The sequence below is a fragment of the Antechinus flavipes genome, chromosome 2 (assembly GCF_016432865.1).
Source record: "Antechinus flavipes isolate AdamAnt ecotype Samford, QLD, Australia chromosome 2, AdamAnt_v2, whole genome shotgun sequence".
NCBI classification, from domain to species: domain Eukaryota; kingdom Metazoa; phylum Chordata; class Mammalia; order Dasyuromorphia; family Dasyuridae; genus Antechinus; species Antechinus flavipes.
The window spans coordinates 501,468,238-501,612,416 of record NC_067399.1 but is presented as its reverse complement, the minus strand read 5'-3'; the positions used below and the strand labels follow the sequence as shown (position 1 = coordinate 501,612,416).

Genomic DNA, 144,179 nt, shown 5'->3' with positions numbered 1-144,179 from the left:
TCTTACATATAACTTGTTTTGTATATATTTGTTTCCATGTTGTCTTCCTCATTAGATTAATAAACTTCTTGCGGCAGGTACTGTCTTTTTGTCTCTTTTTGCATCCTCAATGCTTAGTATAGTGTCTGTCACATAACAGGCACTTAATAAATGTTATTTATTAATTTGCTGTCTGACTATGAGCCCATCGTTTTATTTCTCTGAGCCTTACTTTCTTACATGTAAAATGAGGATTATGATACAACCTCACACGATTGCTGTGGAGAAAGTGTTTTATATACTTTAAAGTCCTGGAGAAATATGAAATGTTCTTAATAATTATTATTGTTAATAATAGACATGGAGGATGAATACTTGTCAGTAATAATGTAGTGAGTACTTAGTGGGGTATCTAATATTCTAAAAATCCTCTCGAGTCTCTTATGACTCTGAGATTCAATGACTTAATCCTCTGTACCAGGATCTCTTCCAAACATTGGGGACAGTTACACCCTATGAAGGACTGATGATTTCATCAGATGCTACATGACTTACATTCTAAATTAAATTTAATATGTAATAAGAGACTAAAATTTAAAAAATAAAAATTAAAGAACATTTTAGTACTTTTTGAGCTAATGATTTAACATTTTGAAATACACCTTTAGGAAATAACCAAAAAGAAAATGTAGCTGTTCAGAAGAATTCATGGCAATGCTATTGGAAGCAATCTAAACACTAGAAGAAGCAAACTTCTGAATCCTTCTGGAACCTGCCCAATTGAATATTCCTTTTCTTTATCATCAGATCCTCTCTATCTACTAGATCCTTACCACTATCTAAAAAGATGCTTTGAGTCTTCTCCATCTTTAAAAAAAAAAAAAAGACTTTCCTAGACCCCGTCATCTCTTCAAGTTATTGTCCTATATCTTTTCTTCTTTTCATCACCAAATTCCCAGAAAGAGTTTTCTACTTTTGTGCCTCAACTTTCTCAATATCCAATTATATCTCGATACTTTGTATTCTGGATTCTGACCACAAGTATATAGAAATTCTCTTAAACATTGCTTAATGATTTTATCTAAAGAAACAGCATGGCTTATCAATCTTCATTATCCTCAATCTCTCTGCAACTTATTTGTTTATTGATCAATAAACTAATTTAAAAAACAACGAAAAGCGCACTGGATTTGGAAATCAGAACTATCTTTGGATCTTTGGAAAGCCCACTGCACTCTTTCCTCAACCATAAAGCAAGGGGGTTGAATTAAATTATCTCTAAGATTTCCTTCAGATCTCTAATCTGATTCAACAAATTCCTTCAAAGCCTGAGGGAGATGCAGACCCTAGAAACAAGACTTACTGGTGGGGAGCTGTTTCTGAGAAAGCATTTGCAGGAGCCAGAGGGGAGAGTGTTGAAAAAATACAAACCTGTAACCACAAGTTGGGTTTTTGCCTTTCCCATCCCTGCTCGGCTCATGGCTGTGCACTCATACATGCCTTCCTCTGATTTGGAGGCTCTAGGGATCTCCCAGCTGCTGTTTCCTGACTCCCTATAAATCAAAGATATAGAACACTCACTGTGCGAGAGCAAGGGTTGTTACAGTATTGTCTCCATATATGCAACACCTAGCACGTAACAGGAGCTTAATACAATTGTTAATTTATCATTTAGCTGCTCCTCTTCAGACTCACCCATACCACACCATAAATATACATTCTACCATTGTCCTCTTCTTAAGCAGTCTCAAGAGGAACCCAGCTAACTTTTGTTCAACCTAGGAGTTATTGCCTATCTAGGAGGAAAGTTTGAAGAAGGACATTCAGATGCCACTAATTAGGTGCTGTCTCCCCTTTCTGGGCCTGGCTGTTCTGAGAGGACAACCTGATAGAGAGCTAGTGAGTCTTCCCACTATATCCCAGGCAAGGCACTAGGATTTTCTAATCTAGGGCTTCTTAAACTCTTTCCATTCATGACTCCTTTTTGCCCAAGAAATTTTTACACGATCCCAGGCATATAGGCATATAAAATAGGTATACAAATCAAACATTTACCAATAATAAATCATAATTTTGTGACTTTATAGGAAGCTGGACTCTAAGCCACAGGGCTATAGGGAATAGGACTAGGAGCCAAACTCCCACTTCATACTCACTGGAAATGCCTCTCCTCGCCTAGCTTCACTCCATTTCGTCTCAGCTGGAGCCGAAATGGGAGTGAACTGTGCACTGAGCAAGTGATGAGCAGCGGTTGCCAGAGATACCCGTGGATCTTGTTGGGCATGGTCACCAATGGAGAACCTAGAGAAGGGCAAGGGAATAAATATTTATATAGTACCTGCTATGTGCTAGTTTTCATGTTAAGTCTTTTTTTTTATAAATATATTATTTGATCCTCATGAAAATCCAAAGGTAAGTACTATTATTATCCTTGTCTTACATTATAAGGCAAACAGTTAAGTGGTTTGCCCACAGTCATCCAACTAATAAGTATTTGCGACTGGGTTTGAATTTAGTCCTTCCTTACTCCAGGCCCAGCATTCTATCCACTGAACCACTGAGCTGCCTTCAAGGAAAGGTAGCCTAGGAGACAAAAAGCCAGCCCTCAAATCCACCTCAGCCAACTCTAGCCCCAAGGATACCCATTACCCTTGTTATCCAAGGGGAAACAGAAAGGGAGAAGAGTATTATGGTTTAAAAAAAAAAAAGCATTGTAGCCTGGAAGTCTAGTTCCTTTCTTATCTCTTCTCTAGTCAAATGTATTGCCTTAAGGAACTTACTTCTGGCTTTCATTAATAAAAGCATGGGATGATCTAAGTAAGACCTGGCTCTGAGAGTTGAAAGAAATAATAAAAATTATAATTCAACAATGGGGACTGAATGTGGATCAAAGGATAATATTTTCACCTTTTGTTTGCTTTTTCTTTCTCATGGCTTTTTCCCTTTTGGTCTGATTTTCCTTGTAAAACATGACAAATATGGAAATATGGTTTAAAAGAATTGCACATGTTTAATATATATCAGATTGTCTGCTATCTTGAGGAGGGAGAAAAGGGATGAAGGGAGAAAAATTTGGAACACAAAGTTTTATAAAAATTAATCTTGAAAACTATCTTTATATGTATTTGGAAAAATTAAATACTATTGAGGGAAAAAAAAACTTGTTCAATAAATAGGAAGCCAAAACCCAGCTGAGGACAAAGGCATATAGTGATAATGTCAGTCAAGATCGTTTGTCCACTTGTTGATATGTTCGAATGGGGACTCCTTTCATGGATAGGTTGAACTAGAGGGCCACTGGGTTCCATTACGGTTCTTGAATTTTGTGATTTTTAAATACAGCCCATATCTTCTGAATTTGAGTTCAATTTTTTTTTTAATTCCACTGCTCTCCAAAGTCCTTTCCGATTCTAAAATTACATGATACTGCAGATCCCAGGCTCATTCCCAGCTCTGTCACTCCCTCATTATGGGACTTCAGGCAGTTATTCAACTTCGCCATATATCCCATTCCTCCTTGGCACAATGGAGAGACAAATCTCCCCCATCTTGACCCCCCCCCCAACACACAAAGCCAATCCCATAAAGATACACTCAGGGTGAGACAATGTGGACAACCTCCTCAGAAAACAGGGTGGGGCAAGCTTATGTCATATGGGCTCCCAGCCACATCCCAAGGGATGAGAAGCCTGGACCACTACCCAATGTCTTTGTGAGCATCCCATAGCCCACCTCCCTCCTCCCCTCACTAGCAGTTTTGCCAGGTGCTGGCTAGGCTCTAAAGCTTCCCCCTCTTTCCTCTGAAAACTTAAAAGTTCCAGGGATTCAAGATCTCAGCTAACAGCATCACCACCATCTTATCTCCAGACAGAGCATCCTGCTCCAAGATGTACATCTAACTTTCCTTCCCAAGGTCCATGTTTCCCAGACAGAAGGAAAAACAACACATACATACAAAAAGCCCCAAACCATATTCCACCCCCTTCCCTTTCTAATGCATAAACAAAGACAGAGATCAAAAGTCAGTGCTGAACTCCAACAATCGTGTTGGTCAAGGAAAAAAAAAGAGATTCCTATTCCCCCTGCAGAAATTCCTTCCCAGAAACTCAGCCTCACAGCTGTGTAGAGAAGGCTCACATTCTCTTTCTGGGGCCCAGGAGCAATAAGGGAGACAAAAGGAATAGGCTGGAGGTGGTCTAGAAACCGGATTTTCCCCAATCCACTCTTAACTCCTGGACTTTATCAATGATGACTTGTCATCACTAAGAGCTATTAGGGATGAAGGGAGGATCTTCCCACCCACTTCCAAGTTCCCAGACCTATGGAGCTATTGAAATTTAAATCACATCTACATCTCCAGTTTACCCAGCATCTCCAGCTGTGTGTGTTACAGTGCAGTGTTAGGGACAGTTAGATCCAGTCAACAGGAAATTTTGTAGCACAGTGCCAGACCTGGAGTCGGGACTCTTGCCTGAGTTCAAATGTAGCCTCAGACACCTCCTAGCCCTGTGACTCTGTTTGTCTCAGATTGTTCATTTGTTGTTCTGACTCTGAGACTCCATTTGAGATTTTCCTAGTCACTGGAGTGCTTTGCCACTTCTTTCTCTAGCTCATTATACAGAAGAGAAAACTGAGGCAAACAGGATTAAATGACCCGGTTTAGTACTCTAGCCACTTTGCCACCTGACACTGTGTATCACTTAAGAAAGTGCTTAATGAACAATGTTGATTGATTAATTTATAATCACCATAATTAGCTACAGCAAGCACTATGTAGACTCTAGGTACTTTTTTATTTTAATTTTTTTAATGACTCTAAGTGCAATAGGAATTCAAGGAGTTGGGGATAACAATTTGGGGAAGAGAGAGCTTCTGGAAGAAATGGACCTCAAACGTCCAAGGCCAATGGAAAGGGTGACTGCTTACCTGGAGCCACTCCATTGTAGGCCACGTTAGAAATGCGGAGCAGGGGATTGCCTTCGTGATCCTCACCCTTTACCTTGAGGTAAAAACGGTCCTTGGGCACTTGAAAGGGAGGTCCCACCCACAATTGGTGGGAGGAGGTATTGGATAAGGGCCGAGTAGGGAGGGTCAGCAGGGGCTGGCCAGAGCTATGGGAAAGCTCTACTGAGTCTAGGCGCCCTGGAGCCAACAGACCTGTGGAGTTGATCACCAGTGATATGGGAACCCCTGCAGAGGAAAGAGGAAGATCCAATGGAATCAGCTATAATTTTGTCGGCAATGAAAGGGAAAATACAAAATTGGTAGGCCCAACCCCAGATGTTTCTCTCATCTTCCTGTTCTGGTTCCTGAAATTCCCAAACAAGTTATCCTTTTTATGTTTCACAAGGGCCTTGTGAAAATAGAAGTCTGCTACCTGGCAGGATTATCTTAAAACCTCCTTAGTTCATATTTCTTTAGCAAACTATGGTGAAAAGTAGGGAATCTAAGACACGGGGATTTTTGGTGAGAGGGAAAGGAAGGGTGAAAAGGGAAAACTCTAAAAGCAGTGCTCTTCCCTCTTTCTCCCCAAAATCCATACCTGATACCAAAACCACTATACCTTGCAAGGGCCACTCAATGGTATGATTGAGATCCAGGGAGGGCTGGGTGGTGAAACCAGCTCGGAAATTGATGTTGCTGATGCCCGTGATCCTCACAGAGTGGCGACCACTACTATAGACCTATCAGAACCCCCATCCCCACACAGAGAATGTTAACCACTGAATCTTCACCCTACTCTTCTGATCACCTATAAGTTGAAGATCACATCAGTCTAGACCCTCAGCCCACTCTGCTCTGTCTCCTTAGTCTAGATCCATCATCTCTACCCACTGTCCCAGACCTAGAAAAAATTGGAGGGAAATAGAATTGCCTCTCACTCCCAAACCTGTACTTTACTTCCTCCCCAATAACTATCCTCAAATGTTCTTCTCCAGACCTCTACAACCTCCTCTATTCACCCCAATCCCCTGCCCCACACTCTCCTCCCACCTTAAATGCTCCTTCTATCCTACCTTGATGGACCAAAGGCCAGGGTGCTCAGGCTTAAAAGCCACCACCTTAGCAGAATCTGGGATGTTAAGAAGCATGTTCAGTCCTTCATCCTTCTGAAGAATCCTCCCTAAGCCAAACAAAAAAGAATCAAGAAAACTCATGAGTAACATGGAAAAAGTCTTTGAAATCAGAGGCCCCAAATTCCCGACCCTCTTCTGATACTTCACTTAGGCACATCCCTTAACCTTTTTGAACCTCAGTTTCTTCAACTGTAAAATGAGAGTTTTAGACAAGATGGTATCTCCTCAGAGTGTCTCAGAAGTCTTCCAATTCTAGAGCCATTTATTCTTTTCTTGGGTACGATAGAGATATTCTCTGATAGACCAGAATAGGATTCTTACAGTATTCTCTATGTTTCCTTGTTGTTCCCCACCACCACTTCTGAAGGTTCCCTATCATACCTCTGGAAACCCAGTCCTTCTATAACCATCTTTCTCTACCAAACCCTCATTTTAACCTCCTTCTTGAATCACCCAAGGAAGCAATCCCAGCCCCATATTACCTTTTTTGAGCAAGTACCTCATATAACCCTTCCATACTTGGGTGTTACTGTTTCTTAAATAGTTATAGGATAATATAATTTAGAACTGGAAAGGCCCTCAGAGGTCAGGCAGCCAGTTCCAACACCCTCATTCTATAGATGATGACACTAAAATTAAGAGAAGTGTAATAGTTGCTTAATAAAGATTTATTGGATTACTGGATTGGATTAAATGAAGTGCCTCCATTCACAGGTAGTGAATGGAAAAGACAGGCCATGACTCTAAGTCCTCTAGGTCTGTAATACTCTTTCCACCATACTCTAGCCCAAACTGGCTCCTGGACCTCTTCCTTCCTCTCTTCAAAGAGAATCAGAGGTTCCAAGCAAATATTTCATATTCCTCCTCCTCTACCCACCCCCACATTTACCATATTCCACTCTAGCATGAAAAGATGAGTTAAGCAGTGACAATTCCATACCCAATGGGTCTCTCACTTCAATCTCTGGGCCGGGACCACTAAGGGAGATGGTGACCTCTTTCAGACTGGGATCAAATGGAATCTTCCAGGTGTGTTCTCCTTCATTCTCATGATCCGTGGACAGCAGGTGGACCTTAGAGACCTGGATGGCTTCCTCCACCCACTTCAGGACCTACAACATGGAAGGCAGAGAGAGGGAATGCTGCAAACAAACTCAAGAAATCTCTCCCATTCCTGTTCCTACAAATCTGAGGCTTCTCATGATCACAGTTTTCAAAGCCAGGATGCTTGAAGGTAACTGAGATTGAATAGGGAGTGAGAAAGGACTAAGTCATAATAGTTGAGAATAAAGAAAAGCCAAGCTCAACCCATGCCCCTTAAATCTAGTCCAAATTCCCAAGTCTAATGTTCAAGACTCTATTGCAATCTGACTCCAGCCTGCCCTTCTAGAGTAGAAAGACCATTTAATTCTGGATTCAGAGGCCCTGAGTTCAGACTCCAATTCTGTTACATATTAGTGGGTGACCCTGTACAAATCACTTAATCTGTCTAGTTCTTTTTTCTTTTCTTAGTTTTGTACAAAATGGCCTCTAAAGTCCCTTCTCATTCTAGATCCATGACTATGATGCTACCCTTATCTTACTCATGATTCTCAAATATGTAGCCATGTTGAGCTCTCCTCGTTCACACACACACACATACAGACACACACACATATGCCAACATGATCTCTCCTACACTGCAGTCTCCATTAATTATATTCCTTCATCTGAAATGCCCTTTCTTCTGCCTATCCAAATATTATACATCCTTTACGGATCAACCCAAGTCTTCCTCCATAAAGTTTTCTTTGATTGCTTTATCTGCTTTCTCCAAACCTTCTATCATACCTAAAATCTATACTACTCATCTTTAGCTCTTCATTATTTACAGTTTTCCAATTGTTTCATGGATATAAATGTCTTATTTCCTCAATAGGGTTTCCTATAGGAGAGAAACTGTATCATCTCTTCCTCTGATTCTATAATAATCACTGGCATTTATAGAACTTTTGATAATTTGCAAAGTGTTTTTCGTGTTATCTCATTGAATCTTCACAACTTTCCCATAATGTTATCCTCATTACAGAAAAAGCAACTTGAAAGCATCCAACAAGTTTAGCCTCTAGAGAGGTACCTAAGAGGACAGACACTAGAATTCCCAAAGGGATTCCAAGGCTTCTCCCAGAAAAGTGAGGGAGACCAACTGAGGTGAGATGGGAGACCCATTCACATTTGTTTGGGAAGTGGAAAACAGAGCTCATTGGACACCAGTTAAATTCCCTATAAATGATTGTTAAAATACCTAGAAACAACAAGCTCGCTTTCCCAGATCTTTCCCTTCATCCCCTTCAATGTTTTCATCTTGGCTTTTTGTCAAAGTCAAGTCTCTCAGAATCCCTAACAAAGAAGATTTCACAATGACCTTGGGAAGCAGGTGCCCGTCATGAGAGTCCAGAGGAAATAATAATCTGAGAAGAGGAGGAAGCTGCCTATAACATCATTACAGGCCTGTTCTGTTACTTTTTGGAGGAGGGAGAGACAGACACCCAGGAGTTCACGCTACTGAATGAGTGGGGGAGGAGGGAAGAAAAAACTGGAAGCCCAGTTTAGAGGCTTCTGTCCGGGCAGTCCCAGCTGGACACATCTCTCTTCCCCCTTCAGGGTACAGGGAAAGACTTCATGGGCCAATGAACTCCCTAAAAATATGCCAAATGCAATTCCCCAACAATTTTCATGCACCAAAATGATAGGTTTCAAGACCCTCCAATCCCCATAGGACCTCAGGAGCAACATCCAGAGAGAGCCCAGAGTAAGCAGCTTTATTAAGAAGCTAAATATTTATTTGGTCTGGTCTATGTTTTCCAGATGTCGGCAGGGTGAGGCAATTGGGGTGGGGGCAGGCGTAGGGGGGAGGCTCAGAGAGCTGATGACTGAGCCAAGGATATTTTGGAATTACCAGTCAAGCACGACCATTTGCTGATGGTAAGAATTAAAGAATCTAGTGTCCTTTCCACTGCCAGATGGCCCTTGTTCCATCACTCGCTACAGATAAATTATTACCCCTGCAGCTTTTCCTGGGGGATCTGACAGCTGAGAGTGGCTGGAGAGGAGGAGGCAGAAAGCCAGAAGAGACAAACTTGGTCTCTTAGCCACGGCCCAGAAAACAGAGAGGCTAAACTTCTGAGCTGTTGGTCCATGTCCTCAGTCCATGCATAGGTTCTGAGTCTCCATCGGGGGAAGAGCTTAACTCTAGCCAGGTCTTTACCTGGTCCATTCCCAAATGCCTTGCTTATTTGCCATAAAAACACCCTAGCTGTTCATCTCACCTGGGAATTGAACAGTTTCACCAGAAGCCTATCCTGAGAAGGTCAATGGAGCATAGGGGAAGGAACCTGAGGGCTAAAAATTGAACCACTTGTCTGAATTTTAATCCCAGTACTGGCTTTAAGTCACCTGGCAGTGTTAGATCATCCAACCACGAAGTAAATTTGAACCTTACTTTCTTCTTCTATCAAATAGGGATTTATTCATTCAACAAGTATTTTATAGGCACCTAGTATGTAGCTATTACTGAATTCAAGCAGGATACACATGATAATATACTTGATTTTAGCCCTAGGAAGCTGAGAAGCGACACAGTAATTGACCTACATTTTATATAGAGTTCTCAAGAAGTTAAAAAGTAATGAGCTGTGACAGCACTTTGAAAAATCAAAAAAGGATTCTACAACTGTAAGATGATAGCACAATTGTGATTTCTGAATTTACTCTTCTCTCAGCCATGAGCCGGAGCCAGGAGCAATCATAATAAAACTCTTCTATATTTGTATACCATAACATAGTTTACAAAGGCTCTTCACATGCCATTTTCTTCTCTAATACAGTAAGAAAGGAGCTGGGGTTAGAGTCAGAAGATCTGAGTTTGAATATCAGTCCTGCCATTCCATTCATTTAACAAATATTTATTTAGTACCTACTATATGTAATAGTATTTGAAGAAACTTACTAACCTATGCCTTATCTTGAGTAAGATTTTTCCCTTCTTAGACTTCAGTTTTCCATATGTAAAATATGCTATGTGAGCTTTAAGAGCCTTTCCAACTTTAAACCACCATCCTTCTTCAACCCTATGACATAGGAAACCTAGGCAGGTACTATATTGAATTTAAACTATCTCTTCCAACAATGAGTATTATGGTCTGCATACAGTAGATGCTTAATAGTTGTTGTATCCTCATTTTACAGGTGAAAATAACTGTTAGTAGGCAAAGAAACTTGTGAAAAGTCATACAAACTCAAGTCTACCAACTTTTAAGTTAGAGACTTTTCCTACTATACTGACTTTCAAGTCAAAGTCTGTAGGACCTCCCAGAATGAATACCTAAAGCCCAAACTACCCAGTTTCCTTTCCAAGGTACCGAAATGCCCGTAGAACAATCCCTGAACATTTGGCAGTGGACATGAGTTCCCTTCTCAACACTAGGAAATTAAGTTTACAAGCTTGGGTGACTGGGATCCAGGAAAGAAGAAAAGTTCCAGGCCCCTGTCTAGCAGCTAATCCACACAATCAGCAATCATTTTAACTTCAGCCCACTAATCTAACCAAATCCTTCCCCTACACTCCTCCAAAACTTACATTCCAGAACAACTCCCGAAATGCTGGGACTTCCACCAGCAAAGTCTCCAGCTTTCTGTTTTAATAAAGTTTCTTCAGCTAGCCTAAAATAGGCACTTGCTGATTGACCCACAAGTAATAAAGAGCATCTGTTATGTGTCTGCTTACAGGGTTCAGGACTGGTGAGGACTGGGGTAGGAGATGGGAAGGTGGGGGAGGGAGGGAACAGCTATATCAGTTTTGGGTGCAGGGGACCTGCCAATATTCTGCCAATATGCTGTTTCTTCTTGGTGATTTAGTGACTCAGATATTGGAATAACCAGAGATACTGAAAAGTGTATAGTGTTGGAGTATTAGTGTATAGTAAAAGACTACAAAAATCAACTCTCACAAGAGAATGAAGACATAATCATTTACATGGCTCTCTTCAACAATGAGATGATTCAAATCAGTTCCACTTGTTCAGGGACAAAGAAAGCCATATACACCCAGAGAGAGGCCTATGGGAACTGAGTGTGGACCACAACATAGCATTTTTATGCTTTCTGTTGATGTTTGTTTGCATTTTGTTTTCCTTCTCAGGTTTTTTTCTTTCTAGATCTGATTTTTCTTGTAAAGCAAGATAACTATAAATATATATATATACATATATTGGATTTAACATACATTTTAACATATTTAACATGTATTGGACTACCTGCCATCTAGAGGAGGAGGTGGGGGGGGGAAGGAGGGAAAAATTTGGAACAGAAAGTTTTGCAAGGGTCATTATTAAAAATTACCATACATATGTTTTGTAAATAAAAACCTTTAATTAAAAAAAAAGACATAGTCATTTAAGCATAACCTTGGAGACCATGACTTCTCAGTTTATTCTCATACCCAGAAAAGGGTGTAATATAGTCAGAGACACATGCTCACAAAGTTAAGATCTCTGTCAGCCAATTCCTAAAAAAGGAAGAACCTTTTTTTCTCTGACCAAAGTCTCACAAAATTCCTTTCTTCCTCCATACCTGTTTTGAAAGGACTAGTAAAAATAAATGGATTGGGGCAGCTACTAGTTGATGTAGTAGACAGAGCACCAGCCCTGAAGTCAAGAGGACCTGAGTTCAAATTTGACCTCAGACACTTAACACGTCCTAGCTGTGTGACCCTGGGCAAGTCACTTAACCCCAATTGTCTCAACAAAATTAATTAATAATAAATAAATGGGCAGCAGTTAAAAGAGCATACACCTTGGAGTCAGGAAGACCTGAGTTTAAAAATAAATGGGTGATATTTATAGCAGCATTCCTTCTAGTAAAAAAGACTAGAAACAAAGTAGATGTCCATCTATCAGGGAGTGGCTAAATAAGTTGTGTCATATGAATACAATGGAATGATTACAGTATTGAAAGTGTGACTCAAATCCCAAAATCCATTGTTGTAGGACATTCTTCTCAATAGGAGAGATCAATTCCTTGGGTAGTTTTGGGACTTAGCTTACATTAGAAACAATGAGTATGGTGAAAAATAGAGAAGTATAGGAATACATATTAGCTGATACAAAGTGAAATAAGAAAAACTAGGAAAACAATATACTGACTACAATGGTGTAAATGAAAAGAACAACAATAGAGAAGAAGAAGAAGAAGAAGAAGAAGAAGAAGAAGAAGAAGAAGAAGAGAAGAAGAAGAAGAAGAAGAAGAAGAAGAAGAAGAAGAAGAAGAAGAAGAAGAAGAAGAAGAAGAAGAAGAAGAAGTCAAATGTAGACAAATTATAATGACCAAACTTGTCCCCAAAAAAGAGATATGAGAAAGCACTTCCCCCACCCTTTTTTTACAGAAACAGCAAAACATGTGACAATAGAACTAACCCACACTTCAACTAAGTCTAACAGTATATGCAGTGTCTATGCTCACTTGCCCAAAGTAATAATTTTTAGGTTGGTAACTATCTCTAGAGCCTTACATCAGGAGACACTTAACAAATATTTGGTAAATGGAATTGAATAGAGGAATATTAGCATATTTTGTTTTATGTTACTGCTATTTCCCAATATATCCCCTTTTCCTTCATTTCAAAGAGAATCACCCCTTAAAAAAAGATGCACCTCATTCACTTGCTGCTTGTCCAAGTGGAACACCTGTCCAGAACTTGTAGCAGCAATCTCTTCATATGCCAAATACCCTGGATGAGTGCGATCCCCACAGTCACCTGTCAGCACAAAGACCACCTAAAAGACAGCAACACAAAAAATGAAATTGAATGAAAAAATGCATTAGATCTGGAGCCAAGGCACTGGGATTTAACTGCTGGTTCTTCTACATCATGGCTGTGTGACCTTGTAAAATGATCTCCTCTCTTTCTCATCCTCAGCTTCTTCATCAATAAAATAAGGAGACTTAGACTAGATAACATCTATAAGTCACTTCTGGTCCTTAAGTTCTAGGATCCGTATGGGCAGCACCATTCCCCAGAATTCCACACACCTGTGGACCTCTGATGGCAAAATCAACAGCAGAACCTTATATGGCATTGAAGGAAATAGGCTTAGTCCACATTAGTAGCTGCTGACCCATTCATTTCAAGTGATCTGCAAATTTCCATGAATATTCATATTTTCCACAATCAACAGCTAATGGAAAAACTAATATCTGGACCTATGGAGTTCTTGGAAAATGTTTAATATTAAAAAGGGATCCTCTACCACAAAACCTTACATTTTTAAAGGCCGTGCCAATAGAGTGAAAGCTCTACCACAATGGAAAGGGTTCATATACAAATATAGACAAATTGAATCTACCATTCAAGGATCAATCCAGAGACGTGCACAGAGCCTAATGAGAGATAGGTGATGCTATTGTCCCCTTAAGCTATGGCAACCTCTGAAATAAAAACAAATTTTGAATAGTTTTTGGCCCATGTGGATCCTGTTGCATTGCTTACAAGGAAGTTGGTGAAGTGGAAAGAGGAGAGAAACTAGGGCTAAGAGTCACACAACTTTTAGATCATCTAATAATGTAACTGTTGGCACTAAGCATGTGTTATCTTGGTCGAATGACCAGTTTCATAGTTGACCTTATACTGAATCTAAAGACTAAGTTCATATTGAAACAAGAAATAGAATTCCCTGTGATTGAGTGAAATAAATAATGAGAGGCTTTACTAAAGAAAATGGAAGCTAATTAAACTTTGGTGGTTTTCCTTGACTGAAGAAAGGGAAAAGATATGGAGGAAAAAGATGAGTGTCAGATGTAAAGTCAAGAAGACATGAGTTCCAATCCTACTTCAAACATCTAATGTCTATATAACCTTGAGCAAGCAAGATAACCTGTTTTAGTTCTCTGTTTTCTTGTCTTTAAAATGGGGACAATAATAGCACTTATGCAATAGGGTTGTTGTGAAGCTTAAGTGAAATAATATATGTAAAGTCCTTTGCAAATCTTAAAGAGCTCTGTAAATGTTGGTTAATCCTTTCCAGTTCATCCTCCACTTGGATTTCAGATTGATCTTCCTAAAGCACATCTGACCATGGTAGTGCAGTGAATGGAGAGCTCAAAAGTCCTGAGTTCAATTCTGGCCTCAACTTATTAGCTGTGTGAATCTGGGAAGATCACTTACCCTCTATCTGCCTTAGTATCTTCAACTATAAAATGAGCTTTCCCTCTTCATCTCCACTTCCTAGCTTTCCTGGTTTCCTTCAAGTCTCAACTAAAATCCCACCTTCTACAAAAAGTCTTTCCTGAACTCTCTTACTTTTAATGTCTTCAGTTATATTCATATCATTATATATGTGGTTTGTATGTATTCATGTTGTCTCCTCCATTATACTGTGAGCTTCTCAGCCTTTTGCACAGTGCTTGGCACATAGAAGGCACTTAATAAATGTTTATTGACTGACTGACCATAATTATTATTATTATTAATCATAGAGTCAGAGGATTTAAGTCTGGTAGGGATCTTAGATATCATACTATCTCCATTTCTTTGGATAACCTGTCCTCTATCCATGCAATGTGGTCCCTTCTCACCTGGACCTCTTAGAATTTCTATTTTCCCTCCAAGTTCAGCTCCAGCAAAATCTCCTACCTAAAGTCTTTCCTGATTCCCTCCTGCTGCAGTACTTCTCTTCTAAAATTCAGTCATATTTTCTTTGCATCTATATTTTTGCATATACTTAATAAATGATGTTGTCCCTGATATAAGCTCCTTGAGAGCAGAGACTTTTTCATTTAATAACTGGCCCCCACACAATGACTAGCAATTAATTAATGCTTGGTGATTGATTGAGTCTAGTTCTTTTATTTTATAGATGAGTAAACTAAGGCTCAGAGAAAGAAGATGATTTGCCTAAGATAATTCAAGCAGATAGTAGTTGAATAAGCTTTATAGCTTGGGTCCTCTTGATCCAGAAGCAATACTGTTTCTTACCAAAGGACAGGAAGGAGATTTGTTTGTTTCCTTGTTTGTTTCTTTTTATTTTGAGGTGTAGAAAGAAGAAGGGGAAAAATCTTAAAAGCTATGCCTGAAAACCTGGGATATGCCTCAGGAGGAAGACAAAATTGGATTTAGAGAGTTGAGGAGAGATTCAAACCAACTGGCAGAACTAGTAGTATAGTAGTAACCAATGCCAGCCTCTGAATCTGGTCCACACAGTTCTGTGATTTAAATAATCTATACCTATAGACTCCTCCCTTCTACTTCAAGAAAACTGGCCTCTCATCCTTATTTTTGGTGCAAAAAGTTCCTGTTCTCATGGCTATTTCTGTAAGCAACTATTACTCCATTCTCCCTCCCCAAGCTCTAGAGATGAGTTAAAGAGGTGCAGGAAGTTCACAATGGAAAGCCCATAATGTTCTTGGGCACCTGACAGCAGAGATGCACTGAACAAGCCTTCACACAAGACAGTTACAGCCCCTTCCAGATGGGAGCAACTCCCTTCTCACTCGCCTCCTCAGAAAAAAAAATCCCACAACTCAACACTTCCAAACATTGAGACAATGGGAAAAATAACTCGTGAGCCATATGAAGAAAACCAGTCTGGATGCCAGGAAAATGATGGATTGCATAAGCTTTGACAGGGTGTAAAAGGAGTAGGGGTAATATGGTATTTATCAAAAAATAACTCCATGTGGAGAGAGTTGCAAGCCCCAGCCTCAGCAGGCTTGGGGCCCAGGAGGATGAGAACACACTTGGAAGTGAGCAGGTTAGCTTCAGACTTGTGGGCTCACAACTCTTGGCCAGCTGGGGCCCCCAGACTGTCGAAGAAAAGGCACCGGCTTCAAGCCTGTTTTTCTCTCATTACTCTAGAATACTTGCATCCATCCACAGCTAACAGGCACCTAGCTTCCCACTGGGGTCAGGAAGCTCCCATTTCTCCATGGCTCTGTCCTTCCCAGTCCTTTCAACTCTCCAGAAGAGGGACAGCCTGGTGCTCACCTGAGACTGTTTGAGCTGGAGAAGTCGCAACAGCTCCGGCTTCCGATGGTAATCCTTGGCCCGGGCATCCGAAAATACATAGATGAAAGAGCTGGGGTTCGAGATTTCCACTGCTGCCTTGATGGCACCAACACTCATCTCTGGACAATCACCTCCACCCTGTAACCCAGCTGAGCATTAGAATAGTGTTCCCTAATCTTTTTCAGTCTAGGAAACATGAAGTAAGTTTATAAGAAGAACAAATGAGTCCTCTCAAACTCTCCTTGTTCATGTAGCATTTCAAGGGCCCAACCAAACATTTGTCTCTACATTCAGGTCTTCCTCAATTATAATAAATTTCACAAGCAAAGACATACCACCTTCCCCATCTTCTTTTTTCCTCTCCCCCCCCGCAATTATCTCTTGTCTCTGTCTTCAGCAAAAACAAACTGAGGGGAATCATTGAACCCAGAACATCGAATACACAAAATGTGTCCTCACTCCTATTTATTTCAGTGGTGGAGGACTAAAATGTGAGCCACTACATATAATAACTGATTTTTTTTCATTATCTTGGTTAATTTTGCTAAACTATTTTTCTTTTTTTATTTTTTGTGAGGGATAACTATAGGGAAAGTGAGAAGGAATACATTCAGAAATGCAGATGACATAAATGTCCCAGTAAAAAATTATTAGGAAAAAAAATATGCTTACCTGAGTAACATAACCATCTCGATTCACAGTGTGAAAGAATCTTCACCCCACCCAAAACTCTTAGAAGATGACGGAATAGGACATCAGGATGTTCTAGTCTCCCATGATTGACAAGAGATAGGCAGGATAGAAGGAGAGGGATAAAAATTGCTTTGGAATAAAATTTGTCCCTGAGACATAGCCTAGAGAACAACCTCACCTGTACATAGAGTTCCCTCAGTTCCCGCTGGAACACGGCAGGATCCGATGTGAGAGTCACTGGTCCAATATCTGTCAACGAGACCAAGACAAACTGGGACCTCTCTCATAACATCAGAAGGGTCCTGTTCCAGAGATGCAGAGGAGAGTGGTTTCCCATTCTATTTATTCTTCTCCAGGGAGATGGAGAGGGAAATATCAACTCTCTAAGCTTTAGAATCCTCTTGGGTTGTTACTGTCTCTAGGAACAAATACATAACTCTTGTCTGGCATATGTAAAGCCCTTCATATCCAAGCTCCAACCTATCTTGCCAGGCTTATCACACATAAATAACTTTCATGCATTCTATGGTAGGACACATCTTTCAACTCCCATTTCTCTATTTTTTTGCACAGAAATTCCCTCCTCATCTCCTCCTTTTAGATTCAAATCAAGTCTACCCTCTACAAAGATTCTGTTCATCCCAACTGCCACAGTATCCCTCCTTCTGTTGCCACAACCAATAATTTTGTATTTACTTTGTATATATTTTAATATATTTACATGTGTAGCCTCTCCTGATAGAATGTAAATTACTTGAGGTCAGAGATTCATATTTTTCTATTCCTCAATAGTATTTTTATTTTTCCAATTAAATGTAATGATAGTTTTCAACATTCATTTTTCTGAGATTCTGAGTTCCATTTTTTCCTTCCTCCCTCCCTTATCTCCCCCTTCCCAAGACAGCAAGAAATCTAATATAAATTATGCGTGTACAATCATTTTAAACATAATTCCATATTTGTCATGTTGTAAAAGAAAAATCCCAATAAAACTGAAAAAATCATGAGAACTAAAAAGCAAACCAAAAAAAAGGTGAAAATAGTATGCTTTTATTGACATTTAGTCTCCATACCTCCCTCAGGAACTCTTTTTTATTTTTGGCTTTGTATTCTCTAAACCTGCAATTTTCTAGCTACTTAACAAATGAATTGATTGTTTGGGATAGCTTGGTGGTTCAGAGTCTGGAGGCAGGAAGACCTGAATTTAAATCTGGCCTCAGACATTTATATTCATTTCAACTCTGGGCAAAAAGTTTGACTGCTGTTTGCTTCAGTTCCTTTATCTGTAAATAAAAATAAAAGAAGTTTGTCTGCTGTTTGCCTCAGTTTCCCCATCTATAAATAAAAATAAAAAGAGTGGCTATCTCCCAGAGTTATTGTGAGGATCAAATGTGACATTTAGTATCTGGCACATAGTGGACACTATATAAATGTTAGCTGTTATTATAGTCATTGTGGTTATTGTTGCTGTTATTATTATAGCTATTATTATTATTTGTTGTTGTATATGCTTTTCCTGAACCAAGATGGAGGAGAAAGACAAGATGGTTGTAGAAGAAAGAGCTCTGGATTTGGAAGCAAAGGTTCTAAGTTCAAATTTCAGCTATTCTACTTCCTATTTGTGAGAACTTGGCAAGTCACTTTATATATCCTGTCTCAGTTTCCTCAGCTAGAAAATGGGAATGATAATTCTTGTGTTATCTACTTAACCCAGTCCTGTTAGGAGAAAAAAATCCCATTGTGAACCTTAAAATCCTATACAAATATGAATTACTATATAATTCACAGCTTAATTATATATTTATTTTGTACCATTCAGTATATGTGAATCTTTTCCCCTAACTCAATTATAAGTTTCTTGGAAATTTCACTAATCTTTTTCAGGGCAAGGACCATGACTCTCTCATTTTTGTAACTCTTCCTTCCCTCCCACATGGTCTTGTACATTTTTGCACTTTAGGATTTGCAAAACACTATTCTGAAGGAGGTGCTACAAGCATTGTCAATCTCCACCTTCCCCTTTGTGAGTGAGGAAACTAAGGCCCCAAAAGCTGGAGTGACCTGCCCAGGTTAATACAGCCTAATAAATATAAGAGGTAAGACTGAAACCCAGGTCTCCTTGACTATAAGTAGAATATTTACTAGTTTATGCTATGTCACAAGCATTCAAGACATTGTTATTGAATGAAAAAGTAAATAAATGAATAATTGAATGAGTGCTCATCGAATACCAAGTTGAACTAAATCTGAGAAAATAATAAAGGAGTTTGTCCCATTTCTTGTGAGCCTCATTCAATCTGATCCTCACTAAGCCTTTCCCCCCCAGCCAGTTTTAGGAAGTGAAAGGAGAGAATCCTTCCTTCCTTGTTTCTTGCTCACTGAGAAAAACCCTCTGAGGCAACTTTCTCCTTCTCTCTGTTTCCAGCCATAAACCTGTTCTGAAGAAAAGGTATCATATTCAGACCTGGCAAGCACTTCTGTCTAAAAAGGGAAGTAGCTATGTAATGTCAGGACTAGCTCACTGTAGGATCTCCTTGATCTTAAATGAGGAGTGAAGAGATGGGACTCATATGGATGGTCAAATATGGAGTCCATTTATTCCAAATTCTCTCAACCTTTTATACTCTAATATTCTTACATAATTATAGCCCTCTGAGCATGCACTAACTTACATACTGCTTACCATACTGCCATGCGGGACCACATAAACAACTGGCTATTGTGTGCAAATGTCTCTTTGCCACAGTGTAACTGTGCTTTAATTACAACACAGGTTTCCATGTCCCCTGACATCTCAGGAAGACTGAGAGCCCCTAGAGAGGGATGGGGAGCTGAACCAGACACTTTCAGCAGGGTTCCTTTTACTGGACTAAAGGGTTTTACACCTCATCCAGGGTTCCCCACTATCTGTGGCCCTCTACAGAGGTGGATATGGTGTTTCCTCAGGCAGCACGGTCTAAGGGTGAACTACAGTGGCAGGAACTTGACTGCCACCACTACCTATTCCCTTTGTTAGTCAGCCAATAAGCACTTTTTTTCCCCCTGAGACAATTGGGGTTAAGTGACTTGCCCGGGGTCACAGCCAGGAAGTATTAAGTGTCTGCTATCAAATTTGAACTCAGGTCCTCTTGACTTCAGAGCTAGTGCTCTATCCACTGCACCACCTAGTTGCTCCTCACTAAGCACTTTTTAAGCTTCTATTTTGTACCAAGCATTGTGCTAAGGAATGAGGATCCTCCCCCCCCACCAAAAAAAAAGGCAAAAAGCAGTCTTTGCCCTCAAGGAGCACATGAGGCCAGCCATCAGGTTTTTCCTTCCCTCTCTCCATTCACAAGGAGAATACCAGCTCATAAAATTACACAAAATGTTGGGAATCTGTCCCAAACTCCTTCCCAACATACACATATACACCCACCTATCCCAACTCTGCTATATATGCCTGTCACACCTCTCTGCACTATGTTGACATGGAGGCAATTTTAGTAATTTCAAGTAAAGGAGGGTGAGCAAGGACGAGACTGAAATTAAAGAGATAGCATAGTGCAATAGAATTCATGCTGGATTTGGTATCATAGAGCTCTGATTTAAATCCTGTCTCAGCCATGTATTGGGTAGATGATCTTGGGCAAGTCACATGCTTACTCATTCTGAGTTTCTTCATCTACAGAATGAGAAGGTGGAACTAGATGACCTCTAAGGTTTCCTCCACCTTTAAGGCAAAGATGTACTTTGAGTTCTTCTTTACCCTGGGTCACATGTCATGTATGTCATGAAATTAATTCCACACTTCAGGGAATTGCCTTTTTCCTCAATGGTGGAGTTACTTTAGCTGTAATTAAACCAACTAAAGATCATGCCTTTTTCTATTTTTGGAGGTAACCAGAGTTTACCCAGAATCATAGAACTATTGTGCAACTGAGATCATATTTGAATTCAGGTCCTCCTGCTTCCAGAGCCTGGTGCTCTATCCACTGTGGAACTTAGTTGCCCCACACCTTTATCTTAAAGTTCAAGATAGATGAGCCTACAAAACCAATCAACTTGAACCATTCTTGACAATGCATGGTCATGAATTGTAACATTGTGGCATAGTAGCTAGGACGAGTTGGAAAACTTCAGTTCAAATCCTGCCTCAGACATACAAGCTGTGTGATTCTGATTTGGGGGAGGGAAAGAGGAAGATTATTTATATAGGACCTACTCTGTGACAGTTACTGTGCTAAGCATTTTACAAAGATTATCTCAAGTGATTTGACTTTTCTGGGTCTCAGTTTCCTTATCTGTTAAGGACAGAAACTAGGTTCAGTGATCTCTCAGGTTCCTTTCAGCCCTAAATCAGTGATCCTTTGAAGCAGATTTTAAAATGGCATAAGTGTTCTAGAGTCAATGAGTCAGTCAATAAACACATAATAAGAACATGCTGTGTACAGGGAAAGTATATGTCATGGAAAACAGAGATGACAGAGGCTTAAAGGAGTAATCTGTTCAAACTCTTCATTTTATCTATAAGGAACCTAAGGCCCATTGAGATGACTTGCCCAAGAAAGAAGTAAGAAAGAGGGGGAGAGGAGGAAAGAGAAGAGGTGAAAGAGGGAGAGAGAGAGAGAGAGACAGAGAGACAGAGAGACAGAGAGACAGAGACAGAGAAGAAGAAGAAGAAGAAGAGTAGAAGAAGAAGAAGAAGAAGAAGAAGAAGAAGAAGAAGAAGAAGAAGAAGAAGTAGAAGAAGAAGAAAAAGGAGGAGTAGAAGGAGGAGGAAGAGAAGGAGGAAGAAAAGGAGGAAAAGGAGGTGGAAGAGGAAGAGGAGGAGGAGGAGAAAGAGGAGGAAATGAAGGAACAGAGGAAAGGAAGGAAGGAAGAAGGAAGGGAGGGAAGAAGGAAGGAAAGAAGGAATGGAGAAAGAAAAGAAGGAAGGAAGGAAGGGAGAAAGAAAAGAAGGAAAAGAAAGAAATGAGGGAAGAGAAAGGAGGGAGGAAGAGAGAGAAAGAAAGTGACAAAAAAGAGAAGAAGAAAGAAACAAAGGAATGAAGGGATAGAAGAGAGAGAAGGAAAGAAAAAGAAAGAAAGAAAGAGAAACAAAGAAAGGAAGGGATAGAAGAAGAAGAAAGAAGGAAAGAAAAAGAAAGAAAGAAAGAAAGAAAGAAAGAAAGAAAGAAAGAAAGAAAGAAAGAAAGAAAGAAAAGAAAGAAAGAAAGAAAGAAAGAAAAGAAGGAAGGAAGGAAGGAAGGAAGGAAGGAAGGAAGGAAGGAAGGAAGGAAGGAAGGAAGGAAGGAAAAGAAAGAGAGGGACAGAGACAGAGACAGAGGGAGAGAGAGAGGGAAAGAGGGAGGGAAGGAGGGAGAAAGAGAAAAAGAGAGAATCCAGTCCTTTAATGCCAGTCTCAGCATTCTTTCTACCAGACTATATGGGTATGCATCCCATTTCAATAAGTCTTCCCACCACTCTCCAGACAGCTGATTCAATATAGATGATGGTCCTTATTTTTAATCAATGCTAGCACATTGGCTCCATTTGTTTTGCTGAGTGCCTGACCCATGGTCATTACTCAGGGAGAAAGGGCCAGAGATAGTAATTTATGCCATGATGTTCCTAGCAACAGAAGACATTTTCATCAGCAGGAGTTAGAGCAAGACACTTACAAATATGAATTCTTCCCTTGCTGTGTTCAGCCAATATTATTCAGAACAGAAATTCCCCCAGACAGCATATTAGGTTTTAGATTTGATAAGCATTTATTAAGCACCTACTATGTGTCAAGCACAGCACTAAGTACTTGATAAATATCTCATTTGATCTTCACAACACTGGGAGGAAAGGATGTATGTACTATTATAGTTTCCATTTTGCAGATTAGAAACCTGAAGAAAATAGAAGTTAAGTGTCTTGTCTATGGTGGCTTAGCCAGTGTGTGTCTGAAGTTCAATTTGAACCCAATTTAATTCCAAGTGCAGAACTCCATCCTGGGTGCCTTGGTATATAAAGGGATACAGCATTCTTTCCATACAAAGAAGATGCTTCCCTATTAATGCACTGTCTATGGGCCATACCACATTAGGGGTGTTTTCTCAGTGGTAAAGACAGAATTGCATCAAACCACCTATATTACCTTTTCTGCTCCCCCAGAGGCTGGCTAGAGTTTGGGGAGAAATATGGGGCCAAAAAACAGTATGAACCTTACTTGTCCATGATCAACAGCATGCTGTATCCTTAACCTTGGTCCCCTTATTACTTTAATCTAATAGAAAACTGTTTACTGACCACACAGACATATTTTCTACATCCCCTAAGAGCAAGGCACAGAGCTGGATTCCAGGAAATCACATCACTACATAGAATTGCTCCCTGGATATATGAATTGGATTTCCCAGAGAATAGTAGAAATTTCAAAGACACTGAGCCCAGGTGCTTATCAAAACCCAGACATCTGCTGGCAAATTCCCAGCAAAACACTCCCCAAGCCACTTGGCATGCCAAGTAGACAGCTTCTGTGGGGGCCAAGGCTCATGGGAGCCCTCCTCTTATGGGAAGCATGTATTTATGAGCTTTCTTATAATCTGCTTTAAAACTCACATTAGGATCACCGATTCAAAGCTGAAAGGGACCTGCCAGAACTCCAGGTTTGAGACCATCATATTCTCTGACCCTCCCTCACCCCATACAGTAATCCAGCCAGTTATTCCCAATACAGCTCAATCCAACCCCAATAAAAAAAAATGATAAGCAAGTCACTTATTTCCTCTGGGCCTTTGTTTCTTCATATATAAAATGAGTGGTTGAAGGAGATGATGATTAAGATTCCTTCCTGCTCTGAAACAATAAAAGCAGAATTTATTAAGCATCTACTATGTAGCAGGCACTGTGTTAGACACTGGGAATACAAAAACAAAAGTAAAATGTTCCCTGCCCTCATAGAGTTTGCATTCTATGGAATTGGAGGGAGAAAAAATACATTTATAAGCAAACATAAAAATAAATATACAAGCATAACATAATTTGGTGGTGGATTTCTGCCCAATGTGTTTTAGTCAGACAGGTCTGGATAAAAGTGGATTCCTCCTTTTGCCTAGATTACCCTAGATAGACTGATATGGATATAAAGAAGTCTCTTTGGCCAATACTGAGTAATCAGAGACAAATCTCCTAGACTCATTAGAAAAAGCTCACCCCTCATTATAATATTCACTCTCATTACTTGTTAACCAATCAGAGTTGATTGCCACCCTCAGGAACACTCACTCTTCCAAGGGCATATAAGCATTGAGTGAGTTCCATGAGTAGTATCTGGCACTGACTCCTTTTATTAATTATCTGCTAGTATGATTAATAAAATGATCAGTTATCCTGAAACTCTCTCTCAAACTTTTTGTCATATTGGTAACTGATTGGATATCGGAAGGGAGAGGGATAAATGACTCTCAAGGATGACCCAGTGATTGTAAACCTGAGTGACAAGAAGGTAAAGAAATTCAGATCAGAAAAAGGGTGAGATTGAGGGTAAATAGAATGAACTCCATTTAGGAATTGAGATGTATACCTTCTATCACTATGCTTTTGTTCAGGTTGTTCTTCACATCTCTAATGTAACCCATCCTCCCCTTCACTTATCAGGATTCCTAATTTTCTTCAAAATTCAGATAGTACAAAATGTTTGTGATGGAAGATTAGAGCTCAGAAGAGAATCTAAAGCCGATTACATAGGACTGGGAGCTTTTCCATAAGAAATAATATTTAAACCATGAGAGATGATTAGATCACTAATAGAGTAAGGAGAGAGAAAAGAATGTGGACTAAGACTAAAATCCGCACCCCTAGAGAATGGGATATAGAAAAAGATGCAGGAAAGGAGACAGAAAATCAGCAGTTAGATAGTAAAAAGAAAACCTGGAAAAAGCAATGTCACAAAAACCTAGAAGAAAGCATAGACAAAAATGCTGTAGATGATTCGTGGTTGGTCAAAAAAGATAAGGAATGAGAAAAGGCCATGAGGTATAGTGATGAAAAAATCAGTGGCAAATTGGCAGTAAGAACAAAAATTGAGAAGAGTCAATGGTGGAAATCCTGTTGTGGAGCTATAAATTTTTTCAATTATTGTGTAAAGCAATTTGGGATTATGAGAAGAAAGTGACTGAAATGTCCATGATCCACAGCTAGATCTATGCCCCAAAAAGTTAATGACAAAAACTAAGAACTTATATAGCAGTATTTTTTGTAGCAGCAAAGAATTGGAAACAAAATGGATACTCGCTAATTAGAAAACAGCCAAACATGAATGAAATCCATAAAGTACAATATTACTGTATTGTAAGAAATGATGAATACAGAGAAACATGGAAACATTTGTGTGAAATCATGCAGAGTGAAAAAAGCAGAACCAGGAAAATAATAATATAGATAATTCCAAAAGATTCATGATGAAAAATTCACATTCAAAGAAAGAATCATGGAGTCTAAATACAGATTAAGACATATTTTTCACTTTGTGTTTTTCTCTTCTCATGATTTTCCCCTTTTGTTCTGATTCTACTTTTATAATATGAATAATGTGGAAATATGTCTGACATGAGTGTATCTATATAACCTATATCAGATTGCTTGCTTTCTTGGGGAGAAGAGAGATGGGAGGACAAAAAATTTGGAATATTTTCCCCAAAAAAAATGAATGTTGAAAACTATCTTTACATGTAATTGGGAAAAAATTAAAACCATTAAGAGAAAAAAAAGAGACATAAGAAACTATCTGCTCTTGTTTTTGGAGTGGTAGGAGATTCTCATATGAAACACTGAACTACACTGCATATTTTTCAATAGTTTGGTTAGTTTGCTACACTATTTCCATTCCTTTCTTCTTTAATCTTTATTTTTAAAAATGGCTCTCTGGAAGGAAGAGGAGGAAAAGTATATTAGCTAATGTAGTGATGTAAAAAAAAAAAAGAGATTTCAATAAAACTTTATATTTAAATTTTAAAAAGCACTGTTAAGAGAGACCATGGATAAATTTAAAAAGCAGTTGTGGTTGAGTGATGAGATAGCAAGCCAAATAGAGAAGAGAGGAAGTACAAGTAATGAGAATAAACAGCTTGCTTAGAATTTTGGCTATGAAAGAGAGGAGGGACCTAGAATGACAGTTTCTGGAGATGATCAAATCAAGTGAGGTGTCATAGGCATGTTTTTAGACAGTAGAGAAGGAACTAAAAGAGAGGGAAAGATTTGCAGGAGTCGGGGAATGATTTGTGGAGACAATCTGCTGAATGAGAGGGAAGGAAATGGCATCAAATATACATACATGTAGAGGTATAAACCTATGACAATAATGCTAACTGAGAATTATGGAAGTCATGGTAGAATGGAAACCCAGGGGAACTAAAAGCCCTTTGACCCTTATTGTTTTTCATACATAATATTCCATTTCCCATTTCCATGTCTTTGTACTGGTTGTGCCCCAGAGGTCAACAATGTACCTCCTTCTCAACTTCATCTTTTAGAGTTACTAGTTTTCAAAAAAAAAAAAAAAAGAACTACTAGTTTCTTCAAAGCTTAGTTCCAATACCATCTTTGGAATCCAGATAAAGCCCTTCACAACCCCCTCCCATTCCACAATCCTCACTATCCAAAAATTATCTTGAATTTACTCTGTGTGTTTGTGTGTGTGTGTGTGTGTGTGTGTGTGTGTACACATATATTGCTTCCTCTTATAGAATATAAGCCCCTTGAGGATAGGGAATGCTTCATTTTTAACTTTTTATCACTCCTTGCAGATTCTTACACAAACATAAGATGTTCCTGACGTCTCATTTCAAGCACAAGAAGACACAGTTCAGATCCAGGAGTCACTGGGGGGGGGGGGAGCGGTGGCGGGGAGGGCTACCTTAGAGTATACAGAATAAAATGTATATATTCCTTCTTTACTCCTCATTTCCTCACCAATAAAAGCATTCTGAAAATCTCCTATCTCACCCACCACAAAGAGGGGGAGGAAGAAGAAGAAGAAAGAAGGAAGAAAAAGAAGGAGAAGGAAGAGGACGAGGAGGAGGAGGAAAAGGAAAAAGAAGAGAGAAAACAAAGAAGCAAGAGAGAAAAATGAGAGGGAGAGAAAGAATGAAAGAGGGAGAGAGAAGGAAGAAAGGAGAATGAGGGAGAGAGAGGAAAGAGAGAAAAAGAAAAGGAGAAAAAGGAGAGAAATAGAGAAATGGAGGGAGGAAGAGGGAAAGAGGGAGAGAGAGAGAGAGAGAGAGAGAGAGAGAGAGAGAGAGAGAGAGAGAGAGAGAGAGATCTGCTGTAACACAGTCCTTTAGTGAAGGTCTTATCTCTATGAGCCAGACACAGCTCCTTGTTTGCCTGTCTTTTTATGTTAGCACAATGACTAGTATCTGTACCTGGCACTTTGCTGGAATCAGCACAGATTTCTGAATCTAAATGGAGACTTGTATCCTGAGATTGAGCAGAAGAGTTGGATTTTCTCCTAACATGAAGGATTGATTTTCTCCCATCTTTATTTTATTATGGGAGACTAGTTAATAGCAATGTCACTCAAAGGGTTTCCAAAAAGCCCATCAACACCATCCGCTGCTATTCCCCTCACACTCACATATCCCACATACACATGCATGGGGCACTTTCTGTTCTGAAGCTTCCTATAACTCTTTGGCAAGCAGTAAGAATTGATTGCTTACTCGTACAGAATCCTAAACTGAATATTCTGCAGAGGGGAAGAGGAAGGAAGGGAAGGATAAAAAAAGGAATAGGAATGTCTCCCTTCTCAGGACACTTAGCAGTCCAGGAAAGGAGACAGGATACTAGCATGAAAATAACTAAAGGAGATAATTACTATTCCTTTTCATAGGCTGTGTTTCTATTTCTCACCACCCATTTTCTTGTAATTCACTCCCTTCTCATTTCTTCCCCTTAGAATTCTGGGCTTCCTTAAAGACTCAGATTAGATTCTACCTCTTATAGATGCCTTTTTCAACCCCTGCCTTCCCTTTCCTTATCTATTTACATTTTACCTGTTTTTATTAGTTATTTAGATATTGTATCCTTTGCAGTTAACATGTAAGCTCCTTCAATTAGTCAACATTCAAATGCCTACTATGTACTAGACATTGCAGTGGCTTCTAGAGACACAAAAAGAAAAATAAAATCATCCCTTCTTTCAAGGAGCTTACATTTTCTGGGAGAAATATATGAATAAATACAACATATAATACAAAGCAAATTTGTATTGCTCATTTATTTGTACTGATCATTTGGGATGCTAGTGGGAGGCACTGGTAGTAAGGAGATAGGGGTCAAAAAAGACTTCATGTTGGAAGTATTCTTTGCTCTAAGCTCTAAAGAAAGCCAACAGTTCTAAGAGGCAGACATGGTAGGAAGATTGAAAACCAAATATAGGGAACAGCCTAGGATAAAACCATAGAGATGAGAGATGAACTGGCAAGTATACATAACTATGTGAAGCTAGTTTGGTTACATACCAAAGAATGCATACAAGGGAGTAGGATGTAATAAGCTCCAAAAAATAGGTAGGGACCAATTTGTAAAGAGATCTTCTTTAAACAGAGGTTGAATAACTCATTGAGCAGAGAGAGTGAAAACTATGCTCTGGAGGTGTTTAGAAGATGGATTGCAAAGGAGAGAAAATGGTTTGCTTGTTTACTTGTTTTGTTTTGTCCTTATACCTTTATTACATAGTAACTTTTATATGGTTGCTTAATAAATGTTGGTTTAATTGAAGTGATTTGAATCACAACATTTTCCAAAAGTATGTTATATATAGCATCCAAAGCAATGGTCATAAAAAATCACCATCACTCATCCTGATCAGGGAAAGGATGAAGTCCTATACTTGTGGAACCAGAAAACCAAGCCCTTCTGAGCCAACAGTGGTGGCTCCTAGGCAATCAACAAAGAAAAGTTGATAGAGACACTGGCCACATATGTGGTCCCACACTTTGCCTACCATTACTGTGTCCCATCCCGCCACAGGCTAGACCCAGGAAGATCCAGACCCCTGTTCTCCTTGGAGTAAGCTATCAAGGCTATCCACCATGAATTGAAAGAGGTGCCAGAATGAACCCCGGGGAAATCTTGAGAGATATATCTCTTTCTAAGGGGCCAGGACTCAGAAAGACCAATACTCATGAGGGAGCTCAAATTTCCAAAAAACTCTGGCTGAAAGAACATTGGACTGGGTCAGGAAAAGGTAGCCTCTCTCTAGCATCTCATAAGTCTTCCCCTACATAGAGAGGCATAGCAATATCAGATAATACTAAAAGGCAGAAAGGTTTCTTAAGTGTTGGGGAAAGTATAATATCTACAATTTCTCTAATGACAACTGTTCAGAATATATACACAAGCAGGGCAGCTAGGTGATGCAGTGGATAGAGCATTAGCCCTGAAGTCAGGAGGACCTGAGTTCAAATCTGGTCTCAGACAGTTCGTACTTCTTAACTGTGTGACCCTGGGCAAGTCACTTAACACCAATTGCCTCAGCAAAAAAGAAATAAATACATACATACACGAGTTCTTTGAAATTTGAAATACTGAAATACACCAAAGCTTATGACACTCCAAAATGAGATTTAATGTATTAAACATACTATATTACAAGTCACAAATTAAAATAAGAAACCATACAAACAATGATTTTCAATCTATAAACATGTGTGTATAGTCTTTATATCCTCATTTGTAAAAGAAGGGAGTCAGAAACATTCCAAATTATGGAATATAAATGTAACGGAATGCTATTGTGCTATAAGAAATGATGAAAAGGATAATTTTGGAGAAAACTGGGAAGGTTTATATGAATTAGTGAAAAGTGTAGGGGCCAGAACCAGAACAATTTATACAATAACAACATTTTAAAGACAAACATCACAAGAAATAGGAAGAGAAATCCCATTAAAAATAACTGCAGATAATATAAAATGTTGGACAAAGCCAGGAACTATAAGAACACAATTATAAAACATTTTTCACACAAATAAAGTTAGATCTAGACAACTGGAAGAATATCAAGTGCTCAAGGATAATTTGAGCTAATATAATAAAAATGACAATTCTACCTAAATCAATCTACTTATTCGGTGCCTCACCAATCAAACTGCCAAGAAATTACTTTATAGAGTTAGAAAAAATAATAACAAAATTAATCTAAAAAAACAAAAGATCAAGAATTTAAATGATTAATGAAAAATGCAAAGGAAGTTGGCCTAGCTGTACCAGACCTTAAAGTATATTATAAATTGGTGGTCATAAAAATCATTTGGCACTGCTTAGAAATAGAGTAGTAGATCAGTGGAATAGGTTCACAAGACACAATAGTCAATGAATATAGTAATCTTGTATTTGATAAACCCAAAGACTCCAGTTTCTGGTAGAAGAACTCACTATTTGACAGAAGTTGCTCGGAAAACTGGAAAATAATATGACAGAAAGTAGGTATTGAGCAATTCCTAACACTATACCAACATAAGATCAAAATGAGTTCATTTTAGTCAAAAAGGATGATACCATAAGTAAATTAGGAAAACAAGGTTTGTGGAGGAGATTAGGAGAACTCAAATTTGTGGAGAAGGAAGAAATTTATGGTCAAAGAAGAACTAGAGAACATTATGAAATGCAAAATGGAGATTTTGATTACACTAAATTAAAAAGGGGTTATACAAACAAAATCAATGCAGCCAAGATTAGAGGGGAAACAGAAAGCTGGGGGGAAATTTTATATCCAGTGTTTTTGATAAAAACCTCATTTCTAAAATATAGAGACTGACTCAAATTTACAAGAATATAAGCCATGATCAAAGGATATGAACAATTTTCAAATGATGAATTAGTCATTTCTAATCATATGAAAAAATGTTTTAAATCACTATTGATAAGAGAAATGCAAATTAAGACAACACTGAGGTACCATTTCACATCTCTCAGATTGACTAAAATGACAGGAAAAGATAATGATAAATGTTGGAAGGGATATGGGAAAACTGGAACAACAATACATTGTTGGTAGAGTTGTGAATTGATCTGAACATTCTAGAGAGCAATTTGGAACTGTGCCCAAAGTGCTATAAAACTTTTTTTAATATGCCCTTTGATCCAGCAGTTTTTCTACTGAGTCTACTGAGATCAAATCTAAGAGATCATAAAAAAGAGAAAAGGACCCACATGTGCAAAAATATTTGTAGCAGCCCTCTTTATAGTAGCAAGGAATTGGAAATTGTGTGGATGCCCATCAGTTGGGGAATGGCTGAATAAGTGATGGTATATGAGTGTAATGGAATGTTATTGTTATATACAGGGGTCCTCAAACTACGGCCTGCGGGCCAGATGCAGCAGCTGAGGACGTTTATCCCCCTCACCCAGGGCTATGAAGTTTCTTTATTTAAAGGTTCACAAAACAAAGTTTTTGTTTTTACTATAGTCTGGCCCTCCAACAGTCTGAGGGACAGTTCACTGTCCCCCTATTTAAAAAGTTTGAGGACCTCTGTAAGAAATGATGAGCAGATTGATTTCAGAAAAACCTGCAAAGACTTGCATGAACTGAGGCTAAATGAAGTGAGTAGAACCAAAAAAATAATCTACATAACAAAAAGAAGATTATGTAATGACCAACAGTGATGACCTTGGTTCTTTTCAACAGTGAAGTGATTCATGGCAATTCAAATAGACTTGTAATAGAAGAGCCATTCTCAACTAGAAAGAGAACCATTAAGACTGAATGTGATTCAAAGCATAGTATTTTCACTTTTATTGTTGTTGTTATTGTTGTTTGCTTGGATTTTTCATTCTTTCTTTCATCTTTAGATCTGATTTTTCTTGTGTAGCATAATGAATATAGAAATATGTTTAGAAGAATTGTATATATTTAACCTATATTGGATTGCTTGCTGTCTATGGGAGAGGGTTGGGGAGAGAAAAATAGAAAATTTTGGAACACAAGGTTTTACAAAGATGAATGTTGAAAACTATCTTTGCATGTATTTGGGGGGAAAGACTATTAAAGACAAACACCTTTGAAATATTTAGGAACTCTGGCCTTGGAACACACTGAATCAGCAGCAGCAGCAGTTTTGTTCATACTCAAATCTGATTTGCAGTCTTAGATGGCAATCTCAGGGTAAAGAGGAATACTAGAACACCAGAGCTTACTATCACAATGCAGCAAGGACTCTTTCACAGTTCCAGAGCAGAAAAGAGTATTTGTGGTTGCTCACAGACCAAAGCACAGGCCAGACGAATAATAAACACCTCTTTATATCATACTTTGGAAGAACTGAAAACTTACAGGTCTCTAGAAGTATCTTTGAAAACAACTGCATAAAACCCTTGAAGTTTGGGACAGTGCTTCCTCCACCCTGGAAGCAGAGCCCTACTTTAACAAGGTGTTAAAAAAAATCAAGAAATAGGCTGGGAAAATGAGCAAACAACAGAAGAAAATTAGAATAGAAAGTTACTATGGTGACAAGGGAGACCAAACACACACACTTAGAAAAATATAACAGAGTCAAAACTCCTACATCCAAAACCTCCAAGAAAAATATTAATTCAAGTAAGACCATGGAAGAGTTCAAGAAAGATTTTTAAAATCAAATAAAACAGATAGAGGGAAAATTGGGAAACAAATGAGAATAATGCAAAAAAATCATGAAAAAGAGCTTGGTAAAGGAGACACACAGAAAAAAAATAACATCTTAAAAAACAAACTAGGCCAAAGAATAAAGGAGGTATAAGAATTCAATGGAGAAAAAAAACTCCTTAAAAATTAGAATTGACCAAAAGGAAAAAGAGGTACAAAAGCTCACTTTAAAAAAAAATTCCTTAAAAATTAGAATTGAACAAATGGAAGCTAATGACTTTATGAGAAATCAAAAAACAAAAAGAGTGAAATAATAGAAGACAACGTGAAATATCTCGTGGGGAAAACAACTGACCTGGAAAACAGATCCAGGAGAGATCATTTTAAAATTATTGGATAACTTAAAAAGTATGATTAAAAAAAAGAGCCTAGACATCATCTTTCAAGAAATTATCATGGAAAACTTCCCTGATATTCTACAACCAGAGAGTAAAATAGAAATGGAAAGAATCTACTAGTCTGCTCCTGAGACCCTGAAATGAAAACTCCCAGGAATATTATAGTTAATTCTATAGTTCTCAGATCAAGGAGAAGCTATTGCAATCAGCCAGAAACAATTCAAGCATCATTTAGTCACTGATAGGATAAGACAAGATTTAGCAGCTCATATGAGAAGAAGAACAAGAACAAGAACAAGGAGAAAAAGAAGTATTTATATACCTTAAGGCTTACAAAGTGATTTATAAATGTCTCATTTTTTTCTTCACAAAAACTCTGGGACATAAGTATTACTATCTATATTTTTCAGCTGAGACTGACTGGGATTAAAGGACTTGCCTAGATCACAGATTTAGGAAGTATCTATAGCTGAACTTGAACTCCTGTTCTCTATCCATTGCACCACCTAGAATAAGACTTCATTTGTTTGGACTAGATGACAGACCTAGAAAAGATGGGTAGAGAATAAAGAGAGGTATTGTTGCTATTCAGTTGTTTCAGTCATGTACAACTCTTTTGTGACCCATTCAAGGATTTCTTGGCAGAGATACTGGAGTGATTTGCCATTTGCTTCCCCAGTTCATTTTACAGACGAAGAAACTGGGACAGAGCTAAGTGATTTGCCCAGCTAGTAAGTTGAAGAACAATTGAGACCAGATTTGAATTCAAGCCCAACACTCTATCCACTGTGCCATCTAATTGCCTGAAAAGAGAGAGATAAGAGATTTTGGCATAAGGAAAATTTTTTCAATAATTAAAGTATCCAAAATTAATAAATCTTTATCACTAGAGGACTTCAAGAAAAAGTTAAAATAACTCTTTCTTGATCAGATTGTTGAGAGAATTCTTATTAAAGAACAATCAACTCAAGAGCCTTTCTAACTCCAAAATTACATGATTCTGTGAAGGAAGTGACCAGAACTCAAGAGTGATTCATGGCATTTAGGGTGGGAAGGATAAGTAAGAGAAAGCAATAGGGCCCAGAGATACTGGAAGAAAGAGTGATGCAGTAGAAAGAATACTGGACATAGAGCCAGAGCTTAGAGTACATGGAAGAGTTCAAATCTCAGGTCACTTCATGTTGCCTTGAACCCCTTCACTTCTCTGGGCCTCAGTTGTAAAATGAAAGGGGTGGATGATATTATCTCTAAGGTCCTTTCAGCTCTATATGCAGGGATAAGGTGGTGATTCTAGCAAAGAAACAATTGAGGAAATAGCAGCTATAAGAAACAGAATGGGAAGTTTTCAAAGCTGAGTCAGCACTCAAAGGGGAAAAAATTCAATGGATGCTTCAAAAAAATTATAGAGAAGTTAACAAGTTACAAAACATTTTCTCCACAACAATCTTGTGAAGCAGATGGCATCAGAACGCCTGCCTTATTTTTTTTTTCAGGTAAGGAAACTGAAAATAAAAACAGTAAATGACTCTCCCACAGTTATATAGCCAAACACAATGATTACAGCAGAGCCAAGCCTTGAACTACAGATAAGCTCTTTTTCTATTAACTGGTATTATTTCTCAGGACATATGGGGAATGGGGCTCAGGGACATGTTGAGAGACTGGGGAAATATGCTAGTGTTTACCACCACCAGAGAAGTCATTGGAAGCCCTGAGGATTCTGTGGGTTTGATGCTTCAGTAGAATTAAATTTCTTGAGTGCTAGAACTGTTTTTGTTTTTAATTTTGTATTCCCCAGTGCCTAGCATGAAGCTTAATAAATGCTTGGTGAATTGAATTAAATTGAATTTATCAGAATACTACTATTGTAGAGATCACTAGGGCAAAAGCTCTGAAATAATGAAACAATACTTAATCTTTGACCTGGCATTAAAGGCATAGATTTAGGAACCTCTGAATTATTTTAACACAACATCCTCATTTTACAGTTAAGAAAACTGAGGCTCACAGTGCTCAAGGGACTTACTCAGAGGCTCACTGGTCAATGTCTAAGGTAGGATTTAAATTTAAATCCAGCATTTCTGTAATACATATTAATATTCTGGACATTACCTTAACTTTCTAATTCAATTGTAAGCAACTTGAAGGCAAGGTTTGTCCCGTTTTTCTTTTTTATTTTTGTATCATTCATGGTGGCTAGCAATGGGCTCAGCACACAGTGAGATCTCACTTGTTAATTAATGGTTAAATGAAAATTCTTCTTAGGCTGAACCAGAAAAATCAAGACAGATACTTTACTAGGTCAGAGACCAAAGTTGAATAATATCTGGATGGGAGCTGAGAACCAGAGGGAAAGGCAGCTATATGAATTAGGAATCTAATTAGCATCAATCATAGAAAAGGAGTTAGAACTGTGTAAGGAGCTATATCTTTCTTCCCTTTATCCCAATATTTTCTCACTTCTTTCCCTGAATCAACCCTGAGTATCTGCTATCTTTCCTTCCTCTTGTTATAGAGGAGCTTGCAAGGGTCAAATACATTTGTATGAAGTAAAGGAAGAGCTACATTTATAGAGCACTTACTATGTACTAGGCGCTGTGCTAGGTGCTTTGCTTACTACGCCACCTAGCTGTCCCCCTAGTACATATTAATGTATATTATATTATGCTACTATGTACACACACACATTTTCAAATACTAGGGATTTACTTGAGCTATATGAACAATCTGGTTTTGCATGAGACTATAGTTGTGAATGGGGTAGAAGATGGATTTTAGATGTGAAAGCTAAGGGTGAGTGCCATCCAGGTCTAGTGGGAAAGTCACCCTTCAAAGTTCCAGTTTTAATCAGATTGCTTGTTATCGTGAGGAGGAGGGATAATAATTTGGAGCACAAAGTCTTACAAAAATGAATGTTGAAAACTATCATCACATGTATTTGGAAAAATAAAATACTGTTGCAAATTAAATAAATAAAGCTCCTCCAGTTTTAGAAAATTATTCCGCAGTCTCAACTATATAGGAAGATGATTTCCTAGCCATCCGGGGGAGCCCCCGTTGATTTTCCATATTAAAGAAAATCAAAGGGGCACAGAAAGTGAGCCCTACAATCTTCCCAGAGGCGGGAGATGGGGGGGGGGGGGGAAGGGGAGGGGTATGCCTAAGTTAGCAGTGAAGAGAACCCAGATCTCTCCTGAGTGCATTCACGGAGCAAAAAGGTTCTGTACCCCGCGCTGTGAGAAAGCGCAAAAGCTCGGAGTGCTGGGTATTGCCAGCGATGCGGGCTGAGGACTCCCTCTGGACTAGGAGGCGCAGGTGAGGAAGGAAGATAAGAGTGTTCTGACAGTACCCGAGCCTTGCTCAGAGCGCACAATCAGGGACCTCTGGTCTTTCCCAGCTAGATTCTCCAGAGTTTGGCTCACTCACACTGAACGAACACAGGGTGACCAGCTTAAAAGGCTTTACCTCGGGGAGGGAGGGGACAGAGTACCTGGATCATGGAAAGGCACCAGCGCATAGTTGGCGATGGCTTTGCTTCGCCCGCTGAGACTTTGCTCCAAGATCCTGGAGGCGCCCTCGACCACCTGTCTCAGATCATCCCACATGGAGCCAGTGACGTCGAAGACGAAAGCCAAGGTGGCATCTCCGGAGGAGGGTAGTACAGGTTCCCCCAGAGGCGGCCCAGCAGACGCTGCGACCACCATTAGCAGCAGCAGCTCCCGCCCTGGGAGCGACAGCGGCGCCCCGGGCGTCATGCCTACGTGGAGAGCGCACACTTGCAGCCGTTCCTGAGGCGAAGCAGAAAAAAGGGGTGCCCTCCTAACACTCTCAGCTTCCTAGTCCCGCACTCTGAGACTGCTCTGATTAGCTCTTCCACCAAGTCCCACCCCTCTAAAAAGACCTCCGGGATGCCCACCCCGAGAAGCGAGCGCACTAGACAGGGCAGCGCGAAACATCAGCAGTCACAGCTCCATCTGCGCCCCTACAAGGCCTCAGCTCGTGCGTGTGGGAAAGGGGCTCGCAGTCTTCGAGTGGGAGCCTGGGGCGGATCCTAAAGCCCACTCTATGCAGGGCCACGAGCCTGCCTCCCGCCCCTCCCCTCGGACTCCCCCCAATCCCCCGTGACTCAAACTTTCCCTTCTCCTAGCGCTCTGCTCTGCTCCTCTCTAGCTGGGGGAGGTTAGGGGAGGACACTGGGCTGACAGCTGAAGGAGAAGCAGCCTCAGCCAAGAAGGCAAGAAATGGGAATTAAGGGGAAGAAGTTCAGAAATGTGGCCGACTGGGCGGGGAGGGGAGTGACAAAGAGGGGAGGAAGGATCGCAGGGGGGACACCTGCATCTCTGCACCCCAAGACAGCTCTCCAGAAGGAGCCTTTAAGATTAAAGACCAAGCACTTTGTTCACACTTTCTTATAATAATTAATAGTTAGCATTTAAATGCAGTTTAGTGCAGTATACAAACGTCTTCAACTCGATTTTCTTCTCTGTGGAATGTAAGATTCTTGAGGGCAGGGACTGTTTTTTTCTTTTGTTTTTGTGCCCTCGGGTCCAGAATAATGCTTTTATATAATAAGTAGTTAATGAATGTTTGTTAGATTAAGTAGCATCTATAAAACAAAGAAAATAAAACACCATCTACTAAACAAGGTTATTGTAAACCTTAAATTGATAAATATTCATTTATGTTGTTAGTCATTTTCTTTTGTTTATTTGCTGAAGTGATTGGGGTTAAGTGACTTGTCCAGAATCATATAGTTAATAAGTATCAAGTGTCTGAAGGCTCAATCTGAACTAAGGTCTCCTGAAGTCCTCTTGACTTCAGTACCAGTGAGCCATATAACTGCTCCGTCATTTTAGCTTTCCAAAATAATCCTTTGGTATAGGTAGTGTAGTTGCTATTATCCCCTACTTAGGGGAAAACTGAGTCTTCCAAAAATGAAGTGACTTGATTTGTTTCCATTCCAATATTGTAGTTCTTTGTGTATGTAGTCTGTATTCCCTACTCATAGAATAGACATCGAAGTGGCACGAGAGATAGAGTGCTCCATCTATAGATGTCTCATCTTTCTGGCTTCAGATCTGACCTCAGACACTTATTAGTTAGCTGTGTGATCCTGGGCAAGTCACTTAACCCTGTTGTCTTCAGTTTCCTCATCTGTAAAATGAATTGGAAGAAGGAAATGGCAAACCACCCCAGTATCTTTGCCAAGAAAACCTCAAAATGGAGCCAGGCAGAGTCAAATACACTGACATGATTGAATAACAACTACATCAAAAGTGAACTCACTGAAGGCAAATACTATCTTATCTAATTATATACAATTTATTTTTAAATGAATATTTTAACTAGGGAAAATATTTAAAATAGCCTTCTTGCTCACATAGCCTTTTTGAAACAGTTCATACATAGAATGAGGATTTAGAGTCAGAGAGTCTTGGTTTCAACTGTCAATCTATTTAACAAGCTTATATGACTGCTCTAGTCACTTCAATTCTTTGAGGTCAATTTCTTACATATAAAGTGAGAGAGCCCATGATTTTTAAAAAATATTTTGATAATTAAGAGACTATCTTATCTAAGCAATGCAAGAAAATCTTGTTAAACACTTATAGACTTCAAATCCTATATTGGACACTGGGAGTGAGACATCCTGTGCCTTCCATGGCCTAGCACAATTTCCAATGCTAGGAAGGCTGCTCAGTTTACCTGTGCAAGTTATCGTTTGTTGAATGGACTAGCTAGGAGGATCAGGGTTAAAGGAAAGAAGGATTGTTTACCTTGGAAAAGAGGTAGCTGGGAAGTGGGGTTGAGGAGGGACAAGATAACTGTCCTCAATTATTTCAACTGCTGTCACATGAGAAAGAAATCCAACTTGCTTTTTTGACCCTAAAGGGCAGAAGCAGCAATGGGGTAGAAGTCACAGTGGCCAATTCAGGCTTGAAGTCTGAAAACTTTCTAACTCTTAGAGTATTCACAAAGTGGAAATAGTTGCCTTGGGAAATAGTGAATTTCATCTCATTGGAGGTCTTCGAGGAGAATTAGAGGATTTGAACTATTGTAGTCCTTTTTCTAATTCTTTTTTCAAGATGAACAAGACAGACAACTCCATCCCTGAGGGTCCTTCCAACTTTGATTCTGTGACTCCCCATCCCATTCGTTCCAAGGAATCTTTTCCCACATTCACTCACAAATGGGTGCCAAGATTTTAATGAGTGAAATCAGGGACTATATGGGTGAAAGAATCCAATATATCTTAGTTTGCTACTCTCAGAGAAAGCCTCTAGTCCTCCTTCCTACCCCTCTAATTCTATAGATAGTCCCTAAGGAAAGAAGAGGAAAGGAAAATAGAAAAGAGCAAACAGTTCCTTGCCACCATCTCCTGACCTTTGGGTAGGAATCTCAACAGTTCCAAACTTTTAGATACCCCTCTCACAAGAAAAATGGGGCTGTGCGCTCTTATCCTGCTATACAAGGAGAAAAGTCCATATTCGGTATTTCAGCGGAGAGGAATTCCACTCCTAGCTCTGCAACTTACTTTACTACTAATAATGATGATTTATTATTTTAAACATTAAGTATTTTGGTTTTACACTATCTCATTCAATCCTCAAAACAACCCAGTGGGGAAGATACTACAGGTATCTCCATTTTGCAGCTGAGGAAACAGGTTCAGGAAGGCCAACTCCATCACTTAATGGCTATGTGGCTATCAAGTGGTAGTAGAAAGATTCAAACTTAATTTTTCCACTAAAAAATAATGTCTTTCTCACCAGGAAAGGAATGAAGTTACTCCCTCTCAGCCTTCATGTCTTTGTAAAAGGAAGTCAGACTTGATACTAGATTTTCTTGCATAGGTAAATCTCTGCACCTATGATCTCTAAGGATCTCCCCAGCCTTAAATCCTATGAGCTCAAAAGAAGCTACTTTAGAATCAAATAAAATAATAGCCTAAAAATACTTTGTTAATGGTAAAAGCTCATCCAACTAGAAAAGATATTATCACTAAGGTAAGAAGCAAGAAAATACTGACAACAGCTCACTTTTATATAGCCATTCGTTTGATGCCCAACATTCTTGAGCAAGGTAATGTTAACATTAATTTCATCTTACAGATAGGCAAACTAAAGCTGGGGGAGGGAGCTACACTACAAATTAGAACTGGATTTATTGTTTTGTTGATTGTCTAGGCTTAAGGAAATGATGAAGAAAATGTTATTAAGGCAATTTAAATTTTAAAAAATGTATCATGTGACTGATGCTAAGTGAAGTGAGTAGAATTTAGAGTATATTATACACAGCAACAACAAGATTATGTGATGATCAACTATGATGAACTTGGCTATTTTCAACGATGAGGTGATTTAAGGCAATTCCAATAGACTTAGATTTATAAGGGAAAGAGTCATCTGCAACTGGAGAGAACCATAGAGACTGAATGTAGCTCAAAGTATTTTCATCCTTTGGTACTGGTGGTAGTGATGGTGGTTTACATAGCTTTTTTCTTTCTTGTTTTTTTTTTTCTTACATTTGATCTGATTTTTCTTGTGGCATGATGAATATGGAAATTTTTAAAGAAATTTCATATGTTTAACTTACATCAGATTGATGTCTTAAGGAAGGGGAAGAAGAGAAGGGAGGGAAAAAAATTTGGAACATAAGGTTTGCAAAGGTGTATATTGAGAGTTATCTTTGCATGTATTTCAAAAAATAAAATACAAATTTTTAAAAATACAATAAAAATATAAAAAATACAATAATAAAATACATGTGGGTGCAACAAGGTGGTACAGTGGTTAGAGAGAATCAACTCTCTAGTCAGAAGGATCTGAGTTCAAATATGACCTCAGACACTTACTATGTGATCCTAGGTAAGTTATTTAATCCTGATTGTCTCCTATAGATATAGATAGATAGATAGATGTGTCCTGTGTTTTCCCCTGAAGAGCCAGTTTTTAAACATTTATTGGCACAATCCTGCATATATTCCTCAAAGGTTTGCCCAACAGAGGTAGAAAATGGCTGCCAGAATTTGAATTTAGGTCCTCTGATTCAATATTTAGTCATTTTTCCCAATTACATCTGATCATGTTCTCTGTTCCATTAGCTAATTAGCAGCCAAGAAAGGTATATTTTAAAGGTTAACAACATCCAGCTAATATATATATATATATATATATATATATATGTATATATATATATATAACCTAGTTAAAGAAAGATGAATAAATTGGAATATCCAGAGAACAACTGAATGGTAAAAGGTCTTGTGTCCATATTAGGTCAGGGCGGATTAATGGTATTGGGGATGTTTAGCCTACAAAAAAAGTATATCTAGGGGTGAGGTATGGGGCAGGTTGGGGGTGGGGGATATGATAGTAAAAGCATTTATTAAGAACCTAAGCCAAGTGCACAACCAGGTCCTTGTGCTAGGAACTGAGGCAACAAATCTTTAAAAGGCTGTTGGTCACATGGAAAAGTGATTCAATTTGTTCTTTTTATTCCCAGAGGAAAGAGAATACTGGATAGACATCATAAAGGGAGAAATTTTGACTTGATGTCATCACAGACTTCCTAACCATTTTAGCTCTCCCTAAATGCAAGGAGTTATCTGGAAAGATAATGAAACTTAAAGCAGAAGTCAGATGACCATTTAAAGGATATGTTATAAGGAATTCCTTCCCAGTATAGGTTTGACTGGATGGATTGTTGATTAAATGCTAGAAAGACTTTTAAGAATATCTAATACAACTTTTTATATCATTTTATAAATAAGAAAGCTGAGGTGCAGAGAAGTTTAGCAACTTGCTTAAAAAAAAAAAAAAGAAAGGCAAAAAAAGACCACACAGATAGTAAAGGGAAGAGCTGAGATCTGAAGTTCGATTCTCTGATTCCAGGGCAGCTAGGTAGTGTGGTGGATAGAGCACTGAGCATGGAGTCAGGAAGACTGGGATTCAAATTTTGCCTCAGACACTGACTAGCTGTGTGATGCTGAATGAGTTGCTTAACCCTGTTTAACCTCTCTGTTTCTTCATCTGTAAAATGACCTGGAAAAGGAAATGGCAAACTGCTCTAGTACTTTTGCCAAGAAAATTCCAAATGGGGTCATGATGAGCTGGACACGAACGGCCACAACAATCTCTGATTGCAGTTCCAGCACTCCTTCCACAATTGAGAGAGGTTCCAATTCTGAAATCCTGTGATTCTAAAAGTAGCACCTCACCCTTTCCCATAGGATGAATGAAAACATAAGTTCCAGAAACTGTATTTACTTTGATTATCCATGTGCTTCCTAAATAGCTGCCTACTAAATTTGTACAGCTATTGATAATAGACTTTTAGTAAAGTCTTCAGTACCAAAAGGCTATATGCCAGCCAATTTATACACATAATGAGATTGCTCATGTGGGCAGCAGCCCACTGGTCACAGACTTATTTATAGAACAACCATAGTGTCCTGTTCCATTATTAGATTTTGTACCTTACATATGGGCTGTCTCATTTCAACCTCACAGCATGGTACAGCAAATTATTCTTTATGCCAAGAAAGATCTGAGGCTTAAAAAAAAAATCTACTAGTTTTTTCCATTGAGTTTAGAATCTCTAATGACTCCTAGCTCAGTGCTCTTCTAAGGATATCATTCTGATCCTGGCTTTGCTAAAATGTCTTCCTATACCTACTCCAGCCCTGTATCTCAGCCCCTGGGCCTCAAGATGTCATATGGAGAATCTGACAAATATGTGTCAGATGTGCTCATGGGAGAGGATCACCAGGTCACTCCCAAGTCATTTTCGAGTTTTAGCTAGGCTCTTCTCAAAGTGATACCTACCTCTGCTTTGGTTGATCTCAGGGAGTGATCTCAGGCAGTGGGTAAGATATGAGGAAGAGGAAAGAAGGGATGTGAAGACTTTTAAGCAACCTTTCAAACACTTCAAATAAGCAGCCAAATATAAAAAGGATGAGCCTTATTACCCCCAGAGGAAGAAGAGAACTCTAAACAATGGGATGGCTAGAGAAGCAAGAAGATGGAGGAATGGCAGTATTCCAAGTCAGAGAAATCAGAGGATTTGGATTGAGTCCTATCTCCAACACTTAGAAGCAGCTGGAGCTAGTTCAAACTAGTTTGTGAGAGGTAATTATTAAATTTTTAATGTGAGCATTTATACCTTAGAAATTGTCAAAAGCTACAAATTAGTGCTTGATTGTTTTTTTTTTCTTTTCCTTGTTGATTGTTTAGACTTAAACAAGTGTTACAACACAGATTGAACCTAAAAATATGTAATACTCTTTTTGGAGAGCTAGTTGTTAAACTGTTTACCAGCTCATCTCTGGGTGTCTTAACTCCATGTCTCAGAAATAGCCATCTGTGATCATGGACAAGATACCTAATCTCTGAAACAATTGTTTCCTCATCTGTATAATGGGTATAATACTTGCATCAACTCCCTCAAGGAATTGTGAGACAAGTGCTTTGGTAAATCTTAAAGCATTTTATAAATATGAAGTGTTACTCTTCTCTTTATGGCAATCTACTCAGGAATACTGAATTCTTACTCTTAATTCATCTTTCATTAATATAGTTACATGAATTCCTAGGGAATCTAAGTCTAGCATACTTTTCCAGGTTTATTTAACTTTCCTCCCTTCTACACAAACTGCCTTCATTCCAAATTCCCAATTTGCCATTCCCCAAACTTAGTAGTCTACCTTGGGCCTCTAGGCACAGGCTTTTTCCCTTCCTTGGAATATATTTTCTTCTCTTCTATTCATGGTTTCCAAGACCTCTTCAGAACCCCCTGGGGTTTTAGTATTTTTTCCCTCTTCAAATTTTTATGTAGATACTTATCAGTTTACATATTGTTTCCCTCTAGTACAATGGAAATTCCCTGAGAGGGATATTTTTCCCAATGAAATCCCAATATCTAATATACTGCCTTGAACAAGTAGTCAAATTCTTATTGGATTGAACTTTACCATACTTCCCTTAGTTCCAACTCCCAGAACATTTTCCCATGAATCAGTTAACCTTTGTGTAAATGTGAGTGTAGCAGGAGTAACATGAAGAAATTCTGCTTGATTAGATGACTCGTTCCCAAGTCATTATCAAATGAATTATAGAGTATAAAATTTTGTCTTCAAAAAAGTAGACACTGAACATGGAGATGGACATGTGTCCAATCATCTTGCTGGAATGGTACAGAGAATTCTTGATTGGCCTCTAGTGACTGGGGGAAGGAGAGGAAATTTTGTTGAAGATGCCTGGTGGTTGTGTGTGTACATAGAAGACGAACTCTTTCTGCAGGAACTTACCTCTTTCTTACCTGGTGTTCATGAATTTGATTTTTTAATATTTCGATAACCATTTCAAACACAATTAGTTTTCCTTTATAATCTTATATATTTTATGATAGCCAATTTTAAAACATTATTCTGAGGAGTCCCATTGACTTCAACAGACTTCCAAGCGTCCAAGGACACAAAAAAGATTCAGAATAAGGTTTCATTCAAGAGAACATTGTACATAACAACAACATTATGTGATGATCAACTGTGATGGACTTGGCTCTTTTCAACAATGAGTTGATTCAGGCCAAATAGACTTGTGATGGAGAGAACCATCTGCACTCAAGAAGATGATTATGAGGATTGAATGTAGATCACTACATAGTATTTTCAGTTGTTTTTTGTAGTTGTTGTTTGCTTGCTTTGTGTTTTTTTCTCATTTTCCCTCCTTTTGATCTGATTTTTTTTTAACAGAATGATAAATGTGGAAATATGTTTAGTAGAATTGCCCATTTAACCTATATTGGACTACTTGCTGTCTAAGGGAGAGGCTAGGGGAAAGGGAGGGACAAAAATTTGGAACACAAGGCTTTTCAAGGGTGAGGGTTAAAAATATCTTTGCATATATTTTGAAAATAAAGTTATCCTTAAAAAATTTTTTAAAATGAGGTTTCAGTCTTTGGGAGCTTTTGACCTTATAAATGGCTTTCTTTAAAGGCCTTAGACTTTTAGCAAGGGGGAAAGGAATTTTCACCCTTACTAGCAACAATTAGCATACATGCCTCACACCATAAGAGTTATCCATTTTTGAGTGAATAAAGGTTCATATCCTATAATCCCAAATAGAATTGAAGAACTCTTTAATCAAGCAGGACTTCTCCTGCTTCTCCAAGCCACATGAGCTGTGATTATTTACCATCAACAGTAATTATTATTGAGGCAGTTAAGTGGCAGAGTGGATAGAATACTTCATTTTGAGTTAAAAAAAATGACTTTTAATCTTTCTTCAGGCATTTACTAGCTCTGTGATCCTGGAAAAGTCACTTAATCTCTCAGTGTCCTCATCTGTAAAATAAAGATAATAATAGTACCTAGCTCCTAGGGTTATTGTGAGGATCTAATAAGATAATATGTAAAGCTCTTTTCAAATTCAGAGTTTATAAAAAAAAGTTAACTATTATTATTATTTTCAGATAGAGAGTGTAAGATCAACTCCAATTTGGCACAAAGTTTCTCACAGACCAATGGAAGGGAGCCTATGACTGTCTTTCTAGATAGCATGACTTTCAGATAACAAGGTCCCATAAATTTAATTTTTTTTTACCCTCAGTTTCTAATGTCTAGGCTACAGTTGCTCCACAGCTTGTCCCTATAGTTGTTTGGTGCAGAAGGAAGAATGCAGCTTCAGTCAGGCCAAGAGGAGACGTGATGAGGTTGGAAGTCCACAAACAAAAGAATCGGACAGAAAAACACAACTGACCTTCATCAATCACTTTCCAGCCTCGTCATTTCATCTTTTCCAGCCGCTTGGGAGCCCCACATTTTTGGGCTCTAAATAATCCAAAAGATTTTTTTTCCATTTCCTAAGAGATTGTCTCAGTGGAATCATTTGTTCCCTCACATGCTGCCTATTTGCTTCAGAAAGTACTGTCTATCTGGCTCTTGTACTGAAAGAAATCTTTGACTTTCCACATGATTGCTGTGTTCTTGCCCCAACTGGTTCTGCTAATCCTGGTCTCTTTGCTTTATAATTCAGAAGAGCCACATCTGACTGGCCTCATAATTTTTTTAGCTGAAGAGACATGATTAAGCAAATTGCTGAACCCAGGACCTAGGAACTAGGAGAACAGAAGCAAGTCTAACCAATCTGAGATAAAATCCACATAGTGAATTCCCTTAGAACATCAAGCTGAAAGGGATCATAAAAATCAATTCTTCCATTTCCTCCATTTTACAATTGGGAAAACTGAGGCCTGGAAAGGAAAACGATTCATCTGATGTCACAATGTTAAATGTCAAAGGCAAAAATAATTCAGTAAAATAATTTTTCTCCTACATTTTAAGTTTTTCATACTGATTTTCCCAAATTTCCTTCTTTATCTCAGGCCCATTTTATTTCTTGTTTCTGTTCCTCACCCAGTGATACCCCAATTTAAATGACATAATTAATGTTCTATATTCTAAGGTTCCTTGCAGTCTAATAAGAAGGGAATGCGGGAACAAGCATTTGTTAAGACCTATTACGTTCCAAACACTGTGTTGAGCACTTTATAAATGAGATAGTAGAAGGAATGCTTATACTTTAAATCAGGAAGGTCTGGGTTCAAATCCTGCCAAGATCCGAATTCCTCTTCTACTGGATTCAAATGCACTTTAAATGGCCTTGAAGGTTCTTTCCAATTCTAAATCTATGAAACTTTGTATATATATATGCACATATATATTCTAAGCACCAACAACTATTTCCCAGATGTGAAGATCAAGACTATTGGGGTAGGGCGGAGGAATCTCCCTCCTTCTAGTAAATGGTCCAGGATCTAGGTTGACCCCATTGGGTTCCTTAAGAAATTTCTCTGGGATTTGCGCAGGAATCTGGGACAGCTCACATGGGGTCAAGATTGAGATGGCATTATCTTTGTGTTTGGCGCCCTCTAGGGCCTGATATCCCGAATAAAACCTCCTCTTGGTCATTGGTCCCAAACTCCTCCTGGTCCTTGAGGCCCTGCTACCTCCCAGAACCCTTCAGCCGTTTCAATTTCCAAAGTTTTTCTTATTTCCTAAGACCATTTGGAAGTCCTCCTTAAGAGAACATTATCAGCCCTCTACTAGAGAAGATCCGTATTTTACCTAAGCACACAGTAGGGACTTTATAAATATTTGTTGACTGAATAGCTAACCCAGCCCTCCAGTGATAAGAACAATAGATTTAGTAGCAGATTGTATTCTTTCTATAGAGCTCTAAAGCCCGGATGTAATCACATTTTGGAAGTCCGTGGAAATTATGGGCTCTGCTAAATACTTACCAGTTCCAGGGAAGCTTAAAGTTTACAGAGGCCATGTGACCCTTTTAATTTATGTATGTTTATTTTTGGTGGAAGAGTACAAGGTATGTGATCTCATTGGTTTAAACAATTCTGAGTGAAGAAATTCCTTCTACCAATACAGATCTGTATCTGCTTTGCAACAGATAGCACGAAAGAGTTGCTTAGGACACTTAGTAGGTTGATGGAATCATGTATCTTGAATTCTTCCTGACTCTAAAGTCTCTCATTATTCACTTCACCATGCTACCTCAACCCCTTTTATTTTTCACATTATTTTCCAATTCCTGATAGAAGCAGAGATAGTTTTTACCTTGTTAGTGGATTTCTAACTCACAAATATTTCACTCGTTGTGTAGACCATGAAGTTTGTCTTCTAAAGCCTTTATTATCAGAGTAAGACTTGCAAGATAACACTGGGCTCTCTTTTTCTCTGACAAATTTTTGACAAGCTTCATTTTTGGAAAAAAAAAAAAAAAACTTTAAAAACAAAACAAAGATCCTTCACCCAGGGCAAGTATATATGGCCATCCACATAGGGGATCTTCACAGCCCTTTCCATATTAGGAAAGACCCTTTACTGTGGCTGCCCAGATGATAAATCAAACAAGGAATGGCACTGGAATTGTATCTGAAGTTGATGGAGCTTGACAAATGCCTTTTCCCCCCAGGGGTCTCATTAAGAGCCTGATATCAAATAGGCTCCTGGTCTTGGGAAGCTTACCTTTTTGTCCATGGAAAATACCAAAAACCTTCATTTCTTCCTTCCCTTTAGGTTCTCACTCTCTCTCCTTTCCTCTATCTACATCCATCTCTCTCTCTCTCTCTCTTTCTCTCTCTCTCTCATATGTTCAAGATGTGATACCCTGGGTTATTTTTCCTCCAAAAAAGGAATTGGAGAATAAATCTTGATCTGATACTAGCTTATTCAGACGCAAAATCTTTGACCTTCAGAGACTGGTTCAGTTATCCCAGTGATACATTCACCCTTAAAAGTTTGGTCCTAAACAAGAAAATCGTGGCCAGGGTCAATCTAAATGTACCCTACAATTTAGCTCTTATTGTTCATTCATGGGTTTATCTTATGTCCCCTAACAAGATTGATAGCTGCTTAATGACAGGGGCCACACTGGTTTGTGGCTTCTACAGGGCCTATATAGCACAGTGCTGAGCAAACCACAAATCCCAAAGAGAGATATGTGGTCTGGAGGTGGGAGAGAAGGACTGAGATGGCACCTCTGAAATCCTGGCCTGTGGCAAAGCTCAACTCTCAGGCTCACCCCAAAACCAGAGGGAAAATGGGGGAGTCAAGCTGAAAGGAGCCTATCCAATTACCATCTTCACTCCCACAATGGGGCAAATTGTTGTAGGCTATGGGGCACGGTGAGTTAAGGATATTTTTTCCCTGCAGTTTGACAAAATGTTTTGGAGTCATATGGTGGTAGAAATTTGTGGTGATATGGCTAGGCTGGTGGGGGTTTCTGTCCGCTGGCGGACATGGTCTGCGCTGTCCTGTCATGCGATAGTATCCAACCCTCTCATTTTACTGATGAGGAAACTGACACCCAGAGAGATATGATGGCTTAGCAAAGTCACACAGGGAATGAACACTAGAGCCAGGATTCTGTCCACTCCATTTCCTTCTATACCCAGGCAGACACTCGACATTTAGCATCTAGCTTCTCTTAAACCACAGGTTCTCTTTTGAAGAATATTACTTGGATTCAGATAATATCCCAAAGAACAGAGGAAGATTTCATGAGAGAGGGAAAAAAAACACCAAAAAAAAAAAAAAAAAAAGACCTTTAAAAACATCAAAACAAAAACAACATAAAAAGAGAAGGAAAAGCAACAGGTCCACACGAAGGGAAAAGAGAGGACAGTCCAGGTAGTGTGTTTAATTGGTGCGACACTGACAACATACACAACACAGAGCACTAGGGGAGGGTTTGGGGGCAGTTAAGGTGAGGCATGCAATTTGGCCCACACAGGCACCTATAATATTCAGCATCTCTAACATCTGGCAGCCTGTAACAACAGGTACTGGAAACAGCTCACAGCCATGACATCCTCTTTTCATCTTTATCACACACACACACGCACACACACACACACACACACACACACACACACAGTTCCAGGCAGAAAGGCATCTCCAGCGGGGAAGAAGGCAGACTAGCAAGCAAGCCAACCAAAAAAATGAGAAAGGCTCCCACCACCCAAAAAACTTTGCTGCTTTTAAAGAGCTACCTAATTTGTTTCCAAACAAGACAAAACTCCTAAGTGGGGAAACAATCAGAATTTATAATGCTCTCTATTTACACGTCACTTTCAGCTTTGCAAAGTGAGCACTTGGGTCCATCATCTCATCTCCGTGGATCCCCACAACAACCCTGTGAGGTAGGTGGGACTGGGGTGATGGCTGCCCTTGGACAGTCCGTCCTGTCCACACAGAGCGGGAGTGCCGGGCCTGCCTATATACAGGAAGTCAGCAAGCAGAGCGCGAGGGGGCCGGAACCAAAACATTCTGAAGCTGTAGCCCCAGGAACTGTCCCAGCTACAAAAGGTATTTATGGGAAATGAGGGAATTAGACTGGATGGCCCTCGAGGTCCTTTCAACTCCAGATTTCTGAGTCTGAGGCCAATGTTAGTCCCCCAAGACAAGGAGTGGGGAAGAGAATTCACAAAGGGGAAGGGGACCTGGAATCTACCCCACCCCTAGTGAGTAAAAGGCAACAGGACTACTGAGGGCCCGTTACTATAGGTAGAGAGGCTGACCGTGGCTATACAACAGAAGATGGGACCAGCTTCATTATTCAACAAAAACTTTATTCATTCAAAAATCAATCATTGGAATTATTCTGCAGATATCTTAAAAAAAAGGGCAAGGCTTCAGATCACAGTGACCATAACCTAATGAATTCCGACATCCCTGGGGGTGGGGTGGGAGGGGTGGGGGAAAGTGGGATCAGGCCTGGGCGTGGGTTGAGAAATAGTTGAAAGAGACATTGTCGGAAAACTGGAACCAGAAGCCTAAAGCATTTTCAAACCAAAGCCTCCTTCCCACCCAAATCCCTAGCTTCCTTGTCCATAAAAACAGCAGCAATCACCTGGCTGACTAACTCTATAGCCATCCCTAAGTGGAAGTTGGTGCAGTTACAACTTATTACCACCAGGGAGTGTACATGGGTCTCAGTATCCTGCTCCAAAACTCAAGACTCAGTTTTCCTAGGTCAACAGCAGAGACAGATTTCTGGAAGAAACTGTTTCCTGGCCTGGAGTTACTGAGCATGAGCAGCCACTTTCTAGAACAAGGGGACAGTGTCCCTTTAAGAAAAGACTGACATCTGTCTTATAAGGAAGTTTGTTGTCAAACTTAAAAGCATTTCACAAGGAAGAGACGTCAGTATAAATGATGTGTACGTTTATCTCAACGTTATTTGAAATGCTTCATGGTTAAATATTTAATCACTAGAAAATTATGAAATTCTCATAAGTTACCATCAACAAAAGTAGGAAGCAGACATGTTGGGAGGCAAAGGCTGGGATTGGAGCTGGGGATCAGCAGGGAGGAGGAGCAGACACAGCAGGGAACAGCCCAGAATCTTAAAGTTTCTTGTCCCCAGCTAGATTAGATGGAACACATGGTATTAGCTCTAGTCTTCCCCACCTGGCACCTGGCGTCTGGGCATCCCTGGAAGAGATGCTTGTCACTTGTGAGCAAAGAGGCCAGAATCCAGAGAAGCAGCTCTAAAATAAGTCCAGGAATCATGCAGAAAAATTAATAGAGGTGGGAGAAATTCCTTCAGAGGTTAGGGCACAAAATAAAGGCTTCTTAAAGAACTTGTGGACCAGGGAACTTGCAAGGGAAACGAACTAGACTAAAAGGGGGTGGGAATGGAAGATAATAGGGAAAGATTGGAATGATGTTTTCTATGGGAATCTAGCCTTCAGATAGGTCTTTACAACCTGGAGCAAGGAAATAATGACTGACTCGCATCTCCACCAACAAGTTAAGAAAAGGTTTCTTAGAAAGCACAGTGCTGCCTTTGTGGAACATGCATGTCACTAAGAGGAAGAGGGAAGAAGGTAGAGTCTTCTAGAGGGGAAATGGAGTCCAAAAAAATGGAAAACAACTTTCCTGGGGTCGCTTAAGGAAAGGGCAGCACAACTTTCAAATTCCAAGTCCAAGCCCCTGGTACCTCAAATAGATCTCACCAGACACAAAAATGATCTTATGTAAGAAGGCATGAATAAAATGACCGCCCCCTTCCTCCAAAACCATATGAGTCAAGACCCACAGAATCCCTTCCATAAGAGGGCAGAAGAGGAAAACACAGTATTTAGTCATAAGACCAATTCAAGAGCAGCAGTAAGGTCAACCTTTGTGAATCCTGTCATTCAAAAGCCATATGTATGGTCCTAGTCCCTAAGTAGCCATTGAAAGACTCCAAGAAACTTATCCCAAATTTAGTCTGAGACAGGACAAGGGAATCGACATTGTATCCAAAAGAAATCTTAATTCAAATGAAATAATATTTGTAAAGCAAAGACACTCAGCACAGTGTCTGGTACATAATAGGTACAATATAAATGCATATTCCCTTTCTTTCCACCAATTCACCAGGAAATATTTACAGTTACCAGAGACATTTTTAGGGTTCATCAAACACTGTATCGGTATATAGCACCCACATCAATTAACCCCTATAAAATGGAGAAAGTATCCATCTGCTAAAGATCTGTTTATGAAGGGCCAATTACTTGTGTGGAAACAGTCCTCAAGAGAAAAATATAAAAGGTAATGAAGAATTTGAGACTGGAGGCAAGAAGGCATGTCTATTAACAGCTTCCCACTCTTAACTCTGCACTGCAGTGGTGAACGGGAGAGAAAGCCAGCAAACTGCTGACTTTCTTTTTATTCACAAAGAAAAAAGGGGTACTGAATGACGTATTTTTGGGGGAAGGGGAGTGAAGGAAATCAAACATTTCTATCCCTACTACCAATCACAATCCACCCTGGCTATTTATAATTTGCCTTCTCTTTGAAAGAACCAAATCTCAAAGAGAGTCAGACAGATAACTAACTTTGACCATCAGGCACCTCAAGGCACCAAGGAGTTCTGAGCACAATAAGCAAAAGACAGACCTACTACATTAGCTAAAATTCATCTGGGGTTTTTCTCTTAAGCTATCAGAGGACCCTGATATTATTGACTGATGGTTACTACTCTTATGGAGCCCTGGATCAAGGGCCTGAATGGAACAAGAGAAAAGTCACATCAAGAGATGACTCTGGCGCTTCTCTAGATCCTGAGAATATGAGCTCAACCTTCCCCCTTGTAGAAGATCAGAGCTCAGACTCATGATACCTTAAGAGTCAGAAGAGACCTTACAAATCCATGTAGTCTAATTCCCTCATTTTACCCATAAGGAATCTGAGGTTTAGAAACAGGAAGCAGCTTGGCCAAGATCATAAAGCAAATTAAGGGCATAAATGGAACTTGAATCCAAGTCTGATTTTCCTGCCTACTGTCTTTTCACTAAGTGACACTGCCTCTCTGCTTGACACTGATAATTTTCTATCTCATATGGTCTTTAACATCTGGTTGTGGAGCTTAAGAGGGGGAAGGTTGCTCCCATATAGAATTCTCTGGTCCAGCCCAGCTGTCCTTGCTAAATGAAAAACCTTAGAAGCTGAGCCTTCAGATATAGAAGGGAGCTAGAAGTATCTTTCCATAGCTAACCCAGCAAAGGTGCTATCCATTTTAAGAGATGACTATGGAAAGTAAGAAAGCTCAAAAATGGGTCAGGAAGAATACAGGCTTAAACAACAGTGCCTACTCAATCTTTGATCCAAGAAATTCCTCCACAAGCCATCTGGTTGAGCTTAAAAAGATAGCTTACAAGAGAAAGCCAAGAGAGTTCTCTCAGAAGTAGACAAAGAGCGAAAATCTAACCAAGAATCCCTAACTTGCTCATACCTAATCCCATCCCCAAGTGTGTTGAGGTTCTTGGGAAGGGAGAACAAGCCTGAGCCTAATAAGAAGAATTTTTACACTGTTTCCCCAGGGAGAAAGGGAGATCCTTGAAAATGCTAGAGAATGAAGCCATAAGATTCCTCTGAAGCCACCCTCAATCCCTTGGAGTTACAATAAGAGATGAAGATCAGAGTAAGGATTCCAAACTAGATTGCAATTCACACAAGAAAACAGCAGTGAGATGGGAACATCATGGAAGGCGCAGGAAGGAGAGCCCCCAAGAGCCCTAAGAAAGAGGATGATTGGCGTTTTAGGGAAACAAATGGCTGGAGGAGAAGCTTTGGGTTAGGATCTAAGTGGATTCTAAAAAACTCTACATATCAAAAGGAAGACATAGCAGAATGTTTAGAGAGGATGATCAGCCACCAAGTCCAGAATGCCCCTTTCCCTAAAAAGAGATATCTTTGTCAGAGAAGGGCAGAAAGAACAAGGAACTGTGGAAAGAGAGAGAGGGATGTGGGCTCTGAAATGTTCAAGATTATCTGCCCAGAGTGGGACTCTTAAGTTTTCAGGTAAGGGCAGATGTCAACCAAGTCATACTGGGTGCAAGCTGTTTCCAAGGCCAACTCTTTAGTAGTATGGCAAGGCAGGGATAGTAGGAGAACAAAAACAGAAAGATCAGGTTGCTAATTCTTAGTGATTGACATTAATTGTCACTGCAATAGAACTAAATTTATAAGGCATGCTCTCTACAGGCCGGTCATAATTCCCAATCATCTGGCTAAGGAAAAGTGTGAACAGCTGTGAACAGCCAGGCCTGGCACATTATCCTCCCCATTTTAGACTCAAAGGAAAAATAAGATGGCAGGACATTCATCAAACATCAAAGGAAACAGAAAGTTACATGACATCACCCATGGAACTCTCTGGTTGGCTTTCTGTTTGTCCTTTCCACTAAAAGCTTTGGCAACATTTTCTAGAATATCATGGTTTAGCTATTTTTCTCAATTTCCAAAAAGAGGTTAGAGCTCTCCCCAAGAAATATGAGGCTGTTGCCTGACAGACTCAATAGAAGGTAAGCCCCTTACGGGCCAGGAATGTTTTGTTTTTGTCTTTATATTCTCAGAATCTACCACACTTGCACTTAATAGGAGTTAAATAAATGGTTGTTCATTAATGAACATAAATTCATTGATTTGACTTAATGTCGAATTGATGGACAATTATCTCTTTGAACAAGCTTCTTTCCCTATAATTGTTCACCCAGTGGACCCAAAGACGCCTCGGTTCAATAAACACGGAGGTAAGTGTCTACTAAATGTGAGCCAGAGGAGTACAGATATTTAAATTCTTGTGTCTCTCCTCAAAAAGGAAAAATTGTGGGAGGGGAGGAATATGCTGAATGGGAAGGTTCGGGAATCATTTGCAAGTCTCCCCAAAGGGAGGCTACTTAAGTTTTTGGCTAATAGCAGCTTTTCACTCTTCTGTGAATAGGATGGATTTTCCCTTCTCTAAGCTCTTTACTAAAAGAATTGATTGAGTTCTTTCCCCAAACAGTCTTTTTTGGTGCAACCTTTTAAGAAACTCAATTTCTCTAATCTGCCCAAGACATAAAAGCAAGAAGCAAGAAAGGCAACCAGGCCAAATGAAAATCTGAATGCAAAAGCAGCTGGGGTCTCTCTCTGAGCATGAGCATGAGAATCATGCAGAAGAATGCTGGGGAGGGGTTAGGGAAGGGGTAGTAGAGGAAGAGAATGGGAGAAAGGATAAAGATAAGGGAAAGGAGAAAGCAATGAGGAAGCAAGGGAACCCAGGGAAGCAAGCATCTGGAAGAGAGATGGGTATATAACCCTTTCAAGAATTTCATCCCTAATCCCACTCCAAAAACCAAGCACAGTATCTGGGAAAGTATTTTTGGCTTCTTGGCCACTGTGGGCCACCGTCCTCCTGAGCGAGCATGGGGGGCGCGTGCACATGTAAACGTTTTGCCCCTGGATACTTGGGGCTCAGACATACCAGACAGCAGCAACAGTTAACAACCAATAAATAAAGATATTGATCATATATATGTATAAAAAAACTCACTTTCCCACAAAAAAACACAATACTGATATCACGAAAAAATAATAATGATAATAATTAATAATAATAAATCATCCTAGCCCCGCAGGTTGTTTTGCTGCTAAAAGGACTGGATGACAAGAAACATCAATCATCTCCCAAATACATCTGGCCCAATCCAAGAACGAAAGAGATATCTTCCCAACAATCTTTCCAGCCACCAGTAGGAAGGAAGCTGGAGAGTTTTCTGAGTAACCCAGGACCATCATCATTCTTCAGTCTACATTTTCTAGAACAGAAGGGCATTTTTAAAAATGTCTGTTCCAAATGAAAAATAAAAGCAGGGGCATGAGAGAGAAACAACGAGGCTCTTCTGTGATGCAATAGGTGGCCTTGTTCTGCAGATGATCGCCGCTGTTTTTCCTCCGACAAGCAGAAGTTGGCAAATGGAGACAGTGACTTCAGGGCACAGTAAGGGGATGCGGAGGGTGAGAAGGGACGGGGGAAAGGGACCTCACATTTTGTGTGCAGCCCTGCTGTGCGTAAAGGAAGGCTGGAGAGAGACAAGTGGATGAGCTTCATTACTGAGGTGGTCTGATGGCACAGAGGGAGGCAGGCAGTCTGCAGGCATCTGAAAAGTAGAACATTAGGAACACAGGGTTAAGAAAGCACCTACTTGTATCGTGGGTTGTCTGAGGGAGGTTGCAGTATCTCCCTCCCCTTTAGAAAGAGAAGAAACTCATTCTATTGCTGAGTAAAGCAGGGTCTGCAAACTCACCTAGCCCATCACAAAGAGCTAGCCCAAACTAGTTCATGCTTCACTTCTCATTCAGACATCCCCTTGGATTATCCTGCCACCTGTTTTATACTTATCCTGAAACCGACCCCAGATCCTGAGAATAATTGGCTTGATTTTAGAACTTCTACCCAAGGGCTGAGCTGCCTTGATTTGTAAATAGTAAATGCAAATTCACCAGTGCTACCATATCTGTGATATTCCACCTGAGCCATCTTGTTGTCTTGGCCAACCCCATCCCCCATCTCCTACCATAATCCCAACTTTTCTGGTTACTGCTCTGAGCTTAATAATCAAATCAATATTACCATTGCTTTTAGAAAAGGCATGCCATATGCGTTTTTGGACTTTGCCAATGCGGAAATTTATTTGTTTGACTATGTATATTTTGTTGCAAGTGGGGAGGGAAGGGAAAGAAGATTTTTGTTAAATGAAAAAAAAAAATTTTTAAGTCCCTGTTATCTCAAAGAACAAGATTTTTTTCTCTAACTACCACTCCCCTATATGTGCTATCAGCCATCAGAATGTAAGCTTCTTGAGGGCAAGAGATCACCTGATTTTTGTATTTGTTTTCTCAGCTCAGCAGGATGCTTAGCACAAAAAAAGCACTGAGAGAGTCTGGAACCCTCTCGCTCCTCAGTTCCACCTCCTGGCTTCCCTCAAGTCTCAGATAAAATCACACCTTCTGCAAGTCCTTCCCAGTCCTCTTCAATCAAACTGAAACACTCAGTTTATCCTGTCTATATCATGTTTCTATATAGTAGTTTGCGTGTTGTCTTCCCCATCAGACTGTGCAGGGAGCTGCTTTTTGTTATTTGTTTTTATCTCCAAGCACTTAGCCCAGTGCCTTGACAATTAGTAGTACTTAATAAATGCTTATTGTCTAACAGTTTATTCGTCCATTCAGGGCTCAGCCAATAAACATAACTCCTGCCATGTGCCAGGTGCTATGCTAAGAACTGGGGATATAAAGAAAGGCAAAAGGCAATTTCAAGAGCCTCAGTCTAATGAAAGAAACAACATGAAAACAAATGTATAAATAAGATATCTACACAGGCAGATTGGAAATAATCAACATAAAGAAAAGATTAGCATTAAAGGGGATCAGAAAAGGCTTCCCTTAGAAGATGGAATTTTAGCTGGGATTTGAAGTGTAGCCAGGAGGTAGTAATGAGAAGGGAAAATATTCCAAGGATAGGGAACAGCTAGCCAAAATTCCCAGTCAAAAAATGGAATATCTTATTCCAAAAATAGCAAAGAGACTAATGTCATGATTGGAAGAATCCATGATGGGGAGTAAGATTTTAAGAAAATTGAAAAGGGAAGAAGGAACCAGGATGTAAAGGGCTTGAATATCAAACAGAGGATTTTATATTTGATCTTGGATGTGATAGGGAACCAACTATAAGATATGGGAATGAAGATCTGTTCTTTAGGAAGAGTAATCTGACAACTAGATGGAAGAAAGACCAGATTTAAGGCAAGAAGACCCACCTATAGGCCATTGCAATAATAATACATATAGAGCAGTAAGGACCTCTATAGGCTAGTAGCTGTGTCAGAGAAAAGAAAGGAAGGGGGGTACACAAGAGATTTATTTTCTCTTCCCCATCCAAGCTATTTCTGAATGAATTTATTCTACTATTCATGTAATCCTAAATGGTTTAGACATGGGAGCATGGTGGTCCTTAAGGGCAGAAAGTTTGACCAAATGACCTTGAGAACCTCCTAGCTACAGGATTCTGAAAGGATGGTGAGGAGGGTACCAGGTTCCAACAAGATCATCAACAAACCCAGCTTATGTTTTGCTCATAATTGGTGTTTTGCCAGATAGGGAGTTTAGATTTAAGAATGGGAGAAGGGAGAGGATGCAGACTAAATGTTAATCTCACTTATTCCAGTCTGTGTTTCTCCTTGGAAAAGAGTAGAGTGGGAGTGTTTATAAAGTCCTGGGCAGTAATTTGTAGACTGTCATTCGCATTCCCTGATGTACTATGTGCATGACACATAGTAAGAGCTTAAATAAAGGCTTGTTGACTGTCTTTTTTACCTTTCTTTTTACAAATATACAAAGACCTCCTCCTCTTGATGCTATCTGTTAAAAGTGTTCTTGGTGGTCTTTTCAAAGGGGGAATCCATCCAAAAACTCATGAGGCTTTGTTTTACTTTATTATCAGGGTGCTAAATTAACTGTCCTACAGAGGCCTCTTCTGTTGTGTATATCTAAAGGGAAATGTGTGTCAATAGATTATGATGGTGATGGAAAAAGTCAAAGAGGTCAAGAAGAAAAAGAAATGAAAAAGGAGCAAGCAGAAAATAGGGGAAGAGTGAGGAAAAGAAAGATTAAGGAGAAAAAACCCAGTGAAAGGAAAAGAAAAATGAAGGGGAAGAAAATGAAGAAGAAATAGAATAGAAAAATGAGAAAGAAAAGAAATAAAATAAAGAAGAAGAGAAGGGTTAAAAAAGGAAAATGAGAACTAAAGGAAAAATTTAACAATTTATGCAGTAACAGCAAAATTGCAGACACAAATAACTTTGAAAGACTTCAAAACTCTGATTAATAAATTCAATGATCACAACTCCAAAGAACCCCATGATACTATCCACCTCAGAGGTCAAGGGGACAGAATTTTATATTTTTATGCACACACACACACACAGACACACACACACAGACACACATTCTTGTTGTTCACTTGTTTTAGTCATGTCCAACTCTTCAAGACCCCATTTGGGATTTTCTTGGCAGATATACCAGAGTGATTTCCTTTTCCAGTGTATCCCCATTTTACAGATGAGGAACTGAGACAAATAGATATTAAATGACTTGCTCAGGATCACACAGCTAGTATCAGGTGCAAGATTTGAACTCAGGAAAATGAATCTTCCTAACGTCAGGTGTGGTACTCTATCCACCATGCTACCTAGTTGCAGTGTGTGTGTGTGTGTGTGTGTGTGTGTGTGTGTGTGTGTGTGTGTGTGTGTGTGTGTGTGTATACGTATACATATAGTAAAATAGTACATGCCTAATTCAGGATTTTGTTTTGCTTGACTATACATATCTGTTATAAAAGTTTTGTTTTTTTCTTTTCCTTTTTTTAAATATATGAGGAGGAGGAGAAAGAAATAAAGCTTTGTTCACTGAAAAAATTAATTTTTTTAAAGGATAGGGAAGAAAAAGAGGAAAAAAAATTATTCTAATAACAAATTACTGTATAATATTATTATACTGAATTTACATTACATCTGCCTGAATAATTAAAAGAAAATAATGGTACTCATGTTAACTGGGAAGGAGGCCTTTGCAACTTAGCCATTGCTAGGCATTAAACTCATTATTAGAAAATGGGGTAGGTAACATCCTAGGTCTCTTCAATCCACAATATCCTAGGTGTTTATTTCTGTTTTACTAGGGGAAGGATCACATGATCTGAGTCCACATGATCTGAGGCTGAGTTTTTGCTCTCCTTTTTTCAGTGCAGAACCAAGGTTGCCTATAGGGCCCATACTTACCCCTGCTCTGGCCCTAGGACTATACAAGCCCATCATAGAGGGAGAGTGCCTGGACAATGGAAGGGTCAGCCTTTGAGCCCTCCTGGAACTCTTGCAGTGTCAGCTTTCCATCTGAATTCTGGAAGGAGAAATGAAGGTGTTCGGAGTTTTTAATATCTAAATCCCACCCAATCCCAGCTATCCAACTGGATAGCCTTTTCTATGCCATGGACCCCCTTTGATGAAACCTATAGACTCTTTTTCAGAATGTTTTTAAATAATTTAGGAGGAAATTTAGAGATTAATTTTTTTTAAATAAAGATGCAATTTTTTTCCAGACAAATTCACAGACCCCCAGAAATCTACTATGGACCCCAGGTTAAGAACCACTGCTTTTGGGGCTATCAACCAGACTAAAATTCAGGTCCTCTTGTCTCAGATCAGGGATAAGAAGCTCCTTCATCATACACTAGAACGTTCACATTCATAGATGGAAAAAGTTAGTTATCTCTTAACTTCAAACAAATAAATGAACTGAATAATCCCAAATAATGGCTAAAATCCAAATCATTTCTAGTCAGGTTGGAACTGGATGTTTTAGGTAATTATCTTCCTAGTAGATTCCATTTCCTCAATATGAATTTGCATTCCCTAAACCTGATGGTGAGTAGGTGGTACTCAGACCTGCCTTGGCCAGTGACAGAAGTTTTCTGTGGTTAATCCACAGAAGGAGATATTTTGGTCTGAAATTCCCAGTCCTGTGGTTTTCCCTGGTCTCATCAACTCATAAATTCACAGAACTTTAATACTGACACATCAACTAATCCAACCTCTTTACTTTACAGATGGGAAACTCCAATGACTCAAGAGAAAAGAAAACTAGCTGCAGACCAGTCACAGGACTAGGGGCAAAGCTGGGACTGAGACCAAGACTTTCTAACTTCCAATCTGGTGCTTTTCCTAAAAAAATAATGGAGTCAGGCTCAAGATGCAGGAGCCTGGGGTCAGTGGTGGTTGTAAAGTAACAGAGAGAGAAGGGAGAGGAAGAGATCATACTTGGTTTAAACAGGAAATCTGGGTTCAAATCCTGATTCCATTTGTTGTTACTTTGTTATCCTCTGTTAGTCATGTCTGATTCTTCATGACCCCATTTGAGATTTTCTGGGTGAAAATACTGGAGTGGTTTGCTATTTCCTTTTCCAGCTCATTTTATAGGCAAACAGGGTTAAGTGACTTGTCCAGGGTCACACAAGTACTAAGAACCTAGGGCCAGATTTGATTTCAAGAAGATGAGTCTTCCTGACTTTAAGCCAAGCACGCTATCCATTGCAACTTTGGGCTGCCCCCTAGTTTCACTATTTAGCACCTTAGTGACCCTGGTCAATTCTTTTAAGCTTTTCGAGTCTCAGTTTCTTCAACTACAAACTGAAGGGGTAACATAATATATCCACAGTGATTCCTTATGGCTGTAAATCTATGAAACTCTGAGTTGCTTTGGATACATAACTTGGGGAGTAATATGCAAAGAAGGAGGCAAATACAGATGATGACGTCCCTCATATTCTTTAATATCTTGCTTTGGCCACTTCTCCCCAAACAAGGACACATACAGCCTTCTTAGCTCTTTTCAGTCACATGTACTATTTTTTTCCATCCTCCTCCCTGCCCTGAAGTAAAACTTTTTTCCCAGGCACCCAAAGTATTTAGGAAAGCGCAGTATCACACCTCAACCACCTCACCTTGTCCATCATGGCAAAGATCCGATCCACCCTTTTTTCTGGGGTGTTCTCCTCTTCTGGAAGCTCCACAGTGTTACCCTTACAGGAAAGAGATAAGGACAGTGAAGTTAAATATCATCCACTGACTGTATAGTACCTTGGCTCCTCCACGAGTTGTTCTTTACAATCCTGGCTAAGCAGCAAGAGACACTATTATCTTCTTTTCCAGCTGAAGACCCAAAAGTCATTGAACGACTGAGTCACAAGGAACCTCAGAGACTGAATAATCCAAGTCTCACATAAGCAAAACAGATCCAACTCAGGAAGCATCACTCACTCAAGGTCATATGGCAAGTTGGCAGCCTTCGAATTCAGTGCTGTTTCTCCCATACCACACTGTCACCACCCAGCTCCAGGGTGCCCACCATGCCAGCATTCCCATCTCCCACCTAAATATCTACCCCCACTCTTTTTTATTTTTGGATACACAAACACACAAAACACATTTTCTGGACTATGCCCTCCCCCAACCATGTTTTCTCCACCTCCAAGATCATCTTTGGCTTCTACCTCTCCAGATGGTGAATCACATAACAATTATAGTTTGAGAGGGGAAGGGACAGTCCTATTTTCTGAAAAGTCTCTCCATGTAAGATGTTACTTCTTATGTGAATAAAATCTAAACCTTCTCCAAATTCTCTCCTTGGGTTTCTCACCACCTACATGCCCACCCCATTCACCCACCTCAGAACCAAACCTCTCTTACCACCATCTGGTAAATGGCATCCACAATGTCCAGCATTTCATTCCTTGTGATGTAGCCATCATTATCCAAGTCATAAAGCTTGAATGCCCCTGAAATTGGAGACACTGATCATCATCCCAAGGATTTCACTTATCTGTTCTCTCCAGCAAAAATGGGAGTTGAATATATACTCAATCCCCTTAATCCCTCCCATGTCAGGTAGACAAAGAGGAGAAGAGGGTTCATTTATTCCCCATTTTACAGATAAGGAAACTGAGCCCCAGGAGAACTGAACCACCCAGCATTTCAAGGTCAGGAACAGTATCTGAAGTCAGATCTGGCTTCTAACCTCACATTCTCCTTTGAGAGTACACTAGATAACATCTCATATACTAGCTGTTTTCCCAGAGATCACCAGAGAATATTTAGAACTAGAAGGAACTTTGAAGGTCATCAGGTCCAACTGAGAAGAGTCACAGAACGAGTATGTATCTGCACTGCGATTTGAATTTGGATCTTCCTAACAATTCCAGTATTCTACTGAGACCTATTGAAGACCTTAGCTCAAAAAAGCCAAAGTCTCTCTTTTCATCCAGGGCTATCTCCAGTCATCTTGATCTATATCTTGTCACTGGACCCAGATGGCTCTGAAGGGGAAAGTGAGGTGGATGACTTTGCGCAGTCCTCCCTCACTTAAATCAAAAAAAACAATTGCATGTCATGGCATCACTTCCCTAAAGTCGTGATCCTCTTCAAAAATGAAGAACAAACAAGTGTTCTCCGCTAGACTACTTAGCTGCCTCATATAGTCAGGGCAAGGGGATCAGACTTGCCCTTCCTTTGGGTCATTATTTCAACCTAGAATGCCCTCTTTTCATCAAAGTTCTTCCATGCCTCCAGGCTCAGCTTTTTCCAATAAGCCTTCTTTGAACTGTCCAGCCCCTAGGGATGCCCCCCCCAATCATATAGCATATAACTCAACATGTAACACTTCGAAGTCTGAATTATTCAGTGGCATTGGGTACAAAGAGCCTATGCTGTCCATTATCTTTTCAGATATATGTCTTCTCTCTCTTCCTAGGTGGTATGCCTTGTAAAGACCTGAATCTTGTCTGTTCTTCTCTATATTCCCCCATAGAAGCCAGCACAGAAATGGACACATCACAGAGTCTGATTAACTGATAGAAAGGAACTTACATCTTAGTTTCTCGTCCAAGGTCCCACGAGAGGTCACCGACAGTGCCTGGATGAACTCCGAGAATTCTATCCTCCCATCCTGACAAAAGAAAGCATTACACACATTAATTGTACTTTCTCAGTCTGATGAAGGGAAGGTCAAGAAAGGGAGAGTTGGTGAGGGAAAGAAAAGGAAGAAGATGGAAAAAAGATATAAAAGGATGAAAAAAGGAGAAGCTGAAGAAGAGTATTATTCATTTCTATATAGGAAGTAGCTTGGCAAAGGCTTTAGATACATTAAATGCATTTAAGGCATCAGAGGGAGGCGTGAATGAGTGTGAGAGGATGAATATACATACAGACATCCCAGTCACCAGGTGAAAATAACATGTAGTAATCTCCCTCAGTTTAACATTACAGAATCTTAAATTTAGAAGAGACTTTAAATCTGGACAGGTAGGGGGTATAGTGGAGAAAGTACCAAGAATGGAGTCAACAAGACTCCTCTTCCTGAGTTTAAATCTGGGCTCAGACATTTATTAGTTATGTGACCCCAGGCAAGGTACTTATATCTGTTTGCCTTAGTTTCCTTATCTGTAAACTGAGCCCACAAAGAAAATGGCAAACTACTCTAGTATCTTTGCTAAGAAAACTCCAAAACAGGTCACAAAGAGTTGGACATAACTGAAAAATGACTGAACAACAAAATATTAGTCCCAGAGCCAGACCTAGAACCAGGGCTCACTGGACTCTTACACACGTGTAAGTGCTAGGGAGAAGTCCCTCACTGAGCCATCAGAACTGTGAGCAATGGCCATGGCCAGGAATGACGAGCTGTTCTTGGGTCACCCCCTCACGGGCTCCTAGGAACAGACCTATATCCTTAATAAGAAAGAATGAAATGAGGGGACAAAGAATTATGTAATAAAAAGGGGATTCTGGGGAAGGAGAACAGAGGCAGGACGGTGAATTTGGAGTAAGGAAGGCTTGCGCTCCAATCCATTTGGCAGATGCATCCTTAAACAGAAATCTCCCCTATAACATCCCCAACAAGCAGTCAGCTAGCCTTTGCTTGAAGACCCAAGTTAGGGGAACTCACTATCTCATGAGACAACCTATTCCACTTTTAGATAGCTCTAATTGTTAGGAAGTTTTTCCTTACTTCATGCCTACATCTATCTGCCTCTCATACCCAGAGAAGAGAAAGTTCAGGGGTGGTTGTGTGTGTATATGTGTGTCTTCCCCACTAAGGCAAGTTAGCAGTGAGAGAGTGGGTGTCGAGTTAGCATTTTAGGAGGAGATGAAGCTGCGGAGTCTGGTGGTGAGGGGGAGGTGGCTCCTGGGACCTCGGGGGCTGGCATAGCACCATCAATCACTAACTTACTTTGTTTTCATCAAAGACATTGAAAACAAACGTAGCAAACTTGGTGGGGTCACCAAAGGGGAAGAATTGTTTGTAGATCTTCTGGAATCCTGCAGCATCCAACTGACCACTGGGACAGTCCTTGATGAAGCCTTTGTACCTGAAGTAGGAAAGGAAGCAAGGGGATGAATAAGACTCTTACATCACCTTCCAGTAAGGAACCTCATATCTCCATCATCTGAGAAACAGCACACATGCTGGATCTGCTAGTTACTATCTGTCAGTTCTGGAACATCCCTCACATGGTCCTCAACCTCCCAATCTCTAAAATAAAGGGATTAACCAAGAACTCTGACATCCTTTCAGCTTTAACATTCTATTTTCTAACCTCTTTAATTCTAACATCTTATGTCTTATAAACTCCCTCCCAGATCCCATGTTTCAGGTTTTGTACTCCAAAGTTCTCCCTCCCAGCTATGTGTCCCTATGTCTAAGTCCTTTTCCATTCTACCATTCAGTCCTCTCAGGTCTTTTCGAGCTCTGGGACCCTAATATCACCCAGCCTTTGTATATTGCCTATTTTTCATTATAAAACTGCTTTTGCAATTTTTATAAAAATTATATTTTATAATAATGCATTATATATATACAGCACTCTAAAAATTGCATTTTAACCTTATAAGAATTCTGAGGGATAAGGCAAAACTTGGGACAGTAGAAAAAATTGAGAGACAAAGAATAGCTTATCCAAGTTAGACAGTTAGCTATTGAGAGCTAGAACTGGAACCCAAGTCTTTCAACTCCTCTAAATCAGTACATTCTTATCACCAAATCCTAGATTTGGGAGCAAAAGAGGAAAAAAAGTGAATTTCACACTATCAGTGACAATAATAATAGTGATCATCATCACGATTATTATTATTCTAGTGGATAGGCTGGGATAGGGTTTGGAGGGAAATTTTCCCAGTGGCATTTGCATAGCTATTATGGAAGAACTTGGGTTATAACCACACTCAGAAGCCTAATTCAGGAAGGCTGGTAGCTAGTAAAGATGCTGCAGTGGTGGAATGGGGCAGAGACGGATGGGCACTAGATCATACAGAGAAAGGGTAGATGTATAGTTGTATTGGAAACAAGCTCCATGACAGGCTATTGCAGAAAGGGTGGGATGCAACCCATGTTCCCACCCACCCACAATCCTTGAGGTTAAATCATGGCCTCTAGTTTGAAGACCACTTTCCTAGACCACAAAGACATTTATAAAAGATAATGACTTTCCTTTCCCTTTCCCTAATAATCCACTCACATTCCCTCAGGGTTCTGCAGCCAGCAAGCTCCAATGAGAAGACTGATACTACTGGTAGGTGGTGTCCATATGGTACTAGCAGCTGGTACAGACCCACATGCCTGCTCTGATCACTCACCCCCTGCTCCCCCCACCTCCACATACATACAGCTACGAGGATGGGGGGATGGAATGGCATATTTCCCATCATCACCAGGAGAAATGTCCTTTCTCTGGAAAACATAGAACAAGTTCTTGGTAGGTGGCAGGTGGCAGGTGGCAGGATGGAGGCTGATACTTCTCTGGCCCTTGAATGAGGTTGCCAATAGGTAGAGATGGCCCCTGTAGGCACTCACTCATCCATCATCATTACTGCCATGGGGCCTGGTAACAGGCACCAGAGAAACCCAGAGCAGCCTCCCTCAGAAGGTCAGAGGCCTGTTTCCCTTCTTTTCTAAGTCTCCAAGTTACTTTCAGATATCTGGAGATCAAAGGACAAATGTCCTTTGTCAAAATGGGCCTGGCTTTCTGAAATCAGCAGACATGTTCTTCAGTCATGAATAAATCCAATTAAAATATTCGGTCTTGTGTCCTGAAACTTCCCACAATTAAATTGGAAGCACCTCAAGAGCAAAGACTGTGTCTTCTTTGGTTTCTGATAATGACCAATTCAAAAGGAAGACAAAATAAGTGCTTAGTACTTATTTGTTAACTTTAATTAAAATATACATATACACCATCCCTCTATGATTTCCTTGGTATAGAGAGCTCCCAGATGAGGGATCTCTCTAACAATACAGACCAGCACCTGCCCAGTAATTTATAGTCTTAGAAAATGACCTGGGGGCACTGGAGAAGTTTAGGGACTTATCCAGAATCACACAGTCAGCATGTGGTGGGAAGCTTCACTTCTAATGCATATAATAGGCACTTAATACATGTTCATTGACTGACTGACTGGTTCAGATGGAATCTAAAGGCCCTTCCTGCTCAGAACTGGACACTTTTCTGTGATCCCACAGCAGCAACCACCCACATTTCAGGAAGCTGTCTGAGACATTCTCCAGAGCATAGGGCAATGGTCAAGGAGAGACATCAGGACACAGTCGAGATCATAGGAAGATGCCAAGGACTTGAACTAAGAGAAATCCTGACCACTTCAGGTAGTGGTTGAGGGCTAAGCCAAGTGGTTTGTTCAGCATGATGTTATTCCAAAACTAGGAGTGATGCTCAAGCAAGATACTATTCTAGAGGAACAGTCTTTTAAAATGTGCTAGAAAAATAAAATAATAAAATAAAATGTGCTCAAAAATATCTTCACATGTCTTAATTGTACCTACCTCCCAGGTTTTTCATAAGGACAAAATGAGTTAACACATATAAACCATTTTGTAAACCTTGATGCCCTTTATAAATGTTAATGACCTTCATTCTGCAACCAAGCAGTTCTAGATCTATCAATCAATAAATATTTATTAGGTTTCTGCTATATATCAAGCACTGTCCTAAGAGCTGAGGATACAAAAAAAGACAAAAGATATTGTCAGTCTTAAAATGCTTACAAACTTATATGGGAGAAAACAAATATGTGCAAATAAGCCATATACAGGCTAAAGAGGAGAGGTATCAAAAGTAAGAGGGGTTGGACAAAGCTTCCTGTAGGAGCAGATTTTTAGTTGGGTCTTGAAGGAGGCCAGAAGACAGATGAGGAAGGAGAGCATTTCGGGTTGGGGGAACAGCCAGAGAAAATGCCCTAACCTGAGGAGAGTCTTATACATGAAACTACAAAGAGGCCAGTGTGGAACCAAGGAGTATAAGGCAGAGAGTAAGGTGTAAGAAAATGGGGCTAAATTATGAAGAGTTTTTTAACACTAGAGATTTTCATATTTGATCCTGAAGTAATAGGGAATTACACTAGAATTATACAATACATGGGGGAAGAATGACAAAGTGACTATGATGATATTGAGGTAAAAAAAGATCTTACTTGTTTACCTATTTAAAGATCTAGGTAAAGAACCTTTACCCTGAAGTCAGGCTACCCCAGGATTAACAATAAGTAGAAAGTGAGAGAAGAAAACAAATCACACCAGAGAGAGCGAGAAAAAAAAGAGAGAGAGAAAGAGAGAGAGAGAGAGAAAGAGACAGAGAGAGAGAGAGAGAATGTGTGTGTGTATGTGTGTGTGTGTGTGTGTGTGTGTGTGTGTGTCCCCCTCATTTGCTACCCAGTCCTTGTCAAGGAATCCAACATGGAATTCCCAGACCAAGCATTACGAGGAGAGCAAAAAGTACTTCAAATGCAGTAGAGACAACAGTTGTCATTAGGATAATGACCTTATGTCTGCTACCTATTCTAGGAAATGTTAAAGCTAGAAGGAACCTTACTTCAGAGGTTTTTAATGTGGGTCTTGTGAACTTTTTAAAACTTGCATATTTTTTTAAAATTATATTTCATATAATTAGTTTTCTTCATAATCCTATACATTCTATTTTAAGCATTTAAAAATATTACTCTGAGAAGGTTTCACCAGATTGCCAAAGGGGCTCAGAATAGCAAAAGATCAAGAAATTCCAATCTAATCCAACTCCTTCATGTTTGAGATGAAGAAACTAAGGATCAGAAGCAATGTCTCTCCCAAAATCACACAAACACTAAGTTTCTATGCCCAAAGGGCTATCAAACTGTGCATACTTTTGATCCAGCAGTGTCTCTACTGGACCTGTATCCCAAAGAGATCATAAAAAAGGGAAAAGGATTCACAAGTGTGCAAAAATGTTTATAACAACCCATTTTATAGTGTCAAGGAATTAAAAACTGAATGGATGCCCATCAGTTGGAGAATGAATAAATTCTGTTATATGAATGTTATGAAATATTATTGTTCTGTAAGAAATGATCAGCAGGATGACTTCAGACAGTCCTGGAGAGATTTAAATGAACTGATGCTATGTGAAATGAATAGAACCAAGAGAACATTGTACACAAAAATAAGATTATATGATCAACTCTGGTGGATGTGGCTCTTTCCAACAGTGAGATGATTCAGGCCAGTTCCAGTGGTCTTGTAGTGGAGAGAATCATCTGCACCCATGGAGAGGATTATGGGCCTGAGTGTGGATCACAACATAGTATTTTTACTTTTTGTTGTTGTTGCTGTTTACTTGCATTTTGTTTTCTTTCTCATTTTTTTGATCTGATTTTTTTTTGTGTGTGTGCAGCATAATAATTGTGGAAATATATATAGAAGAGTTGCACATGTTTGACACATATTGGATTGCTTGCCATGGGGGGTGGGGAGGTGGAGGGGTGGGGGGGGAGGGGATGCAGAGAAGGGAGGGAGAAAAAAAATTTGGAATACAAGGTTTTGCAAAGGTGAATGTTGAAAACTATCTATGCATGTTTTGAAAATAAAAAGCTATAATAAAAAAAATTAAGTTTCAAAGTAATGAATGAAATCTAGGAGACATTGCACCATCCATTTTGCCTGCATTCCCAATGCCCCACCCCCTAGTCTTTGGGCCTCATTCATAGGCAACAGATTCTCAGGGGCAGCATTCTATCAGGAATGAGCCATCTTCTCTGGCTTAACTAAGCCCCTTAGAGGCAGGGTTCTAGCCCTGTAACAGATTTCTAGGGAGATTCTTTTTGCCCAGCAATGAGCCACTTCATCCAGTTGAATTGCGTCCCACAGAGACAGGTTTCTAGCAATACATCTGCTACAACATTTCTCAAAAGACTAATTCATCAACCTGAGGCTGCTCCCATTTGGTTTGGCCACATGTCATCAATGGTTCCCTCTACTAAGCATTAGATGCTACAGAAGCTATCCACTCTCCCACCAACCCAATTAAATTTGCACATCCAAAGATTTCAATTTAGCGTCCAGTGATTGGAAAAGGGGGGGGACTCCTTTTTCTCCCTCCCCTCCCCTCTTTCTCCTCCCTCTTCTCTCCCTCCCTCCCTACTTTTCTCCTTCCCTCTCTTCATTATTCTTGTCCTCATTGACACTACCTCATATTCATGATAGGGAAGCTATCTAATATTGAACAGCTAGGAAATCCTAAGCAAAACACTTCCCTTGTCTAGAACGCAGCTTCTTCCCCTGTAAAATAGGGGGATTAGACTACTTAATTCCTTTTCACACTGGTATTCTTCATGACTCTATTTTGTGGCACACCTACTTCAGGCTCCTGAAACTTAAGATTGTTAGAGAATTAAGTCTTAAAGCTAGAAAGGACCTTGGGGATTAGCTAACCCAAACTCTTCATTTTACAGAGGAGAAAACTGAGGCTCTGAGAGGAGAACATCTTATTCATTGTCACATATTAAGTTAGTGAAAGCTAGTTCTACAACCCAGATTTTATGACTACAAATGTAGGCTCATTCTCCTAAACTCCCTCAGCTCATAGGCCACATTGATTGCCATCTGGAGCAGATATCCCAGAGGGACAGAAGTCCAAAGCTAGCTTTGCTCTTCACCTCTTCTCTCTCTCTTTCTCTTTTTTAACCCACCCTGACTCTGGGGTAGCTTATAACCCATTTTCTTCTGCTTTATCCTGAAGCAAAAAGAGAAAATGACTGCATTCCTGTATCATCAGCAAAACTGGTGTAACTGTCTGGGGGGAGGAAAGGGGAGGAAGGGGGAGAAACTAGCTGAATTAGCATGTTATTATTATTCACAACCCAAGCTGACAATTAGGGTATTTAATCACCACACTCTAAATTTCAGGATGTGATTGGCAAGGTATCAAGCTCTATCACTGTGAGTGTCATGAAGGAAACAGAAAGCAGTTCCCCCTTTCCAGGAATCCTCCAATCAAGTCAGAGATTTTGAGGGCACTGAAGAGGCCATTTAGCATGACCTAAGTAGGAATGAATCTCCAGCCTCTACCTGAAGATTACCAAGGATGGGGAATGTACTAGACAGGCAACCTGAGTTTGACTGTCTCAGACACCCACTTACTAGCTATGAAAGAGACTTAATCTTTATCAGTTTCAATTTTCCTCATCTGTAAAATGGATATAATAATAACTCTGGTTCTTACCTCACAAGGTTTTTGAGGATCAAATTTTAAGTGATCTGTAAACTTTAAAGTGTCAGTTGTTATTATATAATTAATTTAATGTACTGTTATAAATATCAGTCATTATATACTAATAATATATTCTTAATGTTATGTTACATATATTCATATAAATGGCAGTGATTATTATTGCCACTTCCAAGGCACTCTCCCAGGGTTATAGTTGTTGGCCATTTTTTCATGTACCAAGTCCAAATCCACTTCTCTACAACTTGTATTCATTGCCCCTAGTTCAGCCCTAAACAAATAAGTCTCTAAAGTGCTCTTTCACACTCATCCCAAGATCTCTTCTTTACCCACATAGCCCCAGTTTCTTTAACAATCCTCAAATAGAGCAATTTCAAGTACCCTGGACTTCCTGGCCAACCTTCACCAGATGCCTCCAATCCAATGGGTACTTCCATCCTCCCAATGACAAAGATTCAATTTCAGTGACATGCTCCATTCCTCATTCACATTCATCCCAGCTGTCACTCAACCTTGCCATTTCTACTGTCACATCTCTCCTATATATCCCTTTCTCTCTTTGCACAAAGCCAGCTACCACTGGAATTTAGACCCTCATCTCCTCTCATCTGCCTGGACTCTTGCAATAACCTTCTGATTGAAAGTCTCTGCCCACTCCAATTTATCCTCCTCTCAGTTACCAAGGGAATATTCCATACACATGGCCATGTCATCTCTCTATTTAATAATCTTCAGTGGTTCTCAATTACCTCTAAGATTAAACATAAAATTTGGCTTTTAAAGAGCTGCACAGCCTAGTCCCTTCCTACCTTTCCAGACTTCATATACTTCACTCCCCCATGATGCATTCTAAAAACCCAACTATACTGGCTAATTTGTTCTTCTCCATATATAACACTCCATTTCTCTCTATTTTTATGCTCAGCTTTTATGCTAGACGACTCTCAGGATGCTCTCTTTCCCTACACTTCTTGGCTTCCTTGGATGTCTTCAAGGTTCAGTTCTAATTCCATCTTTCTGGAATCAGGTCCCCTTCTCCTCTCCCATCCCTTAATGTCTGCCGCTAGTGCCTTTCCTCTGAAGTCACCTCCCATTTGAATTGTATATGTCTTGTATATACACGATTATTTGCTATGTTTTCTTACCTATTAGAATAGACCTGTGTTTCTGGCTAGACCAAAAGCTATTCACCAACAGATAAACTATGTGAAGAGTATAGAAGTTGGGTTTCCACAGATACTGTCAAAACAGGATGAAGGGAGGGGTGAAATATCTTGTTAAGATATCTCCAACCAATCACCCTCTGAGTCAAGAAAATGGCTAAACAACAAAGTTCCTCCAAAAGGGCTCAGGCCTAAACTGTCCCAAACCAACTGGGGCCAACATCAGGACACAAGCCTTTTAGCCTTATAAAATGGGAGAATAAAGAGGATTGTAAATCCAACCAATTGTAACTGGTTATAAATCCAACCTGGATCAATCCAAGCCTTGAAGGGAGGGCAGAGAACAGAACTAAAATTATAAAGCTTGCTCTTACTTCTGTATTGGGTGTGTGTCTCATCCAGAAGCATACTTGTTTCTCATGAGAATTCCTGAATAAAGAATTTTTCTCTCCCTCTAAAAAAGGCATTGATTTTACTACTACCTTTGGACTAGATTGCAACTGAGGAAGAAGTGGGCCATGGCAGCTCGATTCGGGACTTATTCCCCAAACCTTCTGAGTTCCCCAGGGTTTTGATAACATTAACAACTACATGAAAAAATGCCCCATCGCTATGCAAATAAAATGGCCAAAATAACCATATACTCCATTACTAGGTTTATATATTTAAGGGACAATTGATAAAAAAAAAAAAAAAAGTCTCCTCCGTTTCTATGTCATTTGAATCATATCTATGATCTCATGGTGAGGTTTTCTTGGCAAAAATACTAGAATAGTTTGACATTTCCTTCTTCTGCTAGAGATGAGAAAAGTGGACAAACAGGGTTATGTGAGTTGTCGAGGATCACATAGTTAATAAGTGTCTGAGACCAGACAATTTGAACTCCTGACTCCAGCACTAGCTCTCTATCCACTGTGCCACCTACATGCCCATATACACATCAAAATATTTACAGTAGCATTTTTTGGTGATAGCAAAGAAATGGAAACAAAGTAGATGCTATCTATTGGGAATGGCTAAACAAATAATGGCATATGAATTTAGTGTAATATTATTGTCCGGTGAGAAAGAAAGAATGTGAATACAAAGAAACATGAAAAGATCTACCTGAACAGATGGAATCAAGTAAACAAGAACAAGAAAACAATATATATATTTGCTATAACAATGTAAACAGAAAAAACAATGAAACAAATCCAAAGTGAATGTTGCAAAATTCTAAAGAACAAGCTGGTTTGAAGGAAGAGATATGAGAACACATTTCACCTCCTCCCCACCCCCCCAATCCCTTTGCAGAGATGGGAGGTCCACAAGTGTTGTATATTGTACTTATTTTCAGACTTTGGGGGAGGTACCGATAAGTTATGCTGATTTTTTCCTCTTGTTTTTCATGTTTTTCTTTTTAAAATGGTATTTGTTCAACAAGATGACTATATGGGGGAAGAAAGGAATAGTGAGGGAAAATTATTATGGGGAAAAAACAAAAGAGAAAAGCAATTTTTAAAAGAAAAAAATAGAAAAAGAAAAGGAACTGTCAAAAGGGGAAGCTGCCAGGAGGAAAGAAAGGGATGGGCCAAGATGAATGGTACAAATAAAGGAGTTGGCACTAAAGGGCCAATGACGTGGTATACAGAGTACTGGTTCTGGAGTCTGAGAATCTAAGTTCAAATCCTATCCTTTTATTGCTACTCACTTATCATCCTGTAATTCAATTTCCTCATTGAAGGCTGGATTGGAGGGCTCTATGTTCTGTTACCTAAGGACCACCTCTTTCTCTGGAATTCTACTGAGGTGGGGAGAATTCATGATGGATGGCCTCATTTGTTTTTTAGAAAAGGAATGTAGGGTGGAAGACTCAGAGATCAGAGTGGCTTCAGGAGAGAAGAGAACAAGGAACAACAGCTACGAAAAGTGAGACAGGCACAACCAGGGAAAAGCAAGAGGGTAAGCACACAATCATTGAGCCTGGATAACATCAATTTATAGGCAGCCAAGCAACATAGTTCTATGACGTCTTCCATTATCATTCAAAATGACGAATTGTGTGGCCTTATAGCTTACTGTTTCCTTTCTTGCATTCTAATCCATCTTCCTTTCTCCCATTTCTGTGCCTTTGCTCATACAAAGCAAAGTGTAGCATAGTAAAATACTTTTTTTTTTTTTTTTTTTTTTTTTTGCAGTTAGAGAAGCTTTATTGCTTGGTTACATCATCTTGTCCCTTCTTCTGCTTCCTCTCTCTCCATCTGCTGTCCTGTACTTATACCCCTCTCATCTACCCTTGCCAACGTGCCCCAACAACAAGTATGTGTTTAGCTTGTGTATCCAGGAGCCCAACTCCTTAGATGGTGGGGACTATCTCTCTCTTTTTTTTTTTAATAACTTTTTATTGGTAGAACCTATGCCAGGGTAATTTTTTACAGCATTATCCCTTGCACTCACTTCTGTTCTGATTTTTCCCCTCTCTCCCTCCACCCCCTCCCAGAGGGCAAGCAGTCCTTTACATGTTAAATAGGTTACAGTATATCCTAGATACAATATATGTGTGCAGAACCGAACAGTTCTCTTGTTGCACAGGGAGAATTAGATTCAGAAGGTAGAAATAACCTGGGAAGAAAAAAAAAAAATGCAAGCAGTTTATATTCATTTCCCAGTGTTCTTTCTTTGGGTGTAGCTGCTTCTGGCCATCTTTGATCAATTGAAACTGAATTAGCTCTCTTTGTCGAAGAAATCCACTTCCATCAGAATACATCCTCATACAGTATCGTTGTTGAGGTATATAATGATCTCCTGGTCCTGCTCATTTCACTTAGCATCAGTTCATGTAAATCTCACCAGTCCTCTCTGTATTCATCCTGCTGGTCATTTCTTACAGAACAATAATATTCCATAGCATTCATATACCACAATTTACTCAACCATTCTCCAATTGATGGGCATCCATTCATTTTCCAGCTTCTAGCCACTACAAACAGGGCTGCCACAAACATTTTGGCACATACAGGTCCCTTTCCCTTCTTTAGTATCTCTTTGGGGTATAAGCCCAGTAGAAACACTGCTGGATCAAAGGGTATGCACAGTTTGATAACTTTTTGAGCATAGTTCCAAATTAGCATAGTAAAATAAATGCTAGTTCTGGAGTTGAAGAATCTGGCTTTGAATTCTGGCTTCAGCAATTATGTGAACTTAGGTAAGTCACTTAAATCTCTAAGACCTCAGTTTGCTTATATGTAAAATGAGGGGGTCAAAAATCTAAATGTATGACCTTCTGCCATCCCTCAGATATCACCATCTCTAGCTGTTAAACACCCCCCCCCATTCCTTGAAGCCCAAACTCTGATGCTATTTTCTCTAGGAAGGCTTCCCTTACCCCAGAGGTAAAAGTTTTCCTACCACTCTCAGATTTCTCATGCTTTATCTGAAGGGCCTCAGCCATATGATGTCCTATCTTCTAACAACATCCTTTCCATCTCATATCATCCTTAGTTAGGTGTATGCTGTTGTTATTCAGTCATGTTTAACTATTCATGACCCCATTTGGGATTTTCTTAGCAAAAATACTGGCATGGTTTGCCATATTTTTCCCTAGCCATTTTACAGATGCGGAGACTGAGGCAAACAGAATTAAACAACTTGCCCAGAGTCACAAAGCTAATAAGTGTCTAAGGTTAGATTTGAACTCAGTTTGTCCTGATTCTAGGCCCAGCACTCTATACACCATATCATCTAGCTGCCATATATGTGTCCTCCCTTCCTTTTCCTTTTAGACTGAAAAGACTCAGAGGCAGGATTTATATTATATCTGTCTATTCCCCTCCATTTCTCATTAAACTAAAAACACTTAGGGACATGTTGTGTGTATCTACATATTCCCAGTACTTATAAAGATAGTGAATGCTTTAACAATAGCTTAATACAAAGGATGAAGAAAGAAAGAAAGAAAGACATATAGAACAGCAGTCCCTGTTAAATGCAATGGTTTGTGCTTGGCACTAAAGGAGACTTAAGAGAAATGTGACATAGTTCCTATCCTCGAGGAGGTTACAGTTTAAAAGAGACAACCTTTATGCTATGCTCTAGTTGATATAATCCTTGCAGACATTAAGGAATAAATTTGTGGTTCAAAGTTAAATGTCGGGACATGTAGGTGATGCAGTGAATAGAGCACCAGCCCTGAAGTCAGGAGGACCTGAGTTCAAATCTGATCTCAGACACTTAACACTTCTTGGCTGTGTGACCCTGGGCAAGTCACTTAATCCCATTTACCTCAGCAAAAAAAAAAGTAAATGTGAGGTTATAATTTAAAAGCTGAAACCTCAGAGCAAAACCTAAAAGATTGGTTGTTTGGATGCATGATAGGAATTCTCATTCAGACACATGCTGGACTACAAGGCCTCTGAGGTCCTTTGTAACCCTAAATTGTTGGCCCAGGCTCAGAAATAACATTCTGACATAAACGTAAAACCCTCAAAGATTCTGAATCTTTGCCCCAAACACCAACAACTGAACTCCATTTGTGCAATGGCCCACAGAGTCTTTGACAAGCCATGATGGGCCCCAGAAGTCCAGGACACAGCTTAGAAGATTCTGATCTGCCTGTAATTATTTCCTTGTCAAGGGTTAACACTGCAGTGGCTGCCTTTCACAAAGCCAACAGCGGGAAAGGTGAGAATAAGAAACTAAATAAAGCAGATAATAAATAATAAAGTATAACCTCTATTTGCAATCAGCTAAACACAGCTGGGTCTTCTGCCTGACTGCAGGTTTGGCGAAGGTTCTCCCATTATCTTCTCAAAGAACATTCACTTTCTGTTGTATTTTTCTCTCCAGTTCCTTGTTTCAGAAAGACTCAACACAAATGCTGGAGGAGGACCTCAGGAAATATGATTACCATCCCCCCAATCTTATCTCCCACTCCTCAGTTTGCAGAGTTGGCTAATGCTAGAACTGCCATTGTTAGTTTAGAATTAAGGGAGCTGTTTTATGTCATTCATCTCTCGTCACCAAGCAGAGTGACTGACCCAATTAGACCTTCTTAACCATCCTCTTACACAGTTCCTATTCAGACCCCACTCCTGATCCAGTCCCTTCTCATCTTTTATAATAAAATCTAAACCAGTCTAAACCCCCAAGAGTGTAATTTTAATCTACAGAGAATGATTCCCTACCAGCTGTGAAAACAGAGGGAATTAGCTTAAACTGCAGAAGGATAGATTAAGTTAGACAACAGGACAAACTTTCATTTACTGCAAAGGATGTTAAACAATTGAATGGATTCTCAAGTGAGATCTCAGACCTCTAAAGAATAGAATGAATAGAAAGAATAGAATCTCTCCATATGGTTCTGCAGTGAAGCTGACCACACCCCAATAATTTCTCATTTCTAGAGGATGGATAAAATTTTGGGAAGAGTGCTAGGGGTGAAGGATCTAGGTCCATATCCAAGGTTTGCTACTTAACTCGTGTGGTCTCAATTTTTTCAGTTAACAAATGAGGAAGGCAGACTAAATGGTGGCATCTCCTTACTTTGTGGGATGTTATGATTCTGATTTGTTTTTTAAGTGATACCACAGACAATGGCCTAGCCGATTTTCTGATTATTACCCAGTTTTCGATGCCATTTTGGGGTGCCCTGGACTAAATTTGCCTACCCCACCTCACCCCACCCCGTCCCTCAAGCTGCCAGAAGCAAAGGCTGCTGGAGCTTCCCAAGAAAAATGGATCCAAGTGGAGGAGGCATTGACGTCAGCCAAAGAAGAGAGAGAGCAGTTCCCTGGCTCTCATCCAACCAGACTGTGATTTGCGGCACATCACAAAGTGAGGAGGAAAAACAGTGTCTAGTTGTGGCAAAGGCCCGAATTAGCAGGCTTCAAACGGCACAGGACTAGGAGGACAGTCTCAAGCTCCAAGCCTGCTCCCCACCCCCACCCCTAGTTCCACACCCAGAGGACTCTCAACTGCCGAAATGACTGATGCTTCAGGGTTGTCTGGGGTTCCTGGAGTTTTATCGTTCTTCCCCATGAACCAGGAGGGGAAGGCATCTGTCCTGTCCACCTCTTCCAGTAACATTCTCCATGGCTAGACTGGTGCTCATCAGATACGGACTGAAGTTTTATCCTAAGCAAAGAAAGGATCTGGGGGAAGGGAACCATAGGAAAAAAGCAACCAAGCTTTAGAGTGGGGAATCCTTTCGGCTGTCACTATTACAGGATAGTGACAGGTTTAGAAGAAGAGCTCTTGGAGGACGCTGAGCCCAAACTTTCTGATTTATACAGAGGTGAAACTGATAGAAAATCATTGTGTGATCTGCCCAAGATCATATAAGTCACTAGAAGAGACACTACTGAAAATGGAGGGCAGCTGGTGGTGCAGTAGATAGAACACTGGGCTTGAAATCAGGAAGACTCATCTTCAAATCCAAACACTTACTGGTCAAGTCACTTAATCCTGTTTGTCTCAGTTTCCCCGTCTGTAAAATGAGCTGGAGAAAGAAATGGCAAATCACTCCATGATTTTTACCACCCCCCCAAACTCAAATGAGGTCACAAAGAGTGGGACCCAACTAAGTAATGATTAAGCAACCAGCAACAGTGTAATAATTGATGATTGTTGGACTTGCAACAAGAAATACCTAAATTTAAATCCTACTTCTTATGCTTATTGGCTATGTGAAAGGAAGGAGGATGGACAAGTCACTCCCTCTCTTTGATCCTCAGATTCCTCATCTATAAAATGAAAGGGTTGGTCTCAATGACCTTTAAAGTGTCTTCCCAGATCTAAATCTATGATCCTATGAACTCAGATCCCATGATTCCAGCATTGTATTCCACTTATTTCTCCCCTACAGCTCTCTTTCTCTGAAAATGAATATGCTCCATTCGAAATTCTTATTGATTCTACTTTGTAACTCCCTCCCTTCTTCTTCTCCTTCCCCTTTTCCTGATTCCAGAAATTCATGATACAGAAACCAAGAGCAGAGAGAACACCAGGATGGATGCCACAGCTTAAAGGGTTAGACAGGTATTTGAGGTCAGGGACAGAAAAGGAGCTAAAATTGAGAGAGATGAGTCAGGTCAAGGTTTCACTAATCAGAGTACTATGGTGTGAATTTAATTCTGAGCTAAGTTCTCAGACCAAAAGAGTCCTTATATACTCCCTGCCAGGGCAGTGACTAGACTGTCTAAATCCACTGTATATGGCTAAGAAAGGAACCATAAGTTCTAACATCTGCATTTTGCCCTTTTGCTAGTGCCAAGGAGACTTGGCAATCAGAACCACCATGGTGGAAAAGCTTATTTCTGAGCTACTGTGCCTAGGAAGCCTTCTCTTTCAATGCAGGGTTTCTATCCAGGCTTCATCAGATTAATGAATATAGCACTAGACTTGGAGTGAGAAAGACTGGGATTTAAATTGTGCCTCAGAAATCTATGTGATATATTTTAACATATTTAACATGTATTGGACTACCTGCCATCTAGGGGAAGGCGTGGGGGGGCGGGGAGGGGAAGAGGGAAAAATCTGTAACAGAAGGTTTTGCAAGGGTCAATATTGAAAAATTATCCATGCATATGTTTTATAAATAAAAAGCTTTAATTTAAAAAAAAAAAAGCTATATGAACAAGTCATTTTTTAAAAGTATATGTCTCTGTGTGTTTTATATATTATATATGTATCTGTACCTCAATTTCCTTATCTGTAAAATGAAAAGTCATACTCAACGGCCTTCTAAGATCCCCTCTAGCTCTAACTATATGATCTCATAATATGGCCTGAGTAAAGGGAAAATTACTGACAAAAATCCTGACAAAATTTTCCTATGCAGAAGACATAATTTTGGTCTCAGTGGCTCTGCTTGATCAGTACTTACTAATCACAATAATACCTGATGGCAGCCAAATGACAGAGTGGATAGAACTCTAGACCTAAAGTCAGATAGGCCTGAATCCAAATCCAATCTCAGACATTTATTAGCTGTGTAAGCCACTGTCTCACTTTTCCCCAAATGAAAAAATGGGTATAAAAGCATCTACATCCTCAGGTTGTTGAGAAAATAAAATGAGATGCTATTTTTAAAGCTCTTTGCAAACCTTAAAGCACTATTTAGATGCTATCTCTTTATGCATGTTGAAACGATGAGGGAAATGGAGGCATCAGAATTCAGAGCCACAGCCTAGTTCTCTATCTCAACCACAGACATGACTGAAATCTAGCAGCAGGTGGGGGTGGCAGATGATTCAAAAAAGGCCCCCAAGAGAAGCATTCTCTAACCGACTTTTACTCTCATTCCATTACAGCCCTAGGCTTCAAGGCCAAACCCAGAATGATCCAAGGGACATTTTTAGCACAAAGATTGAAATTATGACAGAGGAAAGATATTTGTGGAAAGAGCTTGGGGGGAGGGGAGGAGTAAGAGAGGGAAAAGCAGATCAGGAGTTCTAGTTTCCATTAACTCCCATTTCTGGTTCCCTCCAAGATTTTGAGCAAGTAGCTCAAATCCTCTGGGCCTCAGTTTCTCCCATCTTCACACCAGGAGAACAACGCCAGAACTTGCAGACTTGCTCCACAGGTAGCTGAAGCCAGGTGTTCCGAGTGCCTTCCGGTGCCTGAAAGGACACTTACAAAGAATGCCATGTCCTTCTCCTCCTCCTGTTCTTCCTCCTCCTCCTTTCACACTAGCCCACTCCACCCACTCTCCTGATGATCTCCAAGCAGGCTTAAGTGGGCACACCGGTAATAATAACAGCCACATGAGAAGCAGGAAGGGGCCATTAAGAGGAAACAGAGCAGCAGGAGAAGACAAATTGTTTTCTGAAATTTCTGTTTCTATTCTTGTGGGAGATCCAGGAGAGAGGGAAATCAAACACCAGCAGGGGGAAGGGAGAAAGGAGGGGAAGGCTGCCCCTAAAGAGCTTCCAGCTTTTCCCCTGCTAATGCATTCCTCACCCTCCCCACCTCGTGAAGTCAGGTGGTGAAGACAGGTTGGCCCTCACTGCCCTCAATTCCCTCTTAGATCAAGCCAAGGAATTATCAAGCAGCAAAGGGACCATCCAGAAGAGAATGTGCACCTGCCACGTTGGACATCGACCCTGCCAGCCTTCCCCAGGACAACCCCTCCTAGTGCATCCTCTCCCCCTTCCTCCCCTCCCGCACACAGAGGCATATATCTCCACAGGGGAGCCTTGAGTGCAGGGGAGCGTACATGCTTGGAAGTATTCTTTCCCACCCACCACCTGGGCTAGATCCCTGTTGGAGGCTTTGGCACTGTCTCTGGAATCTGCTCCCCTCCCCAGCTGCCAGTTTCATTTTCCCAGAAACCCCTTGGGGGTGGGGAGCTGAACTGGTACATGAGAATGTGAGGGGGGTTGGGAAGGAGTCGGGGGGAGGGGGGTTTGTACTCTGGGCTCTGCCTGCACATGGCTGAGCAGCAAGCTGGGCTCCTACTACATGGAGGCAACCACCCCCTCAGTGGTACTTGAGGGATGGTGACAGTCCCACCTGCCCCCAGGAGCAGGAGCAACGTATGGTGTGCTGAAAACTGAGCTGGATTGGGAATCCAAAGAACCAACTCTCTGGGGCTTCCTTGTTTGGCAATAAACCAATCCTCTAATGAGCCTCAGTTTCCTCATCTGCAGAATGAGCTGTTAGACTAGATACGGGCTTCTTAAACTTTTTCCATTCACAACACCTTTTTGCCTGAGAAATTTTTACATAACCACAGGTATATAGGCATATAACATAGGTATAAAATCAAACATTTACTGATAGTAAATCATAATTTCATGACCTCCACATTCAGTTACTAGATTCAATTACTAGATGACTCCATATGGGGTCCAGACCCACAGTTTAAGAGGCTGGGGACCAAATGATCTCTAAAGTGTCTCCATTTTAAACTTTATATTCCTTTCTGGGACAGCATCTTACAATGCCTGAAAACCCTGTCATTTGTTATACGCCCTTTGGATTAAAATATTGCCCTCCCACCCCATCATCAAAGGCTTCAGTTAAAATGCAAATCTGTTTTGTAAAAATATGACCTAACTCATAGTGGCCACTAAGATTCTCCATGAAGACTAGTTCCTGGGTGTAGTTACAATCACTAAGCAAAGTGGGTCAGTCTCAAGGTATATAGGAGGGGTAAGTTTTGACTAGTGGCAGAAGGCTAGTAAAAGGCACAGCGGAATGGAAGAGCTCAGTGGGGAATGGAACAGATAAGAATGGCGGCTCTGAGGTTCAGCAGCCCAAATTGGATCCCAGAATGACTGAACCCTAGGACAAAAAGCTGAAAGGTACCTTAGAGGTCACATGGTCTTATTTTACAGATGAAAAAATCTCAGAAGGGGTTTTTTCCCTATTGCCTCAATTGTCCTGTGCCTTTTATACCAAAACATACTGCACCATCACCCATCTTACTCACTCCCTCACTCATTACCCCTTAGTTCCTCCTGCCCTTTCTTTTTCCCTGTAAGGAAAAGCCTTCGCTGATGGAGCAAATCCCAACCATCCTGCCCTAGAGCCCTATCCAGATGTGGTAGGTGGATAGGATTGTCCAGTCGTGGTCCTAGTTCTGTTAGGTCCTGAGCTCCTAGATCTAGCCAGAGTGGGAGAAAGGACAAGGAGAACAGATATATCAGCTTTCTTATGGGGATGGAGAGGAAATAAATAACTTCTAGAACATCTCTGCTGAAGGAAAAGAAAGGGGAGCCAAAGCATCCTTGAGGCTCAGTGCTGAGGGGTAGCCAGGAGTATATGCAAAAAAAGAAGAGAAAGAACAATGTTCCCTCTCCAGCCTCACTCTTCCTCCATAAGCAGAACAATAAGCAGTACTAGATAGAAGCCCTGAATTCTAGATACTAACTGGCTGTGTGATCTTGGACAAGTCACACCTGTCTCTAAGCCTCAGTTAGCCCATCTGTAAAATTGACTATTTCTCTGTGTGTTTGTGCATACACATGCAAAGCACTTCTAGTATTCTACCAAAGTACAGTAAGGACTACTGGAATCACCTATAATAACAGCTAGCATTTATATAGCCATTTAAGATATGGAAAGTGATGGAAAAAAAATCCCATTTCATTCCCTACAAAAGTACAAATAATGTTACAAATGAAGAAATTGAGGAGGAAAGTTATTTGCTCAGCAATCACACAATGAATATGGCTAGATTTGGATTCTTTTTTTTTTTTCCTGACTCTATCTTCTATACCACCTTTGTGTCCTCATCTATAGAGAGAAGAAGCATTGTAGATCCTAAGGAAAAAGAAGAAGCAAGAAGTTCTCTGGGGGTTGGGATGTTTTTCCCTCCTAAAACTGATCACAATAATTTCTCAGAAATATCCTATATCCAGGGTTTCCCCCAGATAGATAGCTCTAGAAAAGAGCTTCAACTTACAGGGAGCCCTGCACCCTATCTATCTGTAGCACTTCCTCCTCCTCATTCTGTCTCTAGAGGAAACAAAGATGGGGAATATCTCTCAGTTCCCTCTCAGCTGGTTGGGCTCGCAGGAATCAGACTGTGTTTTGCACACAGATGAGCAGCCAACCAGGCAGAGGTCTCAGAGCTGCAGAGTCACAGCTCAGGGAGGAAGGAAAGACAATTCCTGCTCATCTGGATTCAGGTCCCATCTCTCCCTCAAGCACTGCCCAGCCTGGGTCTACCAGGGCCGCTGTGGCCTTGGATCTGCAGGGCTGTTCTCCTCCCTCCCTAGGAAATGGACTAGAGCAACCCTGGCATACTGCTCTCCTCCCACACTCATCCCCTCCCAACACAGAGCGCTTCTTTTCCTATTCCCTTTACCCTTCATTTTCTCCAAAAAACCTGAGTGTGAAAAGCCAGATCCTTTAAGTACTTCTTCAATGTTATATTATCAAGACTTGCCCTCTTTTACTTAGCACCCAAGGGAATGTCTTCCCCAATCCTGGAGGGGCCTTGATTATAGAAGCCTAGCTTCCCTAGAAAGCAATAGGGTCTGAATCCAGAGGTGTAAGAAGTAGAATCTCTATAATTTTCTCCCATTTATGCAACAAACATTTATTAAGCACTCACTAAAGGAATCTTTAGTCTAAGGAATCTAAGTTAGGTTCTAAATTAGATAAGGAGAATAAAGGGAAACAAGAGACATAGGTCCTGCTCTCTAGGGGATCATAGGAGATAAATAAATGTTCAGTACCGTGTAAGCTGTCATAAATCAGAATAAGATAAATATCACACGAATAGAGTGTAAAGATGGGATTCAGAAGGGGAAGCTTCCTGTGGGCAGTCATTAGCCAAGGGATGGCTAGTCTGCCGCTAGTACTCCAGGTGGATGGGGATGCTGAGATACAGGTTGTGGGTATAACAATCACTGAGAATCTAGTCTGGATTCCAGGGTTAAAGGCCTCAGGTCTCTGCTCTCATCCCAACCCCTACTTTCCAAACAGGCCTGGTCCTTTTGAGCAGCAGATCTCCATTTGCCACATCCTGCAGTTCCTTTGTCTGGAGACGTTACCAGGAGACCAGGAATACAGAGAGATTTCAATATCCCTTTCCTAATCTAGCCTGGGAAAAGTCTCCATTCTTCCCACCATGATGGACCTACACTTCCTATTTACAATTCCTTGCTTAGTGAGAGCAATTTTCTGCCTTTCCTAATAAGCCCAGACAACTTAATCAGGTTAGGATGAGGAAAGCCAGGGTTCTCTACTGTTCCATCAAAAACATAGCTGTGAACAGTCATGGAACTTAATGAGATAGGGTGAGATCTCTCAAGACAGTTATGAAAATAGAGTAAGGCTTCATCTGCTTCAGAGTTGGAGTAGGCCTGAAGATCCATGAGCATTGACTCAAGGGCACACCTCAGTCCCCTTCCTGCTATCCTCCCATGACATCATTTCCTCCCTACTTCCATCAAATATGGGCAACTATGTACTTATTAGCCAAGTTCAATTTCTTGGGTAGTTCCCACGTTTAGAATGTAAGACCCTCAGCCAGTGAAGATGAGGGTCAGTGGGGGGAAGTGTTTGTATTAAGGACTATTTAAAGTATAAAACCTGTCCCAAAAGGTGCCTCCTTTCAATTGCATGCTCAAAAGGAAGGACGCCCGCTTCTCACTAGAATGTACAAAAATCTTCTGTTTTGTTCCTATAGATAGATCTCTCCAGCTTTTTATTAAATGGTGACCATTCACCATTCTGAGCCACATAGAACAAGCAGGACTCAAGCACATTTGAGAAAGAGAAACTCAAAGTCATTTGTGTAGACAGGTAAATAGAAAGATGACCTTGGACATAATGCTTGGAAATATTCCCAAAACAATTCAATTTAGTAAACACTCCTAAATACCTAACCAAATGTCAGATGCAATCCTAAGTATTGTGGGTACAAAGATTAAGAAAAGAAAAACAGCCAGTCCCTGCCCTCAAGGAATTTTAGTCTACTAAAAGGAGTTAAGTGTGCACAGAGAAGTAAATATAAATTGTACACAAAATAAAAATACAAAGTAATATCAAGGGAACAGAGCGAGTAAGACAAGCAAAACAAGAAGGAGGAGGAATTCCATAAAACCTTCCCTTAGAAGGTAGTACTTAAACTAAAGCCTGATGGGAATGAGAAGTTCCAAAAGACAGAAAACAGAAAAAAGCATGACTGGCATGGGGGACAGATGGCCTATCCAAAGGCAAAGAGGTGAGAGGTGTATAATACAATACAGATTACTAAGAATATTTATTAAATGTCTACCATCTTCCAAACAATGTGGTAAGGGGATAAGGAGTATGAAAATAAGAGTACCTATTGTGTGCAAAGGCCTGATTAAAAGGAACAAAGAAAGAATTTCTAAAAACTCAATCTCACTTAAAAAGCTGCATAGGTGGAAATGATAAGCTTCAGACCAAATGGATCCCAGTATGAACTTGACTTAAAGGGTATGAGATAGGGGAAACCTTGAGACTATATTTATATATTTATATGTGTGTGTGTACATACATATAGATATATGTGTTTGTGTGTGTGTGTGTATATATATATATATGTATATATGTGTATGTGGTATACAGTATCCACACTCTTTCTGCTCCTCGGTACAACAGAAGACTGTTTCAGCAAATATTAGTCCCTCTCTCTCCTAAGAGAGAATCTGGAAAGTATAAGAAATTGGAAAGCAAGCTACTCACCACTGCTGGACTTCCTTCTCAGTAACTGCAAAAGGAAAAAAGAAAGAAATTTTAGCAATTAGTTAATAGATATTTATTAAGCACCTACATGTGCCAAGCACTGTGCGAAGTACAAATTCACTATGCTGAAGAAGAGGAGAGGAAGGGGCATGGGGTAAAGACATACACAGACACACAGATTAACTCAGAATGTTAGAGTTTCAAGGACAATAGAGACTATCTAGCTAAATGTCTTCATTTTGTAGACAGAAAAACTATTAGTCTAAGAAGTGACTTACCCAAAGTCACAAAGTAAAGTAATCTGAGAGCATTTATACCAAATAAAAAGCCTGGTCCTAACCTAACTTTCCAACCCCACTGCCTGTAATTCCCCTTTTTTATCCTTTCTACAATACAAACCAACTATCCTTGCAGCTCTCATGCTTAGCATTTTAGGTCCTATGTCCAGGCCTTTGCTCTAGTTGTAGCTCATGCACAGAATGCCTCCTTCCATACTTCTAGCATCCCTAATATCCCTCAAGGATCAGTTCAACAGTCTGATTTCGGAAAAGCCTGGACTTAGATGAACTGATGCCAAATGAAGTGAGCAGAACCAAGGGAACATTATACAGAGTAACAACAAGATTATGTGATAATCAACTGTGATGGACTTGGCTCTTTTCAATTATGTGATGACTAGAGGTAATTCCAACAGACTTGGGATAGAAAGTGCTATCTATATCCAGAGAGAGAGCTATGGAGACTGAATGTGGATCAAAGCACGGTATTTGCACCTTTTTTATTATGTTATTGTTTGTTTTGTGTTTTTCTCCCTTTTGATCCATTTTTTTTTTTTTTGTGCAGCATGATAAGTATGGAAATAGGTTTAGAAGAATTGCATATGTTTAGCCTATAAATTTGCTTGCAGTCTTGGGGAGGAGGGAGGAAGGAGGTGAGAAAAGAGAGACAGACAGAGAGAGATACAGACAGAAAAACAGAAGCAGAAAGAGAAATGGACAGAGAGATGGTCAGACAGAGACAGAGGGAAAAAGGTAAGGAAACAGTCCCTGCTCTCAAATAGCTCATATTCAAATGGAGGAAATAACATGCACAAAAAATTGAACATATAAGATATAACCCTAGAGGGAAGGCACTTGGATTGAGGGAACTAAGATTTTGCAGAAGTGAATGCTGAAAACTATCTTTGTTTGTATTTGGAAAAATAAAATACTATTAATTTTTTTTTTTACAAATTCTGCATAATATTACAAAATAAATTTATTATGATCCCCCCCAAAAAAGGATCCGCTCAAATGCCACTGTCTATAAAAATTATTTCCTGATCTCCCAACACTAGTGCTCTCCCTGCAAAACTCCCCCTCCAAACTACCTTCTAACAATTTAAAATTTATCTTTATAGGTATACGCTGTATATCCAGATATGTATGTGAATAGACTATAAGTTCCTTGAGAACAAATACTGTTTCACTGTTGTCCCCAGTACCTAATGCAGTGCCTGACCAGAACAAGGTCTTAATCAGTGCTTTTTGGTCAATTAAAATTCTTCCCCTACTCTTAAAAATTCTTCCAAATTGGTTATGAAGATGCATCCCCTCAGTAGCCTAAGTAAAATCTCCATTCCTACTTGTCTTATTCTCCTTGCCCAGGCCATGGGTCAATCAATCCACAGCCATTTACTGATTAGATTTGCTACCGGCACTGTGAAAGAGTCAAAGACAAATAAAACGGCCTAGTCTATCAAAGAACCGAGAGCCTGCCATTGCTATGAGCGCCGTAACATTCTAATCCAGTCTTTCTAATACTTGAACCCCTTTGGACTGATGCCGAGACGTCTCTCCTGCCCTGCAGGACAGTCACAGCTAAGCCTCCTTGGAGTGAGTCCTCACATCCCCCAGGAAAGGAAATGCCATCTTCCACCCCAGACGGCACTGACTCACGCGGCCTCCCTGAGCAAGCTCGGTCTGAGAATAACTCGATCTGCTGTTTGGTCTGGAGCAGAGGCCTCTCTGGGGCAAGGCCCTCCCTGCTGATGGATGGCTATACTGCCCGGCAGAGTTCAAAGGAGGCATTTCTTAAGTAACTACCATGGCTTGTTTGTGTTGAGTTATTATTAATGACGACAGAACCTTTCTCCTAAATCAAGTATTGCCCAGATGTATCTGACAGCAGCAAAGTTAAAACGCACACAAGAAGCCCTCTCCAACATTAATATCAGCTGGAACAGAGAACCAGCTCTCCTCAACATTCATGAAAATCAGTTGACAAGCATCTATTGGGTGCCTGCTATGAACTGGGCATTGTGGTGTGTGTGTGTGTGTGACAGAGAGACAGAGAGAAACAGAGACAGAAACAGAAATGGACAGACAGATGGGCAGACAGATACAGAGAGAAAAAGGCAAGGAAGCAGTCCCTCTCTCAAGTATTCAGCTCATATTCAAATGGAGGCGATAACATGCACAAAAAACTGGACATACAAGATATATAGTATAACTGAGATATAACCTAGAGGGAAGGCACTTGGATTGGGGGAACGAGGAAAAACTTCCTAGCAAAAAGCTCCGAGGCCCCTTTGATATTCAATATTGCTACATCTCTACTAAGCCTTGGCCCGAACTGGACATTCTGTGGTTTATCAATAAGTTCCCAGGAATCTTGAAGAGTCGGACTAAGTCCCAGAAAATCTCACCCCCTCTCCCTAAAAATCCTTGAACTAGCAAAAATGGATGTGTATTGTCTGTGTGTATATGTTTAGAGATGGAGACATACATATATTTTCACAGAGATGTCATAGAGACCACTGAGCTAGAAGGGATCTTGGACATCACATCTACTTCTCATTTCACAGTCTGTTGTTCAGTAGTTTTTAGTCACGTCCAATTCTTCTCCTGACTCCATTTGTGGTTTTCTTGGCAAAGATATTGGAATTGTTTGCCTTTTTCTTCTCCAGCTCATTTTACAGATGAGAAAATTGAGATAAATAGGGCTAAGTGACTTGCTCAGGGTAACACAAATAGGAAGTATCTAAGGCCAAATTTGATTGATTTCAGTTCTTGCCAACTTCAGGCCAGGTACTCTATCCACTGAACCACCTGGCTTGGTTGCCCCTCGTTTCACAGATAAGCAGACTGAAACCCAAAATGGTTTTCCTAAGGTTTCACAGGACTAGGACTCAATGTTGGTCTTCTGATTTCAAAATCTTGAGTTCTTTCCTTATCACGTAAGAGTTGAGGAAGACCAGGAGACACCTAAGCTTTTTCATTTCCCATCATCAACAACCAGTCCTCCCTGCCTTTCTCAGAGTTTAAGGTTGGTAGGGAAAAGCAAGAATTCCCTTGGCTCTTCCAGGGAATGCTGCAGTGCCAGAAACACAAAGCCTGGAACCCAAGGCTGCTATTGGGTAGTTCCTCACCCCACCCCCATTCCATATTAACCTGCTGAACCAAGAATAGTGCCCAAAGGGCAAATTCTTTATTCAACTAAGAATTAAAACAAATATTTTTGTTTGAGAGATTTTTAAATTTTTTGTCCTTATTGCTATATTTGTTTCCACATTTCTTTCATTTCTAAATATACCCTCATTCCTATCCTTGTAACATAATGTAAAAAGGTAAGAGAGGAAAAAAGCATTTCTGTAAAACTAACCCACATGTTGACTGAATCTGATAATACATGCAATGTTTAATGACCAGAGTCCTTGAGTTCTGAAAAGAAGGGAGGGATGGAAATAGGAGATGCATTCTCTCAATTCTGCTTCAGGTTTAAACCTCCTCATTATCAATATGCAGAGCTCAGTTTGATTCAGTTGTTCTTCTAGTCACACTGTGGAAGCCTTTGTGTAGATTGAGCTCTTGGTTTTGCTGACTTTATTTTATATCAGTCCATAAGTTTTCTTAAGTTTCTCTAATTCTTCACTTTTCCACAGCACAGTAATAGCCAGCCCATTATGGAACAGTTAGGAAGTACAGGAGATAGAGCACTTTGCCTGGAGTCAGGAACCCCTAAATTCAAATCCAGTCTAAGAGGCTTAGTAGCTGTGTGATCCTGGGCAAGTCACTTAACCCTGTTGGTCTGTTCCTTATCTGCAAAATGGGCTGGAGAACGAAATGTCAAATCACTCTAGTATCTCTGCCTAGAAAAGCCTCAAATGAAGTTAAGGAAAACAATAATCATAATTTATTTAAATAATCTGATTTGGAGATTTTTTTCCCCTAAAGACACCAACAACTTTTCAAACTAAAGTTTGAATCTGCATGTTTTCTAAACTACTGACCAAAGACATTTCACACGCTCTTAAAACTGAGTTCATATTTTACTGTTTTCAGCCCTCATGGTACTGTTTCTCTATTTCTAAATAGATTCATGAAGTAAGTACCCACTGACCTTCTATGCTTTAATTTCTCTTCTTTTTCCTTTTTTCTCTAGTCACCAACCCTAAGCTGCAGAGTGGCAGAGAAATTGAAAAGGGCTTCATCAGCTTAAGCAATGTAGCTATATTTCAGGGAAGCAAGGAGGAGAAAAGAGAGAGCACTGGGGTTACTTTCCCTAATAATAACCACTCCCTAATATTTCTAGTTTTCAAATCCAGTCTCTCCTTTGTGTCTACCTGGTCTATTTCATCCTTTAATGTTAACTTATGTCCTATCAAGAGTTCTCCCTCATTCTTTGCATATATGGGAGTTCTGGGTTTGGAATACCACATAAATATCACACTTTTTTTTTTGATATGTTGTTTAGTTTCACTAAACTGTTTCCCCCCTTCTTTTTTCATTCTATTATATAAGCTGATTCTCTGGAAAGAAGAAAGGGGAAGAGATGTAGGTGTTTGAAAAACAAAAACAAAAACAAAAATCCATGAAAATGTGTTTTTAAAGGGGAGTTTTCTCAGAGTTTCTCACTAACAGAATCTCTGACTCAACCATTGTCTTTACTGTGCTGGAAATTATTAAAAGGGCTATATCCTACTGAGATTCAGAGTGGTGATAGCAAGACCAGGTCAGGAATTAATCAGAAGGCCAGTACTATACAATTTCAAAGTCCAACTCTTTTTATATAGCAAAATAACTGTTTGGACATGTATACATATATTGTATTTAACTTATACCTTAACATATTTAACCCCTGCCATCTGGGGGAGGGGGAAAGGAGGGAAAAAGTTGGAACAAAAGGATTTGCAACTGTCAATGCTGAAAAATTACCTATGCATATAGCTTGTAAATAAAAAGCTATAATAATAAAATAATAATAATAATAATAAAAAGAAAATTTAAAAAAAAAAAAAGGCTAGTACTAATCCCTCATCTACCAAAGTTCTTACCTCCTTCAGGGAAAAAAGCACTAAGAATATTACCAGAAAAAAAAGGGAAAAAATTACCAGAACAGTGCCTGGCACATAATAAGCACTATATAAGGGTTAGACCACAACAATGTAAAGAACATTAATAGGCTTCAGAATTCTGATCAACAGAGCGATTAATCATAACTTTAAAGAATTCAGGGGTCCTTGATGAAATATTCCTCCCTCCTCTCAGTGGAGAGCAGAGGTATGCTATGGTTTGGAATGAAGCATACTTTAGGGGCAGTTAAGTAGCACAGTGCAGAGAGATATGAATCTTGAATCCTGAAGACCTGAGTTTTAAATTCAACTTCAGATACTTAATGTCTGTGTGACACTGGCAAGTCATTTACCTTCAATTTGTCTGTTTCCACATCTATAAAATGGGAATAATAATAGCATTTACTTCTCAGGGTTATTTTAAAAAGCAAATGAGATATTAATATAAAGCATTTATTAGCACAGTGCCTAGTCTATTATTATAATATATAATCAGATATGATTTGCTTTACTTGCCTGTTCTTTGTTATATGGTAAATTTTGAGGGTTGGGGAAAAGATTGGGATTTGACAGGGATGCTATTAAAAAAAAGTGTCACACATTTTATGTTCACTTTTTTCCCCTTTTTCTTCTGTTTTTTTCCTCGCACGTTTTTTCCTTTTGATTTTTCTCTCCCTGCACGTTTCATAAAGAAATGAGTATTTTAAAAATTAATGTGTGTGTATATATGTATGTATATGTGTATATAAAACCAGAAAAAAAGAAAAGAACATATGTACTTCTAAAAGATGCTTTAATTTTTTTTTTTAAAAGATGTTCAATTCCTTAGATGTCATAGTGAGTCAACCCAAAGGAAAAATGCTCCCTTAATTCGTCAATCCCTTTGATACCAGATTTTAGACTGTGTAAGAGAAAAGCCCACTCTCCAATCTCTGCTGCCTACTCTTTCATCCCCTTTCATCTTAATCTTAGACCATGTTGTTCTCCTCTCCTTTACTCAATAAACTACAGCAGCTCCCCATTACTTCTAGGACCAATTATAAACTCCCTGATCTGGCATTTAATTCTCTTTCAACTTTTCTAATTTTCCTACACTTAAACACCCTCCCACTTATTATGTGATCCAGTTATACTATATACTTGCTCCTCTTCATACACAAAAGCAGTTGGTGATGCAATGAATGGCGTTCCAGACAGAAATCAGAAAATCCAGTCTCAGGCATTGATTAGTTATGTGATACTTGCAAGTCACTTAATCTCTGGATGCCTCAGTTTTCTCATCTGTAAAATAGGGGTGATAATAATAGCATTTACTTCCAGGGTTATTATGAAGACCAAATGAGATAACTGTAAAGCACTTAGAATAATACTTGGCACATAATACGCATGATATAAGAGTTACCTTTTATCATCAGAACTCATTTATAATCACTGTGCCTTTGCCTTACCATTCCTATAATGTCCTAAATTCTCTGCCTCCTGGAATCTCAAATTTCCTTAAATACTACCTGCTTCAGAAAAGGTGCTTTTTTCTCACCTTCTTAGACACTAGTCCCTCCTCTCCAAGACTAATTTGTCTGTCTTGGAAACTATCTCCCTCATTAGGTTGTAAATTCCTTAAGGTCAACCAAAGATTGTTTCACTCTTGCCTCAGTATTCCTAGCACTGATCACAGTGCTGGGAACATAGCAAACATTTAATAAATTCTTGATGATTAAGATTAATTGAAGAACCAAATTCAGAAAGGAAGGCCAACTGTGATGCTGGTAACTTTGAACTGACCACCTCCTTTCCAATCTTAGATCTGAGAAGCCAGTGGTATCCACCCTTAGCAACTTTGGGTTTCTGCTGGGAGTCGGGGACTCAGGATTAGGAAAGCTGCAGCTGAGTCCAGATCAAAGAAGCAGCCCAGATTTGGAACAATCCGAGACCAGGACGACAATTCTCTGACCCTCCAGGGCCCTGGGGATCTCCTGGTTAGCAGGTTCCTTCACCTTCCAAACCAATCTTAAAGGCTGCAATAGGCCTGGAATTGAGTAAGATAATGAGGCAGAAAAAAGATGTGTCAATGTGCAAGCAGCTGATAAAAATAGAGACCGAGGCAGCAGGAGAAGATGCCAATTACCTAGGATGGCAAGACCTCAAATAAAAGAAAGCAATTTTCTGAAAGAAAGGTTTCAAATGCATCTGGCAGAGGATGCAGACTAAGGGAGGGGCACCCAAGCCCGTTCTATAGCCAAAGGAAAAAAGAAGAAACTATGGCCCAGACAAGTCATGTATGAGATGGCGAGGGAGGGGTGCAGGGGAAAGAGAGGAGTGAGCAGGATTCTGGAGTGAAAAAAATCACCCTTATCTTTACAGCTGACCGATAGGTGTGGGATTCAGGGACAGGCAGATGAAGGACATGAAAATTCTCAGGCTGGAGGTCAATTAGTCCATTCCTCTGCATCTCCAAAGGAAGATGTTCCACAGGTCTCCAGCCACCTGTTTCATTGCCTAACTAATCTTACTGTCAGACCAGAGATAAAAGAAGAATCCATGGCTATACACTGAACACTACTCTTAATTAATCTGGAGAGTTCTAATAAGTGTTTGTATAGTTCAAGAACTCCCTAAATTCCCAGGAAATAAAATATTCTAATTTTCAGAAATAGTAGATAAGTAGAAAAACCTCTATCTCATGTTTTAGATTCTCCTATCACCAGTGGGAGTGGTCCGGATAGGGGAAACAATTTTTGGAGGGATCCCAGGGGAGAAGTATATGTAATGATAATTCTTTTACTACTACTATTGATGATGATGATTATAATAAAAATAATTATCATCATTATTATTATTTTAATAATTCCTTATAATCACCAAAGTGCTTTAAATTGAATTGAATTTAAACTGAATTATTTCATTTGATCCTATGAATACCCCTGAATGGGAGATGGGGTAAATTATTCCCATCTAATGGATGAGAAAACTGAGCTCTAGAAAGTCTAAATAACTTCCCTAGAATCACATAGTCAATTGTGGAAGGGGTCAGCTATTCCTACTGCATGTATGCTAGAATTATTCCTACTGTATACATGGTATTCCTTTACTGACACTGCCTTATTCTTCAGTCTCAGTGGGTGCTCTCAGGGGAAGGTCTGTGTTTTCCTTTTGACAACTTGTCCAACTCAAGACAAAAAGAGGGGGATGCTGGAAAGCTGGGTCCTCTGCCAGCATGTCCTTCCTCCATCAATGTTTCTGCATTTCAGGAAAATGAATTAGAATGGCCCTTTCCCCATTGGTCTCAGAAGCATCTGTGATGCAGGCAGTCAGCAAGGAAGCCAAACGTGGCCAGATTAGCGTTCTTCCCCCTGCCCTAAACACCCCTGCTGGCCCCAGTGGGGAAATGCTGCATAATGTGTGCAGACAGCCAAGCCCAAGAGAAAAAGGAGGGAAGCCACCTCTTTTAAGTAGTAATTAACCTTTAGGAAAACAAGTTCCCTTGAAGGTTTGCTCCCAGCTTTGTAAAAGGACCTGAGAGCTTTTAATTGCTCCACAGCTGGGGCCAAAGATGAATAGCTTTCATCTTCTGGTCTAACCACCTGCTCCTTCCTTTCTCCCACAATCCCCTCCAGTAGTTCCAGTCTCTAGCAGAATCCCAAATGCCTGAGAGCTCAAGTGCTGAGCTTTCTATCATTTTTCTCATACGCAATCCTATAACTGTCTTTTGTAAATTCCATTCAAAAACTACTAGGAAGACATTCTAGATATGGAAGGGGAGCTGTGCCCCACTAGGGACCTTCATCCAGCTCGCTAGTCAAAGGAGGAACAATTCAGGACAAATAAATCAAATCTGTCCATCTATCCTCTCTACTGTACAAGACTTGTTTTCATTGATTCAGGTGGCTAGGTGATAAAAGTGGATAGAACCCAGGTGCTGGAGTCAGGAAGAACTAAATTCAGTAAAGAACTAAATTAGTAAATCTAACCCCAGATACTTACTAGCTATGTGTTCTTGGACAAATCACTTAACTCTGTTTTAGTCATCTGTAAAATGAATTGGAAAAGAAAATGGAAAACCCCAAATAGGGTTAGAAAAAGTCAAACACTACTAAAATGACTGTTAGAAAATTTTATTGGTTCATTTTTCTCTCAGCTCTCCAAAGCTACATGAATCTCTTTCCTACCCTTTCTCTGAACCTCAGTTTCATCATCTTTAAAATTTGGAGGTAGACTTAAATGATTTCTGTGGCTCTGACATTATATGAGACTATATAATCAAATCCCAAAGCTTTGTATGAGAGCAGAACACAGCCTCTCAAAAACAGCTGTAGGACTGAAAGGAAATTCTGATTCAAAGATGAATAACATCTGGTATTCAACACAACAGCCTTCTACAAACAAACCTGGTGGGGAGGTGAGGAACAAACAGGGGTAAAGGTCAGTCTCCAGAGCCCCAAGGTTGCTATCCTTAGGAGATACACGAGGATACTCTCCAAAGCAAAAGAGTTTGCTAGCTAAACATCTTCACTTCATCATTTGCCAAGCCATCAATCAACAAGAATTTATTAAGTACTTATTATATGTCAGGCATTATGCAAAGCTCTGGAGATACAAAGATAAGATTAAGCCATCCCTCTCCTCAAGGAGTTTACATTCTAATGGTGGAGACAACAAGCAACATTTAAGTATGTGTAATAGATATAAAATGAAAATGAAGTCATTTGGAAAGGGAGTGTACTAATAACTGAGTTGGGTTTTAAAGAAAACCAAAAGATCATGTCATGTGTGCAGAATAGCAGGTGGACCAGCTTGCCTGGATTATAATATATAAGAAGACTGGAAAGGTAGAAGGTGACCAGTTTTTTGAAGAGATGGAAACAAGAATTTATACTTGATCCTAGAGGCAAGAGAGAACCACTAGTTAAGTGAATCGTAAATGAGACAGTGGGGGAGGGATAAAGATGTTATATGATCAAATCTGCCCTTTAGGAAAAATCACTTTAACTGTGGAAGATGGATTGGTGTAAGGACAAAGGCTTGAAGCAGGAAAATCAAATAAGAGGTTGTTGCAATAGCCCAGGAGAGAGGTTATGAGGACATGCACTAAGCTGTGACTGTATGAATGGAGAGGAGGGGATATAGCTGGTATTTGTTGTGAAGATAGAAACAAGAGGATAACTAATTGGATTTGGGAGGTGAGCAAGAATGAGAAGTTGAGAATAAACTCAATAAGCCTGGGTAAACAGGGTACCCTAGATTTAAAAAAAAAAAATTAGTTTACAAAAGGGGCAGCTTGAGGGAGAAAGAATAAATTTTTGTTTTGGACATACATTTGAGAAGCCTTTGAAACTTTGAGGTGGAATTGTCAGGAGACTAGGGTTAGAAATCTAGCATATATATGGTGATTAAACTCATAGAAGTTAATAGTGAATCACTGAGAGTATAGAAAGAAAAGGAGAAGATAGCTCAAGATAGACTCTTGGGTATATCCAGTTAGTGGACATGACATGGATAATGAATGAACAAAGATAACTGGGAAGGACTTCAGATAGATAGTAGAAACAAGGTAGAACAGTGTCATTAAAAACCACAAGTAAAGAAAGTATCCAAGAAGAGAGGGCGATTGCAGAGATCTCGAGAAGACTGAGAATAAGGAAGCTATTGGATCTGACAAATAAGAAATAACTGGTCAACTTTGGAGAGAGCACTTTCTGTTCAGTGATAAAATGAGAAGCCAGATTGCAGAGGTTAAGAGGGAAAGGAAAAGTGGGATCTACACTGATTGTAGATAACTTTTTCAAGTATAGATGAAATGTTGTAGGACAATAGTAACCAGGAAGAGTAAGATCTAGTGAAGGTTTTTTAAGGATGGAGGAGATGACTCTTTGGAGTTAACAGGGAAATAACCAGTATATAAAAAAGATTAGAGAGAGTGGGAAGAAGAGTGGAGGCAATCTGCTAAAGACAGATGGGATTGAGGGTATACGTAGAGGGATTGGCCTTGGGAGAAGAAGCTCCTTTTTTTCATCAAAGACTGGAGTAAAGGAAGAAATGGTGGGCGATGATTTCAAAAGGTTGTGCTATGAAGAGAAGGGAAGAGAATTCTCAGTGAATAGTCTCTTTCTCTCTCTAACTCTATGTGTGTTTGTGCACCTGATGTTTGAGAGGCAAGAACCTCAATTAAAAAGATGGGGTGAGAAGGTTTTATTAGTAAGGACTTCTTTTTGGATTGGGATGACTGTTAAAAGGAATGAAATAAAAAATCAATTAGGAAATAGAAAACAGGTTGCCTAGCTCCATTGAAGGAGCAATTGAGATGAGAAAAATCTGGTTACAGATCCTAAATTCCAGAGGTTCTACTGGGCTATCTAGTCCCAGATCTTGGTCCCAAGTTTGGCATGTTTTGAATCTGGTACCCAGGATCATAGGATTTGGATTCTTTAGGAATGAATTTTAGACACTATATAATCTAAACCTCTTTCATTTTCCAGATGAAAAAAGCCTGAGAACTTAAATAATTTAACCAAGGTCACATAGTGAGTATAAAGCAAATAACTAAGTTTAAAATCCAGACCATAAAAGTGTAGATGTTTGAATTTTTAATTTCCTTTTTTTATTACTGGTTAGCAGGGCCATTTTTTTTTCTAGTTAGGAGGTTATTGAAACCTATCCAAGGGATATGAAAATTTATTTAAGGCTCAAACATTCTTCAGATAAGAGGCCAAAAAAGGGAGTCCAGTAATTTCCCAAATAATTTGATTTGTTTTAAAGATGAAAACCTTCCCCTGACACACCCAGGAGATTTTATCAGTGAAAGAATTCCTCTTTTATGACCCTTGGACCAACTTTGTGACAAGTAAATCTCCTCTTAATTAGCCCACTGTGACCTTTTTTTTTTTTTTTTTTTTTTAGTTTTGTAAGTGTGGGATTTTGCAATTGGTATTTAAATACATAGGTAAATACTGGTATTTAATTGCCAAACTGGATGTTGCCAACTTAGTCTGCTTACTATTTGTTTTAACTTTGTTCCAGCTTAGTTGAAAAAATCATGAGATAATGAATCTGTTTGATTTAGGCTATAACCTTTATCAGAAAGATTGTCATATATAAAACTATTTCTCTCTCTGACATAAATTTTTTTTATAAAGACTTTGACAGAAACTCCAATTTTTACTTAGGGTAATTTTTCTAAATCCCTGGGTTAGAGAAAAATTTATTTGGCAGCAGTGACATCATAGGAACTCAAAGGGAAAATACTCTCTTTTTTTTTTTAATTTAAATTTTATTTTATTTAATAATAACTTTGTATTGACAGAATCCATGCCAGGATAATTTTTTATAACATTATCCTTTGCACTTGCTTATGTTTCGTTTTTTTTCCCCTCCCTCCCTCCACCCCCTCCCCAAGATGGCAAGCAGTCCTATATATGTTAAGTATGTTGTAGTATATCCTAGATATAATACATATTTGCAGAATCGAACAGTTCTCCTGTTGCACAGGGAGAATTGGATTCAGAAGGTAAAAATAACTCGGGAAGAAAATCAAAAATGCAAATAGTTCACATTCATTTCCCAGTGTTCCTTCTCTGGGTGTAGCTGTCTCTGTCCATCATTTATCCATTGAAACTCAGTTAGGTCTCTTTGTCATAGAAATCATCTTCCATCAGAATACATCCTCATACAATATCGTTGTCGAAGTGTATAATGATCTCCTGGTTCTGCTCATCTCACTTAGCATCAGTTCATGTAGGTCTCTCCAAGCCTCTCTGTATTCATCCTGCTGGTCATTCCTTACAGAGCAATAATATTCCATAACATTCATATACCACAATTTACCCAGCCATTCTCCAATTGATGGGCATCCATTCAGAAAATACTCTTTTAACAGAAGATTAGCGATTTAAAATAAAGACACCTTAAACCCTAATCTCATTCTACAAATGAAGAAACTAAGGATGAGAAAGGTGAAGTAATTGATTCCACTTCTATGGGTAGTATGGAAGAGTAAGGATATGAAGCCAGAATTCCTACTCCAAATCCAACTGCACTATGGATCTCATATAATACTTACTATCTATCAGGCATTATGTGAAACTAAATTTAGCTAATTTTAAATTATTATCTCGTTTGATCCTTACAATAACCCTAGGAGGTAGATGGTATTATAATTCCCATTTTACAGGTGAGGAAACTGAGGTAAAACAGTCTTACATGACTTGCCCAGGGTCACAAAGCTAGTATGTATCTGAGACTGGTTTTTCTAACTTCAGGGCTAGTATTCTATCCCTAGTTCCACTAGCTGTCCAAAATAACAACCTCATTGCCCCACACAACTCTTTGTGAATGTAAACTGTAGAGTTATCAGCCTTCATTGATAGAAGGAATATTCTTGCTAGGAGTTTGCTACCTTTAAAGAAATCACAAATTCTTTTTTGTTTAAATTAGGAAACTAATTAGTCCAAGGTTCTCCTCCCACCTGTATATACAATCACAATTGTCCCCTGGTCAGAAACGATTGTGGGAACAAAAGCTGCATTAAGAGGTGAAAATAACTAGTAAACCTTCACTCCATCCCCATACCATCACCACCTCTACTGGATAAAGTAGGTCCTGTTTTTCTTTTTGTTCTCATCCTTTCCTGAGACATCCTGTTTTTGACTAAGTCCCTTCTCTATCCCTATGGCTGCCAACCAAGCATGAAATTAATTGGGCTGCTTCTGAGGCTCACACCTCCAATGGGACACCAGCTTCCAAATGCCAACAGGAATCAAGTCACTTCTGACTAGGCTAGGCCCCCAGAGTCTTTCCAGTCCTGCCACTACCCTCCAACCTCTCTTGGCTAAGAATCCTTGTGTGCCTCTTGCTAGGAATAGGGGGAGGCAGGGGAGGCTCCGCCATCTACCTATTCCTAGGACAGAGCCTAGGGATTTTCCCAGCCTGCTTTTTAGAAGGCTGACTTACTTTATCCACTCATCATACAAGACATTTGTTTAAGAAGTGGCCCTCTCCTTACCTTAATTTTTTAAAAAATGCCTGATGTCATTTAGATTGGATTTGCCCTACTATAATTACACCCATCTTTCACCATATTAGTTCTTTTCCTGTTATCTACAAACCTGCCAAGGACTTTTCATCCTACAAACAAATGAACAATCCCTGCCCCTCCTCCCCCAACCTCATTAAAACCTGTAACTACAGTTCTTAATCTCTCCTTTTTCCTGTTAAATTTGTTAAAGCTTTCCACAATCAGTGCTTCCTCTCCTTCACTCACTTTTTAAGCCTCAGCAAACTGGTTTCCAAATTCATCCCCACAAAGAGCATTATCTCTTATTTTTCTAGATTTTATGGCTTCTTCACAATTTCTAGCCTTCTTGACCTCTGAGCAGTATCCACCTTTGGCACTATTGATTATCCTCTCCTCCTAGATAACTAACTTCCTCTTGGTGTTTTTAATTGCACAATTCTTTCTTGTTCTGCTTCTTCATCCCATCTAACTTTGCTCATTCATTATTCAACCCAAGCCGGCTAACTCTAAATATATCCTGAGGCTCTGAATTGAGCTATCTTTTCCTTTATCTTTATCCTCTTTTTTGGTGATTGATCTCATAAACAGCTATGGGTTCAATCACTGTCTCAATGCCGATGACTCACACTGTTAAGATCATCCACCCAACAAAATATCTAGCTTGTGGTTGGAGTTCAAATGTGCTCTAGAAATGAGAACTGTTTTGAATAAATGAATGAACAAAATGTATCCATTAAGCAATGCTATGTGCTAGGCACTTGAATAGCTCAGATCAACCTTTACCTTTATTAAGGTAAGTCTGGTGCAGGCTGATTTTAGAAAGGCTTTGAAAGATTTACATGAAGTAATACTGAGTGAAACAAGCAGAACCAGGAAAACATTGTACATAGCAGCAACGTTAAGATTGTTCGATGATCAACTATGGCAACTTCAATAAACTTTGGATGGAAAATGTCATCCAAATACAGAGAATTACAGAGATTGAATGTAAATCAACACATGCTATGTTCATTTTTTTCCTTTTTCTTCTATTTTTATCTCTTGGTTTTTTTTTTTTCTTTTGTTCTGATTTTTCTCTCCCTACATGATTCACAAAGAAATATGTTTTGGGTTTTTTTTAGGAAATATGTTTTAAAAAGGTGGGGGGGGGATGTACATGTATATCAAAAAGAATGTTTCTACATATAACTGGGAAACATAAAAATTTTAAAAATAACAAATCTGTTGCCGCCCCCAATCACAAAATACATTCCAAACCAAATAGAAACAACTTTGAGATTATCTATTAAAGGATTATATATTTAGAAACAGAAGGGACTTTAGGGATTATTGAGCCCACTCCCTTCCCTATACATTTTACAGATGAAAAAACCAAGACCTAGAAAGGTTGAGTAATTTAATGAGATTTCTACCACCTATATGTAGTTGAGGTGGAATTTGAATTCATCTTCCTTTGCCCAAATCCAACACTATCCATATATCATACTGACTCTATTTTGGAGCCCTAGTCTGTCTCTTAAATTTCAGTCTCTTGTCACCAACTTGGTTATGAATGGTACAGCCTGATGAAATGTTTAATTCCTGTTCTTCCCCTATATAGTCTGCAAGCATTTACTGCAAGATTTTTCTATTCCAGATATTGCCTTAGAAACTATTCTGCCCCCATATGAAATTATGACTTCCTATAACTTCTTTGTTATTTGTGTTTGTTCTTAATTGTGAACAAGACCTGTAACAGAGCAGGCTAATAAATGGCTTAAGACTGATAGAGGGGAGGGAGACAAAAGTCAAATCTGTCTAAAATAACTAGGATATTTTTCTTTTTTTCTTTTTTTTTTACTAGCTTGTGGGTACTAAGCATTGACAGAGAATTTTATGATTTGTTGAGTGGTTTCAACAAATTTCCCAAAAGAGAAGTGAAACTGGAATTGTCTTCTGCCCCTCAGGCTAAAACCATAGAGTAGGTAGTCAAGGAAGTCTAAGCAAGAGGAAGAGATGAGTTATTGTCCTCCCCCTTGTTGCTTTCCTCCATTTCCCTCCCCGCTTCAAAATATTCAGTTAAGCAAGAATGGTAATTAAGGAGTAGACCTACCTAGTGAGAAAAGAAAACTACATTTTGAGAAGATTGGCTATTCCAAGAATGCCAGAAAGGGGGTCAAAAGAGAGAATAAGTGCTTATTCCTCTCACTTTTGCTTTCCACTTTGAACCTCCAAACCCATACAAACACAGACACCTGCTGGTTATTCACAGCTGTCTTTCTTGTTAGAAATGTGAACTTTTTAAACTGCTTCACTTTTATCCCCAATGCTTATTAGCACAGTACCTGACACACAGAAACTACTTAAGAGAGCTGGTTGAATGAGTTAATGCTTAATCCCAATGTCTTTTATCTACTTGGAGAGTTTGTAACATCTTCAGCTCAAGCAGTTCCCTTACAACAAAGAGCTCTCAAAGCATATTACAAAGAACAGTCCAGACTAATGGATGGTGATCAATATCTTAAAAAAAACAAAAAACCCAATACACTAGCTAAGCCATTATACATATTTAGAGCACATTTTATCTTACTCCAAACTTGTAATCCCTTGTACTATATCCTTAATGAAGGGATGTGCAACTCTTGTTCAAAGACCTGCAGAGATAAAGGACCAAGCACTTCATGATAGAGGCTACTCCATTGGGGAACAGCTCTAATTATTTTTTATCATTTTTAAAAATCATATGCCACACTAAAATCTGCTTCTTTGTCCACATCCATAAAATGTTCCACTAACTAGACTAAACTCCTGGAAGTGAGAGACCTTCTTCATCTTCCATCATCCTTCCTTGATCCCCTCTTGTAACTAATACAATGACTGAACATGGTACCTAGTAAATATTTATAGCTTTACTGAGAGGTTGTGTGGCCCAGAGGTTAAATGCTGGATTTGAAGTGAGGAAGACCTAAATTCAAATCCAACTCAGTTACTAATTAGCTGCAGTGAGCCTTACTTAACAAGGCATTTAACCCTCAAAGTCTGTTTCTTTATCTGTAAAATGTGGAAGGAAAAGGTTCCCTTCTAGCTTTAAATTATGACAATCTCAAAGCTATTATTATTTGGTTTAGAATGCATTGCGTGATTTTGAGGATCAACAAATTTATCTTAATATTGCTTTTTGTTGTTCAATTGTGTCCAACTCTTCGTGATCCCACTTGGGGTTTTCTTGCCGAAGATACTAGAATGATTTGCCATTTCTTTCTCTAGCTCATTTTACCGGAGAAACTGAAGCAAAAAGGATCAAATTACTTGGCCAGGGTCACACAACTAGTGTTTGAGACCACATTTGAACTCAGATCTTCCTATCTCCAATCCCAATAACTGTATTAGTATATAATATTTAATAAAAGATTTTTTATTCAGCTACATCTTTTTTTAAGTAAACCTCATTCCCTTCAAACATTCCAACTCCAGCCATGGACTAGATATTGTATTGATAATCTCAAGTGTGTAGATTCACTAGTGTAAGATTACCATCCACACACTTTCTCATGCTGTGTTCCATCTATGTCTTTTCATAAATCCTCCATAGAAAACTCAGCCAATTCACTGGAAGGCTTCCTCTGGTCTTTAAAGTATCCATATAGCTCTCAGGCTGCCCATATTCTGTTGTTCTTTATTCTTTCTACGTAACTAATCCATCTCTTTTTCCAATCATCTAGAGGACATCAATTCTTAAATCCAATGCATTGTTGGTCAGGACTCTTGGTCCAGTCGGGAAAGTAGGGGTGGGGGGAAGGAGGGGAAAATTTGAAACAGAAGGTTTTGCAAGGGTCAATGCTGAAAAATTACCCATGCATATGTCTTGTAAATAAAAAGATATAATTAAAAAAGAAAAAAGGAAAAAAAAAGAGTCGGGAAAGCCTGAACTAAGGCCTAACTTGCATTTAACCTGTCTGCTTCAGTTTCCTCATCTGTAAAATGGGAATAATAACAGCACTTACCTCCCATGGTGAATGTAAAAAACAAATGAGATAATGTATGAAAAGTGTTTTTTGAAAACCTTAAAGTATCAAACAAATGCTTGATTTTCTTATTCTATCCTCCTTAGTTCTCTCAGACGGGAGGCAAAGAGAGGCTGAGTGAGACCCCACAAGAGCTACCACCAGGGAGGTGAGAAGTATGGCAAACTAAACTTTCTTCTTCCCCTTTAAGCTCCTGGGTCAACTCCCAGAATACACATTCTCTCCTAAGAAGGATCCAGTATCAAAGACAGCTGGAAGTTCCTGCAGCAAATTAAAGCCACTCTCAACTTCTCAGTGTTTCTTCCTCTGTTTCAAGGAGCTTTTGTCTTCCAAAAAACTTACAAGAGAGATTGTCCCAGGAGCACAGTATCAATGTTGAGTCTGAAGCATTTCCCTAAATTGAAATATCTCTTCTCCCTGATGGAAGTTCAGCCCAGAGTAGTGACTATGGAAGGCAGGGGTATGTGGCCCCCCAAGGGAGGGCTCTTAATGCAGTGAGGAGATTTGGAGGGAGAAAATTCAGAGAGCAGGAGACCTTGGTAGAGCTGTATCTTTTCAATTGATAGAGGAGGAAAGTAAGACCCAAAGACTTAACATCATTTACCCAAGATCATACAGGAAGTTAGTAACAGAATGGGAACTGGACACTTGGGAATTGGGACAGGATATATAACTTTTGATTCATACATCTTTTCTCCACTTTCAAAAAAATGTCTATTCACCAACATAATCTGAGTTATGTTTGATCACTGTTGATTCCAGACATACCCAGCTCAGACTCTTTCCCCTCCTCCAAGAGGTTTCCATCCACTCCAACCAAAAGTGGTTGGCTTCCCTTGCCCCTTCCTTCCTATACTGGGCCTTTGGGTAACAGAGTTAATCTAATTCCACTTATCTCCCTGATAGCCAATGCAGTAGAGAGAGACAGAGATAAGATATATATACAGTACAGGATGCATTTTAGTGGGGTGAAACAATCACCAGTCTTGAACCCAGGAGATTTCAGTTCAGATCTCAGCTTTGTCATTTACTAGCTATGAACCAAGGAATTAAACATGATTACCCTGCCTTCCTCACAGAGCTATTGCTTAGAAAGCACTCACAAATGTGAGCTATAGTAGGACTGAAGCAGGACCACCCAGGGAATAGCATACTGGACTTGAAGTTAGATGTGGGAGCAAGTTTCAGCTCATATTTACTAGTTGTATGACCTTGGACAAGTTATTTAATATTTTCAAGCCTCAGTTTGTAAAATGAGAATCTTAATAGCACCTACCCACAGATTATTGTTTTCAAAATCAAACAAAATGATGTATGTAAAACACTTTGCAGAAAAGGACAATATAAACGTTAGCTAGTTATTTTTCATAGCCGTGTGACCCTGGAAAAGTCGCTTTACCTCCTGGCTTCAGTTTTCTTATCTGTAAATTGAAGGGGTTGGCCTAAATTAACTCTAAGGTCCCTTCCAGCTTTAAATCTATGAGCTAAGAAGCCCAGCTTATAAAAGACAGACACAGGTTATCTTTTTGCCTGAGGATGATGGGGCCAGCTCCTTCCACCTTCTTCAGCTTGCTCAGTTAGTCCAGCCTCCCATCTCCACTCCCAAATCCCATGCTGCCCTGACTCCCCCAGCCCCAGGGGCCCCAATTATTCCAAGCCCGACCTCTCTCTAGGACTTTCCCCAGGCCCCAAAGGGTGAGGCAAACCAGCCTTGTTACACTTTTAATTGTGAACAAAGCCTATAACAGCAGGTTAATAAATGGCTAAGACTGGTAGAGAAAAGGGAGAGAAAAAGTCAAACCTCTACCTAAAATAGCTAGGATAGTTTATACCCGTAATAATTTTCTGGTTAGTCCTATGGCCTAAGTCAAGGGCCCTCCCATAAGTGCCTATGTGCTCAGTATCCCCATGAGTCCCCTTGGTCACCCCAGACCTAAAATGAGACAGAGAATGGGCTAACTGAACTAGCTCGTTTTCCAGATGCAGTCTATGAGGCACAGAGAAGGGAAGAGATGGAGTTCAGTTATTAGACTGCAGAGGCGCAGAGAGGCTGCTCAGCGTGACTCTAATGCCTTTTAATGAAACACACGTTAGCTTTTGCGTGGGTCTTAATGCTTTTCTTTCTCTTCCGGAGTCAGCTTCCAACGAGGTGGATTTTACAATCCCTTCTTCCTCATAACCACAATCAACAACAGGCTCAAGGCTCTTCTCAGCAAAAGGCCATTCCTCTGCTGAGCTTGCTCTGCTCTGATTAAATTCCTTTTACTTCTGAAGCAAAGGCCATTGAACCACAGGAAAGAAAGATATCAGACTCTGAATTCAGACTGGGAGACATCATAAAACCATTTAATCCAACAGCTTCATTTTAAATTCGGAGAAACAGGTGTGGGGACTTGCCCAGAGTCAGACCCAAAGGCCCAGTACAGGAAGGAAGGGGCAAAGGAAGCCAATCACTTTTGGTTGGAGTGGATGGAACCCTCTCGGAGGAGCTGGAACAGCCTGAGCTGGGTATGTCTGGAATCAACAATGACCAAGATAAGACAGGTCAAAATGGGGCCCATGTCACTGAGTGGCCCCCTCCACACAGCCCAATTTTTACCTTCCCAAGAGGCAAGGAAGACAGAAAGGGTGGCCCTTCATTTCTCCTTCCTTTGTAAACATATTTCTATGTAAAACAAGTTACTGTTAGCCAGGTGGTCTTTCTCGGCAGCTGGGGGAGAGTGATCCACATTCAGAGGGAAGGAACATCCTTAGAGCATTAGCATACATTTATATATACCTGTGCATACTTGTGCCTGTCTGTCAAAAAGCATTTATGAAGTGCTCATTATGTCCCTGATACGCTGCCAAGTACCGCAGGGACATAGAAAGGCAAAAGCAGTCCTCCTATCCTCAAGGAGCTTATATTCTAATAGAGAAGCAAACGTGTAAGAAACTGTACATACAGGATATTCAAAGTAACATGGAAGGTGATTTCAGAAGGAAGATCAGCAGTGGGGGCCAGTCAAGAAAGAAGCAGAATGAGGCCACGGGAAATGTTCAATTTACTAATGATTACTAATGGCTCGATTTACAAGACAAAGCCCTACTTACTCTAGGCCTGATATAAGCATAGCATCCTACAACAGCATTTCCCACAGGTGTCTTCTTGCACTCACTCCATCTAGATCATAAGCATGCTGGAATGAGATTTCCATACTATCCAGGACAGGGCTGGCCACATCACGTATAGTGAAAAAAAGGATAAAACTCTGTTGGTTTCCAGCAGAGTGCCTTCCTATCTGATATCCACAAAGACATTAGATTAATAGGAATTTCTTTCAAGATCATTCTGGAGGACAGAGACCAAAAAATTTGGTAGCTCTACCTGCACTATCCCCTGATGAATCTTTAGGGTAGAACTCAGTCTTTCTATTTCCCTGTGTTTTTTTTACGTCTTAAATCTAGAACAGACTTTTTTGTCTCAGTTTTTCCATCTAGCAAATGGAGATAATGAGCATTATTTTGGTTATGAGGGTGGATATCAATAAAGATCTTGGAATTATACATATGGCAGCCCTGGCACCCCATTCTTTAGCTAGAGAGTTCCCATCCAATCCTAGCAGTCTGACACAACACTAGCCAGCTATTTCTCCTCCCTATCTCCAGTCTCATCTCCATTTTAATCTCCATAACACAGTGAACCCCCAGAATGGGCCAAAATGGATTGGCTTCCAAATTATGGCTCAGACAAGGATTCCCTTGGCACTCGTGCTGTCCTGTGACTGTTTAAAGGAAACTTTACCTTCAGGTACATACCATACATACCTATATTCAGTCAGAAAGTCAGAAAAACTTGCGGATAAGAAAGACAGCAGCAGAGACAGGGCAAGACCATAAGTCAAAGGATTTAAGACTCAAAAAAAAAAAAAAATGCAATGACCATGACCCATCCTACCCCTTACCCCTGTCAACCAAAAAGAGCTAAAGTCTTACCCAACAGAGGGGGTTGGGGGGAAATCCCATTAATTACATCGATTGGCAACAAACTCCTGCCCCCTTCCCTGGCTCCTACTCACCCTACCCTATGAGGTTACAGCAAGCCCACTCCCAAATCTGAGTGTCTCAAAATTGGAGGCAGATTCCACACCCACTGAATCAGATTATAATATTTACTATCAGGTGGGGGGGGGGGGAAGGGAGAAAAGTCTTGGAGCAGGGAGTTTAGAAATACCAGAGTATTTTGACCTGGGAAGCTTCCAAGTCACAGCAGGGAGTGAGGAAGAGGGCTCTTGCTGACTGTCCTGAATGGCTCTTTAAAAACTGAAACCCCAGCAGCTATTCAGGAGACAGCTGGGTTCGAGTGCTTCCTCTTCTAACTTACTTGGTGACCTGGGGCACATCAGAAGAGGTTTTCTGGGATAGAGGATAGAGCCCTAGTTCTGCAACTGGTTTCAAATGATTTAATTATTTTTCCATTGTGTCCAACTCTTTATGATCCCATTTTGGAGCTTTCTTGGAGAGATATTGGAGTAGTTTTGCCATTTCCTTCTCTGATTCATGTTACAGATGAGGAAACTGAGGCAAACAGGGTTAAGTGACTTGCCCAAGGTCACACAGCTGCGGCCTGACTTGAATTCAGGTCTTCCTGACTTCAGGCCCAGCATTCCATTCATTTTACTACCTAGCTGCCCCCAGAGCTCTGGACTTAGGAATTAAGACTTGGATTCAAATGCTACTATAGACACTTAGTAGCTATGGAATCCTAGAGAAATCACTTAAATCTCTCCATGCCTCAGTTTTCTTATCTGTAAAAAGAGATGATACTATGGGTTATTTCCCCTGGGGTCTCACTTCCTCTATTTTTTAATTGAGAGGGTTGAACTAGACAAGGTATCTTCCAAGGATAACATTCAGAATCTGTGGTTCTTATATATGTAGCTCCTAGGAGGAGCAATAACCCTAAGACTACCTGACCTTGGGAGTGCTGTAGTTCCACAAATAATACTGGCTGTCAAATAACAATCTATTGGTCAATATTAACAAAGTTTCTAAGACAATATAAGCCAAAGGATTCAATAATGGGGTGCAACTCCATCTCTAAGCCATAAAATTAGCCTACCAGTGACATGAAACACCTGATGTTTCTATTTTTTTCCTGTAAATTTATCTTCTTGCTTCTAGTTCTTTGCTAAATTCTTTTGGAACTTAGCCCACTTCAATTGGCATTACAATCATAATAAACTTTGCCCTTTGACTTGGAGATGGATCCAAACCTGCAAATTCTTTTCAGGCACCTCGCAATAAAGGTCTGGAACCCCAACCTTTTTAGGGTCTCCGTTGAACCCCAACAGTTCTAACTGCCCCACTAGGGACAAAACAGAACCATACTTCTAACTAGGGATAAAGCCAAAGAGTCCTTGCTGGTTTTCCTTCTCAGCAAGAACGAGGTTAGCCAGCCAAGCTGAGGAGCCAGGGCTGAGGCCCTAGTAGCAGGAGCCCAGGAGAACAGGCTTATGAGAACCCTCATCACCGTTAAATAACAATTGCCTCAGGCAACTACCTCTACAATTCTTCTGACTCCGCCTTTCCTAGCACAAGAGACAATTTCAACTTCACCTCATTCCTCATTAGCTGGGTCAGAGCCCACAGGAGACAGATTCTTTTAAGAGAGCTAAATGGGCCTTCAATATTACCCATCCTGCCTCCAATAAACCCTGAGCTTCTAGCCTATCTGCCCCCACACAACACCTCAGTACTTGTACTGTCTCTGAAATTAATCCCTACAGGTGTCAGAGGAAGGATTGAACAGGGAATCCTAAATCATGGGGTAAGAGGTGGAAGGGACCTTTATAGGTTATCTAGCATCTCCTCTTTCAGATGAGAGAAGTAAAGTGACTGCCCAGGTAGGAAGAAGCAGAGGTAATACAATGAATGTATTACTGGAATGGGGAGGACATGAATTTAAATCCAGCTTCAGATATATATTAGATGTATAATCCTAGGCAAATCACTTAATCCTTGCCTAAATTTCCTTATCTGTAAAATGGGAAAAATAGAGGCAGCTAGAAGGTGAAGTGGATAGAAGGCTGGGCTTGAAATCAGGAATGTCTGAGTTCAAATATCACCTCAGACACTAGTTGTGTGACTCTGAGCCAATCACTTACCTGCTTGCCTTAGTTTCCTCATTTATAAAATGAGCTGGAGAAGGACCAGGTGATCTCCAAAGTCCTTTCTGAGCTTCTTAGGTGTTTCTCCAGCTCTCAAAGTCCATATTCTATGTCCTCAAAATTTATGTTCTCTAAGATTATTTCTTCCTGTTTCATGGGTCTGTGTGCTTTTTCAATAAGTCATATTAAAGATGTATTGACCCAAAATTCTCAAGGAAATTACACCCTGATTGGGGACAAAAGACATAATTCCCCAAAACAACGTAAGATCATATGTTAAAATTTTAATATAATAGGATTTATTATTTCTGTGGTGAGAAATGACAGTTAAAGTGTAATGAGAATAGTAGTGATTTGGGTTCAAAAACCTGAGTTCAAATACTGCCTACTTACTAGCTGAGTGATCCTAAGCAAGTCACTTTAATTTTTTAGGCCTCAGTTTTCTCATCTGTGCAAGTAGGGGTTTGGAGTAGATAGCCTCTGAGATCCCTTGCAACTCTAAACCCCATAACCCTATGAGAGACACAGTAGAATATCTGAGAAAGGGAGTCCTTGGGAGGGAGGGGGTGCTCCCATCTGTGCAGCAGGACAACTGCAAAAGCCCATCCATCCCCCATGAAGCTCACTTTTCTTTCTTATTAGGTTCCTGGAACTTATTAATAGCTAAATAGCTCTTTAGGGTATGCAGAATGCTTTCATTATCTTGTTTGATCCCCACAATCATCCTATGAAGTAGATGCTAATTTTATTCCCATTTACAGATGAGGAAAGTATGGGTGTCAGAACAGCTGGATTAACAGAGCAGGAAGAACAGACTCGGTTTCCCCAAATTGCACTCTGATCTTAGATTGTAAGTTGTTAGGAAAGCTGTCCTGACTCTCATCCCAGGCTGTGATAAAGAGGCTGGCTGTTCCTCTGGCTCTCCCAGAGGTTGAATGGCAAGGGAGAGTTCTAAACACCCCAGGCTTAGCCATTCTCTTAGTCCTCAAATAGAACTGGCTCCCTCCTGAGTCCTCTTTCTTTGAAGGGACCAAAATACTCCTGTTTAAAGGCAGGGGGTGTAGCTATTTCAAGCAGCATAAAAAAAAAAAAAAAAAAAGGGTGGGGGGAGATTTCCTTCTGTTAAAAAATAAACAGGGTGTATGTTCAGCAGTAGAGAAATGAAGTCAAAACAAAGTCTCACTTATTCTCCTTTTCGTAACCCAGGCTAGAATCCCTCCTTCCAGGGCAGAGCCATTTTAGCTGCTTCCTCAGCCAAGGAAAAGCACAAAGATCTGCAGGAAGCAGTCAGTATTTTCCCCAAAACTGACATGTCATTTACCAGAATTGTATGAAACCAGATCTTAATTAAAGCTAAATGGTACCAGTCAAAATCAATGAGCAAAACCAGTTTTGATGCTTCTTCCCCCTCTTTGTTGGCACATGGGGACCTGAAAGGCTGGGTAAAATCTGTTGTGGCTGTTCTTCTGGGGAGACTTTGGGGAAGGGGAGGGAAGAGAAGAGGCAGAAAGGGAGAAGAAACAGCCCAAACTGGCCAAGATTTCTTTTTTCTTGGTGGGGGGAGTTATTACCTCCCTGCTGCGGTGGTTATAATGCCAAGCTGCTAATTATTGCTGTTCCACCTTGCCAAAGGAACATGATGTGTGGGAGGTATATTTTTAAAAAGCCAGAGACCAAGGTTAGGGTCTTATCTCTGTCACTTAATTGCTGTGTGACTGTGAGCAAGTTCACTTGTCTCTGGACCTCACTTTCCTGCTCTATAAATGGATTAGAAAATCTCCAAGGTCCCTTCCAGCTTTAAGACTTCACAGGTTTGAGGTGGAGGAGGGAGATACATGTTTTCCCTGCCAGGCTCAGTTCTGTACTTAAATGGTTTGGCACAGCAACCCTGAATTTCCCATCAAGCAGCGGATTTTATGGCTTCCCAGACACTGCCCCAGCTCTCCCTGCCTGATCTCTGTGTCCTCTCTGATGGAAAGGACAAAGAGCTGAGAGGACTGTGTGATGAGCAAAAATGTGTGTGCACATATGAGCTTATGTTTAATGTGAAGTCACCAGCCAGGACTACAGTGCTAGAGATCTGGGGGTCAGCAAATCATCCCATCTGATGATTCCTGCTCCTTTGTGGCCACCGACCTGCCAGTGGCTCTGCCCTCGCCTTGGCAGATCCTCTTTCCTGACTGCGAAGCTACTTCTCAGAAGGAGATTGGAGCCTCTAAGTCCCTTAGAGAAATTGAAACAGACCCTCCTCCTTCCTTGCTGATGGCTGGTAAAGTGTTGTTCAAGCTTTCACCCACTGGATATGTCAGAGTTTGAGGCCAAAAGGTTTTCAAGAAGATGCTCAGGATTTTTTCTGTTTTGTTTTTTGGGGGATTTTGTTGCTGCTACTTTGTTTTGAGTTTTTATTTATTTGCCCATATGAAAAGATCACTAGATTCTTTCTTATGGGAAGAACTTGAATTGTAAGTCCAGGTTCCATCATTGACTCAATGTGTGAACAGTTAGATCCTAAGCTCCTGAAGATGAGAAACCATTGTAATGGTTTCTTTGTACATAGTAGAGGCAGCTGGATGGCTCAGTGGGCAGAGCATTGGGTCTGGAGTCAGGGAGACATGATTTCAGATCCAATCCCAGACACTTTCTAGCTGGATGAGCATGAGCAAATCATTTAATTTCTGTTTCAATTTCCTCAAATGTAACATGGGGAAAATGACAGCACCTAACTCAAAGGGTTGTTGTGAGAATCAAATATGATATTTACATTTAACCTAGTGCCTGGCACACTGTATAAGTTTAATAAATGTTTATTCCCACTGCTCCCTATGCCCATAGTGGGCACATTTGTCTTCATCCACAGTGGCTGATTCGTAGTAGGTGCTTAATAAATGTCTAGTGATTGATTGGTTTATAAATGATAGTTAAATTGAACTGAATTACAGATTCTTTATCTTCCCCTAGCAGAGGGCCTTTCAAAAAGTAAGTGAATCTGTGGATGATGATGAGGTTCTGGGCAAGCCATAACCCTTGAGACTAAAGTCTTCATTTTTATAGGATGAAAATGAGAATATCAGTATTATCTTCTTAGAGTGAGGATCAATGACAGAGTGAATGGGAAAGTCTTTTGTGAAATCCAAGGTTCTATTCAGTTGGAAAGAAATGCATTTTTACAGCATCAGGACTAAAGGAGTTTACTATCATTTACTACTCTCTGTGACCTTGGGTACATCTCTCTCTTGGCCAAAGTTTCCTCATCTCTAAAATGAGGGGATTGAACTAAATAAGTTCCAGGGTGCCTTCTAGCCTCCAATCCATGCTCCTATGCATCCTCCATCCCCTGACCCTAGATCTGGAGGTCACTAGCCCTATTCATCACTAAAGGAAATGTTGAATAGTGGATAGAGCATTAAACTGGAATCATGAGACATCTCCATTTATGAAGCCCTAGGCAAATCACTTCATTTCTCAGAACTTCTGTTTCTTCATTAATAAAAGGAAGATAAAAACATTTATACAACCTACATCACATGGTTACTATAGTACTTTGAAAACCTTAAAGCACCACAAAAATATTTGGGAAGCATTTTGAACTGACTTTAATGGGCAATCAAGAGCTCTTAAGAAACTCTTGATTCTAATCCCAGGATTAATGATGCATAGTATATTTCCAATTCTCTTTTCTCTTCCATTCACATATTGTTTTAATTCATAGCTATAGTCATACTCACAAAGCCTTTGATATGGCCCAGAAGGGCCCAGGAGCTTTTAATCCTGTAGGGGGAATTACCTTGTAGGAGAGAGCCCAGCTTCTTAAACTGTGGTTTGAAACTCCCTATAGGGTGTCCTAATTGAATGGGGGGAGGGGGGAAGTTGCAAAATTATGATTTTTATCAGTAAGTGTTTGATTTTTATATCTATTATATATTTAAACTCAGTAAAAAAAATTGTCTTGGGGTCATAAGTAGAAAGAGTTTAAGAAGCCCCGAGTTAGGGGACTTGTTAGCTTTGATGGTCTTCTCTATTTAATGAGACTCTATCCTGAACATGCTGAGCAAATCAAGAATCTAGAGAAAGTGAATGAGCTCAGCGTTAGAGGAAATAAAAGACAAAAGATAGATAGACAGACAGCAGACCAGCAACAGGAGTATTATTTATTCCCATTTTATAGACAAGAAAACTGAGGCCCAAAGAGAGGAACTGACTTGCCTAGGATCATGCAGCTAGCAAGCCAGAATGTGACCTCAAATCTCCTAGTCTCTTTCATCAAGATACTCTAAGTGATAACATTGAGAAGGCAGCTTCCTTGCCAGGTCATCCTTAGCACTGCCAGAAGCCTTTGTGAGAAGCAGTCATCACTGACTCATAAGGACAAGATCATTATTTATGTATAGGGTCTATATGCCCTGGATGTGGGCTGTTCAGTGTCTTGGGAGTCACAGTGGCCGACTCCTCCCCATCTCCTTACAGCCTGGACAGCCCAAATCTATCTGAGTTACTCTTTGGGGGGGGGGGGAGGGGGGGCTCACCAAAGAATTCCCTTCCATTTCCAGCAGTCACTGGTCCTACCTGGGATAACTGCAGCCCATCAAAGCTTAACTAAGGAACAGCCTAGGGTCAGGGTGGGTCATAAATACTCTCACTGCCAAAGTATACCACAGGGGATCCCCAAACAAAGTTTATCTAGGCTATTTTTCCCAAGCACCCAGCTTAATTAGCTACCATAGGAGACACTGAAATGGAGAAAATTGCATTCCTGCCCACAAAAACTTGAAGACCTAAAGGGAGAGGGGGGACCAAAATGTATTTGTATGGGATGACTGGAGGAGAATTTGCAAACACGACTATCTCTTCTATCTTACCTCCAGTATAAAGTCAAATATCTGCTTCAAAAAGGGGCAGATTAAGCCCTGGGATGGTTGAATTTATCACTCAGGTTTTCCCAGCAATTTCTTATCCCCCAAATCTTTCTTTAGCTCTAACTTTAATCCCCAGAAGCAAATTTCAAACAGTAGCTCAATTACTCTGAGAATTAGCAGCAGCACCTGGACTATGAAAAGAAGGGATAAACAGGCATCAGGTAAAAGATTTCAAGTATTCCAGGCAACAGAGATACAGAGTATAGAAGAAAAGCTTCTTCTTCTTTTTCTGCAGAACTAAAATTCTTCCTTCCCTTATGTTTGATGCAGCCTAGCATGCACCTGATCTGATTGCCTCTGCTACTTGCTGCATTTGTGATTTTCTGGCACTTGTGATCACTTCTGTTAGGGTTTTTTTTTTTTTTTCTTTTCCATAAGATAAAGTAGTTGGTCTAGATGGCCTGAGGTCTCTCCCAGCAATAACTCTAAGGATCTATAAACGTCTCTGAATTCCAAGAGCAATTACTGTGAGGTTCACAACAATCTAGCACTTGTATGACCTCAGATATAATCTATTCTAATTCTATTGTTTCCAGTACAGGAAAACTGAGCCCTAAGGAAGTTAAGTGACTTTACTCAATGTCACAGAGAGAGTAATTTCATAAGATCATAGATCTAGAGCTGGAGTAGATCTTAGATGTGAGTTCAAATTCAGACTTCAAAATTTATAAGTTGGGTAGCCTATCAGAACCTCAATTTCTCTATCTGTAAAGTGAAGATAATCATATCTATCACAGCTACCTCACAAGATCATGATGGAGAACAAAGAAAAAGGTATACAAGTTATTTTGTAAACTCTATGGGACCATATAAATGTCACTATAACAGCTACCTCACAAGATTATGATGAACAAAGAAAAATGTATATAAGTTAATTTGTAAGCTTTACAATGCCATATGTCAATTATTATCATCATTAAAATTGTATTCCAATTATAAGATTAATCTGGTTATCCATCAAGTATCAATCACAAAAGGGGAAAACTTCATTCAAAGTCTCATAGTTCGACTCTTTATAGACAAAATGAAAGATAGGCTATTACTTATACGGACTGCTTCTAAGGTGTTCTGAGATCCCAAATGAACACATTCCAAATACTGCTTCCGAAGGCACTTCTACTGGCCAGGCCAAATCCAGCCCCCTTCTCTCCTCCCCCCCCGCCCCCCCCAGCAGGAAGCAAGAGCCAATCCATTCCCTCTCATGCCTTCCCGGAGAATTCAGAAAGTAGAAATTGGTTTTTAAAAAATTACTTGGTTACCTCCAGTTCTGGGGAAACAGAAAAAGGGGGGAGGCTGGTAGGTACCTGGGTTGGAATGAGGCTGTGCAAACCAAGCCGTTCCACCCCCTAACTACCAGTTTAAAATAAAACTCCAAAGGCTATTTCCGACTTGAGTTAAACATTTCCCCATATCCACATTCCATGTCTCCTCTGCTTTCCCCCTATTCCTCTCCAACTCCGCTCAGCTCTATGGGGTTATTAGAATACAGCACAGGCCTCTCAGTTGGTCCATTAGCAGTACCAGCTGACATAGGGAGGCCCCTGAGCATAAGCAGGAAATTCTCCTCACCCACAGCCTGGAATTTCAGACAGTCTTCACTCTCGGTTGCTTCCTGAGCTGTGGCACATGAGCTCATTGCTGTGATCCTGGACGGTCTCTGGGCAAACATGTCATTCCCCACTTGGCAGAGAGCACAAGGAAGGCAGGGCACCCCTCACTGCAGAGATCCAAATGTAGGTCCAGTGGGCTTAAATTCAGCAATGATGGATTTGGGCCCTTGCTCTGTCATTCATTAACTGCTCTTCCTCTGTCAAATGGGGAAAGGAATGCTTTCCCTGTCTCCTTCAAAGGCTGTTATGAGGGTACAGTGAGATAATAGATATGAAAACATTATGAAATTACCATAAAATTCTGTTTTCTATTATTTTTGTTGTTGTTCAGTCTTATCCATCTCTTCATGGCTCCATTTGGGTTTTTTTTTTTTTTTTGGCAAAGATACTGAAGTAGTTTGCCATTTCCCTTCTCCAGTGAATTTTACAGATGAGGAAATTGGGTTATTAAATAACTTTAACCAGCGTCACACAGTTACTAAGTATCTGAGGTCGAGTTTGAATTCAGGTCTTCTCAATTCCAAGCCTGATGCTCTATCCATTGTATCACTTAGCTTCCCTGTTCTGTTCTTTGTAGCACAATAATAACATCTCCACCATTCATATTTACATAATGCTTTGAAGATTTCATCCAAATGACCAGAGCTTCTTGCCCCCTGTCTATCAAAAAGCAGCACTTCCTAACTTCCTAACTGCATATGTCCCCAACCTCATCATCTCAGTTTAGTCAATTCTCTCTCTTGTCCTCCCACAAGTGCCTAATACAAACACAAAACACAATTTGTTTTACTTTGTTTTTTACTTTTCCTGTGATTTCCCTTGTACCGAGAGCTTCTGAAGAGGAATTTTCCTCTTCCAATGCACCTACTGTGCAACTTATAAACTTAAGAGTTGCCTTAAAGACTTGTCTAAGGTCACACAGCCAGTATATGTCTAAACCTTAAGGAACACGTTGTAGATAGTCCAAATTTCCTTATGGATTTTATCTAGAACCTATAACTATATACTGAGTAAAAAGTCCAGCCACTGACCAGCCCTACCCTCACCATTTCTTTATCCCGCCTTTTAGAGAAAGGACAAGTTCACTAGCTTGTAATTAAAGCCAGTTCAGTTGCTTTTAAATATTTAGGGAGTCCTATAATGTTAGATTTTAGAAAGCCAATAGGAAGGGACAGAAGCAGGAGCTGAGGCTAAGATTAAACAGGAGAAAGATATACTGACCCTGGGTAGACAAGATTGTCACTGAGAAGACTGAATTTTAAGCCACCTGCCTGGGTGGTCCACATTCCACTTAACAATTCTACTTGCCTTCTCCAAATACGGTATCTTACTGTACTTTGGTCAAAACCTGGACTCTGACTTTCCCTGAAGGAGGAAGGCAAGGCTAGGTATTTTGACCCAAATACTCCAGAAAAGATATTAAAATTGAACCAACATCCCAGAGTTGATAGATGTTAAGAGTTCATCTAGTTTCAGCTCCCACTTAACAGAAAATCCTCCCTGACAAATCTGTCATCCAGAATCTGCTCAAATACCTTCAATGAAGGGAGCTCACTCCTTTACAAAACAATCCATTTTGTGGTTGTGTTGCTCTGAATATTAAAACGGTCTTAGCATAATAAGATCAAGAGCTAGAAGCGCCTTAAAGATCATCTAGACAGAAACTCTTAATTTACAGGTGTGGAAACTGAGACTCAGATTGTGATTTGCTTAAAATTGCATGAGAAGTGGTAAAATTGAGATTTCCAACCCATGTCCCCTAACTCTAAATGCCATGCTCTTTCCTGACTCCTTGTAACTTTCACTCATCATTCCTGGAGCCACAGAACATATTCTCTCTTTCCTATGATAGCCGTTCAACATAGGACGTCTTCGACTTCCAGATTTGATTCATAATGCATCACACATACAATCCTCCTTCAGTTATTGCCAAGTTATTATTTATGACATTCATGACAAGCAACATTCAAATGAATTAACTCATATTGCCCAGCCAATTCTGAGGAAATATGTCTCAATTTCTAATAGCTAGAAAACCAACAACTTGATTTTCAGTGCCCACATAGTTGATGGCACATATGTCATTACTCGACTGATAAATGGTCAAAGAATATTAACAGGGAGTTTTCAGAAGAAATCAAATCTATCTATAGTTATATGAAAAAATGCTCCAAATCACTATTGATTAGAGAAATGCAAATTAAAACAACTCTGATGTACCACCTCACATCTCTTAGATTGGCTAAGATGGCAGGAAAAGTAAATAATAAATGCTGGAAGGGATGTGGGAAAACTGGGACCTAATGCATTGTTGGGAAATTGTGAAATGATCCAGCCATTCTGGAGAACAATCTGGAACTATGCTTAAAGGCGATAACACTGTATGTACTCTTTGATCCTGCAACCACTACTAGGTCTGTAGCCTAAGGAACTCATAAAGGAGGGAAAAGGACCCATATGTGCAAAAATGTTTGTAGCAGCTCTTTTTGTGGTAGCAAAGAATTGCAAACTGAATAGATGCCCATCAATTGAGGAATGGCTGAATATATTATACGTTTATGAAAGTAATGAAATATTATTGTTCTATAAAAAAGGATGAATAAGCTGATTTTTAAAAGCCTGGAAAGATTTACATAAACTGATGCTGAACAAAACTAGTAGAACCAGGAAAACAATGTATATAGTAGCATTAAGATTGTGTGATAATCAACTCAGAAAGACTTGGTTCTCAGCAGTTCAATGATTCAAGGCAATTCCAATAAACTTTGGATAGAAAAACCATCTGCATCCAGAAAGAGAACTATGAAGACCGAATGTAAATCAACACATGCTATGTTCATTTTTTTCTTTTTTCTTCTGTTTTTTTTTCTTGTGATTTTTCTTTTGTTCTGATTTTTCTCTCCCAACATGATTCATAAAGAAATGTGTATTTAAAACTTAATATACATATATAACCAGAAAAAAAGAAAACAAAAAAAATTCAGCTTTTAAAATAAATAAATGCTTATTCTTGTCTTCTTTCATATAGACAATAGAGAAGTTAATCATGAGAAACAGGAGGCAGCCAAATAAATATTCAATTCAATTAAAAAACATCTATTATAGGCATGAGTTTACAAAGAAAAAAAAATGACAGTATTCAACCTCAAGGAACTTATATTCGATTTGGGTGGATCCAATTCAATCATACATTTAATTTAATATAAGATAGGAACTGATGGAAAAAAAGGAGAAATCCTTCAAATTTAAGAGATTTTAGCAAATTTTAGCAGAGGGTATAACGGGAGGGAGAGCAAGGATAAAGAAAGACTTTACTAAGATTCTCCTGGATCTTTTTCTTCAAAAGTCATTCATGTGGCCCTAAGACTACCCAAAAGAAGCCCTCCCGATTCCCCTATTTCCAGAGGACACATTCCTCTCCATTCTGACTCAAAGAAAAAACTGGGCTTAAATGAGAAGAAAAGATATATCACATATCAATTATATCAGTGAAAACTTTCTGTCCCTGGTTACTCTATTGCCCTGTTAAATGGAGGAAAATACTTCAGAAAGCTTTATCTTCTAGACTGAATGAGTCTATCATCTGTATTTCACTAAATTTTTTTTTTACATGTTTAACATGGTGCTTGTGGCCATTTTTGTAAAAGTTGGACATCAGATCCTTCATGAGCAATGTAAACCCTATTATAAAGTTGTTTCTATTAGAAAGTCAGGCCAAACTTAAGTCATTTTTATAGAATCAAATCCAGGAATATGACCAGTCAGAAGCTCAAAAAGCTCATCTATTTGAAAACAATTTTATTTTGCTATAATTTATTTCCAAGCAAATAAATTCTAGTTCTATTAAGTAGTCCTAAGCTTTGGTTTCTAGACTATCTCCCAATCTTGGTGACCCAGGTCTTATACTGCCATAGGCACTATATCTCCAGAAGTCACTTCATCCCACCAAAATTCCCAAATGTTCATTACCCCAGATCCAATGATCCTGAGCACCACCTTCTCCCTCTCCTCCCCCTTTTTATATATTAGCATCCTCTGGTTCCCAGACTCCATTGTACCTTGTTTCTTCTTACAGATATATTGCCACCTACTTATCTTCTTTACAAAACTTTCCCCGCGTCCTCCAGCCAAAAGTATTTTCTCCTTCTTCAATCTTTCCTGGAAAACTTTGTCTAAATCTTTATTTCCCCTTTACAATCCAATCCTAATCTTACTCTGCTTTGTATTTTGTATATTCTCTCTCTTGCCAGGGCCTGGAGGACTCAATTCTTTCAGCTCCAGAATGTCTACCCTCAAGTTTCTGCTGTCATAATAAGTGCATGCCTCTTGTGGCACATTATATTGAGGGCAGCTCTAGCTATACTTTAATTTACTCCCTAGCCACCTATTGCTCAGTAGTCACTTCATTGTGCACTCTTTGTATTACCCTTTCCAATTCTGAGACCATAATGAAATCAACACTGCCATTGCTCTTAGAAAGGATGTGTAAGTCTACTCTGCTAGGGCTCCATCAACCATCTCTATAACTTTCCAAATCAAGATAGCTCCCCACTTTCCTATGTGTTGTCTCCCTCTATTAGACTGCATGCTCCTTGTAGGCAGGGACTATTTTTGCTTTTGCTTTTTGTATTTCAACACTTAGAACAAATTACTGACTAAAACAGAAGATTTTATTCATAATAATGATTACTTTTTGGGAGGGGGGGGATCCATTGCCTGAATTCTTTCAGGATCTAGGCATGTGCTTGTTTTGTTTTGTTTTGTTTTAAATAGTAACACCATTGCAAATTCCAAACCTCAGTTGAATACTGAGCAACCATGGAGCAGATGTGAATAATTTCTACAGTTTTCCCAGGGAGCCAGGGGATATTTTATCAGGAACTAACTTTGCTCAAGAAGTAAAAGAGAAAATGTTTATGAAGAGCCATTTTATTGGTCATTATGAGCACAATTATCTCCTCTCCTTCCCTCAATTATCATTATATTAAAATGGCCATTAGCTGGTAAAGGAGTGATTTATTGAAATTAATGGATTCTCATTATCCTAAAGACTATAACTAAGGGGGTCGAAGAAAGGGATGGCTTTTGTTATGAACTTTGGGAAGGATATAGTAGAAGATCTCAACTTTCTGGGAATTACTCTGGATTTCAACCTAACCTGAAAACAGCAGGGCTTCCTATGCATAACATTCAGAATCATGGGAGACACTAGAAAATCAACAAATTCCATGCACTGTATCAGAGAGCTAGCCAATCTATTTCATTACAGGAACTAGAATTGGACAGAAGCCCCTTATTTGGTGAGTTAGGAAACTGGAGCCCAGAAAAATGGAAAGACATCGCTGGCCAGAGGGTTATCAAATAACAGCAAGGTTTTCTGACTCCAAAATCATTCAATAAGAAACTTAGTTTTTCTCCTCATTCCAGGCTTCCTTAGTACCTGGTCTCTTCTTCAATATGATTCCCCCATATCAAGCAAGAGCTGTTGAATTGGAACAGGAACTCAAGACCATCTCAAATCCTTCAAGCATGAAATCAACTTCTTAAGGTCAGTAATTTTCTTCTAATATGCTCACTCAAGTTCCTTGTTCCTAATTATAACTTTACCCCCAAAATCCCATTGTGGCAAATAAGAGGCAGCAAGATGTATCAGAAAGAATACTGAATCTGGAGTAGGAACCTGGGTTCAAAATCTAGCTCTATGAAACGAAAACCTCAAAACCCAATACATTACCCACGTTACATTGTCAGCAATGGGAAAGTAAGAGAATGCCAGCCACAATATTTTTCATCAGGGGCTTACTATGCCCTGAAACCATTATGATATTGAAAAAGATTGGCACCAGCCAACTGGGCTCCAACAATATTATTTAATGACTTAATGTTCAGGCAAATGGGATTTACTTTTTCCTATATAGCTAAGAAATAGATAAAATTTGGAACACAAGATTTTGCAAAGGTGAACGTGGAAAAGTATCTTAGCATGTATTTGGAAAAATAAAATACTAGAATCAAAGAAACAGATAAGTTAGCATAAGGTTAAAAGCTGACCTTACTTGAAATAGGGAAGATCAGATTAACATGAGGGACAATAAGACAAATGGTACTTACTCGTGTACTGTCACCAAAGGAAAGCAAAATACTATGAAATAAATCAGAAAAGTCAATACCATAGTGAGTACAAATGAATGTTGACAGTGGGGCAAGTGGGGCAAACAGATTGAAATGGCAGGGAATAGATTGATGATATGGATGTTAATTTATAATGTAGCAACATTACATCATAACAAAACTTCATACATCTTGCCAGTTTGGGGCAAGCATTTCTTGCTGCTTTTCATCAAAAATATCTTCAGTTCCAAGAGTTACAACAACATTCTGCAAAAACAGTCAGGGTAATTATAATAGCTTCACTGTTAAACCCATATTAAATGAAATCAGATTAAAAATTAAGGAGTTCTGTAATTCTGGAGAGAAAAGCTAAAGAACCTGATGCCATTGAAAGTCAAGACTTAATACAAACTCCAAAAATTCTTTTTGGATAATGAAGCAGGATAACAAACAAACAAAAAAAAAAAGTTGCCAATATCTAAATGATTTTGAAAAAGAGATAGAACTTAGATTGGAATTTCTAAAAGCTCTTTTAGGGTTTGATGACATGAGTCCAATTAATAGACTAATTACACCAAAATAATATTTCAAAAAGTCTAGTATTTGCTAAAATTATCATAAAGAAATACTTTCCAGGAAAATATTTGACAGAAAGCACAAAAATATTTCCTATAGCACATACTGTGTTCACTGGCATGGTAAAGATGATAAGAGGAAAGGTGAAGTTATCTAGAAATATTCCTCAAAACAAGTTATAGAAGCATTGGATTTGGAAGAAAAATCAAGTTCTTATTGTTCCCCTTAGTTCAATAGGGTGTTGCGATTTAAAGACAGAAAACTTAGGTTCAAATTTCTCCAGAAAGACATTAGAAGATTACATCATTCTCTAGACAGCTCGAACACTATATCCTTCAGATAAAGGGAACAAAAAAATATGCAAAAAGGAAACTGGAAAACAACAACATAAAACAAAAGTAAGTATGTTAAGGAATAAATGCAGTGCAAAGAGTAAAATAAGCAAGTCAGCATCAAAAATTATATCATAGAAGAATGAGAATCAAAGAAATTAAAAAAAAAAAAAAAAGAGGGACCTCCTGAATAAAGAGAACAGAAAATTTTTGCTCTTCTATATTATAAAAAAAAAAGTCCAACACTACATAATAACAATTTGGATCAAATGCAAAGCAGGAATCTTACAAATCTTTTTATATATTGAGTTTAAGAGAAGTAATATTAAGGGAAGCGACTAAACTGCTACTTCTCCAAAAAACTGAAAAGCATTGAGTCTGGAGAAGATCCATAATTGTTGGCTCAAAACACTGCAAAGTAGTCCATAAATTACTAGTCAAAGCACTTCAACAACTTTCTCTCTGTGGTAAGCCTAATTCCATCTTTCTTACTGGAGGCATCACATTTATTAGTAAAAAATGAGAGCAACCAGTAATCTCTTCAAATATAGGCCAATTATGTCTTTACATATTTTACACAAAACATTCACAACTTGTATTGCTCAAAAAAAATCTATAAACACTTACAATAAAACAGCATATTGGCCAAAGAGCAAAAGAGGAATGCCAAAAAGTCCTAGGGGTGTAAAGTGCATGTCATTATTATTTGGTGATTATTGAAGAAACCTCCTGAAAGTGACATAACATTTATGCCAATTTTATTATTATTGCAAATCTTTGACTCAGTTCCACACCCATGGATTAGTCAAGAATTGAAAAAAGATAAAACAGAGCCAAGCATAGTGAAAATATTAGAATATTCAAAATGCATACCAAAAACTGTTTTTTTATTTAAAACTTGCCACCATCACAATAATGTTGAGAATAGCTAATATAAAACATGGGCTCTTCCAGGGAAACAGTTAATCTAATCATGGTTCTGCATAGTCTTAAATCCATTATAATCAATTCTGAATATAACTGGGTATGGCTCTCAGGTCAAAGAAATCTTCTTATTAATCACAAGATATCTATGGATAATATCAGACTCTCTAGCCACAAAGAAAATCACATCTTTTCAGTCTTCCTACATCTTCTACTTCTCTGCCATCCACTCCTTTAACTATGTGATCCAGTGACAATGACCTTTTTGCAGTTCCTTAAACAAGACTTCCTTTCTCAGCTCCTTGCATTTTCTCTGGCTTTGCCTGACACCTGGAATGCTCACCTTTCTCACTTGCACTTCCTTGCTTTCCTGGCTTCCTTCAAGTTCCAAATAAAATCTTACCTTTTATGGGAAGCCTTTACAGTCTGTCTTAATCCTTATGCTTTCCCTCCACTGATCAATTTCAATAAATCCTGGGTAAAATAAGTTCGTTAATATAGTTATTTACATGGTCTCTCCATAATTAGACCATAAGCTTCTTGAGAGCAGAGTTGTCTTTTGCCTTTGTGTCTCCAATGAACATGTCTGGCACATAGTAGGTACTTAATAAATTCTTACTAGCTGACTGACATTAAAATAGCTACTTCATCTCATGGAAACTTTCTCCAATAATATCAAAATATAATAATATAACATCAATATACATAACATAATTATAAGTGACATATAACATAAACAATATCCAAATAACCAAAAATATCAAATAAATATCATTTATACTTTATCAGTAGCACAAAATGCCTGTGTGCCAAGAAAGAGTGGAAACTGAAAGCCTTAAGCTCGAATCCAGAAGTCAGACTAAATCGATGAATGCATGTGACATTTGTATTACCTTGGTCTTCTCCAAGAAGACACATCAAGTTTAAGGCTATCAAGGAGAAAGTTGAAGCTGAGTGTGTATAAGGGAGTACCTAGGGTATCCAAAATCAAAACTTAATGGGAAGAACACTTGCAGAGCCACAAAAATTGGCTGATTTTCACATGTACAAGCACGATAAAATCGTTAACAATGGATCTAGAAAGTATTCAAACAAAACCACATTAATAAAAAACAGGTAGGTCTCATTCTCCCAGGGCAGCTATATAAAGATTCACATGTTCTCATCCAAAAAGAAGAAAATTGATACTGCAAATGTTCTATTAAAAACACATTATAAACAGGTTTAAAATGTTTAAAGCATTTTTGGAATAAATAGACCACAGCTGACAGAACAGTTTAAGTGGCACAGCAGACAGAATGCTGAGCTTGGAGTCAGGCTGACAGAACAGTTTAAGTGGCACAGCAGACAGAATGCTGAGCTTGGAGTCAGGAAAACTCATCTTTCTGAACTCAGATCTGGCCACAGACACTTACTTTGTGATCCTGAGCAAGTCATACAACTCTGCCTCAGGAAATAGCAAACTAACCTAGTATTTTTGCCAAGAAAACACAAAACAGGGTCATAAAAGTTCAACCAAACAATAGCAAAGACTGACAACAGGTACATGCCACTAAATTTAATAACTGTAACTGAAAGTGATTTATCTCCATTTAGAACCTCTTGGATAGCTAAGATCCAAGGATGGGACTAAAAGGCCCTCTATAGAGAGCATCCCCATTAATTGAGCTTGCAAGATGCATACAAGAAATGTTGAACAAATAGCTTCATCATATTGATCTGTCTACAGAAACAGAGGGGTAGGTCTTAGTACCACCAGACATTAAAAAAAGTTTAGAATTGTTAAGAAGGACAGACTTATTGATCAATGCAGATGATGCAGCACAAGGATGAAAAGTGCAACATGGTACTGCAGGCCATAAAAATTTGTCATCTACCAGACATCTCAAAAGGCATGACCAGGAAGTTAGAATGATCTACCTTTATCTATATAGTCTTCAAAAGCCAACAGACAACAATTTCCCATTCAACAAATGCAAAGCCCAAAATATCCTTGCCAAATTAGCAAATTATATTAAAACAGGAGTATTTTCACATAGAACTACTGCTCACAACTGGCTGGCCATAATACTGATCCATAAAAATTTAATAACATTTTAATAGCTGTCACTATACTCAATATTCATCTCCAAAATACTTAGAATGAACATAGAGAAATAGTTGATGAAATTAAAACTATGTGAGAATAGACATATGTCACCCCCATCAGCCTGCCTGCTACTAGGATTGCCCTAAAAATTATTCCGGGAGAGTCTATAGAGGAGAACACATTCCATAATATGGTTTTTAATGACTTTCAAGAAGAGGCATTATCAGGGCAGCTAGGTAGTTCAATGAATAGAGCACAGGTCCTGGAGTCAGAAAGATCTGAATTCAAATTCAATTTCAAACGTCTTAGACGTTTACTGGTTATGTGATCCTGGACAAATCATTTAATCCCAAATGCCGAAAACAAAGAAGGAAGAGGAGGAAGAGGAGGAGAGAAGGAGGAAAGGAGGAGGAGGAGGAAGAGAAGGAGAAAAAGGAGGAGGAGGAGGAAAAAAAGAGGAGAAGAAGGAAGAAAGGAGGAAGAAGGGGGAAGAAAAAAAAAGAGGAGGAGGAAGAGAAGAGAAGGAAGAGGAGAGGAAGAGGAGAAAGAGGAAGAAGAGGGAAAGAAGAGAGAAGGAAGAAAAGAGGAGGAGGAGGAAAAGGAGAATAAAGAAGAAGAAAAGGAGGAGGAGGAGGAAGAGGGGGAAAATGGCAAAAAAGTCATTACCCCTTGCTCTCACTGCCTAAGGACTTAAACTTTTTCAGATAACTTGCAGGTGAAACTTTCCATATGTTCTCTCCCCCATTACAATATTAGCCCTTTGAGAGCAGGCACTGTCTTACTTTAAGTCTTTAGCAGAGTGCTTTGCATATACTAAACAATTACTAAGAGCTTTATTCATTCATTTATTTTTTAGATTGTAAAAAGCAGTAATTTTATGGATCTGAGAAAGTCTGAGTACATCAAATAAATAGCCAGATAGTTACCTGTCCTTGGACCATTTCTATGACCCTATCAAGAAAGATAAGAACACAACAATAAACAGCTCAGATTTATATAGCACTTTTAGATTTGCGAAGTATTTTATATTCATTATCTCATATGAGCCTTTCAATAACCTTGTAAAATAGGTGCTATTATGGCACCCATTTTACAGATGATGAATTTGAGGCAGGGAGCAGTTAAATGACTTGCTACAGTCAAGCCTTTGGAGGCAGAACTTAAAGCCAAGTCTTCCTGACTCTAACTCTGATGCTTTGGATATCTGGCCAGGATACCACTTACTACTTTTATGACCTCTTCCCTTCTCTGCAGCTCAGTTTCTTCATCTGTAAAATGAATGTGTTAACAGGTATAAATGCGATTGGTTGTATGAGTATGTACAAACACGAGGAACTTAAGTGGTTCAATCTCTTAGTTTCCATTTGGCAAAAAACCCTATGATTCTTAAATGCCTGTACATGACACACAGGCGAAAGAATCACATTCATGTACCTACCCCCATAATCAAACTCACTCAAAAATCCATATTCACACCAACACAAGGATCATGCACTCGTGACTCCCAGTCACCAAATAAGGAACACACACTGACACCCGTGTCCTCTCGCTCACAGTGGGCCATCTACTCCTTGTACCCCCATTTATACACATATACTCACCCACACACTCACTCCCTCTGGAGACAGATCAGGCCCAGTCTTGCAGACCTAGATCCCAGGACTAGTTCCCATCCCAGAGCCCCAGCAAGCCTGGGCAGGAAGGGGATTCGGATGAACCAGCTACTGCATCAGAGCTCAGGTGAAAGATGTCATTATCTATTCAGCCGGCCCTCCTCCCACCCCCAATATACATCTCTCGGGAAGCTAAAGACATTCCCCCCAACACAACCACACCCTGCTTGCTGGCCTGAGTTCAGGAGGACTGTAAGAAGAAACAGATCTTTAGCATTTCTCCCTCTTCCAGGCAAGATGGGAGGTAGCTGACATGCGCTCCACCCACCACCTAGACTTTGCAAACTTTTCTCCTCTCCACTCAATCTTCACCTCCCTTGCTTCTGAAGGTTAACCTTCTTAGAAGACTGTATTCTCCTCCAGCTGACTCTAAGTGCCCTGGAGTGGATAGGAAGGCAAAAAAAATTGCACCAAGTATTCAGGGAAATTAGGATTTGGACAAGTCAAAGAAATTTTTTGCTTTGAACTCTCTAGAATATGTTCATTTTCAATAATTATTAATGACTACTGACTGCTATTAAGGAAAAGAAGGTCTTGCCTTCCAAGAGTATCAGTGCTCTTCCTGGATTCTCATTATATGGATTTTCCCCTTTTCCTCATAGTACAAAGTGGGAAACTGAAGCTCAAAGATATTTCCCACCTATTATACTATTCTAGGCTTTCCCTCATATTTTCAGGAATCTCATCATCTTGCAAGATCACAAAAGTTCTAAGCTTTTTTTCCTGGAGCAGCTCACCTTCTTTGATTGGCAAGGGTGGAAGGCAAATAATATAGAACTCCTCCCAGTTCTTCTATTTAAGAAGGAAGCCCAGGGCAGCAATTTTGTTATTTTCCAAGTGGCTGAACTCTTCTGATTTTGTGACTTCCCACTTGGCTGTAAGCCCTCTGACCTTATCATGCTCATTTTGAGTACCCTTTATATATGTGGTTTTCCTTCATTATCTTTCACCTTTCTTTGTAATCCCAGTGCTTAGCACAGTGCCCAGTATGTATAAGTATAAGAATCTTAAGTAGTTCAGTCTCTTAATTCCCATCTGGCTCAAAACCCTAAGATTTTTACAGCAGTACATATTCATGTACTACCTCCATAATCAAATTCATGCTCTTAATCATTGATTATTCAAAAATCCACATGTTCACACACACATCAACACAAAGAACATTTATCTGCAAAGGCACCTACAAGGGAACACTGAGCTCAATAGTTATTGACTGACTGACAAAGAGGGCAAATTAAGTCCATAAAGTCACACGGTGAGTCAGTGGTGGCTCAAGGGATCAAATCCAGGCATCCAGCTAGTTAACTTAATGTCTGTCCTTGTCATAATAATTCCCAGGAGAAACACTGTTTTACTAAGGGGTTCTTAATGGGGTTTAAATGTTTTTATATAACTATTTCAATATAATTGGTTCCTTTATAATCCTATGTATATCATTTTATGCATTTAAAATATTATTCTGAGAAGGGGTCCATCGCCTCTATCAGACTGCAAAGACAAAAAGTAAAACAACTCTTGCTCTCCACAGGCGTAGGTTCTATTGAAGGGAACAATGTGTACCCATATGGATATATTTAAAAGAGACAGTAAAACTCACCTTTTATAGCACTTGGAAAAAATGCTTTCCTCGTAACCACCCTGCAAAATTAGCCATGTTTAAGCATTTAAAGATGAAGAAATTGAACTAGATAGATGAAACAACAGCTAGGAAGAGGTAGAACTAAAACTCAAATCCATATGATCTAACCCCCAATATTATTTTCATAGTACCACTCTGTCCCTTTTAAATTAAATGCTAAGAACTGAGCTCTATGAGCTTCTTCATGTCTTTTTTAAATTGTGAAGAAAAGCTCTATTCAGCTGTCCCAAGGGCCGAGGTACAAACCTATGGGGGAAGGGAGATTTCCTTGATAGGTTTGAGTTGTGGCGCTTCTATTTACCACCTGTGCAACTGTGGCATTGGACTTTATTTGCTGGATCTCTGTCTCATCTTAAAAAACGAGCAGAATGGTAAATGTGGAAATATGTATAGAAAAATTGTATATGTTTAACATATAATGGATTGCTTGCTGCCTAGGGGAGGGGGATGGGAGGAAGGAAGGGCGAAAAAATTGGAACACAGGGTTTTGCAAGGGTGAATATTGGAAACTATCTTTGCATATATTTTGAAAATTAAAAATTACTGTTAATAATAAAAAATAGGAAAAAATAAGCAGATAATCTCTAAAATATCTCTAAGGTTTTAACCATTTGTAAAACATATCTGTGGCATCTCGCACAGTACTCTAACCTACATGAATATAATGAATATATCTGAAGGAATCAATTCCCACCTGCAACAAGCTAAGAGACACACATCTGCTCAAAAGGCCTAAGGAAATCTGCCTTACAGAGGATTATCTAAATGAAAAAATCTCATTCAAGTCCAGCCATTCTGCTTTTCTTGCTGTTCTCCATAGCTAATATTCTGTCTGTCTTGATACCTTAGCTAGGTTTTTGCCCTATGTGTGGAATTCTATTCCTCTTTACCTCCACCTCTTACCATCCCTAACTCTCTTCAAGGCCCAGCTCAAATGCCACCTTCACCACAAGGCTTTTCTGGATTCCTCTCTTACCCCAACTCCTTGTAATTAATTTATTTCGTTTATATTTATTGAAATGATAACAATAACAATAATAACTACTAGCATTTGTATACAGCACTTTAAAGTTTCACATGTTATATATTGTATTTAACATATACTTTAACATATTTAACATGTATTGGTCTACCTGCCATCTAGGGGAGGAGGTGGGGGGAAGGAGGGGAAAAGTTGGAACAGAAAATTTTGCTGAAAAATTACCCATGCATATGTCTTGTAAATAAAAAGATATATATATATATTATATATGTATATATAATATATATAGATATAGATATAGATATAGATAGATAGATAGATAGAAATGATAATTGGTCCTATGGAAACTAATTTCAAATCATTAATAAATAATATATTTTCCAACCAAAAAATGTTTCACATGTTAACTATTCACATCTTCCTTGTGAGGAAGGTACTGCTGTTATCTGTGTTAGCACAAGCACCAGGAGAGTTTAAGCCTCTTGGTTTTGCCCTTTTGTCTCGAGCACCTAGTATAGTGCCTTTCTGGTCCATGATGAGTACTTCATAAATACAATAATTTGAACTGAATTGGGAGTAATGTAGAAAGAGGATTCTGGGGAATTCAGTGAGGCAACGCCCAGAGTTCCCCTGGTGACGAGCTGATCTCCTACACACTAACAAATGCCAGATCTATAGTCTTGCTTTAAGATGGACGCTCATTTATATTTTTCTCCACCTTGGTAAATAGACTCCTACATGATTTCACAGTTGTTTACAAAAATGATCTTTTTATTTGTTTTCTCTTGCTCTCACTGAAGAGTGGCAAATATTTGATGCAAAGACATTTATTGCTTCAGAGAATAATGTTCTGTAATCAGAATGCCAGACCCACACCCCACCCCCAGTTCTGCCACCATGCCTATAAAAACCTGGGTGAGATGATTTTCCTAGGCCTCAAACCTCCTTCTACTGTTAAGGAAAAGAAGCCAGTGGCTATAGAGATACAATTACTGATTTTGAATACTTAAGTAAATTTTACATACAGCTCTTAATCTTTGTGACTAAAAGTTGCAGAAAAACAGATTATTAGTAGGACTGTCCATAAGCAAATGGACTGCCTAAACAGGTAATGAGCTCCCCATCTTCAAAAGCTGAAAGATTACTTAAGATGGAGGTTGAGATATGGAATGAATTAATAATAATAATAACTAATAATAGATAATGCCTAAAATCCCTTCCAACTCTGAGATGATGTGACTCAGTGCAAACTTTATCTTATCGAGATTGACAATGATTGAAATGCACCTTCATAACACCTCAATAAAATCTCTCTCTTCCAAAATATTCCATTTACAGCTTGATACATAAACATATCATGGTGAGTGGAGACTAGAGAGATGGTCTCCTTTGTAGAGATTATGATTCTGCAGTCCCCACTTCAGTGTTCCTTCCCATCTTCCCTTCTTACCTTTCCTAAAGCAACGAAATGTATAGGAGAATGTGATCCGAATTTAAGGACTTCCATTCCAGCTACCTCACCCTCCTACCAATCTCAAATCCTGTTCACTACATCAGACATGAAATCAGTAGACCTTGGTTCTGTAATCACCTCTTAAAAATGAGGGGAGTTTTGTCAATTAAAAGTTATTATAAAATTAAATTAAATTTTTAAAAAATGAGGGGAGTTGTTTTAGATGGCCCAGATAGAATAATTGTAAGTCTAATATTCTAGAATTAGAATTTTTGTATCACCAATCTCCATCCCCCAAAAGAACAATGCAGGAACATTTAGGATTTAACATCAAAACTTCCTTCATCAGGGGTAGCTTACAAAGACCTCCCCAGACTGCTCCTCACTTTACACACTTCAGTGAGAATGTAGCTGCTGCTCACTCTTCTATCACAATTTTAGGAATAGAACGGGAGTGGTGAGGGAAATCTAAACATGAAAAAGTCCAACAATGACCACCTCTCCAGCTCCCTCAGCTACAGTCTGCCCTCTGCCAGAGACTGCTTCCAAGAGGGAAACTTCTCACTTGCCAACTTTAATTGTCCCACTAGCCTGCCTGGGTCCAAAAAGACCACTTAGCAGATATGCGAATGTGGCAATGAAGAAATTAAACACGATTCTGACAGCTTCACAGCATTTACTCAGCATTGCCTCTGTGGACTTCAAGAGGATATTCTAGGATTTAAAATTTTTCTTTCCCCATGACTTTTTGCTGCAGAGGAACCACCAAGTGGTAAAAAGAAGGCTCTGTTCTCCCTTTCCCCTTCTGGCTTTTATCATGTCCCACATTCCTATATAAATGCCTCTTGATTTCCTTCTTCATCTTCTGTCCCTCCCCTAATCCTTTCCTGAAATGGTTACAGGCTCCAGCACCCCTGACTTCTGGACCAGAGGAAGAATGATAAAGGGAAGAGGAGGATTCTGATCAAAAGGTGGGAGAATTTGGGAAGAAAATTTGCCTTTCAATCAGGATACAGAAATGTTTGAAAGTCCTCAGGAGGGGAAGGTAGGTCTTATTTAATGAGGAAGCCAGTATCCTTCAACTGGTCTGAATCTACATTGGATTAACTAGCTTTACTGTACTATAAGGTAGCAAGGACAAAGATGTTAGATATGGGTGGACTCAAGAGAACTAGGCTCCATCACAACTGTGGCTAAGTTCCTAGATCTCTCTGAGCCTTAGTTTTCCCATCTACAAAACGTCTAGAAGTACTAGATGTCTGAGATAGCTTCTGGTTCTGCCATTTATCAGTCAACAGGCATTTATCAAACATCTATTATCTTATTCTATATGCAGAGGCAATGACTGGAAAGAGCATTAGACTGGGACTCTCAAAGACATTGGTTTGAATGATGACTCCATTAATGGGGGGGGAAGGCAAAGCAAACATGCAGAATCTCATTTTCCTCATCTGTAAAGCAATAATATGTATACTCCAGACTTCACTAGGATATTGTTAGGATCAAATGACATAAGCAATTAAAGCATTTTAGTAATAGTGATATATATACTAACATTTTATGTCCTGAAATCCCTTCTACCTCTAATATTTTATGAACTTAGGTATCTGACATTCCACAACCTAAGTCACTTCCCACTCTGACATTCCATGTTCTAAAGTTCCTTCCACCATTGACATTCAATAATGAAGATTAGTGATTTATTACTATTAATCATTGAGATTTATTTTTTATATGTTAAACATGTTAAAATATATGTTAAATCTAATGTATAGAAACATTTATACAGTTGTCTTGCTACACAAGAAAAATCAGATCAAAAAAAAGAAAGTAAATGAGTAAGAAAACAAAATGCAAGCAAACAGCAAAAAGAGTGAGAATGTTACGTTGTGATCCACATTCAGTTCCCACAGTCCAACCACTGGGATTTTAAAGAATCCCCTTTCTAGTAGGAACAAGGTCCCAAAGCTAGTCGATGTATTTGCTACTGTGACTGAAAATCCCAGAGAATTTCTCAATGCAAGTGGTTATTCCTTCCAGACTAGAAACTAATATATTGGAGAAAATAGGAAGAATCAGAATTCTCTCCCACTTCCTCCACCATTGAAGCGCCTGGTAAATGCCACATTGCCAATCTGACCTAACAAAATGATCAAATGGAATAAGATCCTTATTCCCTTAAACTCAGTCAGCCTGCATTTTCACTCAAATGAATGTTGTTAATACCCTCTTTTCTCTTCATAGCAGCCAGCTCTGGCCACTTGTCATCAGAACATTTGTCCATTTACTCACATCCCAAGTAATGCTCCTATCAAATCTAGTAAATGCTTTCTCTGGAAGGAACCACACATATCACTACAATCCCCAAGGGATTCTTTCCCAACTGAAGGGCCCCAAAGGGAAAACTGGGAAAACAGGAGCAAAATTCAGATAATGGGGTTCCCAGTTTGCAGTTCCAATCCAGTAGCTTCTGTATCCCCTGTCTGTCTACCCAGCTTTAAAGCTGGGTGTTTCAACACTATAGCTGGATAAGTCACAGTCTCCAAGAACCAAAAAATAGAGAATTCTAATCCAAGGCATTTGTCAGCAGAGAGACAAAAGGTTCTATTTGCTACATCTTCCAAATCAAGTCTTATAATTTTAGGATTAGTCCACACTGGGACTTTCCCAAAGTCTATGTGATGTGCTACTATTATCAACTGAATCTATGTCCAGAAAGCATTTTGTTATTATAATATTTGATGTTAATCTGAGTTATATTATTAATTCCATATGAAGATGTCAGAAATTACATTAGACTCTCTTAGAACATGAAATCATAAGATCTTAGTGATGAGAGAAATGTGGACAGGTCATTTCATCTCCTCTTCCCATCTATTAGGCTTTCATTAAAAATCAATATAGATGAAGGAGAATCTATTGAATTAAATAACATCCCTCAAATTTAAAAATTATCTCCCATTTTCCAAAGCATTTTTACTTACACTATCTTTTTCAGTCTTCAAAAGAGTTCTGTGATTAGAAATTTGTTTCTATTTTAGAGATGAGAGAAATGAGGCTCTGAGAACTGAAATGATTTTTCTCATTATCCAATCAGTTAATGACAAAGTCGACATTAGAACTCAGGGCTCTGAACTCTTTTCTGATTCAGTGTTCTTTCTACCACTGCAGGCTCCCTCATAAAAATAGACTTACATTTCTCTTTCAGGAGACCTTCCTCAGTGTTGAACTGACTGGCTAGCCTCCTGATATATAACAGGTACCTAATAAATATTTATCTGACTACTGATTGACTGACTAATTCAATGACCCGTATTTAGGCAGCATGATTAAAGCAAAGAAGGTTGAATCCGGCTTCAGAAAAATGGCAAAGTATGATAGACAAAGTGCTGAAGCTGGGTTCAAATCCTGCCACAGACACATCTTCTCTGTATGACTTTGGGCAAATACTTTAACTTCCCCAGACCTTTTTTTCCCCCTATGTAAAAGAAGGGAGTAGCTGGATTCTAAGGATCCTTCTAGCTGCCTTCTATGCTGTTTCGACCTTCCCCCTCCTCCCTCACAGTAGTCACTAAAAATGAAGTGCTATTTTCCCTGGAAAAACCATATATATATATATATATATATATATATATATATATATATATATATATATATATACACATACACATACAGAACTTATAAGTTTAAGTCTCTTCCTTCAACCTGCACTATCCCCTTTTCATTAGCTTCTTTCCTTATGTTGATCTTTGCACCCTCACACCACTGCCATCCCCTGAAATCTTAATTAAATATTCAGAAACAAAGGCTGAGATAATAAATAAATAAATAGAGACAACTCTATCTGTTCTCTTCTTTGACTGCAGCACCAGGGACCTAGCCAAGGATATCACCCAGAAAAGCCATCCCATAGGACAAGATCATGCAGACAAATCCTGGACAAACAAACCAGCCCATACATTCTAGGAGAGCTGGCTTAGTCCTGTTAGCATCCTCATTCCCCTCCATTTTTTCAACCAGAATACTGTCACAGTAGTTAAGTCACACCTTCCAAAGTAGGACAAAGATAGGGCAAAGCAAGGAGGAGGAAGAATGAGGGAACTCATCATTCCTGATGAGCTCAGAGAAGTAATTTTGCCACCTTCTGGGTCTCAGAGAGCAGCATAAGGGCCATAATGTCTACCACAAGGGACTCAGCAGTCCTACTCTGAACAGTTCATCCACTGGTTGCCACCAGCTAAGCCATGTTAATATTCAGGAACTCAATGAATCAGCAGCTGAACAATCTAACTTTGTGTGCCGTACACCATGAAAGAGATTGGATACCTACTGTGTGCCCTTCACCATAAGAGAGATTGGATACCTACTGTGTGTCCTTCACTATAAGAGAGATTATATATACTTACTATGTGCTGTTTCCTGTGAGAGATTAGATACCTACTGTATGCCCTTCATCATAAGAGAGACTGGATACCTACTGTGTACCTTTCACTATGAAAGACTGAATATCTACTGTGTGCCCTTCAATGTGAGAGAAATTACTGTATTTCCTTCACTGAAAGATTGGATATTTACTGTGTGCTCTTTACTGCGAGAGAGATTAGATACCTACTGTGTGCCCTTTACTATAAGAGAAATTAGATGCCTACTGTGTGCCATTTACTGTGAGAGATTAGATACCTACTGTGTGCCCTTCACTATAAGAGAGATTGTATACTATTGTGTGCCCTCTACTGTTGAAGACCCCCAATCTCTTGTCTTCCAGGAGCAGATAATCTATTTAGGGGCCAAGAAAGTAGCATGGAGGACACAATACCAAAAACAAAGACAGAATATAACACAACTCACCTCTCTCGCCCTCAGTTTCCCCATCTGCAAAATGAATTTAGTATAGATGATCTTTCCCAATTTCCTGAAGTTATGAATAAATTGCTAAATCATGTGGCTAAGCATAGATGGTAGATGTGATGGGAGGCCAGAAGAGAAAAGAATCATTTGGAGCTGGAGAAGTCAGAAGGGTTCACGACCTAAGACTTGAGCCTTGAAGAAGGAGTAAACTTTGGCTAGGGAAAGATATCCTAGCACTAAGGGGTCCTAAATACAATCAAAAACATGGACAATAGAAGACATGTAGTGCTCTGAGACTAACTCCAATTTATACTGTATAGATATTATTTGCTGCCTGTCTCCTCCATTAGACTGAGAACTCCTTAAGACCAAGGATGGTTTGTGTCCCCATCACTTAGCACTGTGCCTGGCACATGGAAGGCACTTAATAAATGCTAGTTGAGTGACTGACATTGGAGCTACCAGGGCTAAGGGCCTCCTAGTCTGGCTAGCAGAAAGGATTCCCAGGAGATGCTTATTCAGACCACACTCCCCCACTCAGGAAGGGGGCCTGGACACTAGCAGGAGCCCTTTCTATGAAGATCGAATGTTTCTCTATAGTACAGGGATAAACCTTCGAACTTGAAGGAAGCTTAAATAGAACCTAATCCAATTCCTGAATTCTCAGATGAGGAAACTGAGACTGGGAGGGAGAAAGAGGTTAGCCTGAATAGCGGTCCATATATAGCAAGTGCACAGCTGAGACTTGCCTAGGTTTTCTGGTGCCAAATCCAGTGCTCTTTCCACCAAATCATGATCCTCCCCAAGTCAAACAGTTTTGCCAAACAGTGGCAAGAAATTAGGCCAAGCCTCGGAGAAACTGGGCTTCAAACAAGGCAGAAACCTGCTTGGTATGGAAAATATGACTGTATCCCATCACCAATTCCAATTTTCTTTGGTTTCCTGCTTCTCCTAAACATCAGCTACGTTAGGGAAGTCAGAGCTTGCACTCTGTGGGCCGATTAAAAACAAAAGGACTGTATCTGCAAAGCTAGCATAAGGCATGTAGGTTTCATTCAGCAAGTATTATAGTACATTAAATTCTACTGTGGGAAAGGAGGAAAAAACCCACCGAACTGGAACTTTTATCTAAATCAGGTGATTCTTAATTTTTTGTATGTCATGGACCCCTTTGGAAGTCTAGTGAAGACTACAGACGGCTTCTCAAGAAAAAATGGTTTCTCTCCCACATTGATAATAGGAGGAACTGCTAAATTTCAATTAAAGGTTAGTGGAAATGAAGGTGATTTTTTTCCCCCCATTCATGGATCCCCTGAAATCTATCCATGGACACCTTTAGAATCTGTTAAGGAAAAGACTCCAGATTAAGAAACTCTGATCTAAACTCTAACCTGCTCCTAGCATAAGCTGATAGTATAAAATCATAGCCTACTCTCCATTCTCTGCCTACACCCATAATCCTCCAAATTCTATTCAGTTCACCAATTTAGGAATCTCTAAAAAGAACAACGTGGAAAAGAGTCTAGGTCGGATTGATGCTGAAACATATTTCCCTCTATGGCTACAGAATACATCACATACTACCTAACATTATTGCTATATCGTGTTTTTCTTAGTTATTCCTTTGTTCTTGTTACAAAAGTGGATTCTATGAGGGTGCTAATAATAAGAATAATATTAGCTGACTTTTGATAATGTTTTAAGATTTTTGAAACACTTCATACATACAACATATCATTTGAGCATCATAACAACGCTGTGAGGAGCATGTTATAGGTCTTAGTCCCATTTTACAGATGAAAAAATGAGATCCAGAAAGATTATATGACTTATTCATAGATACATAGCTATTAAGGGTCATAGGGGTGATTTGAAGGAAATCTTCTTGATCCTAAGTCCAATAGTCTACTATAGAGACAATTACATTTTTAAAAGCCATTGAGAAAACATTAAAAATTAAATTAGATTAAAAGTCTATGTTGAGGTCTTGCCAGGGAAGCAGCTGAAAGAGACAGCCAGCTATTATGAGGGTTCCCAGAGCAAATCTTTGATTTTCCCTTCTGGATCCCATACTGTGGGGTGAGATAAGAGACACATAGTCATGGCAGTAAGACATAACCCACCTTTATAAATACCCTCTGACCAGTTACAAGCAGCAAAGTGACCTCATTTCTTATCCCTGACCCAGAATCCCTGAGATCTGAAAGGCAGCCCTCACAACTAGATATCATTATCAAATATAACTCATTTCCCTAATGGGGCAAAAAGCTAGAGCTTCTCCTTGGCCTCAGGAGGAGAATATATACTGATGATACATTTGGGGTGTGGAAGAGACAAACTGAGGGTTAAATCCCATCTCTGCCACCTACTTAGCTTTGTGACCTTGAGCAAATCATTTTACCACTATGATCAGTTTGCTAATCTGTAAAATGAGAGGATTGTATTACATATTCTGTAAGGTCCTTTCTAACTCTGAATCTTTTGATCTTGCTTCCTCCCAGGTCAAAAATGTTCCAGGTCCCTGAAGGCCTTTTTAAAAATAGGATTGGATTTCTTCCAGCAGAGAACTGGGCCCCAGTGTGGATTCTTCTGAAATAAATACCTGTTGACTCTGTTAAGAGTAGATTTTGATGGGTGGTTCTGCCCCAAAGCAGGAAAATGGAAAAGAAGCCCAATCCAAGTCCCATCCTGCCACAACTCCCCATGTAATTTACAATGAATGAACTGTTCTAATAGCTGCCATCTAGTCAATAAAATAAAAATTAAGAAAGGAAAATGTTAAGTGATATAGAAGGGGAAAACGGATTTAGAATCAGAGGACCTAGATTTGAATCTAGATTCTATCCCTTAGGAAGGAAAGAGCTTGGGGAAGTCATAACCTCATCAAGGTCCCAAATCTTTCCATCAGTAAAAAAAAAAAAAAAAATCACTTAGAGAATCAAAGAAATAACATGTGTAAATAAAAAGTGCTAGGCAAATATCAAAGCACTAGGTAAATACTAGTTACTGTTATTTAAATGAAAGTGTTGAATTGGATAACCCCCAGAATTTTTTCCCAACAACCATAATCCCATTTCTTGACTTCTGATATTATTTTTGAGGGCTTTTCCTAAAGAATAGGGCTATCTCAGAGTTCCCCAATCATTGGGCTCTCTGCTCTGGGCACTTTGAAAGAAACCTACTTAATAGAGTTACTCAGGTTACAAAAGGGATGACCTGAATTCCAGCAGTCTTTGGCTGATGGGAACCATTTGCCCCAAGGGGGGAAGTGATCTAGAAAAGTCACCCAGAATTGTCATTCCCCAGTGGTGAACCCATATCTGACCAGAGTTATAAGATCTCCTGGAGATGGTGACAGGGAACAACCTGGCTGAAAAAGACAGTTTCATATACTACTATAAACCCATGTTACCCATAACACTCATCCTTTATCCAAAAGGGCAGATTATAAAGAAATTCAATCTCCCACCCATTCTGTAACACATTAGTCAAGGACGCAGTTCTTAGCCCTTTGTTCCCTCTCTCCATCAACAAACTAAACACTAAGATTTCAGTTTGGGATAATCTCACCCAGTGGAATCCCTAAGAACTAAGGACCATAGAAATGGCTATCGTAAACTCTGTTCAACAGGCAATCTGGTGCTAAAATCTGACCCTTTGTTCTCTGAGCACCTAGGCTTGGCTAAAAGATGGGATGGAGGCTGGGTAGGAGCTCCCAGTGCCATGCTGCCCAGCAGCCTGATTGAGCAGTGAAGAGAGTTAGGGTTGTGCAATGCACCACGGGTGCCTGCCTAAACTCTCCTCCATCCCTGAACCCGAAGGATGTTAATCTCTAGCCTTCTGGGTTTGGGGGAGGGGGGAAGGGAGTGGATGGAAGCAGCACTGCAGTGGTGAGTGGGAATGACACCCAGGTGTTCCCTTCCTGCCATTCCTGCAGAAGAGCCTAGAGCTAAAGCACTGGCATAAGGGCAGCTATCTTGCCTTCACACTAAAAAGAAACAGCCTAAGAGACCTATAGGGAATCCATAGCTTTTGGAAGCAGATTGATAAACCTAAACACAAAGTGCTGGAAATATGCAATAGCCAAGGTGGTTACAGCTAAGTTGCCATTAACCCTTCAAATGCCAAGACATTTAGCCCACCGATCCTATCTGTGAGGGGCAGCAAGGGAGATGGGGAAAGGATATAGAAATTAAGGGATAGAAAGAGGGACTCACTAGAGGAGGCTGGAAAGTTTGAAAGTCATGCAAGGAATGAACAAGATATGAAGTGATACGAGCTAATTAAATCTGAACCCTGGAGAATGGAGAATAATTTCTCATCCTCTCCCCTCCCAGTTCTTGGCACTTTTATTTTTTAAAGTCAATGAAGAATTCTCCCTGAAAATTCACCAGTCAACAAGGAATCTTCCCACTCAGCAGGCTGAGCTCCCTCCTTTTCCTCCCCTCCCCCTTTCACATACTCTTGGGAGGAAGGGGGGTGGGGAATCAGCTCACCTAGTCAGTGTAGGGTGATGCATGAATCACCCACCCTCTGGAACTACTCCCAAATCCAATACCTATTTGCCAGGGTCACCAGCTTAGTGCTGCCAGGAGCCCCTCTACATGAGAAAGTCCTCCTCCCACCCCACCCCGTTTCTCTCCGCAATCCACGCTGTCATAGCAGCACCAGTAATCTTGTTATTAGGAAGCTACTTTATAATAGCAAAGAGGGCCTTCTAGGACACTATGCCCAGGCCCGGGGTGTGGGGGGTGGTTGAGGGAAGCGTGTTGGGGAAAACTAAGGAAGCACAGAAATACATCTGACAGCAACAGCACATGGCCCAACCCTGGTCAGAGCTGCGGGGCAGAATCGGACTTCAGAACAATGGGGCCAGGTGTGAACATTGGAAGCATGAGAGAGAGAGATGTCCCCACAGCCCATTTCCCAAATCATAGCAGCTTGAAAAGAGTAGGTATTTAAAAATGAATTAAAGTGAGCAAGAGACCAGGTAAGAAAGTGAGGAAAAATCAGAGGAAAGGGATGGAAAGGAGGAAGGAAAAGAGCTGCGTGGGGAGGGGAACAGATAAGGATGGGAGGAGATGAGAAGGGAGGAGGACTAGATGGGGGAGGGGGAAAATGGGGTAAAAGGGAGAGGAGGAGAGAGAAGAAAAGGGAGGAGGCGAAAAAGGAAGGGAGGAGGATAGGGAAGAAAAAATATGGGAGTGGAAGAGGGGAAGGTCGGGGAGTAAAGAGAACGGGGGAAACGAGGGGAGGAGAAAAAGGAGGGAAGACCCTCCATACTCACAGTAGGTCTTTCTGGTCAGTTCTTCTACTACTTCAGGCTTTAACTTGCTGTTGGATTTCCCCATCCTCTGCGGCCACGTCCCCCGCCGGGCCCGAACCGACTAGGGCATAAACCCCGGAGCGGCTCCGGGCCCAGCCGGCTCTCCCCAGTCCCGCCGCGGGGGTTCGTCCCAGGCGGCCCTGCACCGGGTCGGAGCAGGGAACCCGCAGGCAGAGGCAGGAACAGGGGCAGGGGCAGGGGCGGGGGGTTCTAGGGGTCTTTGTCTCCCGCTCTCTCGGTCCTGGATCAAGGTTCTAGCTTGCTAAGCACTGCGCGCCCTGGGCTCCTAGAGGGACTCCGAGTGAGGCCGGGGATAGAGATCCGGAAAGGCTTTTACATCCCCAGCCCGCTGGGAGCTGGCTCTGCAGGCCCGGGGGCGGTAGCCTCAGTCCCTCTCCTCCTACGGTTCCCAAATCCTGCCGCCCGCCCGCGGGGCTTTGCTCAGTGCGCTGGCTCCGGGAGGAGGCCCGGAGGCGCGGGGGCGCGGGGCTGCGGGGCTGCGGAGCCGCTCTCTGCCTTCTCCTTCTTCTCCTCCTTCTTCTCCTCCTCCTCCTTCTCCTCCTCCTCCAAGGGAGCTCTGTTGCTGTGGTTGTCCCTGGTTACTGGACTCCCTAGCACATGCTCCTTACCACGGGCCCTCTCTACCCCTCTCACTCTCTTTCTTCCTCCCTCCCCGCCTTTACCAGCTAGCCCAGGCTCTGCTGCCGCCTAGAAGGAGGTGTTAACCCTAAGCCGTCAGTCAGCGCGGCTGCTCCGTGCTGGCAGGGCGGGGTCCTCTCCCCTTCTCCCTACCCACTAACTTGCCCCACTTCTCCCCTCCTCCTCCTCCTCCTCACCCACTCGCCCCTTTTATTCCCTCCCCTTATTCCTACCCATCCACTAGATTCCTTCTCCTTTCCCCCTTTCCACCGTCTCCTCTATCTTTCCCTGCTCCTTCCCCTTTTCAGCCTCCTCCTTTTACTTTTACTTTTCTTCCCCTGTGGCGTAATGACTAGTCAGGATTTGGAATCTGGAAGACTGGGTTCAAATCCCATTTAGACACACTAACCTGTATGACCCTGGTCAAGACCTTGGCAACTTTACCTCTCTTGTTTCCTTGTCTGTAAATTTGGGGTGGGGAGATTTCTTAAATCTCTTAAACTCTAT

General features: G+C 39.7%; 2 protein-coding genes across 2 annotated transcripts in view; both read right to left on the bottom strand.

The window, feature by feature from the left end:
* HMCN2 (hemicentin 2) overlaps positions 1-36,778 on the bottom strand; it is a 185,863-nt gene extending 149,085 nt beyond the window's left edge. Inside the window, 10 exon segments of the mRNA XM_051980197.1 lie at positions 1,411-1,532; positions 2,136-2,280; positions 4,906-5,169; positions 5,543-5,663; positions 5,997-6,103; positions 6,997-7,168; positions 12,746-12,868; positions 16,075-16,233; positions 16,967-17,037; positions 36,254-36,778. Coding sequence (XP_051836157.1) covers positions 1,411-1,532; positions 2,136-2,280; positions 4,906-5,169; positions 5,543-5,663; positions 5,997-6,103; positions 6,997-7,168; positions 12,746-12,868; positions 16,075-16,233; positions 16,967-17,037; positions 36,254-36,518 — 1,549 coding nt within the window. The 5' untranslated portion in view covers positions 36,519-36,778.
* Positions 36,779-47,453: 10,675 nt separating this feature from the next.
* NCS1 (neuronal calcium sensor 1) lies at positions 47,454-143,798 on the bottom strand. Its single transcript, XM_051980196.1, has 8 exons — positions 142,995-143,798; positions 86,066-86,090; positions 64,439-64,577; positions 63,076-63,154; positions 61,900-61,988; positions 61,155-61,232; positions 59,437-59,554; positions 47,454-55,758 (listed from the first exon to the last, which is right to left on the bottom strand). Exons 1-7 carry the CDS (start codon positions 143,056-143,058, stop codon positions 59,456-59,458), a joined length of 573 nt encoding a protein of 190 aa, XP_051836156.1. The 5' UTR covers positions 143,059-143,798; the 3' UTR covers positions 47,454-55,758; positions 59,437-59,455.
* Between the last annotated feature and the right edge of the window lie 381 nt (positions 143,799-144,179).

What these genes read in the sequence shown, in the direction of transcription:
- NCS1 (XM_051980196.1), bottom strand. Translation starts at nt 143,058, where the DNA reads ATGGGGAAATCCAACAGCAAGTTAAAGCCTGAAGTAGTAGAAGAACTG. An exon ending in CTTGGACGAGAAACTAAGAT is followed by an intron (nt 61,989 to 63,075) that starts GTAAGTTCCTTT and finishes CTCCAATTTCAG; the next exon opens with GGGCATTCAAGCTTTATGAC. An exon ending in ATGCCATTTACCAGATGGTG is followed by an intron (nt 61,233 to 61,899) that starts GTAAGAGAGGTT and finishes CTTTCCTGTAAG; the next exon opens with GGTAACACTGTGGAGCTTCC.